This window comes from Spea bombifrons, chromosome 4 (assembly GCF_027358695.1).
Source record: "Spea bombifrons isolate aSpeBom1 chromosome 4, aSpeBom1.2.pri, whole genome shotgun sequence".
Lineage (NCBI taxonomy): Eukaryota > Metazoa > Chordata > Amphibia > Anura > Pelobatidae > Spea > Spea bombifrons.
This window is the reverse complement of record NC_071090.1, coordinates 78,846,780-78,965,808: the sequence shown is the minus strand read 5'-3', so window position 1 is coordinate 78,965,808 and position 119,029 is coordinate 78,846,780. Positions and strand designations below refer to the sequence as shown.

General features: G+C 38.8%; 1 protein-coding gene and 1 long non-coding RNA gene across 2 annotated transcripts; both read left to right on the top strand.

Annotated features, from left to right (window-relative positions):
• Nucleotides 1–7,217: 7,217 nt before the first annotated feature.
• LOC128492209 (uncharacterized) lies at nt 7,218–17,297 on the top strand. Its single transcript, XR_008354071.1, has 2 exons — nt 7,218–7,552; nt 16,996–17,297. It is a non-coding gene; the product is annotated as an uncharacterized LOC128492209 (long non-coding RNA).
• Nucleotides 17,298–34,819: 17,522 nt separating this feature from the next.
• Nucleotides 34,820–109,816, top strand: CHRNA7 (cholinergic receptor nicotinic alpha 7 subunit). Its single transcript, XM_053464615.1, has 10 exons — nt 34,820–35,133; nt 35,393–35,532; nt 84,018–84,062; nt 85,952–86,061; nt 97,215–97,294; nt 101,764–101,931; nt 103,098–103,292; nt 106,798–106,884; nt 107,094–107,203; nt 109,246–109,816. The coding sequence occupies exons 1-10, from the start codon at nt 35,079–35,081 to the stop codon at nt 109,762–109,764; spliced, it is 1,509 nt and encodes a 502-aa protein (XP_053320590.1). The 5' UTR covers nt 34,820–35,078; the 3' UTR covers nt 109,765–109,816.
• Nucleotides 109,817–119,029: the final 9,213 nt, after the last annotated feature.

Sequence of the window (119,029 nt, the reverse complement as noted above, 5' to 3'; positions counted from 1 at the left end):
TGAAGAAGTGGGTTTTGGGATGTTTCTTGAATGTCGGGAGGGAGGGTGAAGCGTTGTGACATCCATGAAGAAATAGCAGACAAGCAATTGGTAATACGGGACATGAGAGATGTAGAGAGATCAGGAGAAGACAGGTAGATTTGGGTATCATCTGCATAATACATACATTCTAATAGTAATACAATTATCTTTGTTTTCTGAAATTTACATTGGTAATACGGTTTTATTGTCTTTCAAAGGGCAGTAAAGAGTGTGTAGGACAATTCAATTTACCCTATGAATGAGACTATTTCCAAGCCCAGCTTCACTAACAGTCTACATCCAGCTCTACACTGGAAGAAATTCTAGGGAGGCAATAAGCTACATTTTACAAAAAACAGCCCAAAACAGCTTATCTGTGCCATGTTTGCTACCAAACAGCCTGTTTGGTGGCAAACATGTCAGTGTCCCCAAACAGCTGACCTTTGCCATCTTTGTCAAACAGATTGTCAATGCCGCGAAACAGCTGCCTGTTGCATTTTTGCCACCAAACAGCTTGTCAATGCCCCCAAACAGTCAATCTGTGCCATCTTTGAGAGCAAACAGCCTGCATGTGCCATATTTGCCGCCAAAACACTAACTCATTCATGCTAACACAGAAATGCTCACACACAAATGCCTACATACACACATTAATTCTCATAAACACTTACATATATACAGTATATATCCATGCCACCTTACAGATCTCTGGTAAGTCCTGACCTAGAATATTGTCTACAGTTCTGGGGATCACATATCCAAAAGTGATTTGCAGGATAACATCAGGAAAGTCTACAATATCTTAATACGTATAGCTTGAAGGAAAGAGGAGAGAAAGAGGATATAATGGAAATATTTAAATACTTAAAAGGGATTTAGCAAAGTACAGGAGGGAAGCCTACTTGAAAATTAAAACTAGAGGGTCAGAGGCTTAGATGTTATATAAGAAAGATGTACTTTACAGAAAGGGTGCTAGATCAATGGAACAGTCTCTCCCAGCAGAAGTAGTGGGGCTAATACAGTGATGGAATTAAACATGCATGGGATAGGCATACAAATATGTGACAGGACCAAAGATTGATTGGGGTTTGAGTCCTTACATGAGGAAATATGAACAGACTAGATGCACAGAATCTTATCTGACTTAAAATTCTGTTTCTTTGTAATTATATAAAACATATATCCTTATTTTTGAAAGAAAAGCATTTTTTCCATTAAAACATAAATTGGATCATAAATAGATATTGTTGATGTTGTAAAATATTATTGTAACTGGAAACAGCTGATTTTTCCTGGAATATCTTAATTGTGTACAGAAGCAACCATCACTCCTATGTTCCAAGTGGGCTTCGGATAGGGCACCACTGAGCCAGCAGGGTCCTCAGGCAGGGCACATGGCAGGCAGGCCTCAGGCAGAGCACACGGCAGGCTGCCTTCAGGCAGGGCACACATAGTCAGGCAAGCAGGGTCAATACCAGGAAATTACAGGAGTAAAAGCCACATCGGAAGCTGAGAAAAAGGTCAGGATAAGATGGGTCAGCACCAGGAGATCACAAGAGTCACATCAGAAGCCAAGATCAAGGTCAGGACAAGCCGTGTACAAACGGGTAGATTCCAACAGGGAACAGCACATGAGCACGTAGCAGAGAAACAGCAAATGCCCACATTGAAGGGAAGTGCAGATTTTAAAAGGACAGTGCTAAAATCCAAATAACGTGGCTGAGCTGTCCCAAAGAAAATGGTGCTCCTGAGAGGGAAGGGTGGCCACTCGTGGCTGCAGGTAGACAAAACAATGCAAAATTATCACATATTTTAGGCTGGCAAGGTGGAACCCTGACATGAACAAAAAACTTTCTTCTGGAAGTCGTCAGTCTATTCTTGTTTTGAGAAATGAAGCACTGTCACAGCACTGACAAAACTGTCTCTAACCTGAATAGAAAGCGGAGTGAGAGGCCTGGTGCACAACTAAGCAAGAGGACAAGTATATTAAAGTGCCCTGTTTGAGAAACAGACGCCTCACAGGTTCTTAACTGGCAGCTTAATTAGTACTTAAAATAGTACAAGCAAAACAGCGATCTCAACGTCAACCGTGAAAACTGGCCAATAAAAAGAAACAATTAGATGGGCAAAACAACACAGACACTGGACAGAGGTGTCTACGTTTCAGGTGTTCGGATCACAAGGAAGAACATTTGTGAGACCCGGATCAAATAAAAAGATGCCATCTGTCAAGCATTGTGGAGGCAATATGATGGTCTGGGGGTGCTTTGGTGGTGGTAAAGTGGGAAATATGTATAGGGTAAAAGGCATCAAGAAGAAGAAAGGGTATCACTCCATTTTGCAAGACTATGCCATAACCTGTGAATAGAGCTTGATTGGAGCCAATTTCCTCCTTGCACAGGACAATGACCTAAAGCACAGCTCCAAAATATTCAAGAACTATTTAAGGAAGAAGCAGTCAGCCGGTATTTTCTCTTTAATGGAGTGGCCAGCTCAGTCACCTGATCTCAATCCAATTGAGCGCTTTTGAAAGTAGCTTGACTGTATCCATCAAGCCAGTCCAACTTGTGGGAAGTGCTTCGGGAAGCATGGGTTGAAATCTCTTTAATTTCCCCAACAAATTGACAACTAGAACTCCAAATATATATACCGTATTGGCTCGGATATAGGCCGCCCCCGTATATAGGCCGCACCCTAAAAGTTTGGTGCTTTTTTAAAGAAAAAGTTTTTTTCTTTAAAAAAGCACCAAAAACCATGCTGCTACACTGTCCTCTCCCCCCCCCGAGATATGCTGCCACTCTGCCCCCCCGAGATATGCTGCCACTCTGCCCCCCCCGAGATATGCTGCCACTCTGTCTCCCCCCCCGAGATATGCTGCCACTCTGTCCCCCCCCCGACTTACCAGAGCAGACTCCCGGGTGTCTTACGGGGCCGGAGGGGGACATCTATGCACATCGTGTATACAACTCCCGGTGCCGGCACTCAGCGGCCCTGCAAGACACCCGGGAGTCTGCCCTGGTAAGTCGGGGGGGGTTAAAATGCATCGTGCGGACGTTCACCGGCAACGGCGCTTCGCCGCTGCCGGTGAACGTCCGTGCGATGCGCTTAGACAACCTCCCGTGCCGGTACTCCCCCCGTGGAAAGTGCCGGCAGGGGAGGCTGTCTGAGCACATCCGAGAGGAGGATACAGGTCCCCTGCACCGCTGCGGGGGATCTGTATCCTAACCCCGCTGCCTGCCCGGCGCCCGGGACTGCATGTCCCGGGCGTCGGGCGCTAGACCCCGAATATAGGCCACACCCCCACTTTAAAAACTTAAAGTGGGGGAAAAAAGTGCGGCCTATATTCGGGCCAATACGGTATATATATAGAACGCCAAAAATATATATATATCCCCAATATTATATATTATACATATTATATTTATTTATTTATTTATCAATGAAGAATAATAGATGATAGAAAAGATAATAAAAAATAACTTGCCTACACATGTTTGGCTAGTAGCATAAATGTTAATCAACTAAACTCTACTCAGAAACAGGGGGAAAATATCGTCTGCAGTCCCTGTGATACACTACAGTGCTCACTACAGCTTTGAAAATAAACTATTAATTAACTTGCAGTATTGTAGGTGTGTAATGAGCATTAATCACAGCCTCTGCTAAGCTAACTGTCACTGCCTCACACTCCATCCATCAAGTTAAAATGGCGTCAGCACATATATATATATATCGAATGCTTGTCTCTTCCCATTGTAAATGCTGATTGGCCAGAGTGAAAAAAGTAAGGAAAAACTCCCACAGGTTTTTGGACCTATCAATCACAGCCATTAATGTGTAGGGCTGCAACAACTAATCGATAAAATCGATAATAATAGTCTAATCGATTTTTATCGATTATAAAAAGAGGTTTTTTCAGAGCAAATGCTCCGAAAAACTCCTCTCCTTATATAATCCGACCTCAAACAGAGATCGGATTATAACACTAGAATCCAGATCTCCCGCAACGCTGCAGGGGACCTGGATTCCCCTCACTGTCAGCCGGTGGGTGTCCGTGCGATGCGCACAGACAACTTCTGTCTCTCCCCTCCACTTCCGCTGTGGCTCCTACGATGCAGCTCCAGCATCACATGCTGTAGAAGACCCAGCGGAAGTGAAGGGGAGTAAAGGAGGCTGTCTGTGCACATCGTGCAGACCCCCACCGTCTGACAGAGAATCATCCTCTCTATCAGCTGGTGGGGGTCTGAACGATGTGCACAGACAGCCTCCGTTACTCCTCTTCACTTCTGCTGGGGCTTCTATGAAGCTCCAGTGAAAGTGCTTGTCAGCAACGGAGGTTCACAAAACACCAGGGAGTCGGGAGAGAGGCAGAGGGGTGTATGGGAGCCACCCTCCCATACACTACTCTGCCTCCTCCCCCTCCCATACACCACTCTGCCTCTCTACCCGACTCCCTGGTGTCTTGTGAACCTCCGTTGCTGACAGGAGGCAGAGTGATGTATGGGAGGGGGAGAGAGGCAGAGTGGTGTATGGGAGGGGGGAGAGAGGCAGAGTGGTGTATGGGAGGGGGAGAGAGGCAGAGTGGTGTATGGGAGGGGGGAGAGAGGCAGAGTGGTGTATGGGAGGGGGGAAGAGAGGCAGAGTGGTGAATGGGAGGGGGAGGAGGCAGAGTGGTGGATCAGGGTGCACAGTGGCATATAGGGAGGTATAAGGCATAAATGGGGACGAGTGGCATATTGGAAGTTATAAGGCATATCAGGGGGCACAGTGGCATATAAGGGGTATAAGGCATATCGATATTAGGCATATCAGGGGGCATAAGACATATCTGGGGGTAAAAGATGGGGGGTCAGATGTGCATAACTGGGGGGCAGTTTGGTAAATAAAAGAAAATATAAACAAGGCTTTTTTTCTCATAGTTTTTATTAAATATGAAAAATAGTTAACATATTAATTAATATTTACTAATAAAACTAGTTTGAGAAACACTGTATTTGGGTTCTTGTAGCTTTTATTATGTCAGTAAAATAAAACGGTGAATAGAGAAATGCCATTGTGATAAAGAGATGAAAGTGTAAATTGTAAGTTTTTTTATAACATTATTTTAAATTAAAAAATTTGCATTTTCTTATCCGATTAATCGATTAATCAAAAAAAAAAATAATCGGCCAACTAATCGATTATTAAAATAATCGTTAGTTGCAGCCCTATTAAAGTGAATATTAAGTACTGAAAGTACAAAAAAGGGAAGGAAGTTGTGTCCATTAAGAAGAGGATGATGGTGTCAGTCCTGTGGGTGTCACATGGTAAATTAACACATTAGGTGCAGCTTAAAATTTTTCTTTATAATGCCGCAAAAAAGAAAGATGAAACACATGGTGAACTTTCTTGTGAACGTAATAACTTTTTTTGGTTTTGTGTTTAGATTCAATTTGGTTTCAGCTTATTAGTGATTCAGTAGGCAGAGTTTAGCGTTAGGACCCACCGAATATAGGCAAGGAAACTGAAGCAAAGCAAGGGAACCAGAGATGAGCAACTCCGCAGCCTGAATGGGGCCTGACTTAGAGCGGCCTTATAGTATGTTAGGGCAGTGTATGTGTATATGTTTGTGTGTTTGTGAGCAGGTGTGTGTAAGGGCAGTGTATGTGATTATGCGTGTGTATGGGCAGGTGTGTGTAACAGCAGTGTGTAAGGGCAGTTGTGTGTAAGGGGCAGTATATGTATTGTAGGGAACAGCTCACGCATGGGGCGGCAATGACAGTCTTCACACAGGTTTCAAACGTAAAGCGTGTTTATTTAGATGCTGTAGGCACAGAGCACCTTGTAAACAAAACAAACTCTAAGCCTGTCCGGCTCTAACTAAACATCCGGATACCTCTCTACAAGCCTACGGTCTGGCACAAAGCAAAATAACAGGTTTTGCATGGGTAAAGCTTCATACCTGGTGTACCTGCTCTTTCACTCAGTTTCTCCTCTCCCTGCAAACCTAACAGCCCTCTCTTTTAAGGCTTCCTCCCCAGTAACGAGCTTAGGAAGCCTCACCTGAGAGCACCTGGGTTTGCTACCATGCCTGGCTGAGGAAACCAGGTGAGATATATATCCCATCAACCACTCTCCCATACACTTTACCACAGTATATATGTGTGTTTATGGGTAGGTATGTGTAAGGGCAGTGTCAATAAAATAACCTCTGTAAAAAAATTGCTGAGGGTGCACAATTTTCCAATCTTGTGTCGGGCGTAAAAAGAGCCAGCTACAGATCTGCTCACAGCAACCGCTCTGTCTCTGCACTTATTTGTAAACTATTAAGAAAAGCTTTTGATACTTTTCTTGTCTTTCTCAGGTCTGAAGCAATACCCGAGGAAGACAGATAAACTTTTGACAGCCTAATACAATTTTCTGTTACCTTCAATAATTCAACTTTTAAATATTCCCATTTCTCCTTGACTCCATTTAAGTGGCCTCAGTCTCAGTGACTCCTTTCTAAAATCTAAAACTTTTGTTTGTGCGTGGTATTAAACCACACAGACTGATGATCACTAGATCCCAAACTCTTACCTACAGTAACATCCGTTAACAAATCTCCATTTGTGAAAACTAAATTTTTAAATTAAAAAATTTGCATTTTTTTATCCGATTAATTGAAAAAATAATAGGCCAACTAGTCGATTATTAAAATAATCGTTAGTTACAGCCATATTAATGTGAATGAGAACATCCCCAATTTTTGGTTACTTCTACCTATCAGTCATTGATATGTACCCTCCCACACACAATCCCCCCACTTTACTTAATCAACGAGTGCCTTAATGGCTTGTAATGGCGCCAAAACGGCTTGTAACGGCACTGGCTACATGTCGCGACTGTAGCAATGTTATACAAGCAACCTGCTGAGGGTGCTGGAGAGTTCAGTGTGAGTTTTAGCAACTGGAGTTTGGAGCTAACCAGCTAAGCATGGCATTTGTATGTTATAAAGCTATGTATAATAAAGAAGCCTGTTTTACACTTAACTGAGGTAAGAAAACAGCGACCAATTGACAAATCATGATGAATTTTTATAACTTTTGCAGTTTGATCTCGTCAGTTTCATCAGAGATGGTCGTCGTTTTCATTGCTTTGTACAAACGCACAAAACAGGCAATTTTTGTTAAAAATAACGTTTGTACGAAAAGGAATGCACAAGTCTAGACAACACAACTATATCACCAAATTAAACCTGTTTTTAGAGTTTCTCCGAAAGCTTGCATTAATTTAAATTGGGAAGAATACATGTAACACAAAAGTTAGTGTTACTTCTGCTTTTATAAATGAAAAATATTGTACTGAAAGTACAAAAAGGGAAGGAAGTTGTGTCCATTAAGAAGAGGATGCTGGTGTCAGTCCTGTGGGTGTCACATGGTAAATGAACACATTAGGTGCAGCTTAAAATTTTTCTTTATAATGCCGCAAAAAAGAAAGATGAAACTCATGGTGAAGTTTCTTGTGAACGTAATAACTTTTTTCTTGCTTGATGGATCATTGTATGTCAAAGGTAAGTTTTAATTCTCAAAATGCAACATAATAATATAACATTATATATTGTTTCCGTTGTATTTTAAATTACGATAGTGGAAGATGTGTAGGGGCATTAGCTAACGAACCTCCATTTTTGGAGTCGCTTGGCTGCTAAGATATAATTGTATGCAGCATTCAGTATATTACCTGTTTTAATGTTATTGATATTTTTCACTGTTCCTCTGTTGTGATAGTGCTATGGAATCTGTTGCCACATACATGTATAGTATGTAATATTTAAGCCACTCTTAAGTTTGTTTTTTTCTTGCCACTCTTTTGCTTTGCTGAAACAGTGGTGAATTATGAGCATTTGATAAGAAATTGATGTTAGAACCGAAAGGAAGATTGTTGGGAACATAGAAAGTGGCTGCAGATAAGAACCATTTGGCCCATCTAGTCTGCATATCCCATGCTTGCCTAAACGCCTTCACTATAGTAACATCTACCGCTTCTGCTGTAATAAGCTGAAACCAAACATTGAATCTAAACACAAAACCATGCATCAACTACCATTTCAGTAAGGTAATATTTCCTGGCGTATGTGTATATGTTTGTGTATCTGTAAGCAGGTCTGTGTAAGGGCAGTGTATGTATCAGTGTGTGTATGGGCAGGTGTGTGTGTGTAAGAGCAGTGTAGGTATTTGTGTGTTTGTAAGCTGATGTGTGTATGTGTATATGTGTGTGTGTGTAAAGGCAGGGGTGTGTGAGTGCAGTGTATGTGTATACATGTGTGTGTATGGACAGGCGTATGTGTAAGGGCTGCTCTAAGTCAGGCCCCATTCAGGCTGCGGAGTTGCTCATCTCTGGTTCCCTTGCTTTGCTTCAGTTTCCTTGTCTTGCCTCAGTTCCCATGTTTTGCTGTAATCCATTCCTGGATTTCCATATGCTCTGGTCTGTGCTTCTGATTCCTTGATTCCAGTTCTGCACATTGCTTCAGCTCTGTTTCCTTTATAAGGTGTGCCCCATCCATTTGTTATGTTTGTCTCAGTCTGCAGTCTAAAGGTATGTCCTTGGTTTTGTGTTTAGCTTCAATGTTTGGTTTCAGCTTATTAGTGATTCAGTAGGCAGGGTTTAGCATTAGGACCCACTGAATATACAGGGCCGGACTGGCCCACCGGGACACCGGGAAATTTCCCGGTGGGCCGGAAGGTCCGTGGGCTGGGCGGCCGGGAGACTAACCATGAAGACAGCCGCTGAGCGGCTGCAAATGGCATTGAACGCCTCCCTCGGTGCCAGGGGCGGGCTGGGCAGGGCAGGCAATTGCCCCCCAGGCTGCCCGAAATCTAATCAAAGCGTCCGCTGGGTGCTGATGCGGCCGGCCGGCATCAGCACCCAGCAGCCGTGTGCGATGGCCGTCTAGTGATGGGAGCAGCGTGAGGGGTGAAAGCTCCGCAACCTCGCACTGACCTTTCACCCCTCACGCTGCTCCCATCACTATGCAGCCATCAGACTGCTGGGAATGTAATCTAAACTGCCTTCAGACTGCTGCAGCACCGGATGTCAGGTCAGTGGCATCCTGTCAGCATAGAGGAGAACGGTGTGCAGCTACCAGGAAGTCAAGAGAAGTAGAAGGTGAGTAAAATAATGTATTTTTTGTACTGTATAATGTTTTTTGTATTTGTTAAAAACAAAAAAAATCGGCATGTGTGTGTATGTAAGTGTGTCCCCCTATATGCCACTCTGCCTCCAGAAATGCCTTATACCCCCCTATATGCCACTCTGTCCCATGATATGCCTTTTAACCCCCTATATGCCAGAGTTGCATATAGGGGTATAATGCATTTCTGGATGCAGAGTGACATATAGGGGGTCAAAAGGCATATCTGGAGGCAGAGTGGCATAAAGGGGGTTAAAAGGTATATCATGGGACAGAGGAGCATATAGGAGGGTATAAAGCATATCGGGGAGGCAGAGTGGCATATAGGGGGCATAAGGCTTTTCTGGAGGCAGAGTGCCCCATGATATGCCTTTTAACCCCCTTTATGCCACTCTGCCTCCAGAAATGCCTTATACCCCCCTATATGCCACTCTGTCCCATGATATGCCTTTTTACCCCCTATATGGCAGAGTGGCATATAGGGGGTTAGAAGGCATATCATGGGACAGAGTGGCATATAGGGGTATAAGGCATTTCTGGATACAGAGTGACATATAGGGGGTCAAAAGGCATATCTGGAGGTGGAGTGGCATATATTATTTTTTATTTAATATGGCAAGCTGGATCGGCTTGCCATATAAAGTAAACAAAAATGTCCCATGATATGCCTTTTAACCTCCTATATGGCAGAGTGGCATATAGGGGCTTAGAAGGCATATCATGGGACAGAGTGGCATATAGGAGGGTTGAGGCATATCAGGGAGGCAGAGTGGCATATAGGGGGGTATAAGGCTTTTCTGGAGGCAGAGTGCCCCATGATATTCCTTTTAACCCCCTTTATGCCACTCTGCCTCCAGAAATGCCTTATACCCCCCTATATGCCACTCTGTCCCATGATTTGCCTTTTAACCCCCTATATGCCAGAGTGGCATATAGGGGTATAAGGCATTTCTGGATGCAGAGTGACATATAGGGGGTCAACGGCATATCTGGAGGCAAAGTGGCATAAAGGGAGTTAAAAGGGATGTCATGGGGCAGAGGGGCATATAGGAAGGTATAAAGCATATTGGGGAGGCAGAGTGGCATATAGGGGGCATAAGGCTTTTCTGTAGGCAGAGTGCCCCATGATATACCTTTTAACCCCCTTTATGCCACTCTGCCTCCAGAAATGCCTTATACCCCCCTATATGCCACTCTGTCCCATGATATGCCTTTTAACCCCCTATATGGCAGAGTGGCATATAGGGGGTTAGAAGGCATATCATGGGACAGAGTGGCATATAGGGGTATAAGGCATTTCTGGATGCAGAGTGACATATAGGGGGTCAAAAGGCATATCTGGAGGTGGAGTGGCAAAAAGGGGGTTAACAGGCATATCACGGGGCAGAGGGGCATATAGGAGTGTTGAGGCATATCAGGGAGGCAGAGTGGCATATGGGGGGTATAAGGCATATCTGGAGGCAGAGTGACATAGGGAGTAAAAAGCATTTTTGGAGGCAGAGTGGCATATAGGGGATTAAAAGGCATATTATGGGGCAGAGTAGCATATAGGAGGGTATAAAGCATATCAGGGAGGCAGAGTGGCATATAGGGGGGCATAAGGCTTTTCTGGAGGCAGAGTGCCCCATGATATGCCTTTTAACCCCCTCCATGCCACTCTGCCTCCAGGAATGCCTTATACCCACTATATGCCACTCTGTCCCATGATATGCCTTTTAACCCCCTATATGGCAGAGTGGCATATAGGGGGTTAGAAGGCATATCATGGGACAGAGTGGCATATAGGGGGTATAAGGCATTTCTGGAGGCAGAGTGGCATATAGGGGGTTAGAAGGCATATCAGGGGGGCAGAGTGGCAAGCCTGGGGGCAGAGGTGCATAACTCGGGGGTAGGTTGTCAAATGAAAGGAAATAAAAACCAAACATGTCTCAATCATAGCTTTTATTAAATATGGAAAAAATAGTCTACATGAATTAATAAAGAAATAAAAGTTTCTTACCAGAATATCGTGAAGAATAATGTGATCAGTGTTTTGTTCCACTGAATAAAATGGAACTCTTTCATCTAAAAATGTTCGCAGTAGTAAGTGTTTTGATCCAATTATGTGTAATGTATTTCATTTATTAGGGCCTTTTTAACACTTTTGCTTTCTGGCATTTTAATACAAATAATGAGATAAAAAGAATGGCACATAGTGTGACTCGGGTGTGTATAAGGGGTGCGTGTGGGTATAAGAGCTTCACCGTGAGATAAACTATATGGGGCTGGTCTCCAAATTTTTCCAGGGCTGCTTTTCAGTCCCAGTCCGGCCCTGTGAATATAGGCAAGGAAACTGAAGCAAAGCAAGGGAACCAGAGATGAGCAACTCCGCACCCTGAATGGGGCCTGACTTAGAGTGGCCCTTATAGTATGTTAGGGCAGTGTATGCGTATATGTTTGTGTGTTTGTGAGCAGGTGTGTGTAAGGGCAGTGTATGTGAATATGCGTGTGTATGGGCAGGTGTGTGTAAGAGCAGTGTGTAAGGGCAGTTGTGTGTAAGGGGCAGTATATGTATATATGTGTGTTTATGGGTAGGTATGTGTAAGGGCAGTGTCAATAAAATAACCTCTGTAAAAAATTGCTGAGGGTGCACAATTTTCCAATCTTGCGTGGAGCGTAAAAAGAGCCAGCTACAGATCTGCTCACAGCCACCGCTCTGTGTCTGCACTTATTTGTAAACTATTAAGAAAAGCTTTCGATACTTTTCTTGTCTGAAGCAATACCCGAAGAAGACAGATAAACTTTTGACAGCCTAATACAATTTTCTGTTACCTTCAGTAATTCAACTTTTAAATAATCCCATTTCTCCTGGACTCCATTTAAGTGGCCTCAGTCTCAGTGACTCCTTTCTAAAATTTAAAACTTTTGTTTATGCGTGGTATTAAACCACACAGACTGATGATCACTAGATCCCAAACTCTTACCTACAGTAATATCCGTTAACAAATCTCCATTTGTGAAAACTTATATGGCCTCCTTACTACTTGTTTTACCACTCTGGGCACAACCAGCTACTTTGGTTTTCCAGTTCACATCAGAAAGATTAAAGTCACCCATGATTATAACTTCACTTATAGTAATTTCCTTAATTAGTAGATTATCCAACTCTTCTACTTTCCTGGAGCAATGGGGGATCGGGGGGGGGGGGTGTTAGATGCAGGCATGCTCTGGGAGTAGAAATAAATAAGTTCCTGGACATGCCTCTTTATCTCCTTAGTTTCCAAGAGGGTTGAGCGTGGCAGCTCTTCATGTGTGCAAGTTGCGTCAAAAATGGTCTGAAGCTTCGCAGGGTAAGTGAGCTGTGTGTGTAGCTGCAAAATGGACAACACGAAAATATAAAGGGAACATGCAACTATGGTCACTTTAACAAAACCATTATCTGGCTGAAATTCTGTGGTTGTAGGTCATTAGTAATAAATAATGGAGGCCCGCCAATTACGGATATACTGAATGTCTTTAAAATGTGCGTTTTTGGATATATTCCATCCCATGCTTTTTTGAAAGATAAAAAGTTAATTACTGAAATTTTTTTGGTGTCTTGTTACTGGAGCTCAATGGACTCAACACCAAATTCTAGGGCTCAGATGTATAAGGAAATGTCATATCTTTCGAGGAATATATCAGATTGATTTAAGAAAACTTGATTCTATAAAATTTGCTATTCATTATTTCAGAGGTTGGGGAACATGCCTGAGTGGAGATCTATGAGGGGGATAACATAGTTATAGGCATACTATCTGGAGATCATAGAAAGGTACAGGCCACCATCACTGTTTTTAAGACTCTTGCACGAGGCCCACAATCATTTCGGATGAATTTTTTGTTTTTGGCTCAATCTTTTTTTTATTTATTTTCTGAGTTGGTATTTTGGTTGAGATTTTTAAATATATAATTAAAAGCTTAGTTTTAGAGTGATTGGAGGTAGGAATTTTTAAGGGTATATATCACAGGCATTGTAGTGGCTATCTGATCACTGTAGTGAGGGCAGTGCTGCACACTTAAATCTACATTTAAACATATAATATACTTTTACATTGGTGTTTCATTTTTTTGATGTTGTTAATTTAAATTTGCTCATTTGATAGAACTGTGCTTTTGCATACTACACATTATGTGGATGTAGACATTGTTTTCCCCTTTTTCTTAATGTATCAAACTATAATGTTGGAAAATCAATTAACATTTTATTATAACAAATGTAACGATTGAATGGTTCTGTCTACCTGCCCATCAGTACACATTGGCTGAGGACTGTAGTTATTTATTTCCCCTGTGATGTATTGTTATTCTTTTAGAACAGTTACCTATGCTAAGAGTGACGTCTAGTGGCTGTGTTGGGGATCAAATGTGTGGTTCTATGATGTGAGTTTACTGACCTAGATTTTGTCAGAATTTAATCATTTTTAATAAAGATTAAACCAATTTTAATTAGAATGTATGTTCTATTGCTAAATATACAATTTGAAATATTACCCCTAAACAGAATACATGTTGTAAACATGTTGTATCTTATGTTGTATCTTTTGAAATACAGAACAGGGCTTATTCTCTGAAAAGAGGTTGGAAGGAGAGTTTACAGGAATTTTACAGGAAAATTAGAGATTATAATAGCCTTGGTGCATATATAATCTAAATTTTAAGAGAAAGAAATGACATTATCGAAAGCCCGGACTTTGGAAATGCGGTGAAAGGAAACTAAAGCCAGAAGCAAAGCAGGTTTGGCTGAAAGCTGTTCCCTGAGAGAGGGGGGATGAGATAATTGAGCCTTGTGAAAAAGACGGTAGACCAGAGGATGCCTACCCAGGGAAGCACCCGAGACCGGAGTGTGAGAAGCCGAGATGGCTGATCTAAGACATTCAGGGTATGGTAAGACGTCCCCTGGGAGAAAAGGTTAGAAAGTTGAGAACAGCAATTACAGGGGCTGAGAACGGATCATCCTGCCATTCCAGACACCAAGACACCCAGGACCTCCAAGCATTACCGTAAACTCATCTGGTGCTTGGTGCAAGGGTGTCTCGGAAGAGCATGTGATCACCCTCTAAAAGTTGGAACAAATCTCCAGGTCGCTGGAGCGGCTCCACGCTATCAAGGATAAGTGATGTTGAAGGATTGGGGTGGAAACTGACCATGCAGATCCTGAAGAAGATGCGGGACTAAGGGAAGGAGAAGAGTGACAGGAACCAGGGCTGAGGCAGCCAGAGGGGTGTGATGAAAAGCACCGATCCAATCGTGCGGATCACCCGAGGAATCAGAGAGAAGGGAGGAAAAGCGTAAGCCCCAGATGGAAGCCAGGTGAAGAAAGTCGCCAGTTGACTATTCAGCTTGGATGTGAAGAGATCTTTGATAGAAAATGGACCCCTCTGAGAGTCCAGATGCTGGAAGACCACAGAGTCCAGCTTCCAATCGCTGACATCCCTCAGTCTGCCATCGTGTTGTCGGAGCCTGGAAGATATTCTGCCTTCAGTGTGATGTGGTTGGCCAGGCAGAAATCATACAGGGCATGATGATGCAATGCTGATTCCATTCCCTGGTGAGGGAGGCGTCCATTTGGGGTATTAAACATGATCGCTTGTTCGGCCATCAGGAACAATTGGGACAATGGTCTGGCGATGTCCAGAAGCTTATCCTGGGCTCCTCTGATACCATGTTTGGCCCCTTTCCTGGGGACCCTGACAGTTTTGGACATATATGTCACCATCGTGGGGTCAGACTTGGGGGGGTCTTAAGACATGGGCACTCTGCCCTAAGTTTGTACTGGACCTCCCTCTCCACCGGGTTCTGGATCCATTTGGCCAAGCAAAACAAGGATAATAACGAAAAATCAATAATAGAAACAATCAATATAGGAAAATTGAATGGATAGCTGATCTGACCTATTGGTGGTAGCAGCAGAGAAGAGGAGGAGGAGTGGCTGTCTTCAGGCTTTATAGTCCCTGTTTTATGTTGATTGGTTATACATACCACCCAACATTTCAAAATGTGAAAGAGGGACACTTTTTTTTTTATATCTCGCGGAACTCACCGATTCAAGCAATTGCACTTTAAAATGTCCACCATAATGCTGGCTGAGCATCATTGGAAGAGTAGTCCAGAGCAGCAGAGATTTTTTTTTATTAAAAAAGGCTAATGTTAGCCTCCCTCCCAGGACCCCTACACACTGCCTTTACACACACTTGCCCATAAACACACATATACACATACACTGCCTTTACACACACATATAGACGTACACTGCCCTTACACACACACACATATACATGTACACTGCCCTCACACACACATATACACGTACTCTGCCCTTACACACATACATACACTGCCCTTAAAGAAAAATATAGACACGTACACTGCCCTTACACACACATATACACTGACACTGCCCTTACACACACATATACACGTACACTGCCCTTACACACACATATACATGTATACTGCCCTTTGATTTTGGAATCAAAACATTTGCTACTGCAAAAAATTTTAGATGAAAAAGTTCCATTTTATTCAGTGGAACAAAACAGTGATCACATTATTCTTCACGATATTCTTGTAAGAAACTTATTTCTTTATTAATTCATGTAAACTATTTTTTCAGATTTAATAAAAGCTATGATTTGTTTTTATTTCCTTTTATTTGCCAACCTGCCCCCCATTTATGCACATCTGCCCCAAGAAATGCTGTATACCCTCCTATATGCCACCCTTCCCCATGATATGCCTCCAGAAATGCCTTGTACCCCCTATATTCCACTCTGTGTCCGGAAATGCCACTCTGTCCCATGATATGCCTTTAACCCCCTATATGCCAGAGTTGCATATAGGGGGTTAAAAGGCATATCATGGGACAGAGTGGCATATAGAGGGTATAAGGCATTTCTGGAGGCAGAGTGGCTTATAGAGGGTTAAAAGGCATTTCTAGAAGCAGAGTGGCATATAGGGGGTTAAAATGCATTTCTGGAGGCAGAGTGGCATAAAGGTGGTTAAAAGGCATATCATGGGCCACTCCAGAAAAGCCTTTCTAACAACCCCCCCAACTTACCACTGCTTCTGACTCCCTGGTGTCTGGTGGCAGCAGCGGGTGGAGGGTGGCGTTCATGAAATTAAAGGCTGGCGTGCACGCACCGCGCCACCAAATGGCCGTGCCTCAGCACTTCATCCCACGTTTTAAAAGGAGTGGGACAAAGAGCTGAGGTACGGCCATTGGGCGGCGCGGTGCGTGAACTCCAGCCCCTTTAATTTCATTAGGCCTAAATCGGGACAGTTGGGGGACATGGTTATATATTTTGATGTTCATGTTTGTCACTTTGCTGCTATTGGTGGTAGAGTAAAGATGTTATGCAAATTATAAAGCCTCCTGATCCCTTTAACTTTTTTTTGTGGTGTTCTTCTTGGAAATGGATACAGAGATTCTACAAAATCCTACCATATGTATTCACCTACGCCAATTTTTCCCCACAACCTTTTCTTTATACAAGCGTTATACTAAAATACTTACGTAATATACTTCCAATCAGTTCCACTGCTTACTCTGTGAATGCTGTACGTAGAGATCTGTTCAGATCCTTCTGTTAACGCATTGAAAGCAATTCCATTAACTCCACCAGAGAAACCAAAGCTATTTATAATATTTAATGGCTCTTTTTATAAAAAGAAAAATAAATTATTATTAAATGTCAATTAATATAGTGGTAAAGCAGAACAACATGTTTAATTCAAATCTCTCCTGTTTTTTCTCTCTCTAGAAACATTGGATTATTAGTTTAACAATCATTTTTTATTTACAGGGCAGGAATATGCACTATTTCAAGACAACAATAGCATCGGATGCAAATTGTCAGATCAAACAAAAGAATATATTCAGTGTATGGTGTATGGTAAAGAAGGCTTATCTTTTACTAATGTTAAGAATATATCACAAAATTATTGTGTTTTTGCATGTCATCAATATGATCATAAATCATTAATTAAGTACACATGCCATGATATATTCATCGCCCTTTCAATACAAGGTAGGTAAACTATTTATGTATTATCCACTAATAAATGTTGGTCAACATGTATGTTAAAGTTAAAAAGTGAGCTAAACCAATATGATACCAAGCTGCACTTGAGGGTAACCCACAAATTATCAAAAAGTAGTAGCAAAATTAATATACCATTAAAATATAATGTATTATTATAAGATAAAAGGGGAACAAAAAAAATAACAGAAAAAAATCAATAGAATGTATAGTAAACCAAATAAAATGACTGCTTAATGACGCAGTCTAAACAGGTCAGATGAGTGACTATAAATGGCATATGGGATTTCTACGCTATCAATTGTTCAACCACTGGTAAAAAATAATAAGCTAATGGGTAATCATAGATGTAGTTCAAAAAATGGCAACCCATTGAGTGCAGAAATCCCATTTCCAATTTCCAGTCACAAGTTTGAGCCTGCTATCAGTGAGTAATGCCTCCTAGAAAAAATTCTCACTCATTCACGCAAATCATTTACACATCTTCATTAATGCATAGAAGCTATGCAGTTTTAAAGTGTGTGTGTGTGGTTGAGTGTCACATACAGGATCTGCCCCAGGTGCCAAATATTCTAGGTGCGTCCCTGATTATTACCATATCAGGCAAGAGTTTGCTGCCAGGTTTTATCACCCAGCGTATTAGGACTGTAATAAAGTGCCTTGGCTACACATCCTCTCCCTATGGGCTTCTCCCAGAGATAACGAAATGTGAATTCTTGTAAGAAACGGAAGGAAAAACTTTGAATTTCCCCTTAAATTTTTGGACATAGGACTGTATCATCTGGAGATTCCCACAGATAGCTGGAATGATCATATTAACCTTTTTGATTAAATTGGGTTTTAGAGTTTGAGTGGAGCAGATTGTTATCAAAGCCTCCTTAGCTATTTTGAAAACCTTAAATAAAACGTGGCGGTGGCAGCGAATAAAGTTTTGGGGTGGTGGGGTGAAAAGGTTGGGAGAGACAATGTTCTCTAAACAATAATATCTATTGCTTCAAATAAACCGCATATGATTACTTCTTTTTTCTAAAAAAAATTTCTTTACCTGAAAACATGCTGCGTCAGGTGATCTGTATTAAGTAATATTATTGAAGGTGGGGGAGTGGAGTTCCAAATTAGAAGTTTTGTAAAATTATCGCTTGAGCTTTGCATCTAGCTGAAGTCAGTGGAACGACCTGGCAATTTCAGATGGAGTCTTCATCTTTTTACCTAAAGATCAACCAACAAATCACAATATCAGCTGTAAGCCTACAATTCCATGCCTCACTCACTAAAGTAAATACTCTATATTTATTTTGGTGGTTTGATAAAAATCAGAGCTATTGCTAATGTTTATTACAGTAAAATTATAACCTATTGTTATTATTCATCTTATAGTTTTACTAGTAGAGACTGTAGCCAGGTAAGTGATCAAAATATATTTAAATGTTACTTAGCAGTAACCGGTGTTTGCACTGATTTTATTTGGTATGTTGGTATTTCTCTGTCAAATGTTCTTTCCTTTTTTTAACACAGATAAAAATACAAACAAAGCAGAAATATTTACTGGAACAAAATTACTAGAAGAACATGAAAATACAACAATTTCCTGTCACTTTAACAGAGCCAATTTAGACTATGTTTTATTTTGGATTGTTGTGTATCCTAACTGTTCTAATCAGTGTCTAGCATCAGTGGAGCTAGACAATGAGACTTACAACTCTACTCTCAAAAAACTCTGTAATGACAGTCGAAGAAGTGTAAATGACAAAAGCAAATCATTCGGGGAACCCACTCACCAATATGAGCTAGAAATTAAGGATCTAAAACCATCTGACAGTGGAAGATATTTGTGTATTATACATATCCTTTCTAAAGGCCAAGGAGAGTGGAAATTGGCAACAGACATGTCACTTATAGTAAACAAAACGAATTCATCTGCCAAAGGAGGTAATTATTTTCACATAAAAAGTAATAATTACACTGCAAAACAGGTAATATTTATAACGCAGAGCAAATGAAAAACATGTATTCTTTTTTAAACAAATGTTAGTAAAACCGGATCTTATACAACTCTATTCTGTTCTTTTGTTTTTTTCTGTTTTAGCTTGAGTTTTGTGTTGATCCCCTTTGGGTCTTCTCTTTGACTCCTTTTATATATTTGTTAGTTATAGGTAAGACAGGATGGCATGTAGTAAAAACATGTATGGGGTAAAAAATATTGCAAGCAAGCACCTACTGCATCAAGGGAAATTCAGACCTACCTTTTACACCCTTTGTTTTCGTATATTTGTTCTATCTCCTGTCCTTCCATTTATTTGTTTTCATACTCTTTGGAACTGTTTAAACAGTGTTCTTTTTTTCTGGTTTCAACTAAATGCCATTTTGTATGTTGGCCAAATGGAGGTGCTTAGCGAACCACACATTTCTTCTGTCTAGCATTTTTTCTCTTTGACTTGTTTTTCATTGGGCAGGCAAAGCATTACAGGGTAGAAAAGTTGATATTCTTTACTAGTAGTTGTGATTTCTTACTATTTCAAAATATAGTGAAAATATTAGTCGTATTGTTAGGAAGGGAAACAGAATATTTGTAAGCTTTGTAGGAAGTAAGAACCCCCCCTCCAAAATCATTACTGTTTCCATTAAGCTACACTTAATAACACAGACAACTTTAACAATAAACATATAATTAGGATACTGATCATGAAAGCTTTCAGTTCCAACCAAGATTGGTTGATTGATTATTGAGAACATTAAACTGAACTATTCCTTCAAGTGGGCCTGCCTCATCCTCAAGAAAATGCTTTAACATGCTATACTATCAAGATGCTATATAGTGAACAACAATTTAGAAAATTACCCTGTTTTAGAAAATCTATTGAATGGCAGAGTTTTATGGCCTTAAAATGTGGAATTCAAAAAGATAACATGAAAAACGTAGAAACACAGAAACATAGAATTTGACGGCAGAGCCGTTCGGCCCACCTAGTCTGCCTGTTTTTTTCCTGCTTTAAAGACCCAAACTTTAATCAGTGCAAATATATTTGTTTTTTGGCATGTACCCTTGGAATTTTGGAAAAAAATACTTTTTCAATCATCTAATGTATTAAAAAGTCCTGATTACCAAATTTTATATAAAACATGATCATTAAAATGTCACAAACTGATAACATTTTTGTTTATATTTTAACAGGCCAAAACACATTTATTTATGTAATAGCTGGAACAGTTGGTGGAATTATTATTTTAATTGGAATAATATTGCTGACTGTATGCTGTATCAAATCAAAAGGTTGGTTGATCAACAAGAAACCTCCATCTTTTCACAAATTTAAATTCTAATGATTTACATTTTATGTCATTTTTAGGAAAGCAGATGGAATCCCGTCCTAGGTAAAATACTTTTGAAATGCATTTAATTTGGGCAACAATTTTGACAACATATGGAAATCATGAAAATATTTATGATTGCAATCAGTTTCAAAAATGAAATATTAATAATATTGAACATAATGTAGATTGCATGTGTAATATCAGACCTGGCTTTGCACATAGAAGTTACGTATGAACTAAGCTGACTCACCATCAAAAGCACCAACTTAAACAGGGGAAGGAATGCTGCCTATTATCACCTCCTTCCCCCTACCACAGGGGCAAATCAGGTTTCTCCTGCATTGACATCTTTTAATTTTTACAGACAGTCCGATGCTGTAGACCATCCAGATAATGACACATGTAAGTAATATAATTTGTGTGACGGATTGATATACAATCCAGTAAACCATGTTTAATAAATAAATATTTCATTATAAGAAAATGTTAATGTAACTCAAAGTTCATCTTTAAGAAACACTTGTCAAAATAAATCAAATCAATTATTATTCGTATCAAAATGAAAATTAACACATATGAAATAACTAACATTATAGCAAAAAAGATTAAATACAATTAAAATGTGAGTATCAAACTGAATTTCACTAAAACATATTCTGCTAAATTATGGACTATTCACACAGGCACACCATATGCAGTGAGTAATAGAGCAGACTTAGAGGAAGACCCGCGAACTCTGTACTCCACTGTACAAAAACCAGAGCAGAAAGCAGACCCAGGAACATGTGTGGCCTATTCTGTGTTACAACTACAACACCATTAAAGCGACTTAAACATAGCAAGTGGATCTAGGAAACCCACCTGTTGAGAGAAGCGTACAACCTATCTTCTTAATGCATTCTGGAAAGAAACCATCTGTTCAACCAACCTCCAAGGTTTCCAGTCCAAGACGTCTACCACCTTCTGCCTCATCCCCTCTGTTTGTGTATAAATTCCTATAATGTGGCGATCTAAGATTATTTAAAGGACATTAGTATAACTAACTACCAGACAGTAGCAAGATTCCGGACAAAAAAATTATATTTCTATTGGACACAGGTTTGGTCTCTATAATGATTCCCTTGGGATTCCAGACTGGTCCCTATAAAGTAACAGGACTGTAAGCTTGTTTGAGCTAAGCCCTCCTCACCTGTTGTCTCTGTAAGTGAATTTGTTATGTTACATACTATTTGTTATGTCCTGTCTACCCATTGTACAGTGCTACGGAATTTGATGGCGCTATATAAAGCAATAAATAATAATAATTGTATAATGTAATGAATATTTTGTGATATAAAGTTAGCCTCTATAAGGTAATTAGTTTCCTTTTAATGGTCAACCAGTAAAAGGAAGGATGTTTGTATAAAATGCTTTATATGTGTGGAAGGGTAAACTATAGGCTAAAACATGTAGGCGTTTGCATAAACTCTGTGTATAAAATACAGTAATCAGTCAGAAGTCATCTAAGATGCTTAAGCTTCATTGTATTTCCTTGTTTTTATGTCCAAGCTACATTGACATTTGAAAGAGAGCGTATTTTTCCTGGATTGCAGATTTGTCATTTTGGAACTCTCAGTCAAGAAAATGTGTTTAAATAGTTCAGCACAGTTAAGTGGGCTAAGATTTTACTAGAATTAAAGCTAATAATTAAACACAGTTATCACATAAAGCAAATAAGACTGTTTGAAACAGGCACTAGATGTCAGTATTGAGCTTAAAACTGAGCAGTAAGCCAAATGCAGGGCTGCAATCAGGGGGCACAACCAGTACTGTTGTACTGGGCCCGGCCACCCTGCTGTTGCAGCTTAGAGAGCAGGGAGACCAGGCCCTCATGCTTGACCACAGGGAAGCAAGGCCCCTACAGGCCCCCAGCACCAGCTCCCCCAACCCCCAGGGGACATACTGCTATGCTGGCACTGGAAGACACTCTTCCTCAGTCCCAACGTGAGCGTTGGTGAGTGTAAGGACCTTGAGGGAGCATAAGTGCTGGTACTGGCCTACCCCTTCCTTAGCTAATAAAGTTGTGTGTTTGTTTAAGTGTAAATAAATGTGTAAGCATGTTGCAGTATGCGCGTATGTTAGTGTGTGGGTGTGTAAGTAAGGATGTTAGTATATGTAGGTATGTTACTGTAAGTGTCTAAGTGTGATACTGTGTGTGTAGGTATGTCACTGTATGTGTGTAAGTTAGTGTGTATATGTATGTTAGTTCATGTATTGGTATGTGTAAGTAGTTCCTGTGTTTTTGTGAATAGTTTAGTCGTTTGGCTAAGTTTCTATGTCAGAAAGGATGAAGGATTTTGTCTGCAAGTCTTCCATGAAGACCACTTCTGACCACACTTCTCCTGGATGATATATTAAACCCACTAGTATTGAAATATCGTGAGTGCTGCTGTACCCAAAGAGGCAAACTCTCTAACAAAACTGTGACGTATAGTAATACCTTCTTTTAAAGTCCTCTAATGTATATTCCTCAAAAAAAACACATAGAAACAATAGAGTGTAGTAAACATGAAATAACTTAACCCCTTCCGTACCGGGACGTACCTGGTACTTCCTGGTTAACAGTCACCGGTAGACCGGGACGTACCAGGTACGTCTCCTCCAAAAAACGCCCCCACATCACCACAATCGCGGTGATCGTGGGGGCGCTGCTGCTGCTGTCTGCCCAGGACTCCTGGGCAGACAGCACAGCCTGTCTAAGCCCGCCCCCAAGCCTACGATCACTCCCACGGAGTGATTTTGTAGGCAGAAACAGCGATTGCAGAAAAATCTGCAATCGCGGTTTCAGCTGCCACAGGCAGCTTCAGGGAAGGGGGGGGGTGTTGAATGGGTCCCCACACAAGTGTGGGGACCTGATCCAACACCCCCCTGCTGCCTGATCGCTCCATGAGAGCGTCAGTGCAGCGTTAACCCCTTCAATGCCGCTATCGCGGCATTCATGCCTTGTTGGAATCATGGGATGTTGGTGAACAAAATGTGGTGTTTTCTTCCACTGTTGCACTTATGCTGTGCAAGAAATCCAGTGCAACATTGAAATGTATGCGTTAAAAATGCAATAAAATAATTTCCCTGTGAAGTTTGGCAGACATCAGTGAAGAAATGGCTGGCTGAAAACTGTCAAAACTACCCTAGTTGAACACCTTGACTCGTCTACTGTTCATAAATATATACTTTTATGGGGTAATTTACAGTGGGGGGCTTCCAAAATGTCCCAAATGGGATATGGGCTCAGCAAACCAATTTCTGAAAATTCCAAATTTGAAAACTAAAATGCGCATGTTCCAGTTTTGCCCTCATAGCTTCCTCAAAAAATGCATGAACCATGCATGTGAGGCCTTGTTGGAACCGGGGGATGTTGGTGAACACAATTTGGTGTTTTGTTCTGCAGTTGCACATATTCTATACAAAATATAATATGAAATCTAAAGCAACATTGCAACATATGCAAAAAAAACAAAAAAATATAAAAATACCTCAAAATTTGGCAGCAATTGGCGATAAAATCCCTGTTTGAAAAGTGTCAAAATGACCCTAGTTGTACACCTTGACTTATCTACTGTTCATAAACATATAATTTTGGGGGGATAATCAGTATCTGTGACAACTATTGCAGTTATTAGACTACCATGCCAAATTTGAAAAAAATTACATTTCAAAAACGTAATGCATGCCTTGCAATATTTGCCCTATACTGGTCAAAATAGATAAAAATCCTGGCCATGTTGGGTGGTTTCCAAATCAGGACAACTTAATGAATATATTTGGGATAATTTTTTCCCATTGGTTCAATGTGTGTACAATTTGTATGTATACAAAACTGTAAAAAAATGCTTTTTTTTCATTTTTTCCCCACTTTTTCCAGTTTATTTCAAACAAAACAATGTACTACCCAGCTTAATATGGTTTCAAATGAAAGCCCTACTTGTGCTGAAAAAAACAATATATGATTTGTGTGGGTGCACCAATTGATAAGAGAGAATTTACAGTTGAAGAAAGACATGGCAAAAACACAAAAACGGCTCTGGTCCTTTAGCGACACGTTAGTATCAAAATCCCGGTCCTGAAGGGGTTAAATGAATATAGGTAACAATAGGAGAGGTGCTTTACGGAGCAAATACTGCTACCTTATGCAGGCTCAGGAGACCCTCTAGTGGTTACTGGAGGGAGTCTTCTAATCCATGGGTGGTGGAGCTGATCTGAATCTCTGTGTGGATAAAGTCAGTAAAGCAAAAGCAGCAATAAGTACAAAAACTGTAGCTTTAATATAACATATAAAATATCTGTTCTTACATGGAGGTTATCAGTCCAGAGTGAGAGAAAAGGAGAATTCCCAGTAATAGCAGTGCTTTTATAGTTCCATATACACACTGGAACGTGGTGTTAGCATCTGCTTGGGTATGGTGTTGTGTGTGTTACTGTATGGCATTAAAATGTGTATATCCGTATGTATTATGTGTGTATTGGGTTAGCATGCCTGTGCATGAGTGTATGCCGTTAGCATGTGGCTGTGTGTGTCATTGTAAGGTTTTACAGTGTGTAAGTGTTAGCATGAGTGGATGTGTGTGTTAGTATTTAGAGTTGACGTGTGTGTGGGGTCACCATATGATTCATCGTGAGTTTGTGTATCAGCATATGGTGTTGGGGTGTCAGGAATGAACACAGGGTTAGTGGTGCCTGAGAAGGGGGAGAAGGATCAGAAGAAAGAATATGACTGTATGTAAGTGTACTGTGGTAGAGTTCATAAGATGTGCTTGCGGGAAGATCTTAAGGTGGAGCAATGGGTGAGACAGCGGAATGGACACTAGGTGGCAGATGGGAGGGGCAGTAAATGAGAGTAAAGACAGTACTAGTAAATTTAAATTTATTTGAGGTATTATTATGTCTTATTGTGAAAAACAAAAAGCTCAGCACAATAAAATATGCGTAATACGATGCAACCATTACAACTATTTTAACACTGTAATACAGTGTATACTGCATATACAGTATATAAACTCCAAGGGTCTACAGCAGCATACTAGAAACAAGTGTACAGTGGTGTTTTTGAAGAATAGCATTCTGAAAGATTGAGGGCAATTTATTTCTGGGACTATGCCGCTTGTAAAATACACTTGGTAAAAAAAAAGTTCAGATGCTCTGTCTAGGACTGCCAGGAATCTCTATACAAATAAAAACCATGGAGATTATCGGTCATGCTGGGCGAGTGCATAATGTAAAAATAAAAAGAACAGCTTCCCATCAGAAGTGGTAGATGCTAATACAGTGAGGGCATGTAAACATACATGGGATGGACATAAAGCAATCTAAGATGAGACCAAGGACTGTTGAAGGTCTAAGTTGTTACATCAGACAAAATAGGCAAACTGGATGGGCTGAATGAGTCTTATCTTCTGTCAAATTTTGTATTTCTATGTTTCAACACTTATTAATTAACACATGATTTTGTGCGGCCACTTTCCTCATTTGTGTTTCCAGAAACGCATACATTTATTAATAGGTCTCCAAAACCATTAAGCAACTTATTTGTATGTCATTGTCGGAGAGTTTGGAGCAGAAAATTGGATAATTATGTGGTTGGTTGAAATACCAATTTAGTAGTTACACAGGCCTAACCCAAATGTCTCAAGCAAGTGCCTGTCTTCCAAAGCAGAAAATATAATATTTACATAAAACCAATGCTATTCCTTTTGATTTAACCTAGAGTATGTCTACAATTAGGCATTTTCTACAGCTGTTGGAATTAATAAGTTGTCACTGAGCAGAGAGCACCGTCACTTTATATGTGAAATATCTCTTGACTTGATATATTGTTAAATAAATGTTAATGGGAAGATTAGCATATTAGATGTTTCAACTGACACCGAAACCGTCATAAGCACAAAATGCATATAATCACTGTTCTTTACCTTTACATTACAGATTTTTCCTCCTAGAGAGGCAAGTTTTTATGATGTACGGAGGTTCATTTTAAAGGTTAAATTGGCATAGATTAAAATAAAAATCTGGGCACAAACCAAATGACCTATTTATAACATTTTGGACATTGGTATGCGCCACAGCAAAGTTCTGTCCTTGTACACAGAGACCTGTCCGGTTTTATGTTTCAAATGAACCTACTCACGCGCAACAAAGCAATAACCTCATGGGGCGAAGAATACATTCATAGGCAGTTAAAGAAAACTGGGTGCATGGAATAGTAAAATTATTAATATAATAAAAACAGCTTCCTTATTAGAGATGTGGTGAGCATGTTATAAAAGTGACAGAAGTCAATTGTCAAAATAGATAAATGAATGGCATTCACATTAAAAGATCCATTACAAATGGAATGTATCAGTGACAGAATTACCTGTCATACAGGGCTCCCAAGGTACTGATGGGGCCGCTGTACCGACAACAGGCTTTAATCGCCTGAAACTAAAATCGGACAATACGGTTCCAATAACTGTATATTAAGTTCCTTAGGTAAATATATTATGGGACACTTTTGGTCCCATCATGTGTAGCTTCCAGAGTCATGGAGCACTCTGCTATCCATCTTCCCACTCCTTGTTTCGTTACAATGTTTTTCCTTCTTTTGGGTTTCTCCAACCCTGCCAAAGATAGCACAGACAGGAACTCTATTGTATAAACTAATCCCATTAATAGGATTGCTGCCAGGGGGAGTATCATTAAAACATTTTATATTTCAAGATAAATATGTATTAATTTATCTAATTGGAATAGGATGAAAAGGAAGTCTGTCTCTGGACTATAGAATGCCGTGGCCAAAAATGGGAATGGTGAAACTCCCAAATCAAGAGGATGGAAATCTGGAAGATTGCTCCTACAGTACTCTTATAAGAGTGCAAGCAGGGCCCTTTTTACCTAATGTATTGTTTTCTTTTAATCTGTTAGTTTTAGTTTTGTCCTACCCTTTGAATGTGCCTATTACAAGAAGCCATAAATTGTTGGTGCCATATAAATAAAAGATTATATACCAAACAGCCATAATATTATGACCACCTGCCTAATATTCTGTAGGTCCCCCTTTTGTCGCCAAAGCAGCCCTGCCCCGTCAAGGCATAGGCTCTACTAGACCTCTGAAGGTGTGCTGTGGTGTCTGGCACCAAGACATTAGCAGCATATCCTTTAAGTCCTGTAAGTTGCGAGGTGGGAATCCATATATGCATCCTGGTACCAGGGCCGGCCCTATAATGGGGCAGACTGGGGCAATTGCCCCAGGCGGCACTTTAGAAGAGGCGGCACTTTGCCGCCCCAAGCGCTTTTTTTTTGGTTTTTTTTTGAAGCGGAGGAGAGAGAGAGGGGCACCGAGTGGTTTTCGCTTACCCGCTCGCCGCCCCTCTCTCTCTCTCCTCTGCGGCGAGTCTCCCTGCTCGGTCCCGGTGCCGGCTTGTAATGCAGAGCGCCGGAAGTGACGTCAATTTCCGGCGCTCAGCATTACAAGCCGGCACCGTGGCACAGCAGGGAGACTCGCCGCAGGACTGTTTAAAGGTAAGTACTGGGCGTCGGCGAAGTTTAAAATGCCGCCCCCCCCCGGCGTCGGCGGGGGCGGCGTTTTAAACTTCGCCCCAGGCGGCGTTAAGTCTTCGGCCGGCCCTGCCTGGTACCATGTGTTCTCCAGATAAGCAAATTGGCCTCTCTCTGCTTTGTTTTCATTTGTTTTGTTGGGGGTCCCTCCTTGTTTTTCGCGACATTTGTACGGATCATTGAATTTTCATTAAAATTTGTACAAACCTGAATGCAAAAGTCTGATATACACTACCGTCTAAAAGTTTGAAATCAATTAGAAATGTCCTTGTTTTTGAAAGAAGAGCAAATTTTGTTCATTAACCCCTTAAGGACAATAGGGGTTTTTACTCCTAGTATATTGCGGGACAATGGCTCTTTTAACGTTTTTCAGTGTTACTGTTTAGCTGTGATTTTCTTCTTTCTCATTTCGTGCTTCCACACATATTATATATTGTTTTTTCCAGGACAAACAGGGCTTTCTTTAGATACCATTCATTTTATCATATCATCTAATTTACTTTAAAAAAAATGATAAAGTATGGGGATTTTTTGTTAAAAAAATACTTTTTCTCACTTTTTAAACAGAAAACTTTTACTCATCTGCAAAAACTAATGAAAAAACCTGTTAAATAGATTCTACTATTTGTCCTGAGTTTAGAAATACCCAATGTTTTTATGTTTTTTTGCTTTTTTCTGCACGTTATGGGGCAATAAGTACAGGTAGCGTTTTGCCATTTCAAAACCTTTTTTTCCAAATCTGGTAATTCTTCCCCCCATGTGCCATTTCGGGTATCTTTGAAGCCGGCCAATGCAATTTACCCCTTCAAATCATATATTTTCAAAAACTAGACACCCCAAGGTATCTGAAATACTGGTATTTTAACCCTTTCCATGCACTAATTTTACCACCACCCTTTGTGAAACTTTATGGTAGTAAATTTATTTTGTATTTTTTTCACACATGTTGTACTTCAGGTATAAATTTATCGCTCCTGGTGTATGTCCGTGTCACACAACACCCCAATATGTGTTCAGTAACATCTCCTGAGCGCAGCGATACCCCCCATGCATGGGTTTGTAGGGTTATTTGGGAGGTAAAAGGCCGCCTTTGTGAGGTGTGTATTTTTTTGCCATTTAGACATCTGCCCCATGTCCCATATTTGGGACATCTTTGAACCCGGCCAATTCAATTTACCCCATCAACTCATATATTTTTTAATACTAGACACCCTATGGGCATTTGTAATGCCAATATTTTAACTCTTTCCATGCTGGAATATTTTTGAAGATAAAGAATTTTAGGACTTGCTTATTAAAAACTATTTTTTTTTTTTGGTGACAGTGGGGATTTTTACATGTTACCATATTTTTTTTATTTTTTTTAAACATTTTTGACCAATTTTTTTTTTATTTTTATTTTTTTATTTTTTATTACTAGTCACTCTCATTAGTGAGCTGGGCTCCATTGACCTTGCATGGTTGGATGCAGTACCTGCATCCAACCTGCAGGAGGAGCTCGAGAGTTCTCAAGAGGGTCTGGACAGACCCTCTGAACTCAGATCTACTGTTAATGCCATCCTGTGAATGACGGTAACGTCATTCACAGGATGGCACTTGTGGTTGCTCCTCGGAGCAATCACAAGGCGATCGGGGTAGGGGGGTAGTGTTGCTGACATGCCTCGATACTGAGGCATGTCAGTAACACAGTTTATGCTTAGGAAGCGATTCCGATCGCTTCCTAAGCAGTTTTAGCCGGGCTGTGAGGCTTCCGTGGATGCTGCAAAGCCGCCGATCGCGGCGAAAACGCCGCGATCGCGGCGAAAACGCCGCGATCGCGGCGATGCAGCTATTTAACGGCAACCCGTACATGTACGGGCATTGTCGTTAACCCGTTGCACGGCAACCCCGTACATGTACGGGGATTGTCGTTAAGGGGTTAAAATAACATCAAATGGATCAGAAATACAGCGAACATGTTGTTAATGTTGTGTGTATAGAGGGGTAGTAGAAGCATTATTAAACACTCATCTACAGACACCAGACAAGCCAGAAGGCTTGTTTTTTCCATCAGAAATCTCATGATGCTGCCACAATTACAAGGGATTCTGGGTAGGCGCATGCAAATAAGGTCAACAATGATCACCTTTTGCCTCTATATCCACTTTATACATGGATCCCTTGAAAGTAATTGCCCGCTGTACAAGACAGCCTTTAGACAAAACTTGGGTAAGAGGTGCAGTAGCCAGATCACCACTCATGGACAGCTGTTATTTATAGTCTCTGAAATTCACTCTTTTACCACTAGATGGCAGCACAGTGATCTGCATGAATGCCGAGTCATCTGAGGAAAGGCTGGTTGGTGTGTGGATTACCTAAAAAATATGACACATTCACAAAAACGGAGGGTTTATAGTGTTGGTGTGTTCAGAATTTCTACAGTCACAACCACAATTCAATAATTCAAAAGGCTATTTCAGAAAGTGATTTTCAGTACCACAGTAGAAAACCCTTGCAAGTAACATCTTTTGAAACAGATGACTCAACTCCAACAGAAAGTCTGAAGAAGAGACATAAGTTACCTTGAACTCTTGCACTCTACTAGCCAGCAAAGGTATCACCCAGACTCTACTTGGTTCTAGCAGTATGTAGAATTCATACACTGTTTTCAATATGTGTGGGGTATATGAGCTTTACATACCGATGTTTTTTTCAGACCTGTAGAATTTATAGGTGTCGGGCTTTAAATGGCTGAAGTCCAGATGACAAAAAATATTATACATGACTGAGAAACACAAAAACATCACAAGTTAAAAAAATTAGTAAGAACTTATGTCGCAACTAGCATCCTATCCTGCATTGTTTATGTGGGCCCTTACAGCAATGAGCGTTACAGCATACATATAGTTTAACATATTGCAGACTAGCACAAGTAAAACGCCGCCCTGCCTTGTGTGTGAAATGTATAACAAAGTAGCTGATTCCCTTCTGTGAGTTTATAAATCCCACATACTGCAGGGGGAAGCACTTACTACACATTACAGTACTACACATACTGGTCAGTAATATATGAAAATTGTGTCATGGAAAACATGGCTATTGTGGTCCCACTCTAGTTCATTTGCATGCCCAACACAACATGCCCATTACCGATTACACAAAAATCATACAGTAAAATGATTCACAGAAATGGGGGCAATCATAGGATTAGCATGATGGATCTTTATACATTGTGAACATTGAAACTAGTTTTTCCCTATAAGATGATAGCTTGCCATTTATTTGTACTGGCACATTGTTCACTGGATCAGTAATGTATCCGACACAATAGCAATCACAAAAATAGCATAAGTTTCATATTTAAAATAAAAGTTTAGGGCTGTCAGACAAATTGGACAAAAAATACACTGCCATCCTTTACTGAAAAACCAATGCAGTATTATGGATAGAAATTAACATAAGTATCACTAATGAAGGCAGTGATAGGACAACCCTGGGTAAGAAGTCTAATTCCTACCATTCAGAGACTTTTCAGGTGTTAATCCATCACAGACAATTTTAAGATACTTTGATCATTTAGCACAAGCAATGCTTAACACAGGTTGGCAGTCATTATGCCCGCAGGAAGTCGCATGGATTTGCTGAGTCAGATCAAAGTAAGAAGAATTATCCAAAAATAAATATATTCAGTAGTGTGAATGAATTAACCACTTCTTCTTGCCTCCGGCTGCTTATGTATTCACTGAACAAATCACTTTTTCTCAAAGAATATAATGCAGAGCAGGATTACATTACAAGAAGAAGAAGCAGTGAATCCCCCTGTTGACCTGTTCATAGAAATATAGAAAAGTAGAGTTTAATGGCAAGTAAGAGTCTTTTGGCTCATCTACTCTGACCATTATTTCTGACATAGATACTCAGACCTTAATCAGTGCTTGATCTTGTCTTAGATTCAGGATAGCTTTATGTCCATCCCATGCATTTTTAAATTCCTTCACTGTATTAGCCTCTACCACTTTTAATGGGAGACTGTTCAACTTGTTCTATAAGTCATTTCAGGTGAAAAATCATGGGTACCAAAGTCTGCAGAGTTGGTATTCTAACTTAAATACAACGTTCCCATATAGACTTATGTTAAGTGTTTTTTAATGTCAAAATCCAAAACCTCTGATTTTGCTTTAATGTTACATAAAGCTTTGAATGTTTTTTTGACAAATTAAATACAGCTTTAAAAGATTTCAGACAAACACCTCCACAACGGATACTTATCCACATAGCTCCTTATTAAGGAATACATGTGTAGAAATATAGGCAATGATGCACTGGTTTCAATTGAAAAATAGAAAAGTCACTACTTTAAAGAAAAAAAATAGTACCCGCAATGACTCAACCATGACTAATTCTTTAATCAACTCAAACTTTCTGAAGAGTTTACGATCAAGAAAAAAAAAAAGATTTGCAGTTGCTTAGTGGAAGTTAGATGGTAAATTAACATTTCATATATCTAAATGCTGATATAATCGATTCATCTAATGAAAAAAGGCATTTGTTTTGTACCATGAATACATGACACTCAAGAAAATTAAAGTCTAACTAAACATAGTATATTTCATACTTCAGTACACACAATGGTTAAATAGTCCAGAACCTGTGGTTTTAAAAGTTAAAATGTTGGCAGTATATAGTCGAGGCTACCTACATCTAAGTCAGAGAGACGAAATGCGTTATGGTTCGCTGACACACCATGCACTATGCGGTATAATCCTGCCGCTGAACATTTAAATGGAAACTAATAAATCTTGGATTGATTTAAGCCAGCTGTTCATGAGCCCGCACTGGCCACTGAGTGGAGGAGGAGTTGGTTTGTTTATTAGTATATAGTTGAGCTCAATATTGATATGTAAAATACTATTGACATGATAATGTATATTAATCTATGTGTATGTATTTTGTAATTTCTAAGATCATCATTAAAAAAACTATCTACCTGTGGTATTAAAATTTCTCTAAAGTCAAACATCCCAGTAGAAATGTTTAGTTTTAAAGTTAACTCGGTAGCTGTATGTCAGTGGTAAGATCCTTGATCTGAGATGGCAAGGTAAGGACTAAGAAAAAGGTTTTATAACAGTTAAGTGTCCCTTTAGTTGAGCTTAACAGGACTTAACAGTTTCTCTTGGAGAAACCAAACTCAATGATCAAGCCAAGCTGAATACCAAACCACGTTAAGGTCCAATAATGCACCCATTCACTCAAAGGATCATCAACAAGGCTCACTACAACGGCAAAACGTTGAGGGAACAACTAGGTTTAAATAAGACCAGAGTCACAAACAGTGGCAACATAATGATACTAAGGCACACATAGAGTGGCTCAACAAGACACCACAAAAGCCTGTTTTTTTTCCAGAAAACTTTAATGAATCGTGTCAGTGTGACAAATGTGATTACTGCTAGGAAAAGATCCAATTCAGTGACAAACACAAGCTCATGTTTAGAAGGAAATTAAGTAATTATGACTTAGGGAATAATTTCAGTTTGTAAATTTCACCCAACCAGGCTTCAACACTGGTCATTGTTTATTTCTTAGGCCACGTTACCTTAACTGCGCTAATTCAAGTTTTGGTGCATACCAGAAATGAATCGATGTACACAACTGTGGTCACCATCTATTGTGTTGTCATTTTTCAGTAAGTAGAATAAAGAACTAGTAAATGAATAGATATTTAAGAAACATTATCTGTGGATAATAAGCATGTTTTGTGAGTATTCCAAACCATATCATTGTTTAGTCCTACTACAGAAGGAAAGCAGAATGGAAAAAAAGCTGGCGTGCCAAGGATAGGAAATCCGTGAACTTCAGCTCATAGCAAATTAAGTTGCCCGAAGACAAATTTTATTACAAGCTCTTAGAAGCTGCATTTGATGATGTTGTAGATCTGCCTGCCTGGATGTGTGTCATTACCATTAATTGGGGTAACTACATGTCTTGGAATGTTTTGGGGTAATTCTATAACCTATCAATTAGCCAGTGTTCTGGAAGACAGGCTAGACAATAATAATAAAAAAAAAACATCATTATTTTGTTTCTCCTTTTCTTCAGCTATCCTTTTGCTAGATTGTAGTATTGCTCGTACTGGGAAAATATACTTAGTTGTTTTTAATCCAATACAGATACTAAATATTTTTTGGAAATATAGTTTTAAAATGCTAAATATTTATTTATTGTTGAGATTTAATTTAAAAAACAAAGTAGTGTGTGTGTTGCTACTGATGCCACTGCAGGAATTCTTACTTGGGATACACTACCAGATAAATTATTCAGGATTTCATTAAACTACTCATTCACAACCACTGGGATACTGAAAGAGTTAAATAAATCACCCTTTTACAGTCTGAAAGCAGGGAATGCTGGTGAACACATCTGTAATATGCATTTGCAATCAATACAATGGTTAAAAAAAAAATCCAAACCGTGAAACTGAAATATAAAGCAGCAGAGCATCTCTTCTCCCTCCTCCTAATCGAAGGTGTCGTTTTTGGAATGGTATAAAATGCAAAGCTGGGGTGAGAGAGGGGATCACAAGTCAGCTTCGTGTGTTGAGGATCCGGATGGAGCCATTACCCAGCTGCTGCTGCTGCCAGGACTGAGCACATCAGCTCATGTCTATCTCTCTCTCTGCAACTAACCATCATCATGGAGCTTCTGGGATATCCCCATTAACACAGAGGCCACCCCAGCGCTAGTATTAACCCGGGTGATCACAGGTTACAAGCTCTGGATTTGTCATCTCCAGCACTTTAAAAGCTAGCTGCCTCTGGACTCACCATACCCCAGCCTGCCTGGCTCTGTACACAGCTGGGAAGCTGCACTGATTTTACAGAATCTTGCTCATATTGTATTATTATTATTATTTGTTGTGATCGGATCATAAACTTTTTTAACCCTCGCTGGGAATTTGAAGATAGATTGTGTTGAGATCTCCTACGATGGGAGCTGGGGAGTTCAATGTTTGGATGATTATAACAGCCTGCTTCATAAACGGTAAATTGATCATCTCATCACCCTCCTTTCTACCCTAATTAATCAATTTAGGATTTCATAACAACTACCCCATCCAACTCCATAATTTGATATATTAGACACAAGGACATAATATCAGAATGTAGCATGCAATGAGCATCCTGTGATTTATCTCATATAACTTATTTAACGTTGCTTATAATGTAAATTTGTTATTGCAGCATTAAATAATGCTTGTGATTAAATGACCTCATTAACACACTTTTCTGTTGATTTTAAGTGTCCCTGCAGGGAGAATACCAAAGAAGGCTATACAAGGAATTACTGAAGAATTATAATCCCTTGGAGAGACCAGTGGCCAATGATTCCCTTCCTCTCACTGTCTACTTTGGATTAAGTCTCATGCAGATCTTGAATGTGGTAAATAAAATTTTTATATTTATATATTATGAGATCTTTGCCTGTTCTAGTGGGGGTAAAACATATACCAAAGGGATGAGGTGTCTCTTTTATGATTACCACAATGGTGTTAAATGTATAATGTTCTGAATGTAGAAGAAGTCCTAATGATGACCCTCTGGTCCAGAAAAAGAGAGAACAAGATGTTGTCATGCCTAACAAGTAAATAAGTAATGAATGAAAATTATCTGTGACAGTGTGTCTCTTATACAGAATGTTGTAAACTAACAGGGTAAACCCATTTTTTGTTGCATGGCAACTTGGCAAGTCCTTCTACTAGCTAATTTATCACCATATAGTGGCATATAATCTATGGAAACACTTTGCATTATTATCTGTTGATAGGAGCTGAGGATCTAAATAGGCTATGGGTATTTTTTATTTTGGTGCTATGTTTTCCCCTTTATACTTGATAGCCCCTTAACAACAAATGCTGACTTTGCTATAATGACTTTCTGTCACTACAATATTGATCATATAGTATAGACCATTATTGATATCTTCCCTGATCACTTGCGTTACTATTGAAGAACTTGTGTATAGACAGCTGAGCGGTGACCATGGTACCTGGTCTGTAGGATGCAAAATATTGCTTGTGGTGCTGATCCTGTGCATTATTTATTTATGTTAATGTTATTTTTTCTCACAAAGCCAGGTTTTCTGGCATGCCTTGTTAATCCACAAATTATATTTTTTATGTGTTATCATTTTATAACGCAAGTACAAAGAATAAAAATTCTGAATTGCAATAAAATACAAAGTGGTTCTTACAACTATATGGAGGGTGTGCTTCCAATGGCAAGCAATGAGGCAAAACTGCAATAAAACTGTATCTACTGTTACAACTGATGGTTTAAGGATTTTGTTTACTTGACATATGAATATTAAAATCCAACAAAACATTTAAATTTACCAGTAATTACTAGCTCCTAAAACTCTGGATTCCTCAACGTATTGGACTGTTAGATCTATGTAAAAATATGGCAATAAGAACCTAATAAAGATCTACTACTTAATTGAGTAACAAAGTCTACATGTTTGTCGAAGAAATACATTGAAGTGGAGGATCAACATTTGTGTATATTTCATAATAAAATGTATACAATAAAATCAAGGCTAATTTATACTTTTTAACAATTAGAAACTGGAAGATTGGGTTCTATAATTAGAATTTAAATATAAGATGACCCCCAAAAAGATGAATTACTTGAATCTAATAAAAAAAAAACACATTTGGTCTGTGGTGGCTTTAAGTATATGTTTAAGGGCATAGCCTATCAATTTTTACTAGTGTAAGATGTAAAAAGATTTCAAAAATATTATTTTTGAAAACAGTCCCAGTTTTTGCATAATATAATGCTTTCAGGCAGCTGCATTTACAGACACATAGTATTGACTTGTATCGTACCGCCTATAGTAAATGTTAGAATCACTCAGCTGCATATTCTGCCTAATGAAAGTCTATGGAAGAATGGACTTTATTAGGATCGCCATAAAGAATTAGCTCAGTGTGCTGTTTGAGTGGCGAAAGTCATTTAAAATATGACTGACAACAATGGCAGCCTCCAAGTCTACAGATTAAAATAAAAACTTTATTGGAAACAAAATTAGATAAAACCAAGTGTTTGTCTATATTAAATTACACTACACTGCATTCCCTTTAAAAAAATAGGGTGCAGAGTGAAGTTAGGAAATTGTGGACAATTTGGGCACTCGCTCAGTCCTTCTCTTAAGGCATGCTTTCTTACTAGTATTAAAAAATATAATAGATACCAATTCAAGAAATAATTATAAAGTGGAAGCCGGGTATATGTTTGTTAAATATTGTCGAGTTATGTTCCGCCATGTTACACAAATTTAATGTAATGAAAGTACGCATTACTTATGTATTTCTTAGAGAAGAAAGTAAAAATGTTAACACTGCATATGGACATTTTAGTGCCATGATTTCAGCAAATAAGGGATCCAAATTATTGCGTTGGATGTCTTATGAGCTATAATGAAAACCATCAAGGCGTGCTAATTCCAAGAAATGAAATAAACAATCTCAACTCAAGATGCTGGATCTGCCACTTTCCTAATCCTACATTTTATCCATTAAAAAAGCTGCACATTGCAGTTCTCTAAAAATGTACAATATATGCCCATTGAAAAGCCACTTTATTTATGGGGCAAGGTATCTTAGCACTTCTTCTCGGGCTATGCATGATTATTCCTCCCCCATCGATTTATGTCCATCATTGCTGTTGATGGGTTCAGGAGCCCTTTGTAAGGTGGATGAGAAAATGGGAGGTCATTTTGGACAGGGAATAGAATTGACATGCTGATTCAGACAGATCCCAGTAGAAGTTGTAGAGGTTAATACAGTAAGGGAATTTAAACATGTATGGAATTGGCATAACGCAATCCTGCATCTACAGCAAGATCAAGGACTGATTAAGGTCTGAGGCTCATATCAGGAAATACAGACAAAGTAGATGAGCCGATACCTCTTCTAAGATTCGGTTCCTATTTCAGTTTGTAAATCAGCCCCTTCATTTTATACCGCATATTCTAAGAATAATTACACCGACTGATAAACCAAGGACACAAACTATAGGTTGTGTTGGTAAATGCATTTATTAATGCTAAATGCTGTGGTCTTGACATTATCTGTGTTTGAAATGAATGTGTTAACGGTCTGCTAACATTTTTTTTTAAACCAAAAGTATACTTGAATGCCTGACACATTTGAGACAAAGAAAGTCTTCTAGACATCAAGATTTAATGAATTAGCAGAGCATTTGAAGTCTGTAGTAAAATAACAGTTATTGAGTTCCCACTGTACTTATAAAGTGTATTTAAAAGCCGTGACATGGCTTTATATTTGATTGCTAGGTCTTACACCATCAAATTACAATCACGGGTATGTCTTTTATGTCACTACAAAGCTAGTCCTCTATATCAATTTAGAAAAACCAATCTTTGCATAACGGTATCTTATCTGATCCCATTTAGTATAAGATATGCAGATATACTCCTTTGGTCCATTTTTCACAGTTTGGGAATCTGGGCATTTAGAGCTAATACCAGAAATTTCTATTTTATCAAACATATTACAATCATGGTGTGAGAGGATTTGGTGTGGATCTATAAAAATATTTTGTTCTTTACTGTTTGTAGCAGGATTTGACTTAGCATTGAAATAGGCAGGTGGACTTTTACCTTTAACACACAGAGACGTGATCAGAAAAACCCCTGAGTTACACAAATGTAAGAACATCACTTTGAATCAAATGGTAGCCATGTGTATTTACCGCAAAAAAACCGGAAAGTATAGCCGTAAAGATGCTATACCTCTTTTAAAGAGTATGTAATCAATCGACATCTTTTTTTAAACCCGGGGGAGCCCATGCTAAATGCATCTGAGGATTCCAGATGTTCCGGCCCTATTTGTGTGAACCCTGAAGAACCCTTTTTAAGTGCATACTAAAATTTTACATTTATAAACAAGCAGTGGCTCTGAGCACAGGATTCTGTATTCACCACTAGAGAAGGCAGAAAAATCCTGCTCTCATGTTATTGATCATGTAAAATACACTGGTTTTGCAGTTTCTGGTGCTTGTTCTTATTTTCTAAAGTGCTCCTGTAAAAGAAAAAAAAACTTTTGGGCTTCAATACCATGTTTCACTACAACCTAGCCTACTTTCTGTCTCTTTAAATGCTTTTTATGAACTGGTCTATTGGCATCATATTATATATATATATATATATATATATATATATATATATATATATATATATATATAATAAAATAGACATGCATGTGTACTAACATATTTTGTCAACACATTTTAACGTAATTTACAAAATGTAACATTTATTTAAATACATGGCATATTGTTAAGTAGCACAAAGGTAATTTAAAGTGATCCTCTCTTAAAGTCAAGAGATGAAATATTTAAGACAGAAATGTAGGACTTTCAAAATTCCCATTGCCACAAAGGTTGGGGATATGATCATTAAACCATGAGATTGTTGGACAGCTGTGGCATTAAGAGGGGCCACAACTTTTTCAACAGCACTTGAAAAAAATCTTGAAAGGTAGCATTTTAATGATTTTAAGGCAATGATTTTAAACCGCAGCTTAAGCAAACGCCAGTATTTTCCCTGAGCTTTGTCACGAACACCACTATGTTTGTCCTCAAAATCTTGAAAACTACTTTTATGTATAATAACCAGCCTTTTTATTTTATATGGTCATCATTTTTATTTATTGTATATATTATTATATACATTCTAAGCTACCCCAAAAATCAGTATGTTTTCTTGTCTGTCATATGCTAGTGTCCCAAGTGTGAAGCCACTTTGCCCCCATGCACATACATATCAGAGATGTCTTGGAGACATTCATCGCAAATTGTGGTGGATTCTGTTATATCTCTCAAGTACCAGACCAGCTTCTACAAATTGGGGCATTTTTTTGTGGTGAAGATCAGCGCCCTTCAGATCCAGGCACCCCGGGCAGCTGCCTGACTCACTTGGCACGAAGACAAACCCTGGTAGTGAATCATTGTTGCATGCATTGTTTTTTAAGGTAATGTTTTATGGTTTGTTGTAACACTTATTTGATCTAGAAAAAAAGCAGTTTCAAACACCTATGTAATAATACATCTTACATTGGAAAATGTTTAAAGGCTAACGCTTACAGGTAGTTGTCTACATACAACAACTCAAAAGATAATCTGTGAGCTAATATTTTAAGGAAGTAATGGAATGGCTATGTGACCCTTATTATGATAAAAAGCATAACATTTCGAACAATAGTGCAAAGTAGCAAAATTGTGTTTTTTAAGATCCAGGTATTGTGCAATGGCGCCACATGGGAAATTATATAAACTACAGTAAGATAATTCTTGTAATAACTTACAAAATATAACTCCCGTAGACCTTTTAATCATTGTAATTACAGGGTTATGTCCCACTGCATCAAGTTCTAGTTTTATTATTCTGATTATCGAACTGTTTCAATTAGCTCCTACAAATTTCCGTCCTCAGCAAGGCAAAATGTATTTAATATGATTGGGCTCTGATTATTGATTATTGTATTTACTAGTGTTATAATATATAAAATCATGTAGAATTTCAATAAGGGTTAAATTCCTACCTATTTTATCTTAAAAAAAATGTATATACATTTTTATGTTTAAAAGATCATTAGTGATTTGTGCAGAGCCACAGGCACTGCAGTATTTTTATTTAAAGAATATTTTCAACGTGAATACCAGATGATCAAATTGTGCGATGATCCAATTAACTCGCTGCCTACATCTAAACCTGGTGAGTTTTGTGGGTGTCTTTTCTCATGTAATGGAGGAATAAAAATTGTGTATATAAGTAAAGACCTGATTTTCTTTGACTGTTCCTTTGTGCTAATTTTAATATGCTAATGAAAAAAATAATACGTTATAGCTCTGTGCAAGATGGGAAAGGGTTATAAATTAAGATCATGTTCACTTCCAGAAAACAGTGTGTAAAACCAATATTAAGCAGTTTTCCTTACAGACTATTGGATTAAAATAATTTCTACCTGCTGAATGTCAGCATGGAGAATATTAAATTAACATTCCCTGGTGTCGGGAAAAAGGTTCACTAATTCCGATCTCTTCACCCAGCCAGGGGCTATGTATTTCTGTGGGAGCGCTTACCAAAACTGTTGCTGTATGATGAGTGCTGTTTTTATATAATATATTCTCTAATATATCATTTATATAAATAATGTTCTATATATTATGAAAAATCTGTGTATATTTAGATTTAAGAACCATTTGACCCATTTAGTCTGCCTAGTTTCTCCTGCTGTAAAAACCTCAAACTGTATTTGGTCTCCAGTCTTGGTTTAAATTCAGGATAATCTTATGTATAGTACATGCATGTTTACATTTCATCACTGCATTAACTTCTACTACAACTGTTAGAAGGCCCAGGTGCACCCCATTCACACCTGGATTTTCTCTTCTAGTCATCTTTTTGGTGGCAAAAATGGCACAGCCAGAATGTTTTAGGGCAAAGATGGTGCAGGCCGGCTCTTTGGGGGCACTGACCAGCTGTTTGGGGACAAAGATGACACAGACAAGCTGCAAGCTGTTTGTGGCAGCAAGAAATGATTAAACAACTGTGGGCACATATAGCACTGGCAAGTTGTGGGCACAGACAAAATGTTTGCGGACAAAGATGGCACCAACAAGCTGAGGGCAAAGACAAGCTGTTCAGGGAAAAAGATGGCACATGCAAGCTGTTTGGGACAACAAATAATGATAAAAGAATACAAGCTATTTTGAAAGAGTTAAACTTTCCATTGTTTTGTAATAAGTAATGTTTGGGGCCACAAAAGGTACAGACAAGCTGTTTGGGGGCACAGACAATCTGTTTGGAGGCAATGATAAGCTGTTTGAGGTCAAAGATGGCACATGCAAGCTGTTTGGGGCAACAAATAACGATTGAAGAACTGTAAAGAATGCAGACTCTTTTGAAAGAGTTAAACTTTCCATTGTTTTGTAATAAGTAATGTTTGGGGCCAGAAAAGGTACAGACAGGCTGTTTGGCACAAACAGGTTGTTTGGGGGCACTGACAAGCCGTTTGATGCAAAGATGGCACAGACAAGCTGGTTGGGGCAAAGATGGCACTGAAAAGCTGGAAAGCCTCAGGAGTGGCTACTGAGCTCTTAGTAAATTAGAAGAGGCTTCTGAACTCTCCCTGCTTGGCGGAGACCTCTCTTACTCAGAGCTCTTCTCTTACCCAAGGAGGCACCCCAGGAAAGCCAGGCTTGTTAAAACTGTAATGGTTGTACCATTGATGACGGCCCTGATTAAAGGTTTTTATTTAAGACGATGTAGACTTCTAGCAAAAGGTATTCGTGCATTCAGGGGCGTACCTAAAGTATTTGGCACCTGGGGCGGATCCTGTATGTGGCACCCCCCCCCACACACACTTTAAAACTGCATAGCTTCTATCGTTATATACTGGCGCAGACACTGACGGTGGTACAGCATAACACCTATCACTATATACTGAGGCAGACATTGACGGTGGTACAGCGTAATCCCTATCACTATACATTGAGCCAGACATTGACAGTATTGCAGCATAACTCCTATCACTATATACTAAGCCAAACATTGATGTAGTGTGGGGCTACCACTTCATTGTCTGGCTTAGTAGTAGGGATGCACCGAAACGAATTCTGGACTGAAACCGAAAATGCAGCATTTACCTGGCCGAAACCGAATATGACCCCCCCACCATAAAAAAATCTAACTTTTATTTAAAGTAAGTCACACACCGAAATAGGACAAAAAATATATAAATAACAATATTAATATATATATAATTGCTGACAGCAATCACACTCCTATCATGCCCAGGTATACCCAGCTGACTTGGCATGATAGGAGTATGATTGCTAACAGCAATCACGCTCCTATCATGTTCAGGTTCTAGCATGTACTGGTTGCCTGGGCATGATAGGAGTGTGATTGCTGTCAGCAATTATATATATATTAATATTGTTATTATTATTGTTCACATGTGAACTCAGCACTGGAGGCATAGAATCAGACATACAAATCCCGTATTTGCAAGTATACAATAATAATGGATGGAAACATAGCATTGCAGGTAAAGATCAACTGGAAATCACATAAAAACTCAGCAATAAAGGTAGAGATAAAACTACAGGCATAGATGATAGGTTGCACAACCCAAAGCCAGCCCTGGTGTCCACACTGCCCACATAGAACCTGACCAGCACCCAGATTACACACAAAGGACCTGCCATATTTGTCCCCAAACAGCCTAGCATGAGTCAACTTTGTCCCCAAACAGCCCGGCCTGTGCCATCTTGGTCCCCAAGGCTCAAACATCCTGCTTGTGCCATCTTTGCCTTTCCACAAATCAATTATACATCTATCATACACACAAACACTTTTACAGTCACTCACTAATTCACACTTTCATTCACATAATTAATTCACACAATCATTTATTCTCTCACTCATTCACACACATTTTCCACACATTCATTAATTCTCTCACCCATTCTCACAATGCATCCACACATTCATTTATTCTCTCACTCATTCTCACTGTTTATTTATTCCAATATACTTACTACCCAGCTTTCCTCCTTTTCTACCCCCTTCTCACTCCCTTCTGCCCTATCTATCCCCTTCTGCCCTATCTACCCCTTATCATTCCCTTCTGCCCTATCTACCCCCTTCTGTCCTGTCTACCCCCTTCTGCCTTATGTACCCCGTTCAAGCCCTATCTACCCCTTATCACTCCCTTCTGCCCTATCTACCCCTTATCACTCCCTTCTGTCCTGTCTACCCCCTTCTGCCCTATGTACCCCGTTCTGCCCTATCTACCCCTTCTCACTCCCTTCTGCCCTATCTACCCTGTCTCACTCCCTTCTCCCTATCTACCCCCTATCCCCCCATCTCACTCCCTTCTGCCCTATCTACCCCTTCTCACTCCCTTCTCCCTATCTACCCCCTCCTAACTATCTACCCTCTCCCCCCTTTGAAGTTCACTTACCTGGAACAGCATAGAATGATGGGAGTTATGAAAAAGACATTGGAAATGGTACAGCATAACACCCATCACTCTCACACACATACCAATCCACACATATCAATCCACACATACCAATCCACACATAGCAATCCACACATAGCAATCCACACATAGCAATCCACACATACCAATCCACACATACCAATCCACACATACTAATCCACACATATACCAATCCACACATATACCAATCCACACATATACCAATCCACTCTCACTGAATGCTTTCCTACCTTTCCTCTGTCACTTTTCTTCTTACAGCAATCAGCTCCTTTTTCTCCTCTTCAATCTCCTTCTTCTGTCTTCTTCTGTCTTCTTCCGGTTCAGAGGTCACGGACGGCGCTGGGGGCGGCTTCAGTGTTGTGCACCGGGAGACCTCCGATACTGCTCCCTTGCGAGCCTGCTCCTCCAGCGGCGGACATTACTGTCTGTCTCTGGAGGGGTGTCCGGTGCCGGCAAGTTGGCACCCTCCTGATGAGCGGCACCCGGTGTGGACTGCCCCCCGCCCCCCGCGAGGTAGGCTACTGCGTGCATTCTCAAAATGTCTATGGACATTCAAGTTATTTTACAGGAACAGGGTCATTTTCGAATGTCCCAATACATTAAAGGAATGTTATAATAGTTTTTGAAATAACATAAAAATACACCCCAGTCACTTGCCTCTATTCTTTTGGGCTGAGGGTATGTAAGCCTTCCTAGTTGGTTAAAGTGCCATTGTGCTAAGCAGGCTACGTTAGGGTACATTAGTAAACCCTGTTGCTAAGGGAGAAAGTACATGGATGCAAGTGCTTACACAGGTATGCTTGTTCAGTTTACGTGGTGGTGCTATCTGCCAGATGGTGGGAAACAGTGAGTTTTAGCACAGTTCTAGAGTGTGTTAAAAACCGCCTAGCCCTAAAAATTTTATTTTTCATGGATTCCAATGAATTCTACTGCGTATAAAGTGATGTGTGCATTCTATAGTAAATTAAATTAAAAATGATTTAGTAAATTTAGAAAATCATACTTCTGGCCCACGAAGTGTAAACAGGAAGCATTCAATAGACTACAATATGTAATTAACACAAATATAGGGCTGGGTGCACCTTTAATACTTCTTTAAAAGAAAATGCTTTTTTGAAAGGTGAAAATTAAATTTGGTGAGTTTGGAGATGACGATATCACGTTCCCTGAAACTGTCAAAATGAAATGTCACATGGCCTTGCAAATAACTTTTAATTAATATTTCAGTTGTTTCGTGAATGTTAGCAACCGCAGTCAAATCTGGTTAGTGGGATACGTTTCCACTATATTTGTGAATTTCACATGAGGACATCATTATTATTATTATCTTTTATTTATTCAGCTCCAGCAAATTAGACAGTGCTGTACAATTTGAAAGGGGCAGTTTACACATAACAATATATACATTAATACATACAGACACATCAGGAGATGAGAACCCTGTCCATGAGCTTGCCATCTAGCATTGTATACAAAGTTCATGGCAGGAATGGTGCGCTTTTGAGGTCCATTCTGAAGAGCTTACAATATAAAGGAATGCAAATTTTCATTGAAATTGCATTCACTCGGCGGAAAACTGTCAAAATTTATAGTTGCACGCACTTAAAATAACGTTCATTTTCGTAAATATGGAGCCTGGGTTGGGTTAAGTCAGTCAAGTTAACGTAAACTGACACTTGACATCTTAGCGAATCGAGCCAAAAGTCACAGTAGAATTCTCCATGGCAGTTCTACCTGGCTCAACTGGCTCTGCGATAACCTGGTTCAGAAACTTTAAAGCTTTAGGTGCTCCATTCCAGTAACCATCTGAAAGTGATCAACAGACATTTCTTACACATCTAAATCTTGGTAAGTCCATCATAGACCGTGGTGCTAAAATTGCCTTGCCCTGCAAGAAAAAGGGCTCTTCTACATATATCCACATGGTAGTATTGCAAAGCAGTTAGCAGTAGCTCTTTAGAAAGAATGTGTTTAATCTGTTTCCCCACATTGAGAAAAGATCCTGAGCGCCTCTGTTGTTCTATACATAATAAATAATGTCTCTCAATTTACAGCTTAGAATTCATAAAATAAAATAGTAGTGGAACATCTCCTTTTAGAATAAAGCATTACAATACATAGACATAGTCATCACATTTACTCCAAAATTAGATGGCCGCAGTAACTGTTCTGTACTTAGTTACTTATAATTAAATGGTCAAATAAGAGTCGCAGTCAAAACAATGCAGTCTAATAAGTACAAAGAGAAAAGTGTGTACAATAAAGACAACATTATGTGAAGACCCTTTGGGCGTGTATATTGTAAGTAGAACAAATTAATACACAGAGCATAATTTGTTGATTAGCTGGGCTTGAGCAACATGACAACATATAATCTGAATAGACTACAATAGTAAATAAGAGAATAGTAATCAAACACCACTGCTATGGCACAGATAGTAGGATATTTTATTATATACATGCATGTTTTTACTGGCAAACATTTTCTAAATTGAAAGTGTTATTCTGTTCAGTGTCATGCTTTCATTGTTCATGGCACACATGCAATTAATAAATGATTCAGTGGTAGCAGCATATCAAAAACCAATTAGCAATCAGGGTTTGTGAAGAGTAGAAATATACTGTGTCACCTGTGTGTCACCTCTCCATAGCCTACAAGCTCACATAACCATCAATTCATTAGCATTTATTTCACGTAACATTTTATATTGCTTCAACTTATTTGAAACTCATTCTTATTCACAGCGCTGGCATTTTAGCATTTATGATAAAGAAATATATAGATTTTTTTCAAAGTACTATGTTCCTTTAAACAATAAACTGTTGTGTGTGTATAGGGATAGGCATAAAATATGGAAGACAAAGACATACACTAGACCTTTAGTTGTTGTTTTACCATTCTTATAATTTCTGTCAGAAGGTCACAAGTGTATACAAGCAGCACACATATTATTATTTATTGTTTTATATAGCGCCATCAAATTCCGTTGGACTGTAAAATGAATGGACAGGACATAACAAGTATGTAACATAACAATTTGAATTACAGAGACAACAGGTGAGGAGGGCCCTGCTCAGACGAGTTTACAATCTAGAGGGATTTAGGGTGTATTACACAATAGGTAAAAGTGCCGTTGTTAGGGATGGACCAGCCACACTAGTGAAAGTATAGCAGATAATGCTAGAAATCAAAAGAGAGGATAGAAGGAGATCATTGGCTGAACAGAGAGACCGGTTAGGAGTATATTTAGAGATGAGTGAGGAGATGTAGGGAGGGGAACCGCTGTGAAGGGCTTTGAAAGTAAGAGTAAGGAGTTTGAAATGAATCCTAAAGCACACAAGCAGCCAGTGAAGAGACTGACAAAGGGGAGAGGTGTTAGCGAAGCGATGGAAGTGGAAGATGAGTCTGGCAGCAGCATTCATGGTGGACTGTAGAGTGATGAGACGGTTAAGAGGGAGACCAGCTAAGACAAAGTTACAATAATTAAGGCGGGAGATAATCAGGGCATGGACAAGAGTCTTAGTGGCATACCGTGTTAGGAAGGGACGGATGCGGGCAATGTTTTTAAGATGGAGACGGCAGTTATTAGAGACAGACTGACTGTGGAGGTGAACGAAAGTTCGGAGTCAAGGGTGACACCAAGACAGCAGGCATGAGGAGACGGGGAGAAGATAGCACCATTAACATTGAGGGAAACTGATGGGGGAATCTTAGAGTTGGAGGGAAGATGAGAAGTTCGGGAAAGATATATTGTAACGTTAGATATATATTGTTCATAGTTTTTCAGAACAGAACCATGTAATATGATGCCTTGCAGTTAAATATAAATGTTAACAATATTGCACATAACAGTGTATTTGGAGCTAAGCAAACAAAGCTTTTAATTCAGGAAAGGAAATGTCAGGACACCTCACCAGCCACTTGCCATTCCAAGAAAACCATAGCAGTCACCACATACGCAACAAGTTTTTGGTCTCTAGTTAAAAGTAAACATACGATGATAAATTATAAAACTAGTTTCATTTATAAATTTAAAATGATTAACATTCAATTGTTAATGTGTTTTGTGATCATGGACACATTAAACTCCCATGTGCCCCTACCCACAGAGACTATTGCTGCCTTAACCTCTTGTAAGAAAAAACATGGGTCAGAAATCCTCTAGAATTAGCACAGTCAAAATGGGAGGCACATAGGAAATAATTGAGTTACCATAACACCTCTCTGCTTTTGCTTAAAAAAATGATGGGGCTTACATGACTAATTTGCCTTATTATAATTAATAATTATTAGTAATAGTAATACTTTGGCGTATGGGCTGGAATAGCTGGAAAAGTTGAACCTCCAATAGGACCGATATGCAGTTGTCAGAAGACAATATCTACCTAACTCAGCCCTGCTAAGGCTGTAGTTGTTTATTGTGAATATGCTTTTCATACTGTACAGCTGGTCCTTGTGGGTTCAGTCAGCGTTACTATGGATACAAACATACTGTATATGACTAATTTTATTCCTGAAAATTCAAGTTGCACACTACAAAAGGCAGATGGCAGGAGAGACCACCCTTTATAAAAAAAAAATAAAAAAAAAATAAAGATGTTTATGAGGTGGAGGGATTTATTGCTATCTCAAACTGTCAAAACCCAACAGAACTGAAGTATAAATACTTTAGAAAATAATTAACTTTACTAATGTACTTAGTTCATATTGACTTCTAAGTATGATAATAATATTAATTAGAGTATAACATTTTAATTCATTTGCATCACTCATATTTATAAGAGCTAGAATAAGCAAGATTAACGGTTCGTCTGTGTACCATATTCACCTATGGAATAATATGCCCAGGCAGCAGATCTGATGAGAAATTTGATGAACTGATTTGTAGGTCATTGATTAAAAATGCATTTTTTTGCAAAATTTAAATTGACAATACTAGTAAAAATGAAACGTATGTTTTTTTTTTTACTATTTAAGATGTGTTGAATGGTGTGTGGTTTTATTCACAATTTGTACTTTATCCGTTCATCTGTTTATTCATGATGGGGCAAGGGAAGCAGATGCCACCTTATGCTTTATAAACAAGATTATCTTGTTACATTAGTGTGCGATGTCACATTAATATATTGCAAAGTATCCTTTATGATACATTTAACTGGGCCACTTCCTGTCTGTAACTTGCCCCAGGGTTGAATTAATTCTAAACATGGCTCTGAATGTTTGGTCATTAAACTAATTGTATTATTTTAGAACTGTCTTAAGTGGATTTCCTGCTGGCTTTAGTTTTTTAAGTCTCACCTAGGAGGGCTTTAATGAACAACCAAGACAACTTGTTGGATAGCGGTATAAAGGCACTTCATGAAGCCTCATTGAAGTGTGATAAACCTAGGTTTTATTGGCAAATTAACAACCTTTTCCAACTCTTTATTTTCACTTCTAGGTTTGCAGAGTGTCAGCGTATATGTGTGTTTGATCAAACAGACAATGGTTCTAGTTTAAATTAGACTGATAATGGATGGAGGAGAGATCCATAGGGTGTGGGCACTCAAATATGTAATATGGCAAGAAGTAATCACCTATGTAATACGGTAGCTTGTGGTATAGTGATGTGGAAAATTTGTTCCACTCAAATCAGGTGATTGCAGTTTATGCAGCATTACATGTTGAAAGTAATGTTAAAAGATCACTGGTGTTTGAATGCAGTAGTATGTGACATTTCTAGAAAAAGACAGTCCAGCAATTATAGTACATATTCCTGTTTTCTGTATTGGTAAATTGAGTGATGTTTCACAAGAACATGATGAAGATGATGGATATTTGTACTCTTTCCGCCATGGCTGATGGATCAAATAGGAGCATGGCCAGGATAGTACTAATTGCCTTTGCACAGGGCAACTATTCCCACTTCTGAAGAGCAGAGTTCCTGGCTCTTAGCCTCCATATGCAGGAGCATTAGCATTTCCTCCTTGAACTGTAGATAAGCAAGAAGGGTCAAGACAAGCAGTGTAAATTCATGATCTGGTGCAGGCAAAAGGGTTATGCCAGCCGCAAGTCAACAGTGGTCATCGTTAGGTTGGTTATCAATCAGGCAGACCAATCTTTGCCAAAAAACAGAAAGAGTTTAAAAACCCAGGATACATAAATTGGGGAAACATCAGTACAGAAACAGCACATAAATGTAGGTGGGATCAAGACAATTAGTACATGTGGGCAGGCCGTAGATATGAGTATGAGTATAGCCTTCCGCCATAAAAGCCAATTAAGCACCTACCTAAGAAAAACAGCTGGTAATGGACACTTCCATGATGGCTACGCATGCAATTATGTGGATGAAAGATCACTGGGATCCCAGTTTTCCCTGGGATGCCCTTTATAAGGACGTGAACATTAAATCAGGATGGATGGAAATCAGAAGATTGCTGGTTTAAAAGCCTCAGAAACCAACATCTCATAAATAGCTATATAATCATAGACATGCATATCATTACGTAAGCACAAATTTACATGCCCAGTGTGTGGTATTGTATAGGTTTTTTTCCGGCCCAGATGTTTTACTCATGCATACTTTTTTAAGTATGTTACAATTATCTGTTACAATAAATGTTGATGTTTGGCAATTGTCTTGAAAAACTTTTTATTTTTATTTTAAATCTTCTGTATATAACATCATAGAGAGGTCTCTCAGCAGGTCATGTTTGCCTTTGTTATGAACCTTGGTTTAAGGACCAAGCTTTCTTTTTTTTTTTCAGATGCAATGTATATCAAAGGGACACTCAAGACTTTGATATGAATATGTTAGATGTGCTTGATATCTTTCCATCCAGTTACTTTATTTTAGGGGTATATGCTTTATATATGGGAACAAGTTATAGTGCAAGTGAGAAAATCGACAATTGTACATTGGAACGGTGACATAGAAGGTAAAATTTAAATCAAATGATTTAAATGGTATTTAAAGATAATGCTATTTTCTGTTAAATGTTCTGTATTAAGCTTAATAAGGACATTTCTCAAAGAGGCACTTTAAATGTAGCATTCATTAAAACAAACCGACTAGGAAATGTCCAACAAATCTTTGGTTATTGTTATAAATGAACGTCTGATAGAATGGCTCATTTTTTTTAAGACAATGGAATGCTGCATTGTACAGAGATACCAGGGACCTTGATTCAAGTTTAAAAAAAACCCTGCCTTTTTGTGATAAATTAGTTTGATAACAAAGGGTTAGGTGTACTTTTTCCTATTGATAAATTTGCCAAATGGCATTGCTGTCATCTTGATAAATCTCAAAGCATTCCAATAACTGGGGGGATATGATAAATAGAAGTGTAATCACACAGAAACATTTTACATACGTTTCTGGATAATATAAAACGGTACCCACTGTTAATACGGGGCCATGTTTACCAATGAGGCAAACGGGGCAGCTGCCCTGGGTGCAGGGTTACCTTAGGGGCCCACAGCAGCTTGGGCTTCATAAACAGCCACCATAGTCTGGTGGGAGTCTGTGCACCTATCTGCACAGACCTTTGCTAAGGCTTCCATCACGCCCTATGCACCTCCTGCTGTTTGAGTGGGACAAGGATATGAGATATCCATTGCCTAGCGGCAAGCAGCACAGCCCAGCCCAGCAGACGGTCCACGTAGCAGGAAGCATCAGTGGAGAGGTGCGAGCTGCATAGACCTTCACCGACATTTGGGCTGCAGAGCACCTGACTCCATAATGTCTAAGGATGGCCCTGCCAATCTAATCTATATTTTACTTGCACTGTTCAGTTTGTGCATTGAGAGTCATATTCTGGTGCTCCACTCTACAAGGAACCTATGTGCTTGGTGTGAGATTCTACATAGTCTAATTAGGCTGGTTACAAGGGACACAAGCGGACTATGGCAGTGGTGCCATTGCATTGTAGTTAATGCCCCTGTGTAATGCCCTGTGATTCTGTACATACTTAGATCACAATATCTATAATTTAACATCCTTTGTATACACTTTAAACATTCTATACATTTTTTGTCTCTAAACACTGAACTTTTTATAGTAGACTTGGGGCTTCAGACCCCATAGCCTACCCTTAAAACTCATTACTTTATTTTTCTGACCCTTTATTGTTAGGTTTTTACATCTAGTGCAGCATCTTTCATGTAATCTGTTTATGTCCATGAACATGAACTCATTCACATTCTAAATATTTAGTACCCAGAGATCTTTCCATATTTTTGTATTTGCTAGACCTCAATTACGATTCGGTATGATAGCTTGAAACTTCAATAACACAGGAGTCAATTTAATTAAGCTACAAACGCTCTCCTTTTTAGCTAACTGAAAACAAACCTTGAATGTAATACAGTTATATCTGAGATATTATCACAAACATGATTATCAACTATGCATTATGTGTTCCAGGACCATTAAATAAAATTGAGCATCCCAGACTGTTTGTTCCAGCTTTCTTGGTTTTATCAATCAGCTCAATATTAAATATAGTAGTGACATGTCGTGATCTCATAATGGGCTGTGTTCAGCTCAGCAAGCTAATATTTACTCCCCTCTAATAGACTTTATCCGCAATCTAAACCTTTGCTTGTATTATTATTTTATGCATAAAGTCAGTGACATGTAAACCTCTCATTAGCTTAATGTTTAAAGGAGTAAACAATCACGGAAATATAATAATCAGATAAAATACTAGTTATATAAAAATATACACTATAAAGAGCATTATTTTAATTACATTTATTTAAAAACTACTGAGGAGTAAACAATCACGGGAATATAATAGTCAGTTAAAAGATTAGGTATATAAAAAATATACACTTTAAAAAGTATTATTGTAATGACATTTATTTAAAAAACTACTGACTCATTGATGTAAAGTCACTAAACCTTCATGTAAAGATACTTGGTTATTCAGTGATTCTTGAATTGCCCTTGGGTAGTACCTAAATAGGAATGCCTGATTAAAGTTATTATTGAATAATATTTATTATTATTATATGTAGACATGATGTATCTATGAACATAAAACTGTTTCTTCTACACTGTCAATAGAATCAGTGAACATCTTGTTTGTAATAATGTGTGTCATGCAAATTTAAACATATAAACAAAGAATATTGACGGCAGATAAGAAACATTTAGCTCGACATCATTTTTTTTTCTGTGATGAAAAGTTCATTTACTTATTTGCAAACCACAAAACCAATGCCGAAATATTCAAAGTTTTAATGTATATTGTGCTCAGAGGCAAAATGCTAAATCAATGGACACATTTCGGAATATAGAAACTCTGACACGATAATAAATAAACTTGTAATTCACTTTTTATTGAATTCTATTAATTCTAGAGTTATGAGTTCAGAATAAAGATCTGTTTTGTGCTTTTTTTATTGTTTTACTTGATAAATCTATAAAAAATGAAGGTAGGTTTGGTCGGTATTCATTTGAAACTTTTGGCACTTTCAGCTTTGTTCCAAATTGTAAATTCTTGTTCCAGAATGTATATGGAAGAAATATGCTATGGAGAAGGAATAATTTGCACTGTAAGGCATTACCTGCTTATATCGAATAGACAGCTGTAATTCACCTTAATTAGTCTGGCATTTTCCTAAATCCGTTCCACTCCTAGATTGTCAGAAATTGTAAAATTGGCTGTGACCTTAAATCACTTAACAGCCCCATATTAATAATTCACAAGGTAGGGTTTATGTAACACAATGAAAAATAGTTATTTTCTTCACTAAAGGGTTAAGTACCAGCAAGTAAGATTCAAGTATCAAAAAGATAAAAGTATAAAAGGTTGCCAGAGTAGAATATGAAGTACATACTGAACCTCCCAACATTTCAAAAGGGCAAGTAGAAAAAATGGGGGTAGTGTTAGAGGCAGGTCCAGGGGACAGGGATTTACTAAGACCTTATGAACCTTTATGTCCTTTTTAAGAGAAAGACAGACATTTAGGATAATTCTGTATTTTATTTACACAATTTTAAAATATTGTTAGGTTATCAGCAGCAGAAGAGTGACATGAGGAGCAGTTTCCATTTTCCACGGACATCTTTGAAATGCAGTATATTAGACGTGCGCCCATGTCTTGGACTGATTATATGCCCATGTATGCCTTCCTCTGGTGATTCAGTACACCTCTTGGACCATTTGGGGCCTAGTTAAGGTGCTCAGATTTCAGGAGAGGTTACAAGTCCCAAAAGATCCAAGCATGCTTCCAAATTACCAAGCGTAGGATAATAGTTGTACAGTTGTAGGGGTCAGGGCAGGCGATAAACATAAACAATTAACTAGCCCAACGACCAGGGTAACAGGCAATATGCACAACGTCCAGAAGATCAAGCTGAGTCCAAGCACAGGAATTGGGTAGGCATCGGGGATATTAGGTAACAGCACAGGGGCTAGAATAACCAAGCACTCACTGAAGAGTTAGTCAGGGTGATATACGAAGTTTGACTGATATGCAGCTGAAAGCAAATTACTGTGCCAAAACTAGTCTCGCACAAGTACATTTTGGTGGAAGTTTCCCTTTTAGAAGGTCAAGAATAATCCGTCTATCAGATAACCTCATTGGGGATGGCCCTTTCACAATGTATAATTGTACTATGAAATAAGATTTTTATTGTCACTGTAACTTATTTGCAACTCACCATTGAGTGAATAAACACAATTTGCTTAATCACAATTTAAAATTCTACACAAATTGATGGACAGGGGCCTAAGACCTTGACAATTTGCAAGAACATTATTTACTCAAGGTAAACATATCTGCTGTGCAAAAAAATCTTTCACATAATAGAGAAATATCCACAAGGGATACAAACATTGTTTAACCAGATTTCTGCTATTTGCCTTTCAATGCCATTGAGTGTGATAATTTTTAAAGAGCCTTTTCATGTTAAGTCTTGTCAGTGACCAGCTGATGACCTTGTGCGATAATGCTCATTATCCTTACAAAGTCCTCCCTTCTGTCCATGCCCTGCCATATAACCGACCTCTTATAGAAATACCTTTTTGCAGCAACTCAATATTCCATATCATAATTATACTAAAAGCTAAAGTTATTTTTGAACCCGGATAGCTGATGATGGTCAGTGGTACAGTTATTAGACACCATGAGGAGAAATAATGACCACAAAATAAGACATTCTAATTCTTCATGTTTCATTACTTTCAGCTCAATTATCTATGATTTTTGGCAGTACAGAAATTCAAATTAATAACACTGGGAAGCAGGAAAGAATCAATGTATAAGACTTTTGTATCTTGTTCTTTAAAAATGATTAAACATGATCCACTATGTTCAATTATGCAACAGCCACTTACTAGTAGAACATTATTTCTATTGAAGCCATCTATAAAACATAAAACTTATGGTGCTTCACAGAGGTTTGCAGTCATCATTATATAAGGCAGAACCTTTTCAGATGCAGAGAAGACTTATAAATCACCTCGATGCACAAATGTCCATATAATGGACGACTAAAGAGTGGGTAATTATTTTTGACCTATATAAAAATTATTATGCATGCTCCAAGGGACCTTGAAACCTTAACCTGCGCCATCCCACTGAGAAAGCTAGTGAATGGCACCCTTGTCCCTTTTTGCTGACCAAGTATTATTTAGATGGTGAAAAGAAAACATACCTTTGCAGTTTGTTTCATGGCTACTTTTGTTTATTAAAACTGCCCATGGTTTGTGCCTTTTTAATGAGTGCAATTGTGGTTTGTGGTGAGGGTGACAGCCCTCCTCTGGAATTAAGTGGGGATGGGGGAATTAATTCATAATAATATATAATAATATAATATAGTTTATATAATATAATACAGTTGGAATTTAGAAACTGACTGAGAATATATATCTGACCTCTTATATTTTAATTCTGCAGCACAAGGGTGTATTATGTTTTTCTTTTCTTTGTATGACTGTGGGGTGGCATGGTTTAATTGGGGCCAGGTGTCTTATACTGTATGTGAGAGTTAATTAAACACATTTAACACAACTCGTTATAACATACATGCAGCGAGACATAGAAGTCCATTAAACCCTGATATGTATAAATTAAGTTTCTATCAGCATTTCTTAATAGCTTTGTGTTATAAATGTAAAAATATCTGCAGACATGCCAGTGTGAGCCAATAGATGGGTTTAAACCTACATGTTTTGTGATCAGTAAGTTTTAAGAATTGTTTTCAGGGCAACTATATAGAGGTCAGTCAGTTAATGGCTAATGTTGAAACTGGTGACATTTTATACAGTGCACAGTACAACAGCCATTTTGTTTTCAGGAGACAAATATATTTCATTTTGCTGAAATTCGGCTGCTAGGATTTTATTCCTTATAGAACAGTCTTCTTCTGCTTCACCCCTCTGTGAAGCACTCCACTGGCTCCCTATTACCTCAAGAATTCATTCTGCTAATATATTAAGCCCTCCTTAATACTGCTCCCTTTACATGTCTGCCCTAATAACAAAATGCCCTCCCCCTTATTAATCTTTACATTCTTGTGGGCTAAGGCTTTCCTCCTTGCTTATAACCTTCTCATTTTGCCCCTTACAAATCTTCACATGTTCTGCCCCATACCTTTGGAACTCAGCTCAACCTAACCTCCAGTTAGTGGTCAGTGTGATCATTTAAGCAGACTACGATTTTAAAGAATAGAGAGGGCTGGGCTGGCTTAACAGTCAGAGACCGAAGCCCACTGGCAGGCCACACAGCTTGGAAGCCCTCAAGCCGGGCACATGGCATGGAAGCCCTTAAGCCGGCCACACGGCTTGGAAGCCCTCAGGCTGGGCACACGGCTTGGAAGCCCTCCTAAAGACCACTCCTATAGACCACTCTGCCCCGCAATGTGCCTTTTAACACTCTATATGCCACTCTGCCTCCAGAAATGCCTTATACCCTTCTATATGCCACTGTGCCCCATGATATGCGTTTAAACCCCCTATATGCCCCTCTGCCCTATGATATGCCTTATACCCCTATATGCCAATCTGGCATGTAGGGGTTTAAAAGGCATATCATAGGGCAGAGGGGCATATAGGGGTTAAAAGGCATTTCTGGAGGTATATATATATAATTGCTAACAGCAAACACACTCCTATCAAGCCCAGGCAGCCAGTACATGCTGGAACCTGGGGACGATAGGAGTGTGATTACAGCCTCCCTATGCCATGCTACCACACCCCCTTACACATCCATGCTATCACTCACACACACTCATTCACAAACATTTAAATACTCATTCATTCCCTTACTCACACATACTTGCTCATAAACCCTCCCCCACCCCACCTGAACTGCAGATCTCTCACTCGCAGACTTCTGCAGGGGCCCGGCTTCTTCCCTCTGCAACTTCTCTTGTCCCGCCCCCAGAGGAAGAAGGAGGGGGCAGAGTCATGTGACGACTCTGCTGGATTCCTGTCCCTCTGTTGCTAGTACAAGAGACGCTGCTCGCGACCAAAGCACCGGTAAGCAGCCTGGCCCCAGCGGAAATTCTTTTCAGCTATTTGAGGTCTGATTAGAAGACGACCTTGATTATAATCGAGCAAATACGGTATACATATATATATATATATTTTTTTTTTTTCATTGAATGCATGCAACTGCTAATATAGATGAGGGTACACCACACTTACCGTATTTGCTCGATTATAGGACGACCCTGATTATAAGACGACCCCCCAAAATCTGAATATTAACTTAGGAAAAAAAGAAAAAGCCTAAATATAAGACTAACCCAAAGGAAAAAAGTTTTACCAGAAAATGTTAATTCATGTAAACTATTTTTATTTATAAAAGCTATGATTGAGAAAAATATTTTTTTTGTTTTTATTTCTTGTTATTTTCCAACCTGTCCCCCAGTTACGCACATCTGCCCCCAGGCTTGCCACTCCAATATGGCACTGTGGCCCATGATATGCCTTTTAACCCTCTATATGCCACTGTGCCCCATGGTATGCCTTTTGACCCCCTATGTGCCACTCTGCCTCCAGAAATGCCTTATACCTCTATATCCCATTCTGGCATTTAGGGGATTAAAATGCATATTATGGGGCAGAGTGGCATATAGGGAGGTATAAGGCATTTCAGGAGGCAGAGTGGCATTAAGGGAGTTAAAAGGCATTGTATAGAGCACTCTGCCTCCAGAAATGCCTTATACCCCTATATGCCGCTCTGGCATTTAGGGGGTTAAAAGGCATATTATGGCGCAGAGTGGCATATAGGGAGGTATAAGGCATTTCAGGAGGCAGAGTGCTCTATTAAATGCCCCCTTAACGCCACTCCAGAAATGCCCTATGCCCCCATTTAACACACACACACCCTATACTCCCATTTAACACACACACACACAGACACACACTCTTTCTGTTTTTAAGTTATAAACATATTGGGCCAGATTCAATGACTTGCAACATTACAGCATGGTGAGTAGTTATATGTGTCAAATCTGTAAAATGTAATTTCGTAATTACTACTACTAATTCATAATACACTAATAACTGCCTGGATTTTATTACTTTTAAAAGGTTAAAACATTGCAAGGTTTATTTTTAAACCCTTCTTTTTAAATAATAATGTGTACAATGTTCTCCACTACTATTGGCACCCTTGGTAAATATGAGCAAAGAAGGCTGCAAAAAATTATTTTTATTGTTTAACCTTTTGATCTTTTCTTAAAAAACACACAAATATTATCTGCAATCATGGATATCAAACAACTGCACACATAACACAAGTTTATCCAAAAAAAGGATAAAATGTTAAATATATGTGTGGCATATGTTTGACTTTTCCAAGATAACTGTTCTGAGTCTTCTCCTATAATGCTGATGAGGTTGGAGAATATATGGCAAGGGATCTGAGACCATTCCTCCATACAGAATCTCTCCAGATCCTTCAAATTTCTAGGCCAACGCTGGTGGACTCTTCAGTTCACCCTAAAGGTTTTCTATGGGGTTCAAGTCGGGGACTGAGATAGGCATGGTAGGCCCTTGATTGTATGGTCAATAAACCATTTTTGTGTTGGTTTTAATCTGTGTTTTGGATCATTGCCCTACTGGAAGAGCCAGCCATGGCCCGTTTTAAGCTTTCTGGGAGAGGCAGTCAGGTGTTCCTTTAATGTTGATATTTGATACAGCCCATGAAGCCATGTATCCTAAAAAAATGTCTAGGTCCTCTGGCAAAAAAATAGCCCCACAAAATTAAAGGGCCACCACATATTTAACCACGGGCATCAGGTACTTTTCCATATGGCTAACTCTCTGTGTACACCAAACCCACCTCTGGTGTTTATTGCCAAAAATGTCTATTTTGGTTTCGTCTGACCATATCCATTTGAAGTTTCAATAGTGTCTGACAAACTGAAGATGGTTGAGTTTGTTTTTAGATGAGTTTAGAGGCTTTCTTGTAGTTTTTGAGACTTTCTGACCCCAAAATGCAACTAAATTCTCCAGCTGTGACCCTTGGAGATTTTTTGGCCACTCAAACCATCCTCTTCACAGTGTGTTGAGACAATATAGATATCACCATTATATTTCTTTGTCTTACTCACTGTGATGTATGACTTATTGAATTTGGCCAATGTAAAATTTCAATGGGAATATACACCGAACACATTTTCCTCATATGAATTCTTACAGGTACCAATAATTGTGCCACACATTAACACTTTATTTTTCTTTTGTTTGATATCCTTGAGAGAAGAGTATTTTTTTGTATTTTTTGAACAATAAAGACAGCTTTTCACAACCTTTTTTGCTCCTATTTACCAAGGGTGCCAATATTAGTGGAGATTACAAGGGTAACTCGCTGATTGCATGGGGAGATCGTGTTGAGGTTTCATATATTTTTCGTCTCCGTTTAGATGGATCATTGAATCTGACTTATTATTTCTTATATTTTAGTTCTGGAGGAGATTAATTTGGAACATTATTTTAGGAATTTTATACTCGGTATGCACAGATAGACTTATCCTTCCATAGCTACATGATCAATATTATTCAAAACATGTTTTGTATAATAATAATTTTTTTTTAAAAAAAGATAGAAATATGGTTTAGATGGAAATCACAGTTTTTGTGACTGTATCAAATTTGTAACACTTGGTTTTATAATGTATCATTTAAATCATAATTACTGACTGAATACTAAGCAGAAAGTTTTATGTTACGGGCGCCCCCAGGAAAAAAGAATGCATATTAAAGTACTCCATATTCTACCTGACCTAGAAACTGCAGTCTGGTTACTGCGGCTGTCAATTTGCAAATGGAACAACTCATAAAAAGGAAGGGCCCACAGAGCTATCATATGCATTAAAGTACTTATAAAGGCTGGGGTGTCCATTTAAGATAAAACTGTAACTTTAAGATCAGTGTCTGTATACCAGAATCTATCCAGTCTCTGTCCTTCAAGCTGTGTATATAAATTTTGTTTGGCGCGTGTGAGGACCTTCATAACTTTGTTGTCCTTGGGTCTATGAGCCAGAACATCTTTTAGTTCATTCAGTATATCACTTGATCTTTCAAAATTTGAAATGTCAATGCTGAAAAAGGAATCACATTCCTCATTACTATATGGAGTAGTGATAATGACTGAAAGAACTTCTCCTATTGTGCAATGCTGGACTGATTGTCTTTAAAATATTTAAACTTCAAGGTCAGCAAAATCCTGATACATTTGAGATAAATGTTTTTACTTCTCGGTTATTTTCTTTTTTTTAAAGCTACCCAGGTTTTTCTAAATACAGAAATTAGACAGAGATTACATTTAAAATGTCGGTTTGGAAATGTCACTTAAATCTAATAGCTTCAAAATGTCCTATAAAGAGATAAAAAGAGGATGATGCTTGGTCAATTTTAATACTTTAGTCAAAATGAGTCTATACCAGTATTTTATGTAGGAAAAGTTATCCTGTCAAACAGATTGCTTAACTACTCTCCTGCCTAAGCGGCACGCTAATTGTCCATTGCTAGACACTAGTTATATAACAGGGGTCATTAAAAGGTTGCCGGGCAGGTAGTTTAGATAGCACAGCTGATTGGTTAAACAGCTGTGCTGCAGCGTGAGCGTTGTGTGCGTCGGGAAAATGAGCGCAGCTGATTGGTGGAATCAGCTGAGCTTGTGGCGCGAGACAATTTTAAAATAAATAAATACGCAGCGCACAAAGTGTTATTTTACTTCAAAAAGCTGTTGCTGAACGAGCGTCCCCCTCCTTTTTTTTGATAAATATATGTTTATATAGGGGTAAAGGTCACCTCTGTGTTGAGGTGGACAGAGGCTTGGTGTTACACAATCTGGCTAAGAAAGGGCGGATTGTATTTGGTGTGATTTATATAAATATTTATTTGGTTGTTATCACATTAATTGGTTTATGTTTTGTAAATGCCACTTATACCCCACTTAAATAAAGCTACGGCCATTTTTATCCAATTTCCAAAATTGTGTCTGTGGTTTCTTTATTTATTGATTATGGGTTAATATGCACATGCAATGGACATTACCTACCAACATTAAGGAGACATCAAAACATATCACCTGGATTTTATATCTCAAAGGAGTACTCTGAGATCTTTACAGAGTTTTGCTCGTTATATGGTGTTTGGCGTGACCTAAGCTGTATTAAACTGTTAAAGACATAGGAAACACTTTACTAGAGAATGTAGCAACAAAACATTTTTATTTCTAAATAGGATTATACTTTTAACTGGTTTCTATATTTCTTAGTGAGGGCACCTAATCTTTATTCATATGAACAAGTACTAAATGCATAAAGCAACTCAAAGGATTGTCATATACAAGTTAAAAACCATATTTGAATTCAGCCCTCAAAGACATATGTTGCTAATAGTAATGATAATTAATTATTCACGTTTATATTTTATAACATTGATGTAAAATCTGCGGCTACTAAAAAACAGTATTTTTTCATAATTCTTCCGTGTAAAAAGCATTTGAATTCTAAATGCTTCTCTAAGGCAAGGTTTCCATTTGGTTTTTTTTGCTGAAAACGCCTATAAAAACGCCAATAGCGCCACCTGGCGTTTTTTTTGTGAAAAACGGCTGCAGCCAGATGTTAGCTGTAATTCAATAGGAAATCGCAAAATGCCATTTCCACTTGGCGTTTTTCTGTTTGGCGTTTTTTCAGTCCTCTTTGGCGTTTTTCTGCTTTTTTGGGCTCTGTGGCAGTTTTTCAAAATCACAGCATGTTCACACTCTGGCGTTTTTTGCAAAAAATCTTGGCTTTTTTTCTCCAATAGAAGTCTATGGGAGAGAAAAAACGCCATGAAAAAGCCATGTGGGTTTATTGCCTTGGCGTTTTTTATGGCGTTTTTTCCACAGTTACAATGCAGAGGATGGACCCAGTATCTGTGTGTCCTACGAGAAATAGGCTGAAAACAAACAGTTTCACACAAAACAAAGTCCTGGACTGGTTCATATTGAATTTTACAACATTTGGAACAAACATGCCATTACAAACAAACATACCCGACGCATCAACTGGATCCTGCGTGCCAAAAGCAACAGCAAACAATTTGCACCATCATTTGGGGCCAATCTTCCCAGAGGAGCAGACATTCGAAATAAAGCATGCCTTACAAACCACAGAAAAGAGACAAAAGGGTCTACCAAGTAAATGACATCAGGAGAGGGCAGATACTTGCCATTTATCCTAATCCCTTTTAGCTGGGTGAAAGTTCTAACTTGTAAAGGCTGGAAAAACTGCCTAAGGTCAAAAAAAGCAATTTCCACAGAAAAAACGCCAAAACGCAGGTAAATGCAGTGGCAGTTTTCTTGGCAGTTTTCCTGGCGTTTTTCATCAAGAAAAAAACGCCGGACAAAAACCCAAGTGGAAACTTAGCCTAAGGCAAGGTTTCCATTTGGTTTTTTTTTGCTGAAAACGCCTATAAAAACGCCAATAGCGCCACCTGGCGTTTTTTTTGTGAAAAACGGCTGCAGCCAGATGTTAGCTGTAATTCAATAGGAAATCGCAAAATGCCATTTCCACTTGGCGTTTTTCTGTCTGGCGTTTTTTCAGTCCTCTTTGGCGTTTTTCTGCTTTTTTGGGCTCTGTGGCAGTTTTTCAAAACTGCAGCATGTTGACACTCTGGCGTTTTTTGCAAGAAATCTTGGCTTTTTTTCTCCAATAGAAGTCTATGGGAGAGAAAAAACGCCATGAAAAAGCCATGTGGGTTTATTGCCTTGGCGTTTTTTATGGCGTTTTTTCCACAGTTACACCATTTGGAACAAACATGCCATTACAAACAAACATACGCGACCGGATCCTGCGTGCCAAAAGCAACAGCAAACAATTTGCACCATCATTTGGGGCCAATCTTCCCAGAGGAGCAGACATTCGAAATAAAGCATGCCTTACAAACCACAGAAAAGAGACAAAAGGGTCTACCAAGTAAATGACATCAGGAGAGGGCAGATACTTGCCATTTATCCTAATCCCTTTTAGCTGGGTGAAACTTCTAACTTGTAAAGGCTGGAAAAACTGGCTAAGGTCAAAAAAAGCAATTTCCACAGAAAGGCTAAAACGCCAGAAAAAACTGCAGAAAAAACGCCAAAACGCAGGTAAATGCAGTGGCAGTTTTCTTGGCAGTTTTCCTGGCGTTTTTCATCAAGAAAAAAACGCCGGACAAAAACCCAAGTGGAAACCTAGCCTTACACTAGAGATTTCTTGCATTTCCTCTGTAAAGCTATTCTCTTTCTAATGCTAGATCAGCCATTTAAATGTTATTTTCAAAATGGACAACTCATTAATTGAGCTCTCTGGTATGTTTAACAGATCTTCCACTTTATGTTTTACATCTGGTGGTTTATTCACTTAAAAATAACACAGAAGCTTTTAAGATGTTTATTTTGTTATGGGAACAACCTTTTCATGTTCGTTTCAGGAGTCCTTGAAAAATCATGAAATAGGCAAACTATTCCATGATTAAGGATTTATTTCTGGTAAGAGTTTGTACATTTAACAACAAAATAAATTGGGTTTTAAATGTGTTGAAACCATAAAATAGGTACTTTAAAATGTAAATTTTGGCTGCACAATGTGTATACAACACAACAGATAATGTTTTTTAATAAATTAAAAATAAATAGAAATGTGTCTAGAATAGGGATAATTAATGCAAACAATTATTCTTCAAGTGCTCCACATTCCATATCTGTGTCGTTTTTGGTATTAAAATACTACATCCTAGTATGTAACAAAAGTTATTATTGCCTGGAACTGGAAACAATCACATAAATTTACATGGGCACAATTACGGAAACAGAAAATGTTTCAAGCAAAAATTGAAAAGATCATATACAAAATAAACCATAACCACATGAGAGGTGTGCAGTCCTGGCAGGAATGGATTGAGAAAAGCTAGAAGGTTTGATGGTTCTTTGAGGATAGACTATAACAATTTCTCCCTGTGACCAGATTCAGATAAAGGGGTGGTACACCTGTAGCGTTGAATGTTGTTTTTTTTCAGTTTGTTCTTTTTATGAAAACAAAAAAATACTTCATACTATGAATGCTGTAGTTGGTGTTTTATTTTATGGCTGCTGGTGGACACAGTTGGAGGAATGATTAAAATGTATATTCTGGTAAGTCATTATTGTGTTGACTGATATGTTCACAATCACCGTGGAGTCTCAAAAAACAATAGGCCAACAGTTTAATCAGTTCCTAAATGTAGAGATTCCTATCTGCTGAAGAGTTGTTGGAACTGTGGTGCTGTTCTGAGATGATGACTGTTGTGGCTGCCAGTGTAAGAACCAGGGCCTACTTTAATTTTAATTGCTGGTGGGACCACCACCCAGTAACACCTGCCTTCCTTCCTCCTGTATGCAGTGCATGTGAACAACTGACATCAGGAGGGGGGAACTGTACATAATATTAACTGACAGCATGTTGTGGAATACTTTAAACATCACAGTAAAATGGTTGACCAAAAAGTAAACATTTTCTTAAGAGGGATACTCTCCGCAAACAAGCAATTCACAATGTTTGCCTCCTTTATCACGTGAAATTCCCTACTCTCTTTTTGACTTTTGATTTGCTATAGTATATTTGATTGCTTTAAAGAAATTATATGGCCGTAGGCATCTCATTAATTCTTGCAAATCAGTAGACAAATATAAATAAAATACAGTCTAACCATAAATTCTAACCGGCAGGTATACAAGAGTTTTTAAAGATGTGCACACAGCCAAAACCAATTAAATAAATGTTTAAGTATATACATATACTACCATTCAAAAGTTTGGGGTCACTTGGCTGTTGTCAAGGAAAACAAGGACATTTCTAGCTGTGCTAACATCATTAGACATTATTGGAGAGCCCTTTTGCAATTTAAACAATGTGCTATTAGAACACAAGAGTGAGGGTTGCTGAAGCCTTGGTCTCCAGAGATGGTCATAGTTTTCTAAATGAGGTCACATTATAAGCATTATAGTATAGTAAATGTTTTTTTTTTCCCTGCTACCGATACGTCTTCCCATACAATTTAACAGTCTACTGGCTTTTCCTTCTGTGTCAATATACTGCCTGTTCAACTTTAAGTTAAGAAGCAACAAACAGACAGTACCTCTGTGTCTGCTGTCTACTGTGTGAACTCCGAAACTGTATACAACCACTCGCCAAAACATGGAGAGCATAGAGGAGATTACTTTATCAGTGATAAAGGAACAAGCCTTTCAGAAAAGAAATTGACTTGGCCGCTCCTTTAATTTCAAATGCTCTGGTCTTGAATGGTAGAGAGATAGAGATTAAAAAAAATCACATACAGTAAGATTGATATAACATATGAGAGTGTATATCATGACAAACGTACCTTAGGTATTATACTTTTTTGGCTTGTTTTATTGGTTTTCATGTGGTAAAAATAATTAGCACCAACATAAACAAAAACAGAATAAAATCCTTAATCTACCAAGCACTCACTTAATATTTTTTCCTAACTATACTTTTTTCATCAAATATTCACCAACCACAAGTGGTAGGTATTTTTTCTCAACCTCAATGCAGCCTGAGTGTTTAACTAATGTTGGAACTCCTATCTAGAATCCTAAGCTTCCATATGTGAGCAACAATGTAAATGTGGCACTGAGCACTGGCGCACCATACTCTTCAATGTTCTACCCTGGGGACGCTACATACGCAGAATAAAATAAATAATAAATCTCTTTTTTCACTCTGCATCTCCTTGGAGCTAATCAGGCTATGTATTCCCTGCAATATATGAGGAGATAGATACAGTACACAATTTCTGGGACTGATATTATCTTAATTTGAAAGTAGACTTTTAGCCAATGTATTTTAATGTTCAATGTTGGAGGCAATCACTAAGTCTAATACGTTATATAAAAGCAATACATTATGTCTACCGCAGATTTCTATTAGGATGAATCTAAAGTGCTTTGGAAAATAACTTTGTATGGTATAAACATTGTGATTTCATAAAATCCAAAGCTATTTTCCCTTTTATATTTATAAAATACAATTAAGAAGAATATTTATTGCCATCCTTATGAGATATAAATGGGATATAAATGGGAACTTAAGCGGTGTTTGCTAATTTTTGTTGATTACATGTGGAGAAACAGCTTGTTATAATTCCTGTACTGTCCCTTATAATATATGTAAATTTATGTTTTGTTACCAGTAAGCATCTCTATACAGAAATCATTTAAGTACCAGGGATGAACAGCGCCTTGCAGCTGTATACAGGAAGGTGATATGGCAGCAACAGCAGTAGTAGCAGGGCACTGAGTGTAGGTAGATACTGGCAAATATCCTGCAGACAGAGACAGATAGACTGAATCCTCCCCTCATATTGGAAACAAGAAAAATAATTGGGGAAGGGTATTGAGGCACAATGCAGGGCACACAGCAGGATAGGCCAAGCACTGTCAGAGAGTCACATCCAGCACTAAGACTGATCCCCCTCCATATTACAACAAACAATTGGTCCCCCAGAGTAAGGAAAAGCATTGAGGGCACAATCCAGGCCAGGCACTGGCAGATAGACACATCCAACCACAAGACTGATTTTACCTATATATTAGTAAAAATAAGTAAGAATTGATCACCCCAGATTTAAGAAGGTGAGAGAGGAGCAGCAGTAGTAGTACTAGTAGGGCAATAGGTCTGGGTAGGCACTGGCAGATGCATATGCAGCCCCTTGAAGTAGGACTGAATATTACACAAACTAAAATAACTGACCACTCAAAGTAAGGACGGGGAAAGAGGAGCAGGAGCAGCAGCAGTAGTAGCAGGGCACTGGGCAGGCACTGGGCAGACAGTGGCAGATGATAGGCACATGCAGCCCCTATGAGTAGGACTGAATTTTCCCAATATTATAGAAATTAAAAAAAAAAACATTTCCCCCAGGGGGAAAGGGGAGCAGCAGTAGTAGTAAGACACTGGCAGATGAAAGGCACATGCAGCCCCTTGGAACAGCAATGAATGCCCCCAATAATATATATTTTATATATATTATAGTTTTGTCACCAATATTAATTAATGAAGAATAATATATGATAAGACAAGATAATACAAAATATTTTGTGTTGTCCACAAATTAGAGGTTTGGCTAATAGCATAAATGGGCAATTGTCTTAATCAAGTAAATGCTACTCAGGAACAAAATTTAATAAACAATTAAAACACGATATGTGCTAACACAGTCAAATGCCTAATTTGTTGTGTTCACCAAAAACTCAAGGTTTTGCCCTAAAATAAATTTGTAAAAAATGCCTGTAAATGGTATATATAAATTAAATAGATACACTACAGCTTCTTCAATCCACTCCACACCAGTACATTTTCTGCACTAAAAGTATTACTTGATTAATTAACTTGCAGTATTGTATATGAGCAATGAGCATCAATCTCAGCCTCTGCTAATTTCGGCACTTCTGCAATTAGATTTTGACAGTATCGTCGGGGGTCACCCTCATTATAAGAGATTCGTACGGATGCAAAAAACAGGCAATTTTCGTTAAAATAAGAAGTTTGTATGAACTGAAATGCTCAAGTCTAATAGTTATGCTCTGTTGTTGCCTCTTATAGGGAATATGTTTGATATATGAAAGGTCAAAAGAACCCATGTTATAAAAGGGGGAAATCCAATCAGATTTGTTTTATGTAATGATGGATATTGAATGGGTTAAACTGAAGCAGTAACATGATCTCAATTACTTAAATACATACATTTATTAAATTGAACAACATTAAGTGAGCGGTATTCATTAAAAAAATCATTAAAATAATGGAATAGGACAGTGCATAGTCAAGACAATTACTTAATAGATGGAGCAGGGAGGTACAGGTGGGCTTCAATGGACTCTTTGCAGCTGCTCCCTACAAATTACCATTAAAAAAGTGCAAAATGCTCAAACATGATTAGGTGTTTGACATCCTATATTTAGTAGTGCTGCAGATGGAACAAAAAGCGCCTACAGCTATGCTAACATTGTAATTTTGCATAAGAAATGAATGTAACCTTTCATATGTTCTGAGTAGCAGCTGTACCATTTAGAGCTAAGTAGATAATGACTACGTACATTGCTATTCCATTTGCGGAGAATATGAATGCTGCGTTTTAACTTTTTAAGGCGCTTCTGAAAGTTTTTAGGTGTCTAATTTTCTGTATGGAAATAGGTATGATTCATTGATGACTTTCTTTAAATGCACAATCATTTTTTCAAAATCAGAAGTGTTTAATATAAATATTAATATATATATATTAAAATATTTTGAAATTATATATAGTTGATACTAAAATTATAATTATATTCATTAGGTAAACCTTTAAAAATAAAATTCAGGAGCGAGGCATTTTTTCTGGGTATGAAACTACAATACATGCCCAAAAATTTTAGTGGGTCGTGGTGGGTGAGACATACCCTACAGGTTAATTCTAATTAATTATTCTATATTTATAGCTAACATTTATTGCTACCTATAGGGCCCTGTGAAGCTTTGTTTTTAAAATGAAAACAAATCTTCAATGATATTTTATTTTTCATTTAAATATCATTTTTAAAAAAAGATATATTTTCTTATTGTGACTGAAGTAGTGGCGAAGGTCTGACGGTTGGATGACTAGGATTCAGGGTTCAATTTGAATCAAACAATTGTTTTCTCATCTGTTTTTAAATATGATTTGGTCCAGAAGTCTTTTATTGGCCACATTAAAAAGAATTATGTCTAACACATTTAAAATGGACACATACAGTTTCACACAAACAACCAACAGCAAGGCAAAGCTCATACTAACTGTACCCACCTAGTCTAGATTCTACCAGATATAGTTTTAGCTCCGACAAATATTTTATTTTGCGTAGCTTTGGTAATGGTAGACAGTGTCACGGAGCTGGCTAGTCCGACCGACTGCCTCCGCTGTCTTGTGCTCCCTTAGCCTGGGACAACACACCTTCCCCGGTTCCCTAGTCACTAGCCGAGACTCAGTGTAGGGTAAAACCAAACGAAGACTGATTTATTTTAGACACACAGGACTGGATATATCCAGCAAAACACACATTTATATAAAACAAGATATTGAGACACAAACCACCCCCTTAATCTGCCTCCCAGAGACAACAGGGGCAGTAACGAGATTAACAATACAATGGGGGGGGGGACTGATTTACACAACATAATAATGCACCATGGGGTGGGGGTCTGATATTAAATTAAGACAATGGCAGTCACTCCCTGGTTGCAGATCCTGGCTGTCTGCCGGAGACAATCCCCCCAGCCAGTGATGAGATGATACTGCTGGGGGTAGCCACAGAAGCCTTTATAAACCCAGGGCCCATAGTCAATAGGGAGGAGGCTGGCAGTCAGGCCTCTCCAGTGGTCCCAGTGATGGAGGGTTCCGTCACAATTCTCCCCCCTCCGAATTGGACTGACACAGGAGGAGACCCCAAACGGGTTGACTTCGTAGTCAGTCAGTTCATTTGGCCCATCAATGCCCTCCCAAAATTGGTGCTCCTGCTGCTGCTGCTGGGGAGATGGGCCGGCTGCACCATCTCCCGGGTACCACTGGGGAGTGATGCCTCCTGCATCCGCTCCCTGGTGCTCCTGCTGCCGTTGAGGAGGAAGGTCAGGTTGATCCGGTCCCGGAATTAGGTTCTGCCGCTGGGGAGATGGACCGGCTGTTCCAACTCCCTGCTTCTGCTGGGGAGGCGGGTTGGCTGCTGTATCTCCCTGAATTCCTGCAGCTTTGGTAGGTGCTGGGCAGAGGCCAGCGATGCTCTGCCCTGTTGCCAGCGCTTCAGCTGGGGTTAGGGAATCTTGTGGGTCGGCCTGCCGCTGGGGAGGGAGGGCCGGTTCCTCCACTCCCAGACTGGTGAGCTGCCGCTGGGGAGATGAGCCGGCTGCCGCATCTTCCTGGATCCCTGTAGCCATTGAAGGTGTGGGGCAGAAGCCAGCAGCGCTCTGCCCTGTTGCCAGCTCTTCAGCTGGGTGGGTGCTAGTGGAGACCGCAGTCCCATCCACTACACCCAGAAAACTTTCTTCCTTTCCCTGGGAAGGAAAGCCAATTGCAAGCCCTCCCGGACCAACATCCTCAGATGTAAACTCAGTTAGATCCACAATCTCTGGATCTGGTTGTGATGTAAAGTCACATAGCTCTGGTATCGGATCTGGATTAGCTGCCCAGTATCCCTGTGACTCAGGGGTGGAGACCGCAGTCCCATCCACCCCGCCTGGGTTAACATCCTCAGATGACGACTCAATAACATCCACAAAATCACTGGACACTGGGGCATTCTGTTGAACGCGGTCGAACAGTTTTTTATACGCCTTCTCCAGTTCCCACTCCTGTGTAATTAAAAAGTCTAAATCACCTTTAAGTCCTAGTGCATCTGGGAGGACCCACTCCCTGAAATCCCGGATGTCCTCAATCCGCCACTCCGCTGTACTACCGAAGTCCGGATCCTCCTGAAGACTATCCCATAATAATCCCGGGCCACCAAAGTCATAGCCCTCTGGAGAACATTCTTTCGCAGTTCCCCAATATGCTTGCTCTGTATACCACTGCAGAGCCCTATAGTGATCTTCCAGCTCTACCTCCTGTTGGACCAGCTTGTCCAATTCGGATACCCATTGCTCCTGGGGTTGCTGTCCCAGGAATGACATCCGTAGTTCCCGCTGGTCTCTAATCTTTTGTTCGGAGCTTGGAAGACGCTGACCCTGTCGTATAACAGCCCTCTGCCATACTGACCGTTGAACCAGTTGCCTCAGGTTCTGGTATTGTTCTGTAGGCAGGGCAGTGGTGTAGCAGGAGAGGATGACCCGCAGTAGCCCCTGGAATTCTGATACCACATCCATGTCCTCGTCAAGGCGACCGAAGTCTGCCGCCCTGTCGGTTAATCCCGGTAGAAAGTAAGTGTCCCTCAGACTAAGAAGAAATCCCACCGCTGCCACCAATGTCACGGAGCTGGCTAGTCCGACCGACTGCCTCCGCTGTCTTGTGCTCCCTTAGCCTGGGACAACACACTTTCCCCGGTTCCCCAGTCACTAGCCGAGACTCAGTGTAGGGTAAAACCAAACGAAGACTGATTTATTTTAGACACACAGGACTGGATATATCCAGCAAAACACACATTTACATAAAACAAGATATTGAGACACAAACCGCCCCCTTAATCTGCCTCCCAGAGACAACAGGGGCAGTAACGAGATTAACAATACAATGGGGGGGGGGACTGATTTACACAACATAATAATGCACCATGGGGTGGGGGTCTGATATTAAATTAAGACAATGGCAGTCACTCCCTGGTTGCAGATCCAGGCTGTCTGCCGGAGACAATCCCCCCAGCCAGTGATGAGGTGATACTGCTGGGGGTAGCCACAGAAGCCTTTACAAACCCAGGGCCCATAGTCAATAGGGAGGAGGCTGGCAGTCAGGCCTCTCCAGTGGTCCCAGTGATGGAGGGTTCCGTCACAGACAGTAAAAACATTTATTAAGTAAATTAAATATTATTGATATTTTGATTACTACTGCTGTAGCATAGCTGTTATTTCAAAATTAACCCATCAACAAACATACTGTCAGCACAATATTTAGGGACATAGATCACTAAAGCAGGAACAGGCTCTCCTTCCAAACGCCGTTAACCTGAGTAGTCTAGATGAAGGCAAGACCTCCCAAGCAGCAGCAGAAACATGAAGGCCATAACACAGGAGCGCAGTACAGGGGGCAATAGACAAAAAATGGCCAGACAGTCCAGAGGCCAAGGGTAGACGGCATCAGTATCAGAAATGTTAGGCAAGCACGGGTCAAAGCTCGTAACAAATATCAGGGTCACTGTCCAAAGGTCAAAAACCATAGGCAGGCAAAGACAAAGTGAACAATAAGCAGGTGATGACAAGACACTACCACCGGGAGGCTGGTGTAACCAAGCAATTATGGATTTGCTTGGTGCACTTTTATAGGGTCATCCTAATGGATGACACTTTGCAAGTTCTCATGCTTTGTTTTCTATTGCCTGTACTGGTAATAGGCACGTTTGCCCGGTTCCATGAATGGCGTGTACAGTGCGTGTGCAGAACACGCAAGCTGGCCAGATTGCAGGGACCCATAAATACAGTGACGCACACACAGTAACGCTTTTACTGAGAGTAGAAAACATAATTTTGCATATTGAAATGTCAGCACCTTTCACTTGGAAGAGCTTAGCTGGCCCTGCATAATTTAGATTTAAACAAATGAGATGCTTTTTAACAAATATCTCCATACTAACTACTGTATGCATTAAACAGGTCTAACACATTTCTTCTTGCTGGACAAGCTCACTTGGGTTGGTTTATGTGGGTGGCAATACAGATGCACCTAACTTAAGTTTCCAAAAGCTTTATATAAAACAGAACTTTAATCTTAGCATGTTCAAAAACAAGACTTCTACTGGCAGAAGGTTGTTGACCCAGAAGGGTCTTTGCAGAGAGTCTGCATTGTCAAACAGGAGCACTGAGGTATAAATTGGTATAGCTTGTTACGTGTGTGTTATGAAGTCTTTGTCCTTGAAATTATAAATTGGCCAACTGTTTATCTTCTGCATATTTACTTTTCATATCATTTTATATTATACACAAATGCATTATGTGGTAAATGTACCATTGATAAAAACATTCCCCTGCCTAATTGCTTCATTACTCTTGGATTCAAACTCTTTATGAAATAGGTTAATGGCTTGCCTCACCCATTGCCTGACTTTGTCATAAACATGACTTTTTCTTTAATTAACTAAAAAAAGACATAATTAGTTAATTTGCTTGTTCACCGAGTTTTGCTTATTATGGCATTATAATTAACTTTAAAAATAAAAAACAGTGATGAGGGACGATGTTTAGATTTTATGTTTAATATAGATTTGACTTTTAATTTATTTTGCATTCAAACCATCAAATTCTCAAAGGGATTTTTACCTAATACTTTACTAGGCTGTGATTAACTTCTGAAGTGCACACAGCTTAATATTGCTTTGGCTTTTATGATCTTTTACACTCAGTTGCATAATTTAATGCTAGTCTGTGCAGACAAGAGCCAAAGCTCTGCTTATTTTCCAGAATGTGTTTTACCTTTTTTATTATGGATATCATTCACATGTTCCTATATATGATATACCATGTAAAACCGGAAATATATAATACATGAGTGTGTTAATACATTATTTATTGATTTATATTATGCACTATCATTTTTGTATAGGGAGGCGTTCTTGCATCATATTCCCTCTGTGTAATGTTTCCTCTCTTTTTTTTTTTTTTTTTTTTTTTTTTTACATATAGAGCATTCGATTCAGTAGCAAAAGTGCTACATATGTTGAGGTATAAGCCTGGTTGCTAGGGCATGCCAGCAAATTTTGGACTATTATAAGTTATGCTTTAGAGATAAGGTAAAAGGTTGGAAGGTTATAGAAAGACAAGTTAAAGCGGTGGCTAAGATACTCAGGTTCAGTCAAGGCCAGCATAAGGAGGTTAGGGCCCCGGAGCAGTTTTAAAAAGAGGCCACTCATGTCAACTGCGTAACTGTTTTTCTACATCAATTTACAGTACTAAAGGAAAAAATCATTTGATCACCTGCTGATTTTGTATGTTTGCCCACTGACAAAGACACGATCATTGGTAGGTTTATTTGAACAGTGAGAGACAGAATAACAACAAAGAAATCCAGAATAACACATTTCAAATTAATTATACATTGATTTGCATAAGTATTTGACCCCTTTGCAAAACATGACTTAGTACTTGGTGGCAAAAGTCATTAAGGTTTTGATGCTGATGTTTGACAACTCGAACCTTCAGCTCTCTCCCCAGATTTTCTATGGGATTAAGGTTTGGAGACTGGCTAGGCCACTCCAGGATCCTTACTGCGCTTCTTCTTGAGCCACTCTTTTGTTACCTTGGCTGTGTCTTTTGGGTTATTGTCATGCTGGAATACCCATCCATGACCCATTTTCAATGCCCTGGCTGAGGGAAGGTGGGTTTCACCCAAGATTTGACGGTACATGGCCCCATCCATCGTCGTTTTGATGCGGTGAAGTTGTCCTGTCCCCTTAGCTGAAAAACACCTCCAAGGCATAATGTTTGCACCTCCATGTTTGATGGTGGGGATGGTGTTCTTGGGGTCATAGGCAGCATTCCTCTACCTCCAAACATGGCGAGTTGAGTTGATGCCACCTAGCTTGATTTTGGTCTCATCTGACCACAACAATTTCATTCTTCTCTGAATCATTCAGATGTTCATTGGCAAACTTCAGACAGGCAGGGGGACCTTGCGGGCGCTGCAGGATTTCAGTCCTGCACGGCGCAGTGTGGTACCAATGGTTTTCTTGGTAAGTATGGTCCCAGCTGCCTTGAGATCATTGGCAAGATCCTCATGTGTAGTTCTGGGCTGATTCCTCACCATTCTCCAGGAGGTGAGATCTTGCATGGAGCCCCAGACCGAGGGGGATTGACAGTTATTTTGTGTTTCTTCCATTTGCGAATAATCACACAATATGTTGTCACCTTCTCACCAAGCTGTTTGGCGATGGTCTTGTAAGCTCATTCCAGCCTTGTGTAGGTCTACAATCTTGTCCCTGACATCCTTGGACAGCTCTTTGGTCTTGGCCATGGTGGAGAGTTTAGAATCTGATTGATTGCTTTTGTGGACAGGTGTCTTTAATACAGGTACCAAACTGAGATTAGGAGCACTCCTAATCTCAGTTTGTCACTTGTATAAAAGACACCTGGGAGCCAGACATCTTGCTGACTGATAAGGGATCAAATACTTATTTCACTGATTAAAATACAAATCAATTTATAACTTATTTGAAATGCATTATTCTGGATTTTGTTTGTTGTTATTCTGTCTCTCACTGTTCAAATAAACCTACCATTAAAATTATAGACTGATCATAGACTTTGTCAACGGACAAATGTACAAAATCAACAGGGAATCAAATCATTTTTTCCTTCACTGTAATTAATGAAGAAAAAAGTTTAAAAACACCACAATCCGAACTTTCATTAGTATTCATTACTCTTTTTTATTGTGCTTAATTACAGCTTCAGGCTAGGAGGGCCCTGTGGCAACTGAAATGCTGTGTCTGGTTACTGGTATCTAGCAGATACCGCATCCAACAACTCGTTTTATGCAACAAATAGTGGCACAAGTGGCCTTTGGTGTCCATCCCTGAGCAGGGCATCCTGGAAGTGCATCATATAAAACCATGGAATCATCACTGTAAATGTCAAATTTGTATAACTGTAAATGTGAATAAGCACAGATAATTATCAGACTAAGAAACAATGAGACGGACAGCACTGTACAACTTATAATACTTATAAGATGGCTGCAAGCTCTAATTATACATTAAATTACTTGCTTTGGCCTTTTGATGTAAATCCCCCACAGGAAACAAACATTTAACTTTAATTAGGCAAACTCTAGTAGTCAAAAAGTGAACTTATAACAAGTAGAGGATGAGTACATTGAAGTCTAGCCCAGCTAGGAAGCTACATAATAAAAGAACAAAACAACTTTTATAACCCCAATTACTATAGCTAATTAGAGAGAACCGTGAATCTCTAATATTCCGCTTTGTTACAGAGAAGAATCTAACATTATTAGACAGAAAGTCTTTATGTCTTCATCAGCAAAGGAATCTTTAGTTTTAAAAGGGCACTCCAGGCAGCCTCCTAAATAAAGAATGCATGTTGAAGTACTTTGTAAGTACGTTAATGTACATTCACTAAACCTGCCATGTTTTACTGAAATTTTGCTCTGCTGATGAAATCAATTGCTTCCCGTGTATATGGAAGGGAAGAGCATGGGCAGGAGAGCTGACAGGTGGTAAGTATATCATGCAGCAGGAGATGTGTTCACTCAAGTAGATTTGTTGCGCATCTTAGAGCTGTGAATGTGAAAAGGTGAAAATGTATATGGGGGTTCTGCAGAATCTCTCCATGCCTTTACAAGAGGGACACAATGGCGGTTTAAATAAAATGCACCACATTAAGGAGCATTTGATGGCTGGAGTATCCTTAAAGAGTTCTAGGTTACATGTGGCAACATTCTCAGAATATATGCTCCCTGCTGCTCTCTATCTATCTATCTATTACATTACATTTATTTATAAAGATGGGGATGAGTTGATCTGGTTGTGATGATGTGTTGAAGCTGTTTGTTCCGATGGCTTTGATTAGGATGATGGTTGGGAGCACTGTAAAGGAATGTTGTACGCTTCCCTGAACAAGTGAGTTTTCAGAGAGGTTTTGAAAGTCGCGTACGAGGCACGAGTTCCACAGGAGGGGAGCGGCGTGGCTGAAATCCTGAATACGGGAGTGGGAAGAGGTAACAACAGTAGAAGAAAGCAGCAGGTCGTGAAAGGGGCAAAGAGGGCGGGTAGGGGTGTATTTGGATAAGAGGATAGAGATGTAAGGGGGTGCCGAGTTGTTGAGGGCTCTGTAGGTCAGGGTTAGAAGTCTATCTATCTATCTATCTATCTATCTATCTATCTATCTATCTATCTATCTATCTATCTATCTATCTATCTGTCATCTATCCATCTATGCACTCTATGTTAATCACTGCACTTGGTGTTCTATGTACTTTTAGAAGTACCAGACAGAGCTTTGCAATCATCTTACTTGTTTTTCTAATCACCTGTTCTTCTGAAATAATATTCAGGGGTTATTTGGCAACCTCAGTAATTTCCCTCATTCACAGACACTCATTCATTCCCTCAATCATGCATACTCATTCATAAACCTCCCCCACCCCCTTCCGTGAACTGCAGAGCTCTCTGCCGTTCGCAGACTTTCACAGGGGCCACTGCTTCCCTTTGTACCGACCAGGGGAAGCAGGAAAGGAGCAGGGTCATGTGGCGTGATGTAAATTCACGTGACTCCACTGGGTTTCTGCTTCCCCTGGGCGGAACAAGAGCAATGCACAGGTAAGAATCAGGGCCGCTGCGGAAGTGATTTTGACCCCTGCGATTGCGGTTGCTGCAGGCTTTTGCCCCTCATTAAAGGCAGCCTTGGCAGTCCTGATGGGCCACTTCAGTGCGTGGCCGGCCCACCGGGAAATTCAATTTAGGGCCCCTAATTGTTGTTTACCTTTTAAAACATACATTCCTCCTCTTGTTATCCCCCTTCCCTTCTGTCCTTCTACAGCCATAACTCCTTTTCTTTTTTTGTTTACTTTAAAATGTCTGCTTTCGTATTTATCTTTCTCTTTTCCCCTTCTGGCTTTTCTGTAACATCACATAAATAAAGAATACTACTACTACTACTAATGATAATAATAATTTCCAAGTCAAATGGCATTAAATGGTTTTATAAGCACCTCCAGTAATAATTAAAAGTTTTTTTTCTTAGTTTAGAATCTGTCACCCCATAAAGCTATTCATTTTTACTTTTCATTGATAGGACTTTTTTACATATAAGGCTTAAAAATACTCATCTTCCCCTGTGTTTAATTTTCTTGGCATAAAAGACAGATATGTTGAAAATTTCAGTATTCAGTAAGATGGGTCTTTTCCTATTTCTGCCCTGCTTTTATTCCTATTTTAATCCATAATTTAATTCATTCTTGAAATCCCCATTTTGCATTATGTTGATATTTATGCAGCTCCATCCAAAAAGTTCATCCAGTGTATACCATTAATATGATCTCGCCATTTTCAATTTGGATGTGTATTATTGGAGTTAATATATCTATATTTGATTGAATTTTTTAAAGACATTCTGTAAGTTAACAGATGTTTTAGCCAGTGTACCAATCATCTTCACAAAAAACATACACATAGACACACAAATATAGTGCAGATATGCCATAGATGGGTCTATTCAGGTTACTTAAAGTGCAGTTTAGTGAGTTTACAGCAAGGGAGCAAGTGGGGGGGCAAGGATTTGCCCTAAGGTGTTCTGTCTTAAGCTTAAACCCTCACCCTAAATGAACAGTATGGTGGTAAGAAGAGACACTGCTCCCTTCTCTGGAAACTTACATACTAAAATGCAAACTTGAGTACAAAACACCCATTCATTCTAACACCATACACTTACACATAAACACATTATTTCCCCTCTTCATCATCCAGACATGATTAACCATAGGCTCACCCCTGGCACCCAAAAACCATAAGCTGACTCTAACACCATACATTGAAATCTACACCCAAGCTAAAACCAAATGGTAACACTGCCACCTTTCCCAAACACACCTCTTTATGTCCCAGAATCTACTTGGGTGTGTGCATGTCTTACAGTGTCTGTGTATGAGTGTCTCTCTGTGTGTCAGTGTCTCGGTGTGTGTTAGTGTGAGTGTCAGGGTGTGTGTGTGTCTGTGTGTTTGTCACGATCCCGGCCGGAGTACGGTCCGGGGGGACTCACCGCATCACGCTCCCGTGCGGAGTGCGTCGCCTGAGTACCCGCGGCGTCACAGCCCCGTCCGGGACGCGTCGCCCGGGTGCTCGTGGCGTCGCACTCCGGTGCGAGTGCATCTCCCGAGTACCCCCGAGTGGCGGGTACTCGGTACTTACCCCTCCCGGGACAATCCAGCCACACAGGGTCCTCTTCCGCGGCGGTTCACAAGAATGAACCGCCGCACAGTGATGGGCACCTCCGGTGTCACAAGACACGGCCCCCTGCCGTTCTCTTACCCCTATGGAGAAGAAACACGTCCATTGGACGTCCTCATAGTTGGGGGCGGGATCTGGAAGGGCGGCAGGTTTAAAAACAGAGCACTGATGCCAGTTCAGTGCTCAGTTGTTTTTACAACTAGCTGTTGTTCTTACCTGGTGCTTACCTGTTACTTACCTGTTATATTGATTCCTGTTACCGACCTTGGCTTGATCCCTGACCACGTTGACCTCTCAGCTCCTGACCCGGATTGTTTGACCATTCTCTGCCTGCTGCCTGTTACCGACCTTGGCTTGATTCCTGACCACGTTAACCTCTCAGCTCCTAACCCGGATTGTTTGACCATTCTCTGCCTGCTGCCTGTTACCGACCTTGGCTTGATCCCTGACCACGTTGACCTCTCAGCTCCTGACCCGGATTGTTTGACCATTCTCTGCCTGCTGCCTGCTACCGACCTTGGCTTGATTCCTGACCACGTTAACCTCTCAGCTCCTGACCCGGATTGTTTTGACCATTCTCTGCCTGATACCTGGTTCCGATCTCGGCTTGATTCCTGACCTCGTTACTTCTCTGCTCCTGACCTGGACTATCTGACCAATAAGAGACTGGTCCATTTGTATCCTGCATCCTGGTTTCCACACCTTTGCAAACGTAACAGTGTTGGTGTCAGTGTCTGGTTGGCTGTGTGTATTAGTATGAGTGTCTGGGTGTGTTTTAGTGTATGGGTGTTAGTGTCTGGGTATTTGTATGAGTGTGTGTTAGTGATCTAGGTTGCACTTGTTCAGCTACCTTATGCAGCTCAGGTAAAGATTTAACTCTTGAGTCGAAATAGACTTTCTGTTTCTCCTTCTGATTCTCTTTAAACTGCTTTACCTGTGCATCAGTCCTTGTTGCAACCAGGTCATCCTTCATAGGTAGATCAGTACGCAGGCATCTTCCCATAAGAAGTTGTGCGTGGACTTACCACATGCAAGTGGCGTACTGCGATATGCAAGTAGCGCTTTATAAAACTCACTTTTGCTGTCTTCAACTTTCTGCATTATTTTTTGACAATTCCAACAGATTTTTCAATCGGTCCATTGGACTGTGGAAAATATGGGCTTGATGTCGTATGTACAAATTCCCATTCTTTGGCAAACTTTGTGAATCGGGCATTGGCAAATTATGGGCCATTGTCAGTAAACACTTCTCGAGGAATTCCATGTCTAGCAAAGACTGATTTTATGTTTCGAATCACATTCTCTGCCGAAGTTGATCTCAATCCACATACTTCTGGATACAAGGAATGGTAATCATTGATAATGACAAAATCTGTGTTGTTACATGTAAACAAGTCAACACCAACCTTTTGATATGGCCTTTCTGGAACTGGATGTGGCTGCAGTGGTTTTTTTGCATTGCACACGTGGTACTTTAAGCATGTATCACAGGAAGATACTATATCAGAAATGTCTTGGTTCATTCGTGGCCAGAACATTACTTCTCTTGCTCGTTTCCTGAATTTTTCAATGCCTAAATGGCCTTCATGGATTTTCTCCAGCATGAGTTTGCGGAGACTGTGAGGAATCACAATCTTATTGCCTTTAAAGATTATTCCATTTACGACAGTCAGTTCAGCTCTGCAGTTCCAGTATTCTTGGACTCCAACTATGTTTGACATCAGGCCATCTGTCCAAAGTAGAATCTGTCTATGTTTCTTGATGGATCATCTGCATCTTTGCATCTATAATACGCATAGGTGAGGTGACCATATACACGTAAGCTTGAATTTCTTCAGCTACTTTGTCGTCTTGACCAGCTGTTTCATCCACTGCTCTGGACAATGCATCAGCCGTATACATCATTTTGCCTGGTGTGTATGTCACTTTTAGGGTATAACATTGCAATTTGATCATCATTCTTTAAATCCTTAGAGGACAGTCATTGAGAGACTTTGTGAACAATGCTATCAATGGTTTGTGATCAGTTTCCACATTTACCAATTGTCCTGAAATAAATTGATGAAATCTGTTGCATGCAAACAAGATACTAAGATGTTCTTTCACTATCTGAGCATATCTAGTTTCAGCACCAGACACGGAGCTGGCAGTATATGCTACTGGTTGCCAGGTGCTATCATGGTCTTGTAGTAGAACTGCTCCTATTCCATTTTGACATGCATCAGATTATATTTTAATGGCTTTAGCAGGATCATAAAACCTTAACACCGGTTCATGCGTAAGCACTTCCTTTAAGTGTTGCCACGCTGTTTCTTGCTCATGATTCCAGTTCCATGCATTCTTCTTTTCTAGTAACCATCTCAGCGGAGCTATTTTCTCTGACAGGTTGGGTATAAACTTCCCCATGTTGTTTATGATACCTAGAGACCTCTGCACATCTTTTACGTTTTGCGGTTTCTTTATGTATTTTATTGCCGATATCTTCATGAGATCAGGTCTTACCTCTTGATCACTGATGATGTCTCCAACGAACTTCAGCTCTTTTAGTCCTAATTGGCATTTTTCCTGAGACGAGAATCATGTTCTTCCTTAGTAGTTCCCCATATGTTTATATCATCCATGGATGTGTCCACACCTTCAATGTGCTCATGTAGCATGTGAATAGTTTTGTAATCTGTCTCTGGCATATGGTGAGTTGAACGTACACAACTTTGAACTGTCTTCATCCAACTTCAATTGCCAAAATCCAGAGGAAGCATCTAATACACAATACACAGATACATTATATTTACCAGGAGATTATTAACATGGTATTGGGGCAGCCCTTTCTTTTTGCTGCTTGCTGGTCTGTTCTAAGCTTACCAGTTCAGCCTACCTAACCTGCTTCTTGCACTGTCTATCCTACTGTGAATTGATACAAACTTTTATTGAAGCCTACCTAGTAAGCTATGTTTGTCTATATATATTTACTGAATAACCAGAATGAGGAATCTGCACACTCCAGGTGCTTAACTGTGCCAGGAAGGGCCAGCTCCCCAGTAAATCCAGAAGGTAAATAAAGGCTCCAAGCACTCAAGAGTTCCAGCTTCAGGCAGATTTATTGAGACAAAAAAAACAACGTTTCGACCTCACAATGAGGTCTTTTTCATCTTGAAAGGCTTTTCAGGGTCAACACCCAAATCCTCTGGGTCTTGACGTGACTCACTCCTTGCCCATTTCCCCTGTAAATGGGGGTGTTTCCTCTGACATCAGAGGGACAGCCCACCGACATCATTGGGCAGTCCTGGCCGCGTTTCGCAAGGGTAGCCTCCGGGTAGCCGGAACCCACAAGTTCCCAGGCATGATTATATTATGCAAAAAAAAATAAAAATTGTGAGAGTTCTTATTTAACTTGAGCTTTACTTTGTTTTAATTAGTTTTTACTATTATTTTTGAATGTCTATTCCTTATATACAAACTACATTTGTTAATTAATATATTATGCTGGAAATATAAGGAGTTGGCCCGTTGTTCCAGAGTCCCATGGTGAATTATCTAGTCACCAGGCACATAAAATATTTACGAACAATTTCTTTAAAACAGTAAATACAGTTCCTTTTATGCTTCAGTCTGTACATATTTATAAATATCACACAATGTGTTTTAAATTAAAAACATTTATCTTAAATTGTTAGTAGCCTACTGGGATCAAATTTGAGAATACCAAGGATTTGCTTAAATCAATAAAATGTTAACACTTCCATTAAAATCTCTCTTTAATGCTAATTATTTATTTATTGCTTTAAAAATAAAACCATGAATTAAGACATTAGAATTTTATTTCTGCCAATAATGTAGATGGTTGCCGTAAAATCTCCGGTTTAATTGCTAACGGCTATGCTCACCACTGAGCAAAGCCCTCTCTATCATATCCCGGTGGTGGGGTTGATGGAGCGCTGGGATACAATGACCTTTCCTGTGCGTAGACTGTGAGGAACAGGAGACCAGATGCAGCCATGGTTTAAAGTTTTTAATAATCTGGTTCTCTTGAAAACAGGGTAAATTGTGCATATTATACTATAGATTTTATGGTAACTGTTTTGGTCTCTGCAGAATACACATGACCAAATTTAAGGTTATACAAGGACTGAGGCTTCCAAATGGTATTATGGTTGGTGGATATGCGGGGATATGTCCCTTTGGTATATGGTTTGCTGGATCTATTAAGTTATAATAAAAGTTTTGCTAATTAATTATTGAGTTACAGGTTGTTTGCGTATCTTTTGGCCCTTCATAGTGCATAAATTCAGTGGAACCCAAAGTTTACTGTTTATAGTCAAAATTCTGAACTCTCCATGTACTCCTAAGGCTGTATATTGATTAATGTGCATTTTAGATATTTGTGTTTGGGTTTAAGAGGCACGTTTACATATACATATTATATTTTGATTCAAGACATGTATAGTCCCCACAGATTATATGCAATAATGTTACCCTATTGGCTTTTTTGCCATTTTAGCCAGTGACTTTTTCATCTGATTAGTAAACATATTTAAGTGCTGTAGCAGAATATACTTTACATATGAAAGAAATCCTTCACTTTTGTGCAGAGGCATCAATAGTGTTCCTACATACTTGTCGTTATAATAAAATGTTCAAATGGCTGGTGCCTTGGGAGAAATCTATATACTCGCGGAACAAAAGAATAAATTGAACTTAATTGTGGGAAGTGCATTGCTATCTAAACGCATTTTTCTCTTTTTTTAGGATGAAAAGAATCAAGTTTTAACTACGAATATTTGGCTACAAATGGTAAGATAATTTATTCCTATAGATTAGTATAAAACAGGACACTTAATATATATTTTATTATGGTTGCGAAGAGTGAAGAAAAAAAACAGTAGAAATCATCAGCATAGCTGGTACTGTAGGACATCAATACACTATGTTGTCTCATTTTCTCTTAAGTAATCCCAGACTCTCTAGATCACCTTACTTATGGTTACTGCAGCTAATAAGACAATGTATGCCACTGCACAAATGCATTCTGAACAGGTCATGTGCATATATAATATGGGCTGGGTTTATGCCAACTGAATCGGTCAAAGAAGAACGGCCAGTCACAATCTTCAAAGCCTGAACGTTTATTGTGTATGATAAATATAAGTATCTCTTCATCTATAGTATTATGACCAAACCATTGCCTTTCTTTGATTGAGTGCAAGATTGGAATGAGCAAGATGTTATCTGGTCTTTCATCTTTGGCATATTTGTGGGTGTAGAAAAGTCCCAAACAATTCTAACTATATAACGAATAGGTTTTTCATTTTCTTACTGTGTCACAGAGCATTACACAGATATATATATATAAATATATAGTGGAAATTCACATAATGCCATTTTTATACACTGATGATTAGAGGAAGGGTGATCTACAAAACCAAGATGAAAGAATGATGTACATTGTGTTCAAGACATCATGATTTTGTCTTGGTCATTTGTGAAGTGAAAAAATACATATTGCTGACACTATAAATCAATCATATGCCTTTGGCCTGATGGATCTCTTGACCAACTCAGGTAAGCTCCCGAGGTTTTTCAAGAAATGAGGCAGTAACTATACTAATCTTGCTTCTGCAGCCAGTATATATAATTAATTACCTTAACATGCTGGTCATTTCAAGTATAATTTCCTTTTTATTTCATGCCAATAAAGTATTTATAGACTTTTGCATTATACTTGAAGTGCCATGATTATTTGATTTCATTCTCATTATGCTTCAAATTGGAAGTTAACATTCTTTTTTATATCTCACCTCCATTTCTCCATTCTGAATCATGCCGGAGAGGTACAGAATAGATAATAGACAGAGGGATTTTAGGCCAAGGTGGCCAGAAAAGAACTCTGGGAGTAATTCTCAAGGAATTTAAAGGACCAGCTCTGCTTTCCTTGCAGATTAAACATGCCACAAATCTATCAGGTTAAACCCGGCTTGAACCTATAGTATTAAGTAACATATATCTAAGGTGGGTCGTGAGCATACTGCCTCGATCCACAGGATTTCAGATAAAATATCAATATTCCAGTTCTGCAAATTGGTTAGGTAATAACACTGCTGGAAATGTTTACACTTAGGCAATATTTTATGTATTGCGCAATTGCCCTATAACAAATACCATCTTCAGCTTATATGCACTTAGTATTGCTTGTAGTTTTTCACCATTCTGTCACTGTTCTAAATGCATGTAAGAGCACACAAAGGAACACTAATTTTTAAGAGAGCGACATAACATGATTTCCAGTCTCTCTGAAAAGAGGCACAAGCACAATTTGACATTTTTTAGATGACCGCAGTGAAACATTTTTTCTGACAAAAGGAACAGTTTCCGTTATACTCCTTGAAAGAAATGCAATCAGCGTTATTGTACCAGTCTTCTAAACAATCAGTGGCTTTAGGATTGTATGTTATATGCAGTGTGTAATCTAACATGCAGGAACACTGTATTATTGGCCATTTATAAGCTTTTTTCCTGCAGTTAGATCATGACCTCTGACTAAGATCCCAAGCTCCCTAATGGTATTTTAAAGCTAACTAAGCCCTCTCCTTTCAATCATTTCATTCTCTGTGTGCTAAATAGTCCCTGTTTGAATGACAGTTGCAAGAAAAGTGCTTTTAATCCACTTTTTTTTCATATGTCAGTACTGGACAGATTACTATTTACAATGGAATATGTCTGAATACCCTGGGGTGAAAAATGTTCGTTTTCCAGATGGACAGATTTGGAAGCCAGATATCCTGCTATATAACAGGTACGTGTTTGATGGAAATGGCACCCTTTATTGTTCATTTGCAGGAAAGTGTTTGGGAGCGATCACAAAATGGCCAGGGATGCTTTACATGATGTAAAGATTATTTCTTATATAAAAATAAGGAACTATTTGAGATTTGTGTTACATGGAACAACACATGCGTTTGACTTTAGAAAACCTAATTTCACTCTCCTTGGTAATCATTACAGCAAATCACCTAATGGCAGGTTTTCACAGGAGCAAGCTGACTAGCTAAATGTTGTTACATATGTACAACATTTTTTTGTGAAAAATGTATTCGAAATATGAGAGAATTATCAAGTCTAAAACAATGGTGGGATCAATAAAAATACAAGAATGCATTTATTAATAGGTGTGTATAAAATATGTGTGTACATAAAAAGGTGTTAAATAAGCAGATACAAAAATAGAAGTATGTGGAAACTGATTATTATATGTGGGATAAGTTATAACACCCATGTGGAAAAAATTTTAATAGAAAAAAGGTTTCAAAAGCAACCATACTTGGAATCTCATCTTTTTGTTTTACTTCTTATCTGTAGTATTATATATGTGAGGTTCCCAGGATGTATTGCCCAAATGCCAGTTTGCTTCTGCAGTCTTAATTGAATATTATAAGAGGTATTGTAGAAGACTAAATGGACCATCAAGGGGCCAGATCGCTTGGTTTTGCAACATCCTTGGGCCTGCTGCCACAACCAGTGTCTGTATATCAGCAATGATATTAAATCATGCAGCTAAAAGAGCTGAGAACTTCAAAACACCACCAGTATATCTTTTTTTACAATTACATAATATGTACATTTATGTAATTTTTCTAAAGCCAGGTAAGTATATATCATATTTTGCTTCCCTGAAATATGCACTTTTTTCATGGGACTACGTGGGCATGCTTCAAACTAGTAAGAGCTTTCTACTTAAAAGTAGTCTCTGACTTTAATAAATTATTTTTTTGTTGGATAGAATTCTGATTTTACAGCAGACTTCCTTTTCTCTAGCATAGTTAAAAACTTACATCAAAAACTAACAATAACATCTTGCAATTTTCCAGCTTTTTTTCCCCATTTGTACGGGTTAATTAAATAAAAGATAATAATAATAATAATAATAATTTGGAATAATTTTTATTCTATTAAGTTAAATGTTCATTGAATGAACTATAAGCCTGAATTAGATATAGCAAGCATTCTTGCTCTTAGCGTCATGTGATCTCCTTTATGCTCAGAACAGGAACCTCTCAGAGTGAATTTGGCACGATTACATTAATGAGTAAATAGCACCAGTAAATTGTCACTTTCTTTACCTGCAGAGTTATGTTCTCAATTCAGTGCACAGGAAAAGATGGACCTGATAATCTTTATTGCTTCCCATAGATCGCTGCATGAGAACAAAATGCACAGAATATTTACTTATGCATTGCCATGTGAAATCTGTGTGGGTCGTGTAGTAATTGTAGTACTTACGTATCAGATGAAATACCATTTTGATGTTATTTAGTAAAGACAAGCTGAAGATAATTTAAAGATGCAAAATATATTTAATGCGGCATATAATGAATAGTGACACCAATACTAGGGAACATGAATAAAGAGAAGTTTTATTTCATTAGGAGAATAGGAGTAATAGAAGCAAAATTATTTTCTTTACAGCAATACATTACTCCCCAGTGTAAGTAAAACGTTACTTTTGCAACAAGAACACTTTAATACTTACCAATGTCTTGGCATCCGACATCTACAAAAGGGTATCTAACGTCACCTCAGAAGTCTTTCTCATACAAGGAAGGCATCATGACACTGCACTGTACACTTTAGAAATACTCTGTAAGGCACATGAAGCATCTGGGTAATAACTGTCCATTAGTGTAATTATATTGTGAATCAAGAAACCTGAAACACCTTATAACCAAAAGTATGTAGACACCTGACCGTTAAAACATTTGGGGTCATTAAAAAAAAATCCTTGTTTTTGAAAGAAAGGCTAATTTTGTCTATTAAAATGACATAGAATAGATAAAAAATATAGTGCAGACATTGTTAATGCTGTAAATGACTATTGCAGCTGGAAACAGCTGATCTTTTTAAATGGAATATCGTATCATAGGCATACAGAGGCCTTTATCACTCCCATCACTCCTGTGTTCCAATGACACGTTGTGTTTCCTAATCCAAGTTTATGTTTTAAAGGCTAATTAATCATTAGAAAAGTATGCATGCAGCTAGAAAATTCATTGTTTTCCATAAAAACAGCTAAGTGGCCCCAAACTTTTGAACAGTGGTATATATATATATATATATATATATATATATATATATATATATATACCACTTAAAAAATCTATTGGGATGCTCAGATATCATTTGTCAATGCCGATGTAAAGCTCATTAATAGGTACCATCTCTGGAATGTTAACAATTATCAGTACAATACTTTGTTTACCAGCAAGTGCGCATTCAAACAACTGTCCCCAATCGATTGCAGACATTAAAGATATTTTTGTGTGAATGACTGAACCAACAGATCGTTGTTAAACACAAAAACAGATTTTTGATTACTGTTATTTAGAAAGCTAAAAAGCATGCAAGAACAATTTTAAAAGCCAAAGCAAATAACATAATAATGTAAATAAACAAGCAGTTTGACTATTTCTATTATCAATTCCTGTAGCATACACATATATATTCATAACATAATGTCCTTTGTGAGTCCTTAAAATATACAAAACACCAGCCTTCTGTGCTTGTTTAATTTATATATATACAGAATATAGTCTGTTCTTCTCTCGTAAAAGCAAATAAATACTACTGTCTCTGATTTCTCTGTGCTTTCCAAGAAAAAAGATGATTCAATTACTATAACATATTTTTAAACCACAGTCATCTACATATACTATGCTACATAGTTTGCATATAACTAATTACTATAATTTTAGAGATTGAGTCGCTAAATTAATTTTGCTTATGACCTCTAAAAACCTAGAGCCAATATTTCTATATGTTCCCAAGTTGTCCTGTAATATGGTCACCCTACCCTATCCTAGCACAGGAAAGAAGGAGGAAAAATACTGAGGTTATTGACACAAGAATTAGAAGTAGCAATAATTTCCTTAAAAGGTTAATTATTTACTGTTCAATTGTAAGCAAATTGGCAGTGTGCGGTCAACGTAGGGATATTATGCATTCATCTGATTGCTTCCTTGTGGGGCTATTTTTGTTACTCACCAGAGTGTCTTTAATTTGATGGGGAATTTACTTCAAAGCATCCTCCTCAGGTTCTAATACATTTGTTATTTTCCAAGAATCTCTCTTTTTAAAGCTTTTGTTATTGTAATTGTACTGTTAACAGTTTTGAGAACGACAGCTCTGAAGCCTGTTAATATTACGGTGATTACTGTGCAATACCTAAAGTATATGCTCTCAAAGGCCTTACCCAATTGTTTCAAAAGTGCTCTGCACTTGCACTGATGGTTTTAACACTTTTATAACTAAATACAACATTAGAAACAGTGTTAGTATTATTGAATTTCCAAACCCTTGCTGCAAAAGTAATTTTTTTGTCATTATAGCGAATGCTGAAAATGCTTGCTAAATGTTTCTGTGTTGCTTTTGTGTGATTAAGCTGTTCGCAACCCTTAGGACATACTGGTATGTCCTTAAAAGCTGCGTCAAGACGCCCATTAGACGTGCCAGTACATCCTGACTTTGTAGCAGCGGCATGGGCGTCTCCCTGCCACTATACAGATGACACCCAGGAAGTTCACTGGAGGACAGAAGAGGCTTAGTAGGCTCTTTCTAGACCATGCAGGGATCAACAATTGTATACTCATATATTGCAATCAGCAATGCAAGGCTAAGGAGCCCTGCTTGATTACAGTGTGACCAGCACATACGGATTTTCCCAAGGTTTTAAAGAAATTAAAAATGACAACAAAATTAAGGGAAAAAATAAATCTAAATAAAAATAAATAAAATTTCACCATGACATCACTGGCATATAGCAATGAGCCATACTGCAGTGGGAACAGTGCAAAAAAGAAAACAGAAAAAAGGGAAATATAATTCAATAAATAAAATAAAAAATAATATTTTTCGTAAAAAAAATGCTTCTTAGCCCTACCACTTACCTACAGTAAAATAATAATTAAAAACAGGTGATATAGGGTAATATATAAAGGATGGATGTGGCCCTCTTGAACACAAAAAAAATCTTTGTCGGGAATGACTGTAATCAGATTATTGTTGCTAAATATACATTGGGTTATTGTTCAGCTGTGACACCTACCTAATAATGTTTTTTTTTATTTTAGTATCAGATAAGTTTATTATTACTAACAATTATTATGTTTTATATATTTCTGTTACTTTAACTGACCGATGTATACATTGTGTGAGGTCATCAAATATGGAAAAGAGGAAACATGATTTATGGTATAAGTGACAAAAAAAATCTGGTCCTTAGGTTATGAGTTACGCATTTAGAGGAAATAATAAAATAACAGACCTGTTAAGGCCTTCTTGCAATGGAACTGCACATTTAAAAAAATACCACATTTTTTAAGTAACAGTATGAAAAAGAAAAGGACCCTGCATCTTGTTGGCACACTTACCTTAAGCAGCACAGCTGGGGACTGACTTTTAAAATGAGGACAAAAACCCAAAGGTTGCACATCCCTGCTGTATGCCATCAATTTAAAAACATAATTGTTTTAAAATTATTACACAACTTGCAGAAGTAACCTGGAGATGATCAGAGTTTCGACGCGACTGTAGTCAGAGTACAGAGAGGCTGAGGAAGTAGGCATTGTAGTGCCACACAATCCTACTACTACCTAGCTGTTTTACAAAAAAAAATATGGTTTATTTTGATGTCATCCATTTACTTAAAGCGGTGATATGCCTTCTTTTAAAACTTTTAATACATTCTTCAAGTTTAATTTATTTGCTCAGGAAAATAGCAAAGATTCCAATACTCTACTAACTTTTTATAGCAGCTTTAAACTTTGTAAAGCAAGGATCACTTCTGATAGCAGTGAAATGTCACAGCAAAAAAAAATAAATGAACATTCATCTCTAGGGCATTGAAAACTACTGGAGTGATTGTGGAAAGTTTGAATGTCATCTTGAAAATACTATTTTCAGACAGCAAAATAAGTGTAACACTAGCTTTTGCTAATTCAGAGTTTTATACAGAGTATATATAAGCAAATTCACCCCTAAGCAGATGTTGTAGTGTAAATTTAAATGTAAGGGAAAACCCAGTCAAGATTACTACCCCAGTATCCCAAAATACATTTGGCAGGCAACATGGACATGACCCATCCACTAAATAGGACATTAAGCGATGTAGCAGAGAAAATGCATGTTCATGATGTAAATGGTGTCTTGGTTACGTAAGACACTTTTGATAATAGTATCAAATCTAGAATTTAGAGTAGGTCACAGGGCAGTTGCTCCCCTGCCCTCCTTCAATACCCTTTTCTGATCTACAGGCTCAAGCCTCTATCTAAATGGTTCCCTGCCATCATATGGACGCTAATTTCCACTTATAAATTGCAGTGGAGTTGGCCACCCACTGCACATTAATATGGTAAAAGTTAATTTGGGGGTTAGAATACACGACAACCCGCTGCCCCGGCAATACAGCAGGAAGCACCGGTAAGTGTGTGTGGGGTGGGAGTGTTAAATGGGGGGGGGAACAGGAGGATCCAGGTCCCCTGCAGCGGTGCGGGGGATCTGGATCTTAGTCTCATAATCAGACCTCTATTTGAGGTCTGATTAGAAGATGACCCCGATTAGAAGACGAGGGGTATTTTTCAGAGCATTTGCTCTGAAAAAAACCTCGTCTTATAATCGAGCAATTTTAGCTCTACTGAATTGCATAAAACCATTGGCATTTTTATTAAATGAATATGGGACACACAAAATATAAAATATAATAAATGCCAGCCTAATTGTGTGTCATAACATTATTAAAATGTCATAAATCAAACACATTAAGTCATGTAATACAGATACAGATGATATGACACCATTTATACTCGGTTTTTGCCCTAATTAGTGTTGTATGGCTTTGCCTTTTATTGTGGCTATATAGTGAGATTTTGTGCTGTAGCCACAGGAAAGCATGTACTACATTGTCATTCCAGGCATGTGTCTTCAGTACTTAGGCTTTATTATTGAGTATTGATATTCCTTTTACTTCTAATTAGCTTTTTGAAGATCTTAATTACACTTTTCTCTAAAGCCTTTTTACAAATTGCATTTCTATGTGATTTGTCAAAGCACCCAGCACCATACAGCCTTTAATGTTGTATATTTAGTCCACAGTTGAGGGAATATACACCTATTACCCATAACATTATGACCACTTGCCTAATATTGTGTAGGTCCCCTATTTGGTCCAAAACAGCCCTGCCCCGTCGAGGCATGAACTCCACTAAACCTCTGAAGGTGTGCTGTGGTATCTGGCACTAAGACGTTAGCAGCAGATCCTTTAAGTCCTGTAAGTTACGAATGGTGAAGCCACCATAGGTGCATCCTGGTCCCATGTGTTCTTCAGGTAAGCGACACACATGCCCATCCACGTCATATAAAAAAAAACGAGATTCATTAGACCAAGTCACCCTCTTTCATTGCTCCGTGGTCCATTTCTTATGCTCACATGCCCATTGTAGGCACTTTTGGCAGTGGACAGGGGTCAGGATGGGCACCCAGACTCGTCTGCGGCTACACAGCTCCATACACAACAACTGCAATGCACTTTGTTGTTCTGACATCTTTCTATTATAACCAGCATTAACTTTTTCAGCAACACAGTAGCTCTTCTCATTCATTTGACCACACGGGCCATCCTTCGCCCCCTCACTTGCATCAGTGATCCTTGCGCTGGTTCACTGCTTTTCCTTCCTTGGACCACTTTTGATAGGTACTGACCACTACAGACCAGGAACACCCCACAAGAGCTACAGTTTTGAAGATGCTCTGACCCAGTCATCTAGCCATCACAATTCGACCCTTGTCAAAGTCACTCAGATCCTTATGCATTTTTCATGCTTCTAACACATCAACTTTGTGGATGAAATGCTCACTTGCTGCCTAATATATCCCACCCACTGACAGGTAGCATTATAACAAGATTAACAGTGAATTCCCTTCACCTGTCAGTGGTCATAATGTTATGGCTGCTATCGGTGTACGTATGATTATAACATGGTCACATTTAGTCTTTACATGGTGCAAAAGCTCCCTAGCATACCTGGGAACTTCCAATTGTTGGCTACTGGAGCGCTTTCGGGGAAAGTGGCTTTGCTACCGGCATTACTAGCTGGCTGTGTAGGCAGGGCTAAACATCCATGTAGTTATAAAAGTGTTAAAACCATCAGTGCAAGTGCAGAGCACTTTTGAAACAATTGGGTAAGGCCTTTGAGAGCATATACTTTAGGTATAGCCATCCGTGGCTAGCCATGCACAGTGGGAGGGTAAGTCCCAGACATTCATGAATGGGTGAGATTTGGAAGACAAACATGCTAGGGAATGGATATGGATAAACACAGCTCCCCTGCACAGAAAAGAGGAAAGTGACTCGGAGACTCAGGGAAGCAGCACTTCACCTGGAGACTTTGTGTCAAATCAAAAGAGTATACTGTTTCTCAGAGATCCCCAAGACTCCTAGTCCACAAACAGTCCAGTAATATGGGCATAACTTGTGTAATTACTGTTAAGATGTTTGTGCCTGTTTTTATATTCACCTGTAGCAATGTATGTTTACATGTTTATCTATATCTTCACATAAGCAAGTATCAGACTCCCTCATGCTATGACATGCCTCATGATACCTTAGTACAAACACTTTGTATTATTACTACTTATGGATGGATGGGTAGGTAGATAAATGTGTTATTATGGAGATTAAGTTAAATCTATCACTACTTTTTCGTAAGTAACGTAATTTGTATAATAGATATATGGGCTGCAGCCTGCCAAGTTACATGTGAGCAGAACTGGACAAACCGAGTTAAAGTCTTCATGACCAAAGACTAAAATAATAAATGACAGTGGGAGTTTCTTGGTGAGCTGGGCCAACACATATATTGGCTTGAGCCAACAAGCAGGGGCGTAACTAGACCCCTCAGGGCCCGGGTGCGAGAATCTGTTAAGGGCCCCCCCCCACCCCCCCCACCCCCCCAAAAAAACATGATTTTTACCCAACAATTTTTTTTCAACAAATTCAATTTACATATTGAATCATATCTGTAAAAAAAAAATCAAAGAAAAAGGGGCGCATGTACAAAGGGCATAATCAAAGAAAAAGGGGCGCATGTACATAGGGCCCCTTTTGTACATGCGCCCCTTTTTCTTTGAATACATAAATAATCTTTCCACCAAAACAGCCTGACTGTGGTATCTTTGCCCCCCCCCTTACACATCCATGTTATTTCTCACACACACACACACACACACACACACACATATATTAATTCACAAATATTTACTCACTAATTTACAGATAATCCATTCAATCATTCAGATATTCATACATTGATACTCATTAATTCCCTCATTCAGATACTCATTTACATATACTCATTCACAAACATTCATTCACTCACTCCTTCACAGACACTCATTAATTCTCTCACTCAATCTCAAATACTCCTTCATGCAGCCTCCCCTTACCTGAACAACCGAAGATGTAAAAAGTATGTGCCGCTCAGCGCTCGCAGACCAACCTGTTCAGTGCACAGGGGGAAGCAGATGCGCAGCAGGGTCATGTGACGTACGTCACGTACGTCACGTGACTGTTGGATTCCTGCGTCCTCGGCTCGCGCGCGTCTGCCAGTAAGTAGCGGCCCCCCGCGGAATTAATCGTGGGGGTTGCCCGGGCCCCCTAGAGTGGCGGGCCCGGTCGCAGCTGCTGCAGGGTTAAGGGGCAAGTGCCCCTTTTGCCCTAAGTTGTAGAGGCCGCATAGGCCCAGTCAGTCCGGTCCTGACTGGGCCTATTTTAAGGTAGGGGGCTGGAGCTTCAGCTCCATCAGCCCCTGCGTGAATCCGGCCCTGGGCTGCCCGGCCCACCGGGCAAATGCCCGGTGTGCCCGATGGCCAGTCCGGGCCTGACTCTGAGCGTGAGGGGGCGGAGCTTTCGCCCCTCACGCTGCATCAGTGACTAGGCGGCCGTCGCCAGCTCCGTGGCCCGGCTTGCCTTATTTAAAAAAAAACAAAAAAAAAACCCCGGAAAAAATATTTCGGGCGGCCCCTTGGCTTGGGCCCCCCTGCCGCCGTGGCCCGATTTCGGGCGGCCTCTTGGCTTGGGCCCCCTTGCCGCCGGGGCCCGATTTCGGGCGGCCCCTTGGCTTGGGCCCCCCTGCCACCGGGGCCCGGTCGCAGTCGCGACCCCTGCGACCCCGGTAGTTCCGCCACTGCCAACAAGGCCTTGCAATTTTACTATAGACGGACTATAGAAGGCATTTCCCCTTACTGGTAGCCAATTGAACTCAAGAGCATGAAGGCACCATTAGCTACCACATTTGTGCAATGCCTTCTGGAAAGTGATGGAAAATGACAATACCACAAAAGCTGTGACCGCAAAAGAAGAAAATACAACTGCAAAGGCAAACTTGACTTGGACTGATCATAGAACATTTTAATTAGTTAATGGGAAATCTGCTATAATTATCACGTAACAAAACAACCTAATATGTACATGTCAAGAAATTAAGCCAGAAATCCATTATTCTAGTTGGTATCATGGGAATAAATGGAAAAATACACAAATCCGAGTTTCTATAAAAACACTTGGGGAAGTGCACAGTACATATAGGGCATTGAGTCAAATGTCTATAATGTCTGTTGTTTTATGTACCTCATTCAAAGCCGACCTAAAATAACTTTTTATCAATGCTGCAAATACCCAGTAAGCCATCTCTTTATTTAAAAAAAAAATCGGTTTCCAAGTTAATAGTTAATATCCCTAAACAAAAAAACAGGACAGTCTTTTCATCACTAGATGGCTAGCCAATTCTTTACCAGTAAATAATTTTGTGGAAGAAACATATTGGAGAAGTTTCATTTCAGGCAAATGTTCAAATTACTTCTTCCATTTTTATATTAATTTTCACTTTATATATAATGGACTCGTTTTGAATCTGGCAAATTACTATGTTCAATTAGCCGTCAAAGATTTCCCATTTTGGGCTTTTTCAGCAGTGTAATAAAGCTTTTTGGCTGCCATAGAGTTGACCTTTAAATCTTCAGCTTCCTAGACAATGTTGTAGCTGGGATGTGATATTTCTTTCTTAACTCTCATGCTCTTGACCTAGCTAACTTTGATGTAATTGTTTAATCTGCTATGTCCAAGGTTCAAGATAAAACTTATCATATATAATGAAAAATGAAAACCATGTCTAGTGTGTCTACAAACATTGGCACAATTTAAACTTTCCATATGTATTATTCCTCCAGTATGGGTTTACTTTATTTGTTTTATGCATTAACCCTTTCAGATCTAGTGAACTGTACTCAGTGCCAGATTAAGTCCCTCCGGACCACTAGGCACATTGAGATTTAGGGCCCTGTCATTGTTACATATGCACATAAACACAAAAACACCACTTTACAGGCACATGTGTTGGGAGTGTTATTATCAGGGGTCATGTGACTACACAGATACAGTAGCCTAGACACTGCTACGGATCAAATGCCAGTGGTGGTAATGTATTCATATAATCCACTAAAGCATCCATGGACCATAGGAACATGCCTAATGAGTAATCCATTTCAGCTTCTACAAGTAACCCAAAGGGTTAACTGGCAATTATATATTAAAAGCATGAAAGCACCTAGAGTTGGAAGTAGATTAATTTGGGACACTTTATAAGACGTCATCATTCTATGTATAAAATACTGTAGATTAACGGAATTTATTCATCCTTATAACACCTATTATTGAAAATGAAAAAAAGAGACAGGAAATCTTTTGGCAATGATATGTAGTATAACATTATATTTAATATATACTGTAATTCAAACCTTCATTGAGCAGGTCTTACATGTGAAACGATAACCTTGGCTAGACACAAAATGCTTCCAAAAATAATTTGTTGCCACTTTACATCTATTTATTCTCTGTTTCTGTAGTGCAGATGAGAGATTTGATGCTTCATTTCATACTAATGTGTTAGTGAACTCATCTGGATACTGTCAGTATTTACCACCAGGTAAGATGTTAATTTTTCTCCACATAGTTTAAGTTTACATGTATTTTTTTACGAAACTTTCTAATTTCTTTTCTTATACCTTTGTGATTGTATTTTTTTTATTATAGTGAACTAGTTTGTAATTTAATTAATGCCGTTATATAGCTTGTTTACCTATAAACTGAAAACAAAACCTAACACTCTTTGGGATATCTTATAAAAGTTGATCTGGTGACTTAACCTCCTGATTTATGCAATAATAGATATAAGATATATGAATAAAATATATAAAATGGGGCATCTCAACTTTTCTAGTTCGTAAGGCTCAGGGTTCCTGTTCTGTACTGTAGTATGTATATGCAGTATACTCAGGGCCGGCCCTACAGTGCCAGGTGGCACTTTTGAAGGGGCGGCAGTTTTAAACTTCGCCCCAGGCGGCATTAAGTCTTGGGCCGGCCCTGAGTATACTATTAGAGGAAGAGTGTTTTACTTTGCAGGAGTATGACAAAGTGTCTGCAGCAAAATAAATAATCAGCCTAATGTGTGTACAGAATAGGGCACATTAGTTATAGCCATGTTAACTTTGATGTTTCTGGCTGTTATATTGAAAATAAGTTATAATATTATAGCCTAAAAACTGCAGCAAGGGGATGGAACTGTAATCAGTTGCATCGGCGGGGGGGGGGGCAGAGGCCCCCCTACATCATGCTGTGCCCCACCGTGTGCCCCCCTAATTGAAACGCTGTATTTATTTTTCAGCTGCGAGGGAGGAGAGGGGCACCAAGCCGTCGCTCAGGAATACGTTTTCAGCAACCTCTCGGCGCCCCTCACTCTCCTCCGCAAGGCCTCTGATTTAGTCGCGGTGCCGGCATTTCATGCGGAGCACCGGGATAATATTAATATATATCAGCAGCAGGGTGTGATATTAAAGAATCAGCTGTTATTTTGTTATTATATTTCAATCACAGTGTTTACTTCAAAGAGATAAGCACATATTATGCAGTTAAAAAATCATGTCTAATGCATATATATATATATATATATACTTTAGTCATCACCTGGGTTGGCCCTTCTTGCATTGCCCTTGGCGGCTGTCTGGGGTGAACCAGTGAACCACCAGATAAAGCATGTATGAAGACCACCTTTATTTTGAGAATTTACACTGGGTATGAAATACACAAATCTTCAAAATATACATGAAATACAAACTCAAATTTAAAGTATGTTGTAGTTTAATTTTAGTAACATAACCAGATATCCTCCTTTTTTATTCTTCTTCATATTTGCCTTAGATTAATGACAAATAGACTAATCTTTATTTCCCATTAAAGCAGTGCTCGAATTATATAATGCTGTGTTATCATTCTTTAATATTGATAATCGTTGACTATTGAGGTATCAAACAATTCACAAAGCTTTTATCTATGTCTTTATCTGTTGTTTGAAGATGACACATTTCAGGTTAGCCAGAACAGGAGGTGGTGTACTTATGATTTTATATTGTCATACTGAAAGTTATAATCAAATCGATCTGTGATATTTCTATGCACTAAGTGGTTTTTCTTTACTTGAGTGATAAAGCAAACAACTGATAGGAATTTTCATTTTTTCCTGTTTGTATGTGCATTGGCAGTAATAATGTACTTATGCCAGTGGAGTATATATGTGGGAAAATGCCAAGTATATAAAAGTAGGGCACTTATCGCCAAATAGTTCAATCCCAAGTGGGATGCAGATATCTCAACAGTGCCACCAAGCTAGCCGATCAATAAGGTTATTTGCTTCACCTCCAGGAGATCCAAAAAAATCAATTTCCATTTATTGTTCCAACTTGGGACAGACAGACAACATTTCAACCTTTTGTGGTCTTTATCTAGTCTCATAAGGCTAGGTTTCCTATTCTGCATGTCCTCTGAGATAGGGTCTTCTATTCTGCAGCACTGAGCACTGTTACATGACACTATCGATCTGCCTCAGAAATATAGCACGGGACCTGCTACCCTAGTCGTCCGAGGACAGAATTATTATTATTATCTTTTATTTATATAGTGCCGCTTAATGCAATACATATATTCAAGGGGTATGACAAGACAAGAATTGACAGACAATCAGCAGGTGGAGAATGCCCTGCTGATTGTAAGCTTTCGAGCAGGGCTCTCTCCACCTAATGTATCGGTTTGTCTTAGTCTGTCAATTCCCCTTGAATATATGTATTGTATTAAGCGCTGCGTAAATTGTTGCCGCTATATAAATAAAAGATAATAATACACCAATACCTCATGATAAATTTTAATAGAAAGGATAGCTTGTGCATAAACCGAAGCATTTCTATACAGTATCCTTGCATTGGAAGCTTATTTAGTTTTTCTGGCACATTTATAGCCTCAATAGCCTCAATGTATAACAACATTTAATGTGGCAGAATTCCCAGACAGTTACTGTAAGAACTTCATCCAGGGTCTTCCCAAACCAAAGTAGCTTTGCATAAACTCAGTCTCAGAAAATAAAAATGCATGTGATATAATGAGCATGTTTTAAGAAATATGATAATAGGTAAGTTGCAAGAAAAAAAATGCCACCATACATACTGTATATACATATATGTTGTGTGCCTCTGTATAATGGATACTGTATTAGCTCGATTATAAGACGACCCTGATTATGAGACAACAACCAGTTGTTTTTGTACACTTTGTGACCGTGACATTTTTGCGGTGCTCATGTTTAGATAAAATGTTCTTCTTGCTCTTGTTAATGTACCCACACAAGTTATATATTGGTTTTTTTTTTCAGAACAAGAAGGGCTTTCTTTAGATTATTATTTTTTTAAATATATCATCTAATTTCCTATTAAAAAAAATTAATATGGTGACAAATTAAAAGAAGCACCTTTTCCCACTGAAACATCTTTACTTGTCTACAAAATCTAATGAAAAAACCTGCTAAATAGATTCTAATATTTGTCCGGAGTTTAGAAACACCCAATGATTTCTGATTTTTGCTTTTTTTCGCAAGTTATAGGGCAATAAGTACAAGTAGTGTTTACTGTTTCAAAACCATTTTTTCAGATCTGGTAATCCTGGCCCCATGTCCTATTTGAGACATATTTGAAGCAGGCCAATTCAATTTACCCCCATCAAACCATATATTTTTGAAAACTAGACTATTTTAAATAGAATAAATAACTAGGCTTCTGCAGTAGAATATGTCACAATACTGAAAGAAGAAATCTAGAGACAAACTGAGCTCCTTCTTTGTCTTTAAAAGCCAGAAACCTGTTAAGGCGGCAGTCGAGGAGGAAAGCTGTAAATCAAACAAAGTTTAGAGGAACATGAAGCCAAAACCAAATCTGTAGGGCGCTTGTGTAAAACTGGAAAAAGTATAGAAGGTAAAATAAATACGATAAAAATAATTACAATCAAATAGTACTCATGAAGACAATATAATGGGGCACATAAACCCTTAAAAATAGATACTTCACCTAAAAAAAATACTACTGGTAGATATTGGAGAGAGTCTTTTGTGGGTTGCAGCTGTTTTATGGCTGGGAAGTAATAATATTGGTTGATATATTCACAAGTATACAATATTTTTTATGTTTCGCATGTACAGTCCATTACTAACAGCTTACAGTGTGACATTCAAGCTCTGTCGGAGAGAACTCCTGAAAAAAATGGACGAGATTATTGATGCACACAACACAGACCAGCACATGACACTCCAGCAACAGATCACTTCCCTGCAAATAAAACTGGCAGACCCAGACAGGTCCAGACAGAACAATCTCGGGTTAAGGGAGATAAGAGGTCTCTAACAATACACTACCGGTTTTATACATTTCTTTAGATTTGGTCTTCCAAATCCTACTACCTTAGATTTAACTATAGATAGGACCCTTAAGGTTCTTAAAAGCAAGGCTACACCTATAGATGTTCCTAGGGTGCATTACTTTCATGTCAAAGAACAAATCTTGCAGACTCATCTTCAAGTTAAACATTTTCTGGAACAATATGTCAACAAGGTCAAGGGGGTTGCTCAGATTAGTTTCAGTTTATCTAATGATTTTTCATGTCTAGGTTTTCTCTTGTTTCCAGCATCTTGCACTAACCCAGGCGGATGGAGGAACTAGTTATCTTCCCAAAACCTATTATTCCATTCCATTCCCTCACAGAGTCAATACTTTAATTGTGCTTCGCACAGATGGATGGAATATTTTTAAACATGGACTGTGAGCTATAAAGACACCACACTTGGCTGTGCCAACTGATTGACTGTATTGTGATTAATCTCTTGTAGCTGCAAATGTTGTGCAATATTGTATTGTTTGGCTTAGACTGTGGCAGTAATGTACTTGCTGTCCCAGTGTTATGTTCATCCATGATTGACAGAACATTTGTGATGTAAGTCCGTATAACCTACAAAATAAAGAAAAATAAACAAAAAACAAGTACAGTAAGTGATTTTTCTTCTTTTTGCTTACAAAAACATAGGTATTTTCAAGAGCTCATGCTACATAGATGTGCGATGGTTTCCATTTGACATTCAAAAATGTAAGCTGAAGTTTGGGTCTTGGACATATGGAGGGTGGTCTTTGGATTTGCAAATGAGAGAAGCAGACACATCTGAATATATTGCAAACGGAGAGTGGGATCTTGTAGGTATGTGTTTAGACATTGTTTGGTTTTAATATTGTTAAATGAACTGAAGGTGGATCAGTGGCCTTTCCTTTTTGGCAGATAAAATAATGAAACAAAATATGAGTTTTACGTAAAAACACATCACATTTTATGGGATGATATATAGCTAGTTGATAATTGAAGCATATGTGAAAAATGCATTGATTATATGTTCATTAGATTAACCAGTAAAACTAATAGCATTGTGAGCCTTGAGGACTACATTGAGCAACCTTGAAATATATGATTATGGGTAAAGACAGATCATCTTTAGTAACTAATAGTACTTATGTGATATATTTACACATAGTTGCATCGGTACTCTGGCCCTTGTGTCTACTGGCTGTCATCACATATTTTGAATAATGTGAGAAGATCCCACTGCAATTTATTTGTGTATTCTGATTACTATGCATTGGTGCATATAGGGTGTGTTTTACTAAAAATTACCCTTTTCGTTTTAGTCTTTCAATGAAGAATTTCAATGAAAGAGAATATTAAGCACAACTATGTTTTTAATGATCAATACTTTGACTCATATTAAACAACTGTGATAGAGACTGCTTTATACTATATATATTCCTGCTACCGTGTACGTGTAGGGCTGCTTTTTGTGTCAATATGACAACATGCACTACTAAACTTTTGTTGACAGGAAACACTTAAGACTGAATTTGAAATATGGTGTGTTTATTCTGCTTTATTATGCTTGTCAAGACTGACTAATATCTAATGGGGTACCTGCAGGGGCACTCCTGTTACTAGCTGTCCTGCGCCCTTGCAATGACACCTAATGTGCTGGGTTATCACATCCTGGCATTCCCGTAGTCTTTCCTAACACATCGATTCCTGGGAAGCCAAAGAAAGGAGATTTGTCCCAACGGAGTCACATATCTCAAAGCTAACCTAACAGACCACAAAATCAGCCACTAGATTCAAGCTTTCCTTTGCCTAAAAAAATGTAGGTTGGGAAAATTGGTCGACATTTTTCTAGCGCATGTACCAGCTAGAGTCATCATGAATAATTGTGATAGTTTTTTGTGTGCTTAAATTGTATTTGTATTTTGTATTGTATTTGTATTTTGTATTGTATTTTGTATTAATTAGAAAACCATTTTACAATAATGAAATATATTTTTACTCTACAGGAGTGTCTGGAAAGAGGAATGAGAGTTTTTATGACTGTTGCAAAGAACCATACCCAGATGTGACTTTTACTATAACCATGAGGCGCAGAACATTGTATTATGGGCTAAACCTTCTTATTCCCTGTGTGCTGATATCTGCGCTTGCTCTGCTTGTGTTCCTTCTTCCTGCGGACTCCGGAGAAAAGATCTCACTAGGTAAACGGGTAGCAGCTTTTACATAAAATTGGCATTCATAAAATCTCAAAGCAACAGACGTGAACTGTACATTTGAATACATTTGGGTGATGACACAAAGCACAGCTATTACTGAGTTTAGTGATTCAGGATACATTAATTTTATTATTCACTACAATAGATGCATCATGGGTTATTTTTTAAGTTTAAACCACTGCTTTAAAAAATGTACCAAGACACATTTAGGTGTAATAGTTCAGTGTTCAGCTCATAGCTGGAACCGCAATTAAGTTTGATGATCGAGAAAAACAAGACAATCAGGAGTTATTATGGGATAATTTTGGACAGAATCCATACAGCTGTTTGTCTATGTTGTGTGCAAATGACATATCTTATTTTTCGGTACTATACGTGTAAAATGTATACGCCATAGACACGCACCCTCCTATTTACTGGTACGTTCTTATAAACTGCAGTTTAAGGGTAGACAACTGGTATCTCATCGAAAATTATTGAGGAACTTCTGATGAGCCAGCTTCACAGACAAATAGTGTGGATATTGTTAATCTAAGTAACCAATGGAGAGCTATCTTTTGGTAGACCATCACTGATTTTAGGTTACGGAGAATAAACAGATTACTTATATGTTATTATATGTTCTTTAATGATGTTTATTTGTCTTTTTCATAGTAAGATTCACACTAGTACTTATGGACTGACTGTTAACACTGTCCTCTTGTAATAGTCTTTCTATTAGTGACTACATTTTTTTTCTCTTTTAAATGCGTTGAATATCATCCCGTTCTGGTCTGCTGGAATTAATTATATTGAGGAAAGACAGTTATTAAGGTAGCATTAAACTGCTCCCTTTTCCATCAGAAGTGTATGCTAACAATTATTTTGTAGCTAATAAATCACCCCGAAATACTCATTCAATAAATCATTCTAAGTGTTATCTTAAGGTTTATATATTAGATAATTAAATGAATGGGGAAATAATCTCTGAATACTGGGAAAGATCCAAATGAACAAGCTAAACATCTTGTAGCTAAATACATTTCTTACATGTTTGTTTTTAGTGGCACTAGGCTGGTAAAATAGTTTACACTTTTTTGAATTAAGTTAAGTTATTTTTAAGATGCACTTAGATTTTGGAAAAAGCAGTTTATATGCTTAAGCCCTCTAAGGTACCATTCAGGTATGGTGGAGTCAACCATGGTATTAGATACAGCAGGACATATTGGAATTACATTTCCTAGATTGTTGCTCAACTAGAAGACCAAAAGCCTTCAAACGTTTTTTATGATCCTCTATATGAAATGAATTGTCCATGTGTTATGCCAGTAATATAAGAGAAACAAGACTCACTATTGGTTTTTAATGGTATTTACTTGTGACCAGGGGTTGGGGGCAATTGCCCCCTAGGCTTGTTCAAAATCTCTAACAAGCCCAATGTGACCAGTAAAAATAGGCTGGCCTGATCTGGCAGGCGGATGCTTAGTGAAGTGCTAGCGCATCAGAGAGGAAGACTAGACAAGGTAAAGTGTAACTGAGGGTCCTGTGTGTGAGAGAGGAACTGTGTGGGCCAACACATTAATTCAGTTAAAGCAGAAATCATTATGAAAAAACATACACAGGAATTAAGTATAAATAAAAATACACAGGAATTAAATATTAAACGCGTGAGTTAATGCTCTCAGCTTTCCTGGCATGCCGTAGTTTTTAATGAAATCAGTCAACATGACTAACACATAAAACCAGATCTATTTACTATATTGATTTGATCGGTCTTCATTTGTACGGATGCCTATTCATCCTGACTGTGACTAAATAGTTGTGCATGGATGTGCAACATAAGCAGAACAGTATGTTCTTTGCCAACAGCAAATCAATACTGGCTATTTGAAGAGTGAGCACATTAATTTGTGGTGAAATGTGAATGAGTGAGACAAAAATTGACACTTACTTTACTATAACTTCTACAGTGTGTGTAGACAGGCCCCAGGCTGCCCAACATCTTGGTTAGCCATGCTCTAGATGGCCAGTACAGGCCTGGTTGTAACCATCACTGTATGACTCATTATTAATATTTTTAATATATATTGCTCATGTTTGATGATTTTACTTTTAGTCTAGAACAGTTTTACTAATATCAAAGATGCTTATCATAGTAACATAAATAGACAACATTGCATTTATACTTGGAAACAATTAAACAACTGACTGTGGTTTTAGAGAGGGAATGCGTAAATACCGTATTTGCTAGATTATAAGACGACCCCACAAAATCTGAATATTAATTTAGGAAAAAGAAAGCCTGAATATAAGATGACCCTATAGGAAAAAGGTTTTACCAGTAAATGTTAATTCATGTACACTATGTAAACTATTTTTTTAAAAATAAAAGCTATGATTGAGAAAAATATTGTTTTTATTTCCTTTTATTTTCCAACCTGCCCCCCCAGTTATGCACATCTGCCCCCAGGCTTGCCACTCTGCCCCAGAAATGCCTTATACCTCCTATATGCCACTACGCCCCATGATATGCCTTTTAACCCTCTATATGCCACATCCGCTGCAGCCGTTGTCTGCGTCCATCGCGTATACACCCTCCGGCTGTCAGAGAGAATTCCCCTCACCGCTCCTCTCTGACAGCGGGGTAAGGTCTGCTCAATGTACGCAGACAACACCCGCTGCTAACGGCACCTCCTTCCGGCTGCACACCAGGGAGTCAGAAGCACCGGTAAGTTTCGGGGGGAAGGTGTTAAATGGGGAGCATAAGACAGGAGGATCCAGGTCCCCTGTAGCGCTGCGGGGGATCTGGGTCTTAGTCTCATAGTCAGACCTATTTGAGGTCTGATTATAAGAAGACCCCAATTATAAGACGAGGGGTGTTTTTCAGAGCATTTGCTATGAAAAAAACCTCGTCTTATAATCGAGCAAATACGGTAATTATTGCATCACAAGATACTACAGTTACTGTTTCATAATTCCTATCTAGCAAAACAGCCTAAAATTCAACTGATAAAATGTCCCCTTGTTAGGGGGTAGAACTTGAGTTGTTGCAGGGACATGCAACGTAAACAAGCCATGAACCATTACCTGAAAACTTCCGAGCTCCAGCTACCCAAAGCCTATGATCTTTTGGGCTGGGCTATCCCCAAATGCTTTACACTTGAATGAGGATGGGATGGGAACATTTCTCTAAAGGTATTTTAGAGGATATATCTACAGTGTATATATATATATATATATATATATATATATATCTATATATATATATAGATATATATATATATATATATATATATATATATATACTTTTCTAATACAAAGTTTGCAACCAATGAAATGGCCCTTGGTTGCTATTTTAATAAAACCACTTTAGTTATACTGCAGTGACTTTCCTATACATTGTTTCACAAACTATATGTTTCATGGTCTTAGGCTGTAGACTTTATAAGTTCTTACTACAAACTTCTGCTTCTTATGTGTGGCTTATTGATTTGTTCCTTTATCATTTTAGGCATAACAGTGTTGTTGTCACTTACAGTATTTATGTTACTGGTAGCAGAAATTATGCCAGCAACCTCAGATTCTGTCCCACTAATAGGTAAGCACATGGTAAATATCAATTTTGGCAGCGCCGTCATGTGCGCATTTATGTCATATGTTGACATCTGTATATAACTACAGACACAAGGATCCTTTATATGCTTATATTACAAGAGTTTGAAACAAATCTCACTGCCTTGTCTATCTGTCTTTCTCTATCCGTTTCTTTATTTACTTTATTGTATATTCACTTTTTATTTTTTACAGCACAATATTTTGCCAGCACAATGATCATTGTTGGACTATCAGTGGTTGTAACAGTTATTGTCCTACAGTATCATCACCATGATCCACATGGAAGCAAAATGCCAAAGTGGGTAAGTTTTAACAGTATCTATGCAAATTTTAGAGATTTCAGAGATAGAAAGGAATACTGCTGCCATGGTTTGAGGAAGACCATAGTGGCTAGTTTCACGTACTCCCCCAAATAAAACAACTAAAGACAGCACGTGTTGGCCTTGAATTTTGAGCCAATTATAGACTCAACCCTGCATATATACTTTGCGTACACATGATGAAACATATTGATTCACTAATGGGCCTATTATGCAGATAAAAGACTTTCCAAAGGTCAAAATGTCAACTATGTATGAATGTGAGCATTAAAACCTTTGAATATTTCTACATTTAAATGCTAATCTCAGCTCCACTGCATGATCTGAATTATAAGTGTTTTCTTTTGCATCTTGGGTCTTGGGATGTTATGCCATATAAGTTTGAAAAATCATTGGATCAATAGTGTGGAATAAAACCATTTGAAGACAGAAAAGGCTAGTGCTTTGCTTATTTGTTCCCTCCTAAACAATACAGCATTTAGCTTTGAAGCCTTACTGAAAAATTTAGAATAACCAAAATTTACATTGTCTGCCATCAAATTTATTTATTTATTTTATATAAACATACATGTTTAGGTTTTTCCATTATAGAACAACATTAAGTTGGTAATTGAATAATCATGGGAGAAAGTCAATAAATTCCCAACTTGCTTCTGAATAGAATCACCATTTAGAACCTTAGTGTTTTAACTGTATTTTAGATATTTTTATATTCTACAAAGCTTTTGAAAAAACACGCTCAAGTAACTTCAGCTTAAAACTGCAAGACAAAAGAGAGATAAGGCAAGACTATGAATACTTTCCATCTCAACAATAAGGCAAGATTTGTGCATCTTTGGGCCTAAATTATATATAGATATATATATAGATATATATATATAATATATATATAGTATTGTATAGTATAGTATGTTGAAAAAAAGACTCCTGTCCATCAAGTTCCACCTTTCACACATACCCACTTCGAAAGTTCTTAAGTTGATCCAAAAGAAAGCAAAAAAAAACCCCTACTTGGGGTTATGTAAACTCTACAACACCCTTCTTTAAAACTGGTGCCCACGATTGCACTGCATATTCAGGGTGACGCCTCACCAGTGCTTTATGAAGAGGTAAACTTATATTTGCATCTCGTGATTTAATACTCCTCTTTATGCATGCAAATACCTTACTGGCTTTTGCAACCACTGACTGGCACTGCACTTTGTTGCTAAGTCTATGGTCTACAATTATACCTAAGTCCTCATGGTCTGCTTTTCCCAATGCAATGCCATTTAGAGTGTAAGTTGCATGCTTATTTTTGGTACCAATGTTCATAATCTTACACTTATCTCTATTGGATTTCATCTGCCACTTATTTGCCCGGTCCCCTAGTTTACCCACATAATTTTGAAGAAACGCTACATCCTGGTCAGACATTATAACCTTACCTAATTTTGTGTCATCAGCAAACACAGACAAGTGACTTCCAATATATATTGCAAGATCATTAATAAATAATTAATTTTCTACAGGTAAAGCACAGACCAGGTTTTTTTAGAACACATTTTAAGGATTAATTTTATTGATTAAGTGGAAAAGACCTGATCTGTGCTTTGCTTATGGATACGGATTCCTTGGCAATGAGTTGAGATAAAAATAAGGTATAACATGTATAAAGCATCATCCATTGAATCCAAAAAATCCCACCATGCCATGCATTTTTTACATTTATTTCCATGCAATTTATGTGTTCTCTTATGAGGGATTGGCATACATTTAGGTTGAATAGACAAATAGTAAATTTGGTTTACAGCTGATAAAAGCGATAGTACCAGGTTGATAATATAAATATTCCAAATTCTACTGTAGACAAACCTTCATCCCTATTGTTATTTATAATGTTTACTTGTATTGTCTTTTATAAGTGATGTATTCTTAAGTGCAATGTTTTTGAAGAAGATGCTTGCATTTTAGTTTAAGTGTATGTAATTGAAAAGGCATGTTAAGTTGTATGATTATAATAGATTGTTGTTCTCTTTGTGCAGACAAGAATAGTCTTATTAAACTGGTGTGCCTGGTTCTTAAGAATGAAGAGACCTGGGGAAGATAAGGTCAGACCAGTTTGTCAACACAAGCAGCGGCGCTGTAGCATGACAAGTGTGGAGGTAAACACTGTCAGCGGCCAGCAGTCCAGCAATGGGAACATGTTGTACATTGGCTTTCGAGGATTGGAAGGCATCCACTGTACACCTACCACAGACTCAGGAGTAATATGTGGCAGGATGACTTGCTCCACAACAGACGATGAAAATATTATACACAATGTGCATCATTCTGAGAGTGATGCAGAATTGAGCAAGATTCTGGAAGAGTTGCGCTATATAGCGAACAGGTTCAGAGACCAGGATGAGGATGAATCCATATGCAACGAGTGGAAATTTGCTGCATCTGTGGTAGACCGCTTGTGTCTAATGGCCTTCTCAGTCTTTACTATAATTTGCACTATTGGAATTTTAATGTCGGCGCCAAATTTTGTAGAAGCAGTATCTAAAGATTTTGCTTGACTTCTCCTCGGAGTATTAGGGGTACTTCGGAGGCTTTGTTTTTTTCCATCAAAGGGAATTTTTGTAACCGAGTAATGGTATTTATATAGTCCCCAAGTGGTATACATATATATATATATATATATATATATATATATATATATATATATATATATATATGTATGTATATATTGTGTGTGAAAATGACATTTTCACACATTAACCAATTTTATAATTACAGCCAATAGCTAAAACAAGTACCCACCCCATTAGTAACCAACAGGTCATTGTGCAATTACATTTTTCCTGATATTAATTGACACTTAACCAGAAGCCCCCATTGACTTTCCACTTCATGCTAGTACAGTTTTTTCACAACATACTTATATGCATATAACCCAGGAGATATTTTAAAATATAGGACTATATGCTTAATACTCCCCAAATTGACTGCCTTTACACTTGACCTCACCTCAAGTTTTTCCATTTATTTAGTCAAATAGGTGAATGGGTATTTTACAGTACTATAGAAAAAAAATTACTATCTTTTTGTATATGGTGAAATGTTATTCAATGAATCCCGAAGTATACATAGAGAGAAAAGAAACTAGGAGAGAGAAAAGTTTGCATGAGAACGTCTACTAAAAAAATCAGTTGGTTTGTATTGACTGTGAAATATCATCACTGATACTATGATGCTGTTTGAACATTTTGTGTTGTCTTATAATGGAGAATGTAGACATGAGTTAAGTGATAAAAACTTGGTAATAAAAAAGGAGTTCTGGTTTAAATTAAAAGATAACCATTATGCACTCAAAAATATACATGCTTTGGGTCATTTATGCTGATGGTGCAAAAGTTTGAAACGGTTTTTATGTTATATCAGTAGCTGCTCATTTTTCAACATAGGGTAACCTACATAAATCATCTTCGCACATCAAGATGGGGTAACCAAAAAGGACCAAAAGCCACACATATATATATATATATATATATATATATATATATACACACGGTATATACTACTAGGGTAAACTTAATTTACAGATGTTTTTCACAACTCTTTTGTAATGGTATCATATGTAAATTATATTGTAAATAAACTATATAGTGTGTGTAAAGTCGTTTAATTTACCATATCTATATCCTTAGTGTGTACGTTTCATTTATAAAATTGACAGATATTATTTTTAATACAACAACATACAGATCAAAGGTGTGAATGCATGCTATTTGTCTGACATTTAAATTAAGTGGACATAGAAATTACTTGAGACACTGGGACATTTCCTAATTTAGGAGCAAAAAAGGAGTGCGTGTATAATCATAGTATTATTGTCATAAAAGAAGATTAGGTATTTGCTTAAGCCCCCTGTCATGGATACGAAGGCTTGAGAAACAAACACCTCAAATGTATACATTTTAAAAACAAACTTCACATTGTACAAATTGAATTTCTTGGCTTATATATATTTCATGGTTTTGGAATGGGATGTCCAACAAGCTCATATAGGTGTGATGGTCCGGTGTCCACATACTTTTGATCATATAGTGAATCATATAGTTCTGCAGAATCTTCACATATACAATTGCCCTTTACTCAAACCACAATGTACGACCACAGAGGGGGGTGTTCTGCTGCACCTCTGGAGCCACAGATTCTCCCTAAAGTAAGTTAGATGTGCAAATAGGCAAAAAAAAAAAAGATTTGAACAAACTTTTGGTTTGTTTTCGGCCCATACATTTGCCGGCAACAAATTACATTCCTTGCCGATTCAGTTAGACCGAAAATTCGGGGGCATTTTTGATTCAGGAATCAAATTTGTTACCGGGTGCCCACATTCACTCTCATTCTCGTTCACTTTCTCTCACATTCTCTAAATGTTTCTATACCTTCTCTGCCGACCACAAAGTTGGAAGCATAGCATTGTCCAAAATGTCTTGGTATGTCCCCTTCAACATACCAAGGGATGTTAGACGATGCTATGCTTCCAGCTTTGTGGGAACAATTTGAGTAAGGCTCTTTTCTATTCCAGCATAGCTGTGCCTCAATGCACACAGCTAGGTCGATAGAGACATGGTTGGATGCGTTTGGTGTGAAAGAACTTGACCGGCCTTGACAGAACCCTGACCTCAATCTAATCAAACATCTTTGTGGTGAACTGGAATGTAGATTGCAAGCCAGGCCTTCTCGTCCAACATCATTGCCTGACCTCATAAATGCTCTATTAGATGAATGGGCACATATTCCCCAGAAACACTCCAAAATCTTGTGGAAAGCCTTCCTAGACGAGTGGAAACTGTCATAGCTACAAAGAGGTGACCAACTTCATACTGATGTCCATGTATTTTGAATGCTATGTCATAAAGTTCCTGTTGGTGTAATGAGGAGAGAGAGAGAGAACAGACACAATATACTGTGGTTTCCACTAATTGTCTTTGATGCTTTGGTGCTGTGTAAATCCAGGGATACTTTAAACGCAACAAGTTTAGAAAATATTCACTGGATTTAGTGGAATAAGACAGAGCCTCCTTTTGTGCCCGAGGTAAAAATGGAAAACTGTGCCCCGCAGCTATTTTTTTTACTGAGGCTATTTTATTTACACTGCCTTTACACACATCTACCCATAAACACACATATACACATACACTGCCGTTACACATGACTGCCCATAAACACACACATATACACATACATTGCCCTTACACACCCCTGCCTTTACACACACCTGCCCATAAACACACATACTCTCCCTTCACACACACACCTGCCCATACGTGCTGCCTTTACACACACCTGCCCATACATGCTGCCTTTACACATACCTGCTCATAAACACACATATACACATACACTGCCCTTCCATGCTGCCTTAACATACACCTGCCCATAAACACACATATACACATACACTGCCCTTACACACGACTGCCCACACACACACTGCCATTACACACACACATATACACATACACTGCCGTTACCCAAACCTGCCCACAAACACACATATACACATACACTGCCTTTACACACACACCTGCCCATAAACACATATACACATACACTGCCCTTACACACGACTGCCCATACACACTGCCTTTACACAAACCTGCCCATAAACACACATATACACATACACTGCCCTTACACACCCCTGCCTTTATACACATATGCACATACACAAAACAGCTTACAAACACACAAATACCTACACACTCACACAAGCTTACAAACACACATATATACACATACACTGCTCTTACACCCCACTCTCCCCATCTCTTACCTTTCTCACCTTCCATCCTCCCCTTCCATGCGCCAGCTATTTATGCAGAGCACGGGGATGACGTCATATCCCGGTGCTCTGCATTATTTGCCAGCGTTTAGTGTTTAGGGAGCCTGGAAGCCTGACTCAATTCTGAGTTCTGAATTGAGAGAGGGATTGTGATCTCCCCAACCAGTCCTGCAGCTGCTGATCGGGCGGCTGTGCGCCCCCTCGCAGCTGCGCCCGAGGCGAGTGCCTCTCTCCTCACCCTTCCTACGGCCCTGGAATGAGAAAATAAATATAGCTTTATTGCGGAAAGTATAAAAAAGAAGTAAGATTTTTTTTGTCTTAGATAGGATCACAGAAATAAAAACCAATGTATAGGTGCCCCATTGTTCACTGAGAATTTTCAGTGTTTTCTTAACCTACATAAGCAAATTATTGTACTGTACAGAGCAGACCTTATTATTTATTCATATCCAATGCTTGGCTATTTTATTACATCCAGTAAAGGCTGACAATTACATATATTAATTAGCACTTGCTACAGATCATAGATAAAGTATGATTTACCAGAATTTATTTTGGTTATTGCAATAGATTACGTTTTTTTGCTTGCAATCTAAAATACACTATATAAATTTAACTTGTAAGACACACATTGCTTTCAATGAATGGGGTATTAATCTGTGAGTGAAACTGTATTTACTTGGGAATTGGATATCTGATATTCATCTCTAAAGAACTCCTTGTACAAGTATCCTGTTGTGTGGGATTTTAATAATATTTCAAGCGTGTCTTCTTTCAACAGCAATATCCCTTTTTTAAAACAATACATTCATTTGAAACTTCTTACTTATTAATAAGATTATAAATAACTCTGGACACAGGACTGGTTAGCTAACTTTTGTATCATATGGTGGACAATTTTCTTGTAGTGCATTGCTCTCATGCTGTTTACAGACACCATTCTTGAGATGCCTAGAAAAACAGGAACAACTGCAAACAAGTGACAAATCAAATTCAAGTCAGCTATATAATACCAGACAAAAGACTTTGATCAGATTTTGCCTATACCACTAGTTATCATATTTGTGTATGAATTCAAATAATAATTTTGCATGATAATATCTGTCATTCATAAAATATGTCAATATTATCTGCTAATGGGCAGGTTAAGTAGCTCTCATGTCTGGGGAGAAACGCATTACACTAAATGCATTACAGAAACCATCAACTCTACACAGTAAAGATGCCAGGCATTAGCTGTAAATGTAACCTCCTACTCGAGTCTTTTCATAGTGCACATGTTATGGTGGAAAGCCTAAATATTACTTGCAAGGCCAGCCTGGAGATTTAAGTGGGCACAAGCACTTTAATGCCATTTGGCATTACACACGTGGTTGCTGGTTGAACTCTTACACTTGTGCAAAGTGCAGCCGTATGAATCTAGTCTATGGACACACATTTAAGGCCCAGATCTGCCCCCCGAAGCCGCTCTGAGAAGGAGAGAGAGGGAGAGGGAGAGAGAGAGAGAGAGAGAGAGAGATAGAGAGAGAATTGAGCACATGGGGGAGAAAAAGAAGAGGGAGGAGGGAAGAATGAGAGGTAGATGAAAGGGGTGGTGAGAGAGAGAAGGAGAGGAAGGAGATAGAAAGAAGAGGGAGATATCAACAAGGAAAATAGAGGAAACAAGGAAAATAGAGATAAGATTGGGTGATAGATCTGGTAAAAGAGAATGGAGAGAAGAGGTGAAAAGAAAGAATGGTACTGAGGAGAAAGGTTCAAAGAGAAGGGGTTTTTGGCCATGGCATTTCATGGACGGGCATATATGTCAATAGATAATATTATACAAATAATCTGGGAGCTGAACTGGTCTTGCATTATGCATGGTTGAACTGGTGAGATGTCTTTAAAAAGTCCTGTCTACTTTAGCTATGCTTTGTGCAGGACCAGCTCACTAGGAGAAATTCACTGGTGTTGGTCCCTTATAATGCTCAGCAAGTTGAAATGTTCAAGTCTCCTACAAATGTTCAGCCCTGGGTGAAAGCATTGAGCAAAGGGGCACATGACTGAGGCGACGGCAGGCAGCTGTTAGTGAATGGGGCAGCTGTCAATCAAGGCAGGCCTATTAGGTGGTAGGTGCAGAGGTGACTTGACAACCCATGTTTATGGGGAGTTATGATATATACTTAAGCCCACCCGACCAAGAGCCTTACTTAAAATTGGCTTTAGGACGGCATTACCTCCTGGCATATAGTAGCTTCTTCATGATTTATAGTTAACATTTACCAGTTATTACAAGGTTTGCATATGTTCCATGTGTAGGTCATGTGGTATATCATATGCATTGTCACATTATGTCATGTTTTATTGTGTGTTTAAAAGTGCTGTATCTGTATATGGTAATAAAGTTATTTTGATAGTGTTATCAATAGCTGACCTGTGTATGTCATACTTTGGGGAGGAAGAAGCGTGCTGACATTAAGGCTACCTAAGTAGCCCAGATTGCCCATATGGCAAACCAGGCAAATGCCCAGTGGACCAATGTCAGATAGGGAAAGTCACTTACCTTTACTGCTGCTCAGGTGTCAGATTCTGTTTTGTATGTGTGCTAGTGAGTAATGTGTGGACTTGTGTATCCAGCTGATGGATGCTGGTGGACACTAGGACATCATTTAGTGGCCACAAGCCTTAAAGCTTTAAGGCTGTTTTTCTTCCAGAGTCCAACCCTGAGTGAATGTATAATAGCTAACGAACAGGCATTGTGAATGGCATAAAATACAGACAGTCACATCTTGGCCAAAGAGCCACTACTTGGGTACTTTTTAAGATCAAGGCTAAAAATGCTCTATTGTTATTTGAACATTTCAACTTGCTGAGCATTATAAGGGACCAACACCAGTGAATTTCTCCTAGTGAGCTGGTCCTGCACAAAGCATAGCTAAAGTAGACAGGACTTTTTAAAGACATTTCACCAGTTCAACCATGCATAATGCAAGACCAGTTCAGCTCCCAGATTATTTGTATAATATTATCTATTGACATATATGCCCGTCCATGAAATGCCATGGCCAAAAACCCCTTCTCTTTGAACCTTTCTCCTCAGTACCATTCTTTCTTTATCCACACACACATATATATTTAAATAGCAAAAAAAAAAAAACATGTTTCCTGGTTTTTGCATATTTGCATTTTCATACCTATGCTAAAGCTCAGTGAAGTGCAACTACAAAAAAATATGCAGGGATACTTTTTCACAGTACTGTAGTATTAATTTTTAAGAGAACATGGAACCACAAATTTTGCGAGTTGCAGGTGAGGATGTGCAACTCATGATCTTGAATGCCCTCTCCTGTAACTTGCACAGTTTGCACACAGGCAAAACAGTTTTTAACACTATGGTTGCTGGTGCACAGGAGTATGTAAACATGCTGCAATGTAGCCAGAGGCCGTTTTTCAATCTGTTGCCACTAGATGAAGATGGTTTAATTGTATTCATTTACCGGTATTTTGCATCATATTTTTCTTTTTTGTCTGGTATTTTTTAAAGTGTAATCTTTTTGATGGCAATTTACCTGAAAGTTAAGTTCTTCATAGATCATTGCTGGTTGGGCCCTTAAAATTAGTTTTTTTTTAAATTTACTTTTTAGTGATTTATTTTTGTCTCTTCCGGTTGCATGCTTTGAGTGCCATCCTTGCGGCACCCAAAAGGTGCATGGATGGACCTCAGGTAGTGGCATTTTATTTTATTTTTAACCACCCCTATTCGGCAGGACAAGGCACTGTATGTGGTCTGTATCACTCAAAAGAGACCTACATTAGTTAAACCCCCTGGCCCCAATGAATTGCAACAGATCGAAGTGACGATTTTTGGTTCATATAGAGCAATGTTTTTTTCTCTTAAGTATTATATAAAATAATGATAGTATGGATGTTCAAAACAGACCTGTTCCAGTCAACAGCGTATGGTACTTAGCAATCAATCAAAATACTAGCAGTCTCTAAAATTAATAGCGTCAGTTTATATATTGGAAGCCTCAGTTTATACACCTTATAAGTACCTCAGCCTGGCCTAAGATTGATACTTTAGCTGTATCAAAAACAGACAAACATATTTTGCAGTAGAATGTTCTCTGCTACAGGTAACTTGGATTAAATAACTGTGTGCAAGAAGAGTGGGTTTAATTACATATCTCAGTACCATTCTGATGCTTAATTATCTGGCTAAAGTTGCTTCATCCCCATTTTTTAAACAGGGTTTTACCTTAATTAAAGGAAGCACCTCAGTCAGTAGCAATTTAGTAAGGAAAATCAATTGACCATGTTTACGATAATAATTAACACAGAGCACATGTGCCATGAATGGATTTTTTCCTACAGCATTTGGCAGATGATCTAATAACACAAACTATACTACTTAACTAAAACGTTCTATATAAAAATATAAAAATGCAATATTTTGATGTGCATTATTTTTTTTTTTATAATCCTAGAATTCCTCTTGCATACATAAATTTACCTGGGGTAGTACTTCAGAACAGGACAGGACTGGGGGGGCGTGGCTGGCTGGACTCCGAGATGGCTGTGCAGTGATTCTGCTCCTCCAAGCCGCCCTGTTTTAAGCACTTAAAAGCAGAGTTTCACCTGACATTTTCCAGCTTTTTTGGCAGGATTGTGTGTGGGAATGCCGGGAGGTGTCCGCAAGTCCGCTAAAAAGAAAATTGTGCCGGACATTTTTCAGAAAAAGGCGACTCACCTTGAAGCTCCCGCTCTTTCCCCAATGGCGGCCCAAAGTCAGGACCTAGACGGAGATGCTGTGGCCTGCTCGAAGCGTGACATAGATGAGCTCAAGGACCTCGTCCTGTCTGTTAAGCGGGATTTGATGGCCCACATCAGGGACGAGATCCGCGATCTGAAGATGGACATCACTGATATTGGCACGCGTACGGACCACCTGGAGAGGGCCCAATCTGCTATGCAGAGTGACAAGAGGGCAATGGAGGCTGACATAGACGCGCTGCGCCACGAGGTTCAGGACTTGCAGGAGGCTCATGAGGACTTGGAGAACAGGTCGCGCAGAGCTAATTTTAGGATTCGTGGCGTTCCTGAAGCCTACCAAGATGCCGAGGTTGTGTTAGGCATTATCCTCCAACAACTCCTACCGCACAAGTCTACCGACGAGGTCATCGTCGATCGGGCCCATAGAGCTTTGAGGCCTAGGCCTAGGCCCTCCGACAAGCCTCGTGATATCATTGTGAAGCTCCGGGATTATGCGGTCAAGGAAGAGGTCATGAAAGCGGCCAGAGGCACCAAGCTCTCGATTGACAACCTCGAGGTTCAAATCTTCGCAGATTTGTCCCCGAGGACATTGATGCGGCGTAAGGCCCTGAAACCCCTCACGGACCACCTGCGGGCCCAGAGTATCACCTACCGTTGGCGGTTCCCCTTCGCCCTTCAAGCGGCAGCAGGTGACAAAAGTTACACCATTAAAGACCTGTCGGAGGCTGGTGAGCTTTTACATTATTTGGATCTGCAGCCCTTACCTGTGAGCCGGAAGAGAAGCCGCCAGGACCCGGGATCCCTTCCAGCGGGAGAATGGTTCGACGTTCCATCGACACCGAGGAGGCGCGAACAAGTCACCGCTCCCATGGACAGGTCACCGGATGACTAACTTTGGTTTTCGTATTTTTATTATTTTTCTACGTTTTTGCACTCCGGTTGTTTTGCCATGCCGCTTGGGTTTCGTATGCCGGGACTTCGTCGGTTTCTGCGGGGCCCCGCGACCGTCGGCGCCCTGGACTGCAAGGCGATCACCTCCTCGCGGCAGCGGCCCCACCATGCTGAGGTTTTATGGTGTTGCGGTGCCTGGTTCGCCGGGCCTGGCTTTGCCTGTGTGCCGTGCTGACCCCACCGCAGGGGTTCAGTAGTTCTCCGTATAGACTCGTTCGGCTCTTTGTCCGCTCCGTTTCGCGTATTTTTCTTTTTTGCGTCGTTTATATTGTGTTTTCGCTATATCG

Excerpts from the sequence above, each read along its gene's own strand:
- CHRNA7 (XM_053464615.1), top strand. The coding sequence starts at position 35,079 with ATGGGAGCTGGGGAGTTCAATGTTTGGATGATTATAACAGCCTGCTTC. Across the intron at positions 35,533-84,017 it reads TCATGCAGATCTTGAATGTG|GATGAAAAGAATCAAGTTTT; the intron begins GTAAATAAAATT and ends CTCTTTTTTTAG. Across the intron at positions 107,204-109,245 it reads GAAGCAAAATGCCAAAGTGG|ACAAGAATAGTCTTATTAAA; the intron begins GTAAGTTTTAAC and ends CTCTTTGTGCAG.